Source organism: Alnus glutinosa, chromosome 13 (assembly GCF_958979055.1).
Source record: "Alnus glutinosa chromosome 13, dhAlnGlut1.1, whole genome shotgun sequence".
NCBI lineage: Eukaryota > Viridiplantae > Streptophyta > Magnoliopsida > Fagales > Betulaceae > Alnus > Alnus glutinosa.
This window is the reverse complement of record NC_084898.1, coordinates 7,893,370-8,010,024: the sequence shown is the minus strand read 5'-3', so window position 1 is coordinate 8,010,024 and position 116,655 is coordinate 7,893,370. Positions and strand designations below refer to the sequence as shown.

The 116,655-nt window shown below is 38.1% G+C and overlaps 3 protein-coding genes, 1 long non-coding RNA gene, 1 other non-coding gene and 2 pseudogenes across 6 annotated transcripts; 2 read left to right on the top strand and 5 right to left on the bottom strand.

Moving 5' to 3' along the window:
* The first annotated feature begins 10,603 nt into the window (after positions 1–10,603).
* On the top strand, positions 10,604–10,675 carry TRNAD-GUC (transfer RNA aspartic acid (anticodon GUC)). The gene has a single exon. It is a non-coding gene; the product is annotated as a tRNA-Asp (tRNA).
* Positions 10,676–27,128: 16,453 nt separating this feature from the next.
* On the bottom strand, positions 27,129–28,946 carry LOC133854697 (hydroquinone glucosyltransferase-like). The gene has a single exon (XM_062290954.1). The coding sequence runs from the start codon at positions 28,821–28,823 to the stop codon at positions 27,777–27,779; it is 1,047 nt and encodes a 348-aa protein (XP_062146938.1). The 5' UTR covers positions 28,824–28,946; the 3' UTR covers positions 27,129–27,776.
* Positions 28,947–33,686: 4,740 nt separating this feature from the next.
* On the top strand, positions 33,687–49,131 carry LOC133854906 (uncharacterized). 2 transcript variants are annotated; one of them, XR_009896883.1, is made up of 4 exons: positions 33,687–33,800; positions 33,950–34,025; positions 36,227–36,386; positions 48,943–49,131. It is a non-coding gene; the product is annotated as an uncharacterized LOC133854906 (long non-coding RNA). The 2 variants fall into 2 exon arrangements; XR_009896882.1 differs by lacking the exon at positions 48,943–49,131 and adding an exon at positions 38,589–38,867.
* A 2,639-nt stretch (positions 49,132–51,770) lies between these two features.
* On the bottom strand, positions 51,771–53,562 carry LOC133854863 (hydroquinone glucosyltransferase-like). Its single transcript, XM_062291130.1, has one exon. It carries the CDS (start codon positions 53,445–53,447, stop codon positions 52,032–52,034), a length of 1,416 nt encoding a protein of 471 aa, XP_062147114.1. The 5' UTR covers positions 53,448–53,562; the 3' UTR covers positions 51,771–52,031.
* Positions 53,563–64,536: 10,974 nt separating this feature from the next.
* LOC133853787 (hydroquinone glucosyltransferase-like) lies at positions 64,537–65,724 on the bottom strand (annotated as a pseudogene).
* An 8,021-nt stretch (positions 65,725–73,745) lies between these two features.
* Positions 73,746–74,910, bottom strand: LOC133853788 (hydroquinone glucosyltransferase-like; annotated as a pseudogene).
* A 37,304-nt stretch (positions 74,911–112,214) lies between these two features.
* Positions 112,215–113,030, bottom strand: LOC133854771 (uncharacterized). The gene has a single exon (XM_062291045.1). The coding sequence runs from the start codon at positions 112,787–112,789 to the stop codon at positions 112,316–112,318; it is 474 nt and encodes a 157-aa protein (XP_062147029.1). The 5' UTR covers positions 112,790–113,030; the 3' UTR covers positions 112,215–112,315.
* Positions 113,031–116,655: the final 3,625 nt, after the last annotated feature.

Genomic DNA, 116,655 nt, shown 5'->3' with positions numbered 1-116,655 from the left:
ATATAAGTTAGGGGTAATTACCTTTTCCCCCTATAAACTACCAAAAAATGCGCGATGTCCCCATGAATTACCAACTCAACTAAAAAAGAGCATCAAACTACCACAGTTACATGTTTTACCCCTTTCTGTTAGCCTAACTCGTGAAAATACTTAAATACCCTCACTCAATTTCAAAAATGACCTAAATGCCCTCAACTTAAAAAAAAAACGCAAAGGAAAATGGGTGCTGCCGGAAGGGGTGGCTACCACCCCTTTAGGTGGAGGAGGTGGCCTGCGTGCCACCCCTAGAGGTGGGTCCGACCACCTTTGGGGTGGCTCACGGCCACTCCGCAACCTAGGGGGCCACGCGGCCACCATAGGTTTTTTTTGGGGTGGCCACGCGACCGCCCTTGGAAAAACCCAGGGTGGCCGAACCCACCTCTGGCGGTGGCTCGCATGCCACCCCTTCCACCTAAGGGGGTGGCTGCCACCCCCTCCAGCAGCCACCCCATTTTCTTTTTTCTTTTTTCTTTTTTGCTCTTTTTTTTTTTATTTAAATATATTAGTTTTAATATTTTTATTAATAAATTTAAACCAAATTAATAAATCAATTTTTTTTTTTTTTTTTTTATTTTTTTTTTTATTTTTTATCAATTGAAGGCATTTTTGTCTTTTAATCAAAATTAACGTCCAAAATCAGCATATTCCGTCTATGTTAACGGGTCTAACTGACAAAAGGGGGCAAAATGTATAAAGTTGATAGTTGGATGCTCTTTTTTGGTCGAGTTGGTAGTTCATAGGGGCATCACGCATTTTTTGGTTGTTCATGGGGGGAAAATGTAATTACCCCTATAAGTTATCTTTGTTATTTATCAATTGGAGTTTCTGGAGTAGTTAGGATAGTAAGCAATAAGTATCCTTAGGTTGAGTCTGGTATACAGAATGACTATTCCATTAGAAAAAAATGAATAGCTTTTATTAAGAATGGAAGAATGTGGAATAGAATAGCCTTGGTGTTAGACTATATAATAATAATCTAACACTTGAAATAGCCATTCTCATCTCCCATAAGAATGGTTATTCCAAGAATATTTCATTCCACACTCTTCTATTTTCAATAAACAATATTCATTTTTCTAATAGAATGAAATAGTAATTTCTCGTATCAAACGTAATCTTAATGTTAATATGTAAATAGAAGTCTGTAAGGGATGCCTCATACGTATCTCTATAGTTATCTTTAGTTACGTTTATCTTTGAGGATTGTAAGGCCATATATAGTTGGTTATTTGTTGAATAAAGTATCAAAGAAGTTAATTATCAACGCTAGTAGTGGTTTTGAGAGGTTTAAAGTTTCTCGAACAACCCTAAAATTATCCATTTTGCACTTGAGAAATTAGGCACGTAACAAACATCTTTTTCATCCATTCCACCATGAGATATGATACATTGCCACCCCAAGACACAATTCCTGACCACCTTTGCCCACGTGGCAACTTTTACTTTTACTCTTTTTTTTTTTCTTTTTTTTTTTAATTTTTTATTTAAGAAAGAAAACCCTAAAGCTAGAGGATCACCTTGCCACATGGGCAAAAGATCATATCTTTTCCACCATAGCTTGTGTGCAATATAAATAAAAGTGAGAACTATACAAATGGAGCGCCAAACTTATAAACATTATTGCAGGCTAGAGGACGAGAATCTGTTAACAAGGAGTCGTGAATTTGCTTATATATATATATATATATATATATATATATTTGATTTTCTTAACTCTTTAATAATTTTTTTTCTTTTTTATTATAAGTGACACACGTCATACTATGATTTGTGATGACATGGCACATTAACGAATTTTGCCAACTTTTTTAATCATATGGACCTATCTTTCTTTCTTGTTTCTTTTTTCATTCTTTTTTTTGTTTTGTTTTTTCTTTTCTTATTCTAGAGAGTGATTAATCACTTTATAAAAACTCATGAAGCTATTTTGTCAAAATCAATACATCTATCCTTGAAAAAAATATATAAAAAAAAAAGTAGTCAACCACCCCGTATGACCATAAGTGGATGGCCGAACCAAATCCATGGTCAGCCACCTCAAGTCAATCAAATTTGTCCTAGCATCATCTCATCAATATTGTACCAAAAGTGCCGTCTTTCTTTATTTCTTCTTCTACAGACTAACAATTCAAATCAAACCCCAACAATGGATATTCATCCTAAAAACTCCATAAAAACCAATCCTGACCCCTAGGCCTGGCCTCCCCCTTTTCAATCGCGATCAAAGACTTCCTCTACCACCAAAAACCCAGGAGACAATTTTAAGTATGAAAACGTTGGTGAGAACAAAATGATGGTTGGTTTTAATAGTTGGAAGGTACAAGCGTGAATTATTTGAAATTTTTTCGTGATATGGGTGTGTATACTATGTGGAGCTTGGTTTGTGTCCGACCCCCATTTGCACCCGACCTGGTTCGACATTGGAAGCACTATGGTTTAAATGGGTTTTTCCTAAGGAGTCTTGCGGGGTATTCGAGGGTAGCACCCCTGGAGAAATTGTTTTTGACCTGTTTTGATATTTTGACTCAATTGAGGGTCGTATTTGTAGTCACTTTTGTTTTTTAGGGTTCTGTGCCATATTGACGCCTCCTTGTATTGTTTCTCAAGAACTAGTGAGACCTCTTTGCAACTCGGTAGACGTAGCCCTTAGTGGTGAACCACGTAAATCTCTGTGTTTGTTATTGCTTGTTTTTCTTTCTTATTTTTCTCTCTTTTCACTAGTTCTGGGAAATATGATTTATTTCTGGGATAATTGTAAAATTAGTCTATGTGGTTGGCCAAAATTACAAGTTGCTCCCTATCATATTAAAGTGAATTCAAAAGTCCCTTAAGCATGCAAAAATACAATTTAGTCCCTAAAATCAAATTATGTTAAAACATTTGCGAATTTTGTTAGGTGCCCATCAGCACCATGTCACTCTTATGAAAAAAAAAATATATATATAAAACTAATATATATATATATATAGAAAAAAAAAAAAAAAAAAAAAAGGGGTAGCCTGCGAATCACCCCTAGAGGTGGTGAGGGTGGCTCTCTGCTGCCCCCAGTGTAATATTGCGAACCCTTAATTAGGGTTAAGAAAGCCTTAATCAGTGTTAATAAGGGATTATGATTTTTTAAGAGGAAATTTTTTATTTTCTATCCTAGCCGAATGTTCGACTAGGGACCACTGAACGTTCATGAATCAAGTAAAGTGAGACAGGCACCTTTTGGTGCGTGTGTGGGTGTTGGTATAAAAGGCGAAAACAAAGCCACCAATCAATCCAAAGGTCCAAACTACCTATACACAGAAAATTTAGAAAGTTGTTAAGGATATTGTATTTGCCATTCAACAATTAAATTTTAAAGAAAAATACATTTAGCCACTTAAATTATGAGCCCTTTTAAACTATCACTCTTTTGGCACTTAAGATTATAAATTTGAAAAGTGACACTTGACTCCCTCTTTTTAGGTAAGTCAGCTATATATTCAACTAATATTGAAGACACTCCCTTTGAATTTTGGATTTTTGTAATTTTTTGCATGGATTGAACAATCGATGCACGAAGAAACCCTAACGAATGATCGAGGTAGGATCAAATGGTCGATGACTATTTGCATCTAATAAAATTTTGACACCTCAACCATGTCGTTCGTGCATGGGAGCTTATTTAAGCATCCTTTTCACCCCTTCATGCCTCATTTTGGTCACCCCAATCCCTTTTAAACCCTAGATTGAGTGAGAGAAAGTTAGTGAGAGGGAGATGGAGGATTTTCTTGAAGTCTTGTCTTCAAGAGAGGTAACCCTTGCTCAAACCACATTTTTACTATTGTTATTAGCATATTATCTTCATATTTAGTTACTGCCATATTGTATTCTCGTAGCCTACGTAACACTCCAAAATTAAATAATTAAAACACTTAACTTGGAGCATTACTTATAGTGCCTTCATACTAATTTGCTGAAAATTATGTGAAATCAATACACAACACTAATCTATCAGAGTATACTTTAGCGAGAAGCATAAAGAAATGGTCTGAGACAAACTAAAATATTTTTAAACATCTTCATTTATCATCAACACAAACTCAGAGCTTCCAAATGCATATAACATAATCACTACGCAAACTTGACTGTAGGGGTGTACAATCGGTCGCCGTAGTGGTTATTTGCTCATAACCGCAACCGCAACCGCAACCGGGGTCCTCGGTTATTTTATTAACTGGATAACTGGTTTTCATATATGATGAATTTTTCAATTTTTTTTTTTTTAAAAGAAAATCTAATATTTTCATTCAATTACATCATTTTCTGTCTTAAGTGTCCATAGTTTACCAAAACATGAAATACCAAATTACCAATCATGAATCATCTTCTGAAAAATTGGCAAAAAAAAGAAAAAAAGAAAAAGTAAAACATAAAAATGAAAAGAAGCAGATTTCTATGGCTCCTGAAGCTTCCTCTGTTTTTTCCTAGAAAAATCTCTCCAACAAGACTTTGACCCCCCAAAGGAAAAGAAGCAGATTTGCATTACTGAAAAGGACAAAAGGGAAAACTACAGGAATAAGGTGCGACGGTGAGATCCATGACTTCCACCTCCATATCCTGATTCGGTAGTATTAGATGGAAAACGGCAAACCAGTCCAAACTCTCTTCTCGACCGAGTGGACTCGGCCACTCAACGACTCCAAAACCCTGACACTCCAACACGTTGAGGTACTCAGTGGTCAATGGACAAACCTCGCTCGTCGCCCAAACAACCGTCTCTCTCCCACACACTCGTTTCAGCGTCATCGGCGTGGGCACAAGGCATCGTGGGCGAGTGGGCGTCATGGGCGTGGGCATGGATCAGAGATACATACGAGAAGAAGAGAAGAAGAAGAAAGTGTGGGAAAGAAGAAGAGGCTTGCTTGTGTGGGAGATGGAATTGAAGAAGAAATAAAAAGAGAAGAGAACTGGAGAAGGAGAACAATGGAGAAGTGGGTGAGACTCAGGCTCAGGGCTGGGCGACGACAACTAAGCTGAAGAGTGAAGAGACAAGAATGAGATTTAGGTTTAGGATTGTCACTTGTCCGGTTATTATATATATATATATAAAATTATAATTTTCTATAATAATAAAAACCGGTTGTGGTTACCCGGTTATTAACCTTTTTTTCAGAATGTAATAATCGGTAACCGCAACCGGGTACCCGGTTATCCGGTTATGGTTATTTTTTATTTTTCGGTTTTCCCAGTTAGTGGTTATTAGCGGTTACCGGTTATTTTCGGTTAATAACCGTCCCGCTTGTACACCCCTACTTGACTATACAAACCCTTCACTCGGCATCTTCATCGAAGCAAAATGCTCGACTCTACAGTCTCGCAAACATGTTAACTTGCAAAACACCGAGGTGTTTCACATTGGAAAAGTAAGTGCATAGTCCAGACTTAGTAAGTAAATTGTTATGGAACTTGTTATGGAATGAGCCTTTAATAACATTATGTATTTATCAACTCTGGTAACCAAGAATGCCATGGAGTTTTGCCAACTAATCCGTGTTGTCATTGTTATTATGCCAGTATAAAATTTGGTTTATTTTCAAAGTAGAGTAGGCATAATCTCATAACAAGTCACTCATTTTAATGCAGAGACATTATGCATTAAACATATATATACTTAATAATAAGAGCTTTCCTCCATATGGTCTATCAAAGCCCTTAATCCCTTCTTAGTAAGGTTAACGATGTCTTGAAAGACCTGTAGTACAATACAGGTGTCCCGGATATTGTCGTGTACCGCCATTGTTAGTGGCCTGATCGGATTTATACTCCGGGTGATCCACACCACTAACAATGTTGTAGTTGTGACCCCATCTGTATATGGTGTACCGGTCACCTATAAAACCATTGGATCTAAGAACAAAATAAAAGTAAATCTCTATGACCATAGAGTCAAGCCCATATACAATCATGTGCTGGGACTGGTGTCCCAAAGCCTAGGAGAGGCCGAATCATCAAGTAAGTAGCACTAACTTTGTCTTGAAAAGCAATCTAGCCATGTTCTTTTGAAGTTAAAAACTTTGTGGGATCGCTTTATTCCGTTGCGAACTTTGAGATGAATTTTGTTTCATATGTGCAAGAGGATCCTCAACATTAAATCCACAAGATTCATGTTAAATCATGAAAATAGTAGCTTATTGATAATGTGAAAGGCCAATATCATTACAAGAATGAGATCGAGCTTAGGGGGTTACATTCTCTTGAAGGTGGTCTTCAAGTGTCACCTTCTCTCTCTCTTGGATTCACTCTCTTTCTCTCTAGGGTTAGGTCTACAGAAATGAAACGAAATGGGACCTAGGGTTAGGTCCTTAAATAGGACACAAGGGCATGCAAGAAGTTGAAACTTTTTTAAAATTTTCCATGCATATTGTCATCAATCATTCGATCAGAAAGATCGAATGTTTGAGAGGAAACTCCGTTCGTTCGAGAGGACATGTCGAACATTCTAGGTGGAAACCTCGATAATTCAAGATGAAACTTCAAACGTTTGAAAATCAAAACTTTTTTTAGTTAAAATATTTCTGATGATCATATTGTAAGTCTTTTCTACATGATGATCATCAGTGCATTTAAACACAATATTTGTGTTTTGGTTATCTATGAGATGACATTAAGACCCTAGGCTCTAGATTATGTGCAATGGAGACTCTTTTTAGAAATGGGTTTCTGGCAGTGGTTGAACGATTAATGGCAATCGTTCGATGCGCTTACAAAATGCCTATTTTCTCACAGATTTCGAGGTGGGATTGTAACAACCCCGGCCCAGAAAGGGTAGGATTGTCAATTTACTCTCTCAGAGGTGCAAAAATTACAAAGGTTTACTAGAGCAATCACTACATGCGATACTAAATGCATGATAGAATAAAAACATCCAATTTTTAAACATCATAAAATGCGGAAAAGTTTTGTTGTAAACAAAAATATAACTATCATTCTTTATTAAAAGTCACCATCCTGAAGTCATGCCAATGCATTTATTATAAAAAAAATAGTATGCAGCTTAAATGGATTTAATATTAACTTCACCCCCATTTCGGCCTCCTAGACTGAACTCCTGATCCCCTGAAAGCAAAAATTAAAACTGAATGATTCGAAAGGCTCAGTAAGTAAATCCCCAATCAGAAAACAGTTGGGTTAAATTCATTTTCTTTAAAACCCTTTACTTAAAACAATTTATTTCCTGTAGCATTTCAAGGCACAATTAACATATCACTATTTAAACAAGATAAACCTTCTTCTTAAACCTTTTTCAAAAATTGAATTTCTTGAAAATCCTTCATAAACTTCTTTATCTCATATCGCTAATTAAATTCAATACATTTCTCAATAAAACCAAGTTAAAGCATATTCTTTCTTTTAAAACATATAATTATTCATATATGCTTAAAACTGATTTCTCATAATAGGGCCCATGTATACTATTATGCCTTGTATACTTAGGGTTGCATGGTCTTTGCTGTGACCATGGCCGGTAACTGTGGCTACAGGCCTGCCTCGTCAGCTAATTAATCAAAGTGCACTTAGCATGACCTAGAGACAAATTACCGTCTTCTCAACGTACTTCAACGGGTTCGATTCCATCTCAAGCAACGGTACCGAGTTTAAACCTCTGTGAATATCTCTGGGGCTAAAATAATAATCTCCTCCACACATGTGTCCTCATCTCATAAATCTTTTCTCATTCTCATAAAACTTTCTTATTCTTTTCACTTTTCTTGGTAGTACATCTTGAAGCAACATGTGGGAGAGTTTTTACATTCATACATTTCTCTTATCATCACTTCAAAAATAAGCAATTTACTAAAGTTAGAAAGTCTTTCATAACTAAAGCTTTTCTCAAAAATTTCGAATTTCAAGAATATTGTTCCTTCAACAAATTTCATTTCAAAAACTATTTAAAAATCTTTCATGCAAGCAATATAAATTTGAAATACATAACGCGAACAATTATTCGCAAATATGCTAGAATTAATGGATAAAATAAAATGACATAAAACAATCTTAGAAGGGGTAGAGGATCTACTTACCTCGATACTGCTACTAAAAGACTGATTTGAAATTATCACACACCTAAATCGATAAAACTTAACTACGTCAGCCCTAGGCTAGAACGCAAATCATAATTAGAAGCAGACCTAACGCATCCCGACTTTCCGATCTCTACCTATATCACAATTATAGGTGTTTTATTGTTATTAGAAAATTATTGAACAAAATTTGGGTGTGTGTTTTGGGTTTCATGAAAACTCTTATATCGTGTTCATAAAACATTGATATTTGTTGACTGTGAAAAACATTCTTAAAAGGATATAATTTGTTCAACTCAATATCACGAAAATAGATATTATAGTTAATATACTAAAATATCATTGGTTGCTAAAGTAAGTACATAAAATACAATAAGAAATCATCAAGAAAGTTTCAAAAATAGAAGCTGAATCTTCCCTCTGCTACGGTTATTTACAAAAGAAACAAGGAGATGAGTTGGCCATGTACGGCTTGTAGAGACTAAAAAAGGGAAAGAAGAAAAAAAAAGAAAAGAAAAAAAAGGGTCCTGATCTAGTACAGTGAAGAAAAAGAGAAAAGAAACGAAATATCTTAGAGACAAAAATGTAGAGAACAGAAAAGGAACAAAAGAAGAGAGACAAAAGAAATTAAAAGTAACTAACCTGGTATTATATATAAAGAGAAAGAATAGAAAATAGGTAAATAAAGAAAATAAATAAATAAATGATGGGGCTTCTGACCGATGTATATTGGCTAGAAAAGAGAAGAATTTAAAGCAAAACCAATCAAAGAACCCATGCCTTCGTGACGTCGGTATAGGAGCAATGAAAGAAAGAAAAGGACACAAAAGAATCCTACGGCCATGCTGTACCGTGAAGGATAAAAAAAAAAAAAAAAAAAAAAATTCCAATCGATATACATTAAAGTGAAGAAGAAGAGGATTGAAGGGTGTGCACTATTGAACGTTTAGACAAAAGAAAATTAAAAGAAGACAAAATAATAATAAGTTTCATGACCTGGGAAAAGAAAAAAAGAGGGATAGCTGCAATGGTCCACACTATGGAAGAGACGACTGTGAAATTTCTAAGGGAAGAAGAGAGATAGGCGGCTAAGGGGTTTAGGGGTATATTTATAAGGCTAGGGTTTTGACAATTAGGGCTTTTGCATCTAACACTAACAATTAGGTATAAATATTAATATAAAAATATTAAGTCTAAAAGGCATTGAATATTAATCTAAAATTATTAAATGTAAAACCAGGTATTTAATAAAATATAAAAGTTGGTATTCAATAAAATATAGAAGCAGGTATTTAATAAAATATAGAAACGGGTACTCAATAAAATATAGAAGCGGGTATTTAATAAAATATAAAAGCACGTATTTAATAAAATATAGAAGCGGGTACTCAATAAAATATAGAAGCGAGTATTTAATAAAATATAAAAGCGATTATTTAATAAAATATAAAATATAATCTTTTTTTTTTTTATCCATTCTCATTGCTAAGCTAAACCTACTATTACCTAGTTTCTTAATTAAAAGTAAATTACCATTCTATCCTCGAAAGCGAATCAGGGTTATTACAGGGATAGTGCCGAGGATATTACACAGAAGAATCTGACGGCTAAGTTAAGTGAAAACTCACACGGATACTTGTTATTGTGTTTCCAAAAGACATGGCTATTTTATGTATAAAATATGTATGCTTACAATTCACATAAAATACATTTTTTAGAATAATGTGAACTCTACCAAAAAATCTCATGCCTACATTACTCTTACTAATGGTTTCATTATCTTGTACCACAAAGACTCCAGTCGTGCTTCTTGTTTAGATCTTCATTAGATGTAGCTTCACCACATTCATGTAAAATCTTTCAAATCAAACCGCAATCCCCATTGGTTGGGCATCTTAGTAGTAATGTGTTAGTTTATCAGAAATGTTTATGTTGGCATAGTTGAAGTAGAGACTGGCCCTTCATCTGAGACTGCTCCGACAACTTAGTACTAATTGATGTGGTTCATCTCAAATACAAGTAGCTAATGGGAGTCATTTAGCTATTAATGAAAATAGGTGATATCAAATACATTCTTCAAAGACGTTTATGTATCTCCTGGATTGTCTAATAATCTTCTTTCAGTTGGTCATCTAGTTGAGGAAAACTATGATGTCCATTTTTCTCGTGATGGTTGTCTTGTGCAGGATCAGGTGTCGGGGACGATACTCACGAAGGGGCCAAAAGTTGGCAGACTCTTTCCTCTGCATTTTTCTATTCCTCGTAGTTTATCTTTGGCTTGTATAACGGTTAATAATCCGAGTGAAGTATTGATAAGCGTCGAATGTTGCACATTCAAGCCCCTTAACTTATATATGTTAATTCCTTAGCATTGTTATTTGTTTGATTTTGTGTTGTTTTACAGGTTTTAAATAAAGATGCAATTAATTCAATTGATTTTGGGCTTAAAGCACACTTTGGGAAGACCTAGAAGATATTGATAAGCTTAACCAATCATAATAGAAGACTTATATGTCGTTGTAGTATAGTGGTAAGTATTCCCACCTGTCACGCGGGTGACCCGGGTTCGATCCCCGGCAACGGCGCCAAAAATTGATGTGGTCTTTTGTTTACCAAAATATATCAATAATAAATAACCACTCGCAATAGGACGAATCCTTGTAGAATAGGGCTATGTTGAGGGTGTCGAACCTTAAGGACTGCGTAGGTATTATTACCAAGCTTTTCAAGACTAAATATAACTTAATTAAAAGATGTTTGATTTGATTTTTCTAAAAATAAATATAAAAGTAAAAAGACATAAATGTAAAGAAAATAGGGATGAGATAAAAAATAGGGGATTGATTTCACCACTTACCGCATAATAATGGTCAATCATAAATTAATAAGGAAAATTCATATTATGCATGATATAGGGCTCGTCTCACTCGAGTAGTGAAGAAATTACCTCTAAAGAATAAGTATAATCCATCTTCGGTTGGCACGGACCGTCCACCTAACCACTAAGATGCGGTATGACTCATCTTCCCTAGGTATGGATTAGCTACGTCTTTAATAGGATACACACAATCAATGGAAAAGTATAACCCATCTTCGGTTGGTATGAACTGTCTACCTAAATTACACTAAACTAGGGTGTAGTACAATCCATCTTCCCTAGGCATGGTCTATCTAATCCTCTTGATCATATGTCAATTAAAATTGTTGTATAACAATCATTCACATAATCACAGAAAATATGAAGGATTGAGTTCAATCAATATAAAAGACTTTCTAAGACAAGATAAGAAATTCATAATTATTGAATATAAACATTAAGATCAATTCTCACAGTTATACAACCATCATGCATATAGAAAATACCAAATTAAAATACAATCAAACCATTGTTATTTGGAAAGGGCTACATCAACACCCTTGTAAGAATTTAGCCGCTCATCGTGGTGCTAGGGTGGCCTCCTGCCATGTTCTTCTCCTCTTCAACTTGTCAAGTTTCCAAGAAGAATTTTCTTTCTAAAACTAAGCACAAGCACAAGCACACCTTCTCTTGAAGCTTAGGGATCTATTTATAGAGACTAGGAGAAGCCTAGAAGCTCTTGGAATTCCAGAAAAATCGTCTCTTGAGTCTTCTTGTCCAAGTAGGAGATTAAAACTTCAATCCAAGTAGGAAAAGGATTCCAAATTCGTCCAGAATTGCGGTCTTTATTTCGGGGAGATTTCGGCAAAGTATACATCCGAAATAGGGAAAAGCTATTTCTGACATATTTGTTTTATGTTTTATTAGCTTTCCAACGCCACTAATTTCATTTCAATCCAATATCTGACGCAAAAGTTATGATCCAAACACTGAGACATATGCAGAATCCAAATTTGAATCCAATCTGATTTTGACTCTTAGTGGAGAAATTCTAATTTAATCATTCTCTTGATTTGAGTAAACTTAACCACATCATATAAGTCTTCTATTATGATTGGTTAAGCTTACCAATATCTTCTAGGCCTTCTCAAAGTGTGCTTTAAGCCCAAAATTAATGGAATTAATTGCATCTTTATTTAAAACCTGAAAACATTAAAACAACACAAAATCAAACAAATAACAATGCTAAGGAATTAACATATATAAGTTAAGGGGTTTGAATGTGCAACATTTGATACTTATCACACCCCCAAACTTACATATTGCTAGTCCCTTAGCAATACAAAACAAGAAATAAAACTTAAAAACAAGAAGATAAATCATTCTTTCGTGGGATATACGATTGCATTTAGCGTATGCAATAAGCCTTTTAAACCCCTAGGACTCCCTAGTGGACGAGTAAAGTCTCGTGAGGGTTTGCCATGAATGATACCCACAAACATTGTTCCTACCATGTTATCCTCAAGAATGCAGCATCATAAAAATAATGGTTCTCATTCATTAGCAAGTTTAACAAAATAAACTTCATCTTCACAATTTCAGAGAATTAAAAATTAAGCTACTAACCTAGCATTATGAGATATCACAAGATTCAATTAGTGTAAAGTGAACTTAACACAGTCATGGGGTTTCAAAAACTAATCTCAATCATGAATGGTTCAACACTCAAAATTCGTTGGACTCCTCATTAGATAAAATAACCAAGACATATATATTTATTATTGTTATTATTTTTATATATATGCAAGCTGTGCAATGCTTAGCTCCTTTGAGCTTTCTAATTGACACTTGTAACGAGTGTTAGGTCAATAACTCCCAAACCAGATGGTTTTAGGGCACTAGGTGTAAAACACCCTAAAGACTTACTAACTCGAGTAAAAAATGCTACAAAACTAAACTTAGCCATTTTATCAATCAAAGAAAACTTTCACTTTTTGACGCAAATACTCAATGCTTAATGAGGCAAGAGTTCCGGTTACTAAGTGAAAAGCTTAAAGTGATCAATATTATTCTTTTTATTATTATTATTATTATTATTATTATTATTATTCTTTTTTATTTTTTTATGCCAAGGTTATTCCTCTAATAAGTTACCCAGTTGCATCCAAGATATTGATAATAGACATAACTGATTTCAAATTTTATAGCCCACATACTACGTGCTAGTGTGCTTGTGAGAATCAAATTGAAACAAATAATATCTCATGCTGCCAAAGAAAATAACAATTCTTAATTTCCTAGTCAAATGATCATGTTTTCATCATGTTAAGCTTACCAATGAAATACAAATCAAAATTCAAAATCAACAGCATGCTCAAGAATAACATAGCAAAATATTGGACAGTGTTTCGCTCTTTCATACCCCCAATGTGTGTATAGAATGGAACATAACAAGAAGATGATAGGAATACCTGAATGAGCAAATGTGGGCCATATCATACCCCTAAACTTGATTGTAAAAACACGTCCTGAAAAAGAGAGTGATACTCCAACCAAATACTAATAAAGTGCAACACATTGTTGTAAAAATATAAACTAAGAATGAAGCAACAATGTAGAAGATAAACCTATAAGGAGATCATGTACCCTGGCCTGATAGAGGACTCGAGCATACAGGGCCTGTGCTCAAACATATGAAGCTGACTCATTTAGTCGAATATGTTGGATCCACCAAGCCAACGGAATCCACATCCTTGATGCGCTCAGTGCTCTCTGACCCTTAAGTTTAAATTTGAAGCACCAATCTTTTCTTCTCTTGGACCAAAGAGAATAAATTTTACCTACAGAAAGGTAATTCCGAATGTCCGCATATCGAGGTAGATTCTTCTTGATGGTCTCTTTTTGCTCTTCTAACAGCCCTAACAAACTACTCTCCTGACCTCTTGGTAAGTCATAAGCAATAGAGGCTCGGGGTTCATATGGCATCTCGAGAATAAGAGTGGATGATGAAGGAGTCTCAGTGCTCACTTCCTCGCCTTTTGCCTGATGTAGAGCTTGTGGGGCCTCAATTTGCTCCTCCTTCCTCTCTTCCCCGTGAGTTTCGACCACTTCTCCATTCTTCATTGTGGTGATGGCTTGCTCATGATAAGAAGTACTTTCATCCACCACGTAATGTCCATCAAGATTGGCCTCTGATTGTCTTTGAAGCTCTTCTTTTTCTATTTGATTTGCCATCTGCTCCATTTGAACTTCCATCCTGGCAATGGCTTGGGCATGAGAATTCAATGTCTGATTGAGAGAGGTCAGTGTCTGTTCCATATTGCTCATAAATTTTAACATCTGATCTTTAAAATCAGAATCAACCGAGGAGATGGTTCAACCTGATGGTACAGTTCATGAAATTGTGAAGCATAATTTTCAAGAGCTTGAGCTTGCCACGAGATATTAGCCTGGTTGTTCCATCCCGGGTCATAGGAGTCAGAGTAAGGGTCATTCCTCGGTCCAGAGAACTGTGTGTTCATATGCTCATAAGAATAGTTAGAAAATTGTCCTGCAGTAGGACAATCTTTAACATGGTGATAAGGACTATAGCAATATGAACATGGTCCATGAGATGTTGAAATGCCTCCCCACATGAACTAAATTAACAAAAATAAAATAAAATAAAGGAAAATAAAAACAAAAATTGAAAAAAATAAAATTAAAGAAACCAAAATAAAAATAAAATAAAATAAAAACATAAAAGAATCAAGTTAAATTCAATCTTTAAAACTTGTGAGAATCAAATTAAAACAAGTAATATCTCATGCTGCAAAAGAAAATAACAATTCTTAATTTCCTAGTCAAGTGATCATGTGTTCATCATGTTAAGCTTACCAATGAAATACAAATCAAAATTCAAAATCAACAGCATGCTCAAGAATAACATAGCAAAATATTGGACAGTGTTTCGCTCTTTCAAGTATGGCACAAACGTTTGGGCCATCCAAACTCTGTTATTTTGACTCATATGATAAATTCTGGTTTGTTAGGCAATAAAGAACATGTTTCTAAACACTTGTCATTTGATTGTTCTGTTTGCAAACTTGGTAAGAGTAAAACTCTTTTGTTTCCTTCTTATGGTAGTCGTGCTACTAAATGCTTTGAGATTGTGCATAGTGATATATGGGGTATTTCTCCTGTCGTTTCTCATGTTCGATATAAATATTTTGTGACGTTCATCGATGATTTCAACTGATATACCTGGGTCTATTTTCTTTGGGCCGAATCTGAGGTTCTATCTGTTTTTCAGAACTTTGTTGCATATATTGAAAATCAATTTTCTACAAGTATTAAGATGTTAAGGTCTGATTCTAGTGGAGAAAACATGTCCCACGAGTTTCATGATTTCTTACATCACAAAGGAATTGTGTCTCAGCGTTCTTGTCCTTATACTCCTTAGCAAAATGGGGTGGCGGAATGAAAGAACCGACACCTCTTTAGATGTTGTGCGCACTTTATTGCTTGAATCGTCTGTTCCTTCTAAATTCTGGGTTGAGGCTAAATTGACTTCTAAAAATAAAAGGCAAGTGTGTGGTTAAAGTGTTAACAAAAATAACAATGCGGAAAATAAACAACACAAGAATTTTTGTTAACGAAGTGGAAACTCAAGATGAGAAAAATCACTCCGGGGCAGCCAAACCCAGGATATCCACTATTCAGAAGACAAAGCTAGATACAAAGCAGTAACACTCACATACCCCTGACGCAGTGATCGCACCTTGCTTTCTAACGTGTAACCCAACATGAACGCTTCCCAACCAGGTCTCCTACCTGAAGGGGTCTTCAATGGAATCCTTTACCTTAGGGCCAACCCTTAAGATAGACTTCAGTTGTAGCGCAGCAACAACACACTTGCAATGGCTTGAGAGAGAACAAATCAGCTCTAATATCTTCACAAAATAACTCTCTAAGCTCTGAAGGAATTCAATACGGAATTCTTGCAGTTCTCAATGCCCAGGGACCTCTATATATAGGCTGAGGTTCAAATGGGCGACTGTAGTGAAATATACAGGTGCCGTTCGGACGGTGGACATGGGCCTTCCGGATGGACAACTATGCGACCAGAATTTCTAGGATTTTCGCTGAAAAAGCTTTCTTGTTTGAGAGCTGCGTCAGGATGGTCGCACGTCTTCTGCAAGTAACTTCCATATAAGGCTTCGCGTGTCCGGACCATGGGAGATGGCCGTTCGGACGGTTGATCTTCAACACGCAATTTCCATATCGGTTCAACGCGCGTCCGGACCATGATAGGCAGGCGTCCGGACGGTTGAAGTTAAATCTGCAATTTCCATATAAGATGCACGCGAGTCCGGACCATGCAGACAGACGTCAGGACAGTTGAATTTTAATTGCGATTCTTGCCTTAAGGAGAAGCGCGTCCAGACGGGAATCCACGTTGTCCGGACGGTTGCAGCAATCTTCCCATAAATGATTTTGGAAAGAAAATCAGAAGCTAATCGATCATTGGACGTCGTCCGGACGGATGAAAGCTGGAACAGAAGCTTCTCGATACATAGAAGGGTCCGGACGGAAATCCACGTCGTCCGGACTGATGATGCTTGGTCTGTCGGTGTTCGGATGATATGGCACGTCGTCCAGACGGATGGAATAGTGGACATATAAGCGTCCGGAAGGGATGACACGTCGTCCGGACGGCTGACAGGGAACCGAAATTCTTCTGACTTGCAAGCAGTGCAAAATCTTCTGAAGGTACTCTGAATAGTGAAATCCCTGTTAAAAGCATCTTTACATACAAGTGATTTTGTCCAACTAGAATGAAGCCAATTACAACCTAACAAACTCCCCCTTTGGCCATTCTGAGACAAAAATCACTTGACCGGTTTGGAAATACATTCCCGGTCCAAATAAAAACTACTCCCCCTTTTTGTCACAAAGGGACAAAGGGTAAAATAGAGTAATAAAACACAACTGCAATAAAAATTACTCCCCCTAACGGTCTCAAAAGGACCAGGGTAAACAGAGTAATATTTAGTCAAAGAGTTTAACAAAACATAGCAAACTTATAAATCAAATGTCTCAAACACCAAAAAGACAATAAAACAAAAGAAAACTCAATCATCCTCTGCCATAGGTGCAGTCCTAGGCGCGTCATCCTCATCATCATTACTGCCAGGATGATGATACTTGAGGCACTCCTTGAGATCCAGCTGGTTATGCTCCACCCGCTTGTTGATGGAATGCACCTCCTGCTGCATAGAGGTGATGGACTGCCGCATGGTGCTCATGCCTCCCTGAATGGCAGCTAATGCCTCCATTATCTGAGAAAAATTGATTTCCGGCTCTGAAGGCGGGACAGTTTGAGAGGATGAGGCCATGTCTGGAGAGCCGACTGGCATGGCAGCAGGGATGGGCACCTCATCATCGGAGTCATCTCTCCGTAGTTGTGCATTTGACTTCATTAAAGTCTGCTTGCTGATGGGCTGCTGAATCTTCATCTTCGGTTCTCCAATAATATTAATTCCCGACTGAAGAATGATCTGAGTGAGTAGGCAGCCAAAGGGGAGACCGGTATTACCCTCATCACGGGCCTCCAACATAACGCTCATAATATGCTTGCACAGGCAGAAAGGCAAGCGGAGGTGGATGACATAAACAAACTGGGCCTTCTTCAGAATCAGGCACTACGCTTGATAACTGGCCAGAGATTGTGCTGAACTATCTTGGCCAGCAAGCGATGAGAGGGAGACAAGGCGCTGATCCAAATAGTGGTAGCACACTCTTCTCCCTGTGGAACTGCATGGAAGAACTCTCAGAGATCGTCCATAGAGGGAGGAAGCACCACCTCATTATAAGGACTGTCGGGGAGCTCAAGAACTGGTACTCCGATGAAGTGACTGATGATCTGGGGATCAACAGTGATGATATGTCCGTCAACAGTGGATTGCAGTACCAACCCACGGTCATCGTCCTGCACCACCTCTAGGTTTGCATAGAAGAGTCTGACAAGCCTGGTGAGGACAATACAGGCGCAAGTGTAGAGGTATCCCCAATGGTAAGTCTGGATAGTCTCATAAATACTATCCAGCGGAGGCACCATGATGTCAGATCGAACCACATTGCGCTCAGCAATGACTGTGCGGTCCATGATTTTGGCTTGGAGTGCACTCCTCCCTTCCTCTGTCCTCTGGCGGACCCTGCGCTGGGAACTGACTGCAGACATGATTCTGCAACAAGAAACCAACAAGAATTTGCCAACAATAATCCAAAAATATTCTTGTTAGGTTACAACAAAAATTGGGCAGAATAACGGCAGTAAAAGGACTTTCCAAAAATAGAAAGAATATATCACATTGTAGTCCCAAAAGAATATCATCGAAGATTATCCCAACATGGCAGATATATGCATCTCATTATCTAAAAAAAACATTCCAAAAAAAATGAAATTCTGACAGTTTAAAAATAAATAAATTGAAAACAAACAGAAAAAGATTGGAAAATACCTGGAATGTGAGAGTGATGTGCAAAAAGACAAGAGAAAACAATATAAATCCAAAAGCTTCACTGGAAATTATGCACAAGATGCCAAAAAGGGAGATTTTGGTGGGGTAGGGTGGAGTATGCGGCGCCTAAGGGTATATATAGCTCATGAGGGGTCCCCGTCTGGACGGTGAATTAATGTCGTCCAGACGCGCGCTGCCTCGGAACCATGCGGACAGATCGCGCGGTCTGGACGCTTTATCCTTACCGTCCGAGCGCGTCCGGACGTAACCAGATCCCGTCCGGACATTAAGCTCCACCTGTCCGGACGCCAAGAGAGACCGTCCGGACGCTTCACACTGAAAAACAGAAAATTGAAGAAAAATTTGCAGAATTTAATTTTTCTCAAGTCAGTTTCAGAACACGCATGTATAATCCACTGATAACACAATCAAAAAGCAACTCAAAACTAAGCAGAGATATAAAAGAGAGTTGAGATTTTATTCGGCACAAATATTTTCTTGGACATAGAAAATTCAAATAGACAACTCAACTCATGTAATGCGTGTGTGTGTGAAGACTTAACCCACAAGGTATGACTTTCATTGACATAACAAATAGCAACAAGATTTTCTAGACAAGAGAGAAAATCAGAGAAGGATAAGTCAAAAGTCAAAAGTCAAACCTTATAACTTACTAGGGCCTAGTCACCCTCGTCTGATACACTCCCCCTAAGATGCAGCACCTAAATGTTTTACTTGTACCATGAAGGACAAAGTAAATGTTTTACTTGCACGTGGAGGGCAAGGCATATAGCAAAATCAGCACATAAGCAGTGAACACACAATTAAAGCACATAATTCATATGATTGACTGCTTGATTCTTATGGTGCTGCAACCTAAAGAGAATGCCAAAGTTTTTAGGTTCTAGGTTCAACTAGCATGTGGTCAATTTGGCCATCTTATCAAAGACCTCTTCTCTTATCCAAAAATTCTAGAAACACAAAGTTAGAGAATGAAAGATGTACCTTTAAGGGAGTCGTGGATAGCGTACATTTTTTATCGCATGAGAAAAGAAGCTATCCTACTTTTGCATATACAAGAAAACACTTGGCAGATTATAGTCATGAACTCTCAATTATATCTAAGTAGAGTAGATTAATGCACAAAGAATTGAGATATCAGGTGAAAACACATGCAATATCTGATATGCCATAAGAAAAAGAGAAATCCTGCAAATTCTCCCCACTTTTTTTTTTTTTTTTTATTAAAAAAAAGCAATATGGAATTAACCTCATATGCAAGGCAAGATCAAACCTGATGATGCCAATACAGAAAAATAGTCGCTCGACCTGCTTTTCTGTCTTTCCCAATAAGTACCTGCAAGGATCTCTCACGAGACATTGGGGGCAAAACAAATTGGTTCCTAGATTGCACAGTAAGCACACAAAAATAACAAGTAAAAGTGCAAGCAATCAAACCTGATGCCGTAGGATTAGGAACCAAATCCTAGGCATGAACACCTGAACCTGCTAGGTGCGTCTGTTCCCCCTCATGGGGTGATTGTCCTTCTTGACCCAAGCCTGCCTTTCTGTAGGTGGTTGCTGGCATGACTGCATCATCCATTCCATCATACTCTACATCCAGATAGGTGGCTCACTGTGGTACTGCTCTTCTTTCACCTTCTGAGGCCTCCTAAATTTCTTTAAATTTGTTTTTGGAGTTGCCACTGTGATTGGCAGGTACAAATCGTTGCTGAGGCCGCTGATGCTGAGATGCCTGGTATCGTGGTGCACGAGACCAAGGAGCTTGATATCTTGGTCCTTGATGGTATGGGGCCTGATACCATGGAGTTTGGAACTGGGCCGCAGGTATAGTGCCATGATCAGCCTGTCAGGGCACTTCTTTCTTGGCCTTGGCTTTCTGAGCTTTTAGGAGGGAGCACTGAGGACAAACATGCCCACTTAGACCGTAGTGATGGCATATGGGAGGTCTTCTGATGGAATGAGAAGACCTCCCATATCTTCTGATGGGCTTCTGAGTGCCTGGAACATCATCGTTGACCTTGTCTTTCCCTTTATATTCAACAGTGGGAGGAGGCTCTGGGACTGCAGGTTTTACAAATACAGTCTTTGAAGTAGAGGGAGCATCAGAAGAGGGAGCTACATACCCGAGACCGGTCATGTCAGTTGGGCTCTTCTGGATACGAGTCAGCTTCTCATCAGTGACTCTTTCTAACTGGAGCTGAGTCTCTAGCAGCTTCTCCTCGAGCTCTTGTATTCTGAGTAGCAAAGAACTCTTCTCAGTCTGTAAACTGTTCAGATCATAGAGGTGCTGCTTACGACATTCCCTCAGCTTCTCATACTCTATGTAGAGTGTCTTGTAAGCCTCATTGAGTTCTTCCCCATTATCACTATGCTCCGAATAATAAGAGTCTTCTTTTTCAACGTGTGGGGCTACGAAGGCCAGAAATTTCTCAAACTCTGGAGCTTCTTCTTCTGACTCATCACTAAGAGTCACATTGTACGCCTTCCCCTTGCCTTTCTTAAGGTTCCCGCAATCGGCTCGGATATGCCCAAAGCTTGAGCATTCAAAACATCTGGGCCCTCTGGGATCCTTCTTTTCTTCTTCCTCTGGTTCAGCTTCTCTGGGAGCTTTCTTCACTTTTTCAGAAAACTTCTTTTTGAATCGGTCATCTATCATAAGTCTTCTAAAATTCTTGGCTAACATAGCCACAACTTTTTCTTCCTCCTCAGAGTCATCTTAGATGAAGCTTCTACCTTCTTCTTGGAAGCTTTCAGGGCAATGGTTTTCAACTTCTTGACCGGGGGCAGAGACAGCTCATACGTTTGAAGAGATCCCACCAACTCTTCAATCTTCATCTCTTCTAGATCTTTGCTTTCTTCAATGGTGGTTACCTTGATCCTGAAACGATGCAAAGATCTTAGAATTTTTCAGATGAGTTTTACATCCGAGATAGGCTTCTCTAGACTCACCATGGAGTTCCTCAGGTCACTCATCTTGGAATAAAACTCTCCAAACGTCTCATCTTCCAACATCTTAATCTCTTCAAATTTTGAAATCAACATTTGAAGTTTGGCAGACTTTACAAGTTTAGTGCCTTCATATGTTGTTTCCAAAATTTGCCATGCTTCTTTGGCTGATTCGCAGTTTGAAATTTTGGCGAATTCAGATGGAGAAAGTGCTTGGCACAGAGCATGGAGGGCTTTATCATTGGAAAGCCGTGCGTTTTTTTGAGGGATTGCCTCGAGGGTTGTATCCTCTGGTTTAGTCCAACCAGTTTCAACAATACTCTAGCAGTCAATAGATTTTAATAAGAAACGCATTCGAGCTTTCTAATAGCCATAGTCCGTACCTTCAAAGGTAGGAACAGAATTAAGAGTTTGAGACATATCAAAATATAGAAGTCAAAAAAAAAAATAACACTCAAGAAATAAATCTCAACAGAGTGTACCAAGCTCTGATACCAATTGAAAAGTGAAATTGACTTCTAAAAATAAAAGGCAAGTATGTGCTGAAAGTGTTAACAAAAATAACAATGCGGAAAATAAACAACACAAGAATTTTTGTTAACGAAGTGGAAACTCAAGATAAGAAAAACCACTCCGGGGCAGCCAAACCCAAGATATCCACTATTCAGAAGACAAAGCTAGATACAAAGCAGTAACACTCACATACCCCTGATGCAGTGGTCGTACCTTGCTCTCTAACGTGTAACCCAACACGAATGCTTCCCAACCAGGTCTCCTACCTGAAGGGGTCTTCAATGGAATCCTTTACCTTAGGGCCAACCCCCTAAGATAGACTTCAGCTGTAGCGCAGCAACAGCACACTTGCAATGGCTTGAGAGAGAACAAATCAGCTCCAATATCTTCACAAAATAACTCTCTAAGCTCTGAAGGAATTCAATACCGAATTCTTGTAGTTCTCAATGCCCAGGGGCCTCTATTTATAGTCTGAGGTTCAAATGGGCGACTGTAGTGAAATATACGGGTGCCGTCCGGACGGTGGACATGGGCCGTCCGGACGGACAACTGTGCGAACAGAATTTCTGAGATTTTCGCTAAAAATCTTTCCTGTTTGAGAGCCGTGTCCGGACGGTGAGGCAAAGTCGTCCGGACGGTCGCACGTCCACTGCAAGTAACTTCCATATAAGGCTTCTCGCGTCCGGACCATAGGGGATGGCCGTCCGGACGGTTGATCTTCAACATGCCATTTCCATATTGGTTCAGCGCGCGTCCGGACCATGATAGGCAGGCGTCCAGACGATTGAAGTTAAATCCGAAATTTCCATATAAGATGCACGCGCGTCCGGACGGTTGAATTTGAATTGCAATTCTTGCCTTAAGGAGAAGCGCGTCCGGACGAGAATCCATGTCGTCCAGACGGTTGCAGCAATCTTCCCATAAATGATTTTAGAAAGAAAATCAGAAGCTGATCGATCACTGGACGTCGTCCGGACGGGCTGCTGAGTCGTCCGGACGGATGAAAGCTGGAACAGAAGCTTCTCGATATATAGAACGGTCCGGACGAAAATCCACGTCCTCCGGACTGATGATGCTTGGTCTGTTGGCATCCGGACGGTACGGCACGTCGTTCGGACCGATGGATTAGTGGACAGATGAGCGTCCGGACGGGATGACACGTCGTCCGGACTGCTGACAGGGAACCGAAATTCTTCTGACTTGCAAGCAGTGCAGAGTCTTCTGAAGGTACTCTAAATAGTGAAATCCCTGTTAAAAACATCTTTACATACAAGTGATTTTGTCCAACCAGAATGAAGCCAATTACAACCTAACAGAGGCATTATCTACAACAGTTTACTTAATTAATCGACTGCCCTCTCTGGTCTTGAATTTTGATTCTCCTTACTATCGTTTGTACCATCAGCATCCTAGCTATCTTAATCTGCATACTTTTGGATGTGTTTGCTTTGTTCATTTACTTCCTCATGAACATCACAAACTCTCTGCTCAATCTATTCAATGTGCTTTTATGGGTTATAGTATTTCTCACAAAGGTTATATTTGCTATGATTCTTGTGCTAACAAATTTCGTATATCTCGTAATGTTGTTTTCTTTGAGAATCAATATTTCTTTCCTACACATGGTGCGTCTTTGCCTGAGATTAATTTCTTTCCTCATTTTGATGCATTGTCGCCCCCAACTTTGCCCTTTCTTGAGACTGACCCTTCATCTGAGACTGCTCCGACAACTTCTCCTGAGATTGAACTGACATCCGAGACAGATCCGATCAGTTCTTTCATGCCTCATGAGCCTGGTCCTCGACGATCTACTCGGGTATCCCATCCTCCTGCGTAGTATGTTGATTATGACACTTCTTTTAATACTACTTTGTCGTCTATTTCCATTCCTACATGCTTTTTAGAGGCTGTTAAATATAAGTGTTGGCGAAAAGCAATGGATGAAGAACATCAGGCTAGCTCTCCAAGACAATCATACATGGGATGTGGTTCCTTGTCTCGCTACTGTTAAAGCCATTGGTTGTAAATGGGTTTTCTCGGTTAAGCTTCGCTCTAATGGGACTCTGAACAGGTATAAGGCATGTTTAGTTGCCCTTGGAAACAGGCAAGAATATGGGGTGGACTATGAGGAGACATTTGCTCCGGTAGCAAAGATGACTATAGTGCGTACAATTATTTCTATTGCCGCCTCCCAAGGCTGGCATCTTCACCAAATGGACGTAAAAAATGCTTTTCTTCATGGAGAACTCAAAGAGGATATTTACATGACTCCTCCTCTGGGTTTATTTTCTTCTCCATCTTCCTCTGTGTGTAAGTTAAAGCGGTTTCTCTATGGCTTAAAACAGGCTCCTCGGGCGTGGTTTGAAAAATTCAGATCTACTTTGCTTCGCCTATCTTTTGTTCAAAGCCAATATGATTCTTCTTTGTTTCAATGCAAGACTTCGGCTGGTCTTGTTCTCTTACTTGTATATGTGGATGATATTGTCATTACTGGCACTGACGCCACTTTGATTGGCAATCTCAAGCAGAATCTTCAGGCTTCTTTTCATATGAAAGATCTTGGTCCTCTTACGTATTTTTTGGGTTTGGAAGTGCACATGGATTCTTCAAGTATATTCTTGAATCAACGGAAATATACCCAAGATTTGATTGGGCTAGCAGGTCTTCAGGATTCACCACCAGTGGATACTCCTATGGATTCACCACCAGTGGATACTCCTATGGAGGTCAATGTGAAACATCAACGGGAGGAGGGTAATCTTCTTGCTGATACCACTATGTACCAATAGTTAGTAGGGAGCTTGAACTATTTGACTATTACTCGGCCTGATATTTCCTTCGCTGTCCAACAGGTTAGCCAGTTTATGCAAACTCCACGTCATCTTCATTTAGCTGTTGTTCGCCGTATTATTCGATATCTTAAAGGGTCACCTGGTTGTGGGTTGTTCTTTCTGGCTGGCTCTTCGCTTAACCTTGTTGCTTATAGTGAGGCAGATTGGGCCGGATGTCCTGATACTCGACGATCTGTCACAGGTTGGTGCATGTTTCTTGGTAATTCTTTGATCTCTTGGAAAAGTAAGAAACAAGCTCATGTTTCTAAATCTTCTACTGAATCCGAATATCGGGCCATGTCTGCTGCTTGTTCTAAGATTATCTGGCTTCGTGGGCTTCTCGCTGAGCTTGGTTTTTCTCAATCTGATACTACTCCTCTTCATGCTGATAATACTAGTGCCATTCAGATTGCTGCTAATCCTGTTTACCATGAGCGAACTAAGCATATTGAAGTGGACTGTCATTCTATTTGGGAAGCCGTGGATAATCGTGTTATTTCTCTTCCTCATGTTTCTACTGATCTTCAGATTGCTGACGTCTTCACCAAGGCTATGACACGACAACGCCATCAGTTTCTTATGGGCAAATTGATGCTTCTAGATCGACCAGCATCAATTTGAGGGGGGATGTTAGTCAATAATATTTTGCCATTTATTTTGTAATTATTTTGTAATTATAGTTGCCTTATTAGGTTGATTAGGTTGATTTTAATTGCTTTGTTAGGCTGATGTAGTTGCTGATATTCAGCATTGTAATTACGCGTTTTCTCTTCTATAAATATGAGAACCCTCAAAAAGAGAGGTATTCAGTCCAATTGACACCTAGAAGTTGATTTTTCCACTTCAACTATGCCAACTAAAATTCTGTGACTTCAAGAATTTTGTAGGTTCCCATGCATTGTAGGACCGGTCAAAATATTGGTGTGTTTGATAATGATTGTTGAGATAATTTTTTTTTATTAGTAGTAAGAAGTGATTAATGTGATATAACGTAAAAAAACATTTGTATGGAAAAATGAAAAAGTTTTATTTTGTAATTAATTTTTTTATTTGAATTAAAAAAAATAATTGATGTGATATTAAAAATATAAAAATTAAGAATATTTTAAAGTTGATTTATTTTTTATTTTTTAAAGAAATTAATAAAAATAATGGGAGTGGAAAGGAAGTTACCCATAGCTTGAATATGAAAATGACAAAATGTCCTCAGAAAGATCGTGGTCGTGGACATTGAAGTGATCAATTGATAGGGAGGTATGAAAATATTAAACTAACGATACAATATTTGTCCTCTCCTGAAGTATTCCTTTTTACCTTTAATGTTTCATTGTTTCCAATTTCTGAGGTTTTGTTTTTTTTTTTTTACATGAGTTAGTGGAGCTGCTGCTTGGGCGAGAAGACCCATTGAAGACCTCTCACAGCCTCCTGTCCTATTGCTGGAATAAGATAAATTGTCGGCATCCCCTGTTTTATCTTTACCATGGTAAAAAATGAAAACTTTTTTCTTTTTCTTCTTTATCAAAAGTTCTTCAAAAGTAGTGTTATAAAATAAGCCTTTACTTAAGTAGAGTATAATATGCTTTCCACACCATGATATAATAACATATTCTAATGAAATAATATCTTTCTTTGAAAATAACATGGCCAAATTTATGATAACTTTGGCCTAAACCATGACCAAAGTTCTTCAGTTGGTTCTCATAAAAAATTTCCTAAGAAAGTGACTATTTATACTACTTTTTTCTATCTTATTTGTAAGGTACATGCAACTTACGCGCACTCACTCAAAATAAATAAAAATTATACTCTATTTTATTTAGGCGTAAAATATTTTCAGTATTTTTTTTATGTTTGGTACTACCGAAAATGATGGTCAACGGAAATCATTTCCAATTTGACTGTAAAAACCTCTTTAATTTTTGTAAAACAATTTACGGTTTTAAAAACCGTAAATCGTTTTTTGGATTTAAACTTTTTATTCTTGCAGGCACGCTTGTAGGAATCTGCGACCGCCGTTGGAATCTGGCACTAGTCCTTCGAAATTCGGCGACGGCCGACACCGTCGCCAGATTCTGGCAACCAAATTCTGCCTAAATTGACCAGAATCTGGCCAGTACAGCCAGAATTCAGCCAGTTTGCCAGAATTCGACAGTACTGAGCTAGATTCCGGCAAAAGTATTGCCTCCGAATTTCGGCCTTCATCGCCGAAATCCAGCAACAATAGCTAGAATCCGGTAAAAGTGGCCGAAATCCTGACGGCTAGTGAAGAAATCTTCTCACCAGTAATTTTTTCATACGAGCGAATGCCAAAAAATATTTTAAAAAAAAATAATTATTTTAAAAATATTTTACTACCAAAAACAACTAACCTCGGAACAAATGGAGCATTATACAAATTATTTGCTTTACACAACACGACCAGCTCAGCCATCAGCTCCACAAACACGCTACTAATCCCAAACCAGTACAAATTACAAACCACACTCCTTTCTCCCGACGAAGCCTCCTCACTCCACCGACTTTCGCAATTCCACCGCTCCCCAATTCTCCATAGTCTTTAGATGAACCCTTAAAATTTGAACTCTTGCACAACAAAAACTGCTGCATGTAGACCAAACGACTCAAAATATATTATTCTTTGTCATGAATTGTGACTCTTCATGACCTGAGCCACCTCCGCCAGTGATTTTGTCGACGACCCTTCTTCGCTCAAAGCCCTATCAGCTGCAATCTTTAGTTCTTTCATTTTGCTCTTGAGCAATTTTCCTTCTTCTCCTTCAATCAGGCATCTTGCGTAGTTTGAAATATCTTCGTGTCCCACTAGACCCTTGTCATTGACTTTGACCCTCAAAGCAACCTTCAAATCGTCAGCTAGCAGTACGGAGTTCATCCTTTGCTCCGCGTAGAGTGGCCAAGCAATCAACGGCACGCCATGCAAAATGCTCTCCAGGGTTGAATTCCACCCGCAATGGGTCAAGAACCCGCCCGTGGAGCCATGCTTTAGGACCTGCACCTAAGGAGCCCAAGAGGGCACCACTAGACCCACCCCTTTGGTCCTCTCCAAGAACCCATCGGGAAGAAAATCAAAAGGATCCTTAATGCTTTGTACGCTGAAGTAAGTTGCATTGGCAGCTTTCTCATGTGGGCTCCTGACAACCCAAAGAAATCTTTGTCCACTCATTTCAAGTCCTAAGGCCAATTCATGTAGCTGCTCATGTGAAAGCGTCCCACCACTACCAAATGAAACAAATAACACTGAGTTATTTGGCTGCTCATCCAACCACCTCAAACACTCCAAACCGTAAGCCCCATGATCTGAACCTGACTGAACTAGCGGTCCAACTGGGTAAACAGGTGGCCTTCCCTCTTTTCCTTCCATCAAAGCTTTAAAAGAACCTGGTTCCAAATCCAAAAAGCTGTTAACCATAATTCCAGCAGCAAGAGGGTATCGTTTGGCCATTTGTAGAATCCCTTTATAGACCTCATTCTTTCTATCTTGAATCGGGTCTATCAGATCCGTCCCACGGACCGTCACACAACCAGGTAATTTGACAGGTTCCGGCAAGTCTCTGTACTCACAAGAGTATGTTTCATCAAGCTCCGGTAAGTAAAAGACCAACGACAAAACCATCGCGGTTGTAGGGAAAAGAAGGTAGGAAGAAACACCGAATTCTTTAGCCACATCAAAGGCCTCTATACCAAATAAATCAACCACCAGGGCCACTAGCCGAGATGACTCGGCTAAGACCTTGAAAGAGTCTCTTAGGGCAGGGAGGGACCGAGTTAGGGTGAGTGAGATCCGAGCCTCCGCCATAGCGTCCTCGGAGAGGTCGTCCAGGCTCACGGGAGGAAGAAATATGGCGGATATGGCGTTGGGTAGTGCTTCAAGGACGGCCTTTTGAGGTTTCATGGGTGAGCCATCTGTGGGGATGAGTAAGGTGACCAGGAAATCGTGGTGGACGACGAGTCGCTTGGCGAACTCAACGAGTGGGATGAGATGGCCCATCCCTGGAGTGGGCACAATGGCTACGTGGGGTGGTTCCTGCTGGGAGTGTTGCATAATTCAAGGTGAGGGAAAACAGTGGGTTTTTAGAAGGATATATAATATATATGTAGAGGCTTAGCGAAGCAAACAAGTATATATAGATAGATGATCAGTTTTTTTCTTTTGTAAGAAGAGAGATGATCAGTCATGGGTTTGGTGCGTTTGAGTTGTAATTGGAAAATACTAAGCAAAGCAAAGAAGTGGCCGGTGACGCATCTGCTTACGAGGGTACAAGCTAGTTCGGGAATCACGTGGAGTACAGTGAGGCGGGCTCCTTTTGGCTTTTGGTGCGTGTGTAGGGCAAACAAAGCCAAGCCACCAATCAATCAAGAGTAATGCCATCTTAAATGAAAAGTTTTCACACCGGTGTGGCATGGTGCCTGCATGGTGATACATGCCCGTTTTATCAGTTTTTTTTTTTAAGTCTTATTTTATTTAAAAAATTGTATCTTCGAATTTTGATGTTGGATTGAGACAAATTTAGTGACATTGAAAAGCTTATTTAAAGGGCTATAATTTTGCATATTATAAACATTTCGTAATTCCAACGTTTACTAAGCAAAAATTGTCTTTTTGTATTATTTGCACTACAAAGTATTTATATTGCACTTTATATATATATATATATATATATTTATTATTATTATTTAGGGTTTCAAATTTAAGCTTTATATAAGTCTATTAAGATACTTTAGCCTCCAGTTTAGATATTTTTATCAGTGATTTTCTATCCCTTTTATCTTGATTCTTTAATAGAATTTCGATTTAAGAAGTGTTGTAATTATATATATTATTGTTTGCTATTGTGAAATCATTACGTCACCCTACATCACATGGCCATCCAGCCATGCCACATCATCTATTATTATTATTATTGTTATTTTAAGAAAAAAATGAAATCACCTTGTCTTCCATCTCCAAAACACGCGTACGTACATGTCCCTCCCAAAATTTGAAACCGCGTCAAAACAGAAAGTTTTAATCTTGGTGTTAATTGTATGATTATGTTTGTTGATTGCTGGTAAAGCTGACATAGTGAGAGGTTTTTTCTGCTTACCATTAGTCTTGAGTAATGGACAAATAGATAAAAGGAAAACCTGATGATGATATCTGAGCTTGTTCTCTTGCTGAATAGAAATGGCTTGAACATTAATTTTAGGAGAGGTGCTCCTTGATGTCCATATGCTGTGTTTATAATGAGCAGCAGAGGCTATTAACCGGCTTGCTGATTTTAGTTTGCTTGTAATCTTTCTTGATAAATTGTGTTTCTCTTTTTGAGATTTTGGGTTATTATTATTATTATTTTTCTCTTCTATTCTTCTAATTGAATAAGAAAGAGGGTTAAAAGAGAGGATCCTTCCCACTTTTAACTCAAAAGGAAGAAGTGGGCAAGCCTAATAATGAAAAAGAGGTGGGTTCCCCGACAATAGACCCAAACCAAATTAAAACAACGCTGAGATATTTTCAAAAGATAAGAAATGTGACAAATAAATGACTCGGTCCTTTCAAAGGGACCTACAAGACGATTTCAAAAGTGAAAAGAAAACAGATCAAGATAAATTCAACTACATTCCCACTTGATCAGACCTGTAACATTAATCACCAAAAATTGGTATGAACGGTAAAAACACTGTTAGAATCTAGAAAAAGGACCGCATAAAAGAGACAAACCAACACAATTTCCAACTACAGCAATTTCTCCTATGTATTTCAATTGTGTCGACCAGACACGTGAAAGATATGTTGCTGGGTTTTTATTTACCCTTAATTTGGATAGACATAGAATAGTTTTTTACCATGTTTCTGAACAGTTGAATTTCATTATGGTTTTGGATTGAACCTTTAATTTTTTTTGAATTTTTTTAAAATATCCTCAATAATTTTAGTGGTATTAAGAACTACCAATCAATTTTAAGGGCACTACAAGTCCACGGCGGGATACTTTTAGGGCTTCGTGGGTTGACATCATTAGTGTGCATGTGGCAGCCCATGTATGGAGAACATCATAATGGTTATCCATGGCATCGATCCCACAAGTACCATGGGAAAGTCATGGTCGATTTGATGCCACCTCAGAATACATTTTGGATATACAAGAAAGGAAAGATATTCAAGCATTGAGTGGACAAAATCGATTGCAGTTCACCCTCAAAGTTTCCGGTGCCCGTTGTGGAGGATTTAATCCAGACTCATTCTATCGCTTCGAAAAATTAATTAATTAGTAATTAATTGTAAAGATTAAAAAAATAAATAAAATATTTAACAATGAATAAATTTTATTTATTAAATAGATGTGATTAATAATTATATTCTAACTGATAATATTTGTATTATTGAAATAAAATAAATTTAAGATAAAATAATAGAATTAGAATAATAATAATAATAATAATAATAATAATAATAATAATAATAATAATAATAATGTCTCTTAATAGAATAAACAATTAATTGTATAGATAAAATATAACTAGATCAAATGTGGGGTTACATGCATATTAATTACTAAAAGATAGGATTTTAATATTATGGGGTCCTAGTATAATTTATGGAAGTCTGAGCATTAAAATAAACATGTAATCTCCATTGCCACATGTCACCACCGGAATGGCTAGGAGAAGATTACCCCATCTTCTCCCAATCACTCACAAGGTGGCACATGGCCTCTTATAAGTGGCCGCTAATAATATTTTTAAAATTTAGTTCCACTTTTACAAACACAAGTTTACAAACTGATGTGACATTTTAAATAAAGACTAAAATGCTTTCATCTACTTTTTTTTTTCTTTTCTTTTATATATATATATATATATATAGCTTAGAAAAAAAAATATTCTTTTAGTGTAGTTTTTGTAAAGTTTTTTTTTTATTATTATAAATGGACCATTCTATTCAATTTTTAGTAAAGATTCAATTTTACATCTAAATTATTTGGTTGTTGAACAATTAATTTTAAACGATCATTTGTTATACAAAATCAAAGGGTCTTGTCATTTCTCCCCTATCCATAGAAGGTTATTCTCGTTTTTTCTTACAAAGTCTAGGTACAACTATAAGTTGCGGAATGTTGAGGATTTTTCCATTTCCGTTGACTCAAACTTTATCTTGCATGGGTGCTCAATACTAAAATTACTGAAGTCACTAATTAATTGATGGCAGCTCAAAATACAATTTTGAAGGAAATGACAAGATCTAATTCCTTGCTTGTGATCAACCGTGATATAATATGCTTTGGATTTTTTAATCATCTTTGTGCTCTAGTCTCATCGATCCTAGTGTATTAGTTTAATCGATTGTGATACGATCAAATAATCGATCAAACTTGACACAATTTAAGGTTTGATCAAATATCTAATTCATCCTAATGCATCGTTCTGATCTATTGTGATACGAATGTTCGATCAATCAAACTTGACACAGTTATTGGTTCGATCTAACGTGCGATCGATCATGATAGGATCGATAGAATCATCTAATCGATCTTGGTGTATTACTCTGATCGATCCTGGTGTATTACTCCGATTAATCCTAGTGCATTAATCTAATCGACCGTGATACAATCAAATGATCGATCAAACTTGACACAACTGAATGTTTAATTGAATATCTAATTCATCCTAGTGCATCAGTCCGATTTATTGTGATACGAATGTTCGATCAATCAAACTTGACACAATTATCGATTTGATCTAACGTGCGATCAATCATAGTGCATTAGTCTAATTGATCAAACTTGACACAATTGAAGGTTTGATGGAATATCTAATTCATCCTAGTGCATCGGTCCGATCTATTGTGATACGAATGTTCGATCAATCAAACTTGACACAGTTATTTATTTGATCTAACGTGCGATTGATCATAATACATATAAACCAAGATATATATATATATATATATATATATATATATTTGAGGGGGCGCGTGGAACACGAATTTTCGTGTAAATCCGTGTCCCGCGCAAGCCCCCTTTGTTTTTTATCAAAATATTTCGAAGTTCCCTACTTCTTTTCTCTCTTTCTTTTTCTTCTTCTTGCTTCCCTCTTTTGTTTGTTCCTTTTCCTGAGAAGCCGAGAGAGGGAGATTGAGAGATCGGGAGAGGGAGATCAAAGAGGTCAAGGGAGATCGAGGGAGAGGGAGAAGTTTCTGGTGGGTCGGCCACCGCTGTGGAGGACACTGACACCGGCAGGTCACGGCTGACGCTGGCGACACCAGAGAGGGGTTTTTCCGAAACCTAAACAGTGGTTATCCGATTTTTGGGTAAGTAGCTTTTCGATCGTGGTACGATCTATGTGAGACCCTTTTTTTTTTGTTTTGTTAAAATGGCTGTAATTAGAGCCGTTTTGATCAAAAAGCTCCATTTCGAACCGTTTTTATTAAAACGACTCAAATTAGAGCCGCTTTAAAAATGGCTCTAATTTGAGCCGTTTTCAAAAATTGGCTCAAATTAGATTCGTTTTTAAAACGGCTCTAATTTGATTATATGTACTAGTCCGATCGATAAGGGGGTGGCCCTCTTTCTTTTCTTCTTCTTCTTTTTTTTTTTTTTTTTTCAAGTTTTATTCTTTTTAATTTTTGCAAACTAGTTTTTATATTTTATTGGACAATTGCCTTTCTTTCTTTCTTCCCTTTTTTTTTTTTTTTTAAAAAAAATGGGGTCAATAGCGGCAATTAAAATTGTGGCCGCTAATATAAAATTGTCCAAATTTTCGCCCAAATTGGCGCGACTTATGAATTTTTGCCAAATTTTTTCTTGTTCTAATCTCCTGCCCCTCTTCCCTTACTTTCCCTAAATCCCTAAACACCCTCTAAACCTCACAAACACAGACGATGCCGAGAGATCCAGACCGAGCGAGAGACAACCCGAGAGAGAGATGCAGAGATCGAGAGAAGGAGAGACATAGAGTTGGAGAGAGAGCCCGAGATGAAGAGACGATGCAGACCTGAGAGAAAGATGACGCGGAAGAAAGAGAAGGAGAAGAAAAACGGAGTGTAATTTTCCCTCTCAATTTTACAATCCGAAAATCTGAAGAAAAACGTGATATATGGGACCTGACATTCTATTATTTCTCTCTCAATTTTTCCTTTTCCCTTTAGACCTGACATTCTATTTTAAAACTTCGCAAATTTCTGTTTCGTAGATCGGATTTTTGGCGAAGATTGCAAAACCATCGAGGTCTATCAGGCTCAAACCAAAGAAATCGTCGGTTATATCTGGTGAGTTGTGAATGGAGAGTGGGTTAGGTCTTGGGTTTTGTATCTTGCTGAGCTAAAAATAAAATTCAGTGTATTATGTTAACATTTGTTGCTGGTCTGGATATGAAAAAAGATATATTACAATTCCTAATCTCGAAGAGAGCCCCTTCTATCCGGCAGTGGCAGAAAAGAGGGGTTTTATGCCCACCAATTATCACTTGACACATCAGCTAAAAGCAAAAAAATGCAAAAAAATGAAAATTTTGGTGAAGTAGGCAATCATCTCCCAACAGTACCAACATTCCAAAACCAAAAAAAAAAAAAAAATCCCACTGCACGTCCGCCAACGCCCACTGCACGTCCGCCAACGCCACTGCACGTCCGCCCAACGCCGCCCATCCGCCGTCCGCCGGTCCGCCGGTCATCCGCCCCAAATCACCGAACGTCCGCCTCGTGGAGAAAATCCTCTCACAACAGTACCAACAATCCAACATTCCAAAACAAAAAAAAAAAATCCCATTGCACGTCCACCCAACGCCGCCCATCCGCCGTCCGCCCGTCAGCCGGTCCGCCGGTCCACCCCTAATCCGCCCCAAATCACCGCACGTCCGCCTGGACTGAAAAAATATGAAAAAAAAAACCGAATCTCCTCAACCCAACCCGTCAGCCGACTGCCTCTTCCCCGTCGCCGGACAGCCGGTCATCCAGCCACAGCGATCCGGCCACAGAGATCCGGCGACCACCGGCGAGCCTCCAGATCCTCTTCCCCACGACCTCCCGACACCGTCGACAGAGATCCGGCCACAGATCCGAACTGAGCCTCCTCCTCTCCCGGAATCTCTCCCTTTCGACGGCCGTTCTCCCCTCTCACCCCTCTGGTGGTTCAGATTTGGTCCATTGGCTACGTGGTCGAGGTCGAACGGTGATGTGGTCGGGGTCGGGGTCGGGGTCGAACGCCGGTTTGATTGTTTGGGTCTGGGTCTGGGTCGGGGGTCGGTGGTTGGGTCTGGGTCTCTCATCTCTCTCCCTCGATCTCTTCATCTCGGGTCGGCCCCGTGGTGGCCCGGCTTCCATGGGTACGCCGGTTCGGTGGTTGGGGCTGGGTCGGGGTCGGGGGTCGGTGGTTGGGGCTGGGTTTCCATCTCTCATCTCTCATCTCTCATCTCTCTCCCTCGATCTTCATTTCACAGCAAAGAGAAAAAAAAATTGGGTGTTTTGTTTGTACATAATTTTCTTGCTCCAAGCTTATGTGTCAATTTTTTATTGGTGGACAAACAATGCTTATTTTCTGCCACAGCCGAATTGAAGTTATTCTCAATCTCGAAACAAAAGGTCACACACTATCTACTGGCTTGCTACCTCTGATATTTTGGACTTGTCTTGTAATCTTAGCCAAAATTGTAGAAGTTTGTGCCTGCACTTACTCGGGAACCAGAGACCACGTCCCTAAAATTTAGGTTTGGGACTAAATGATTTGTTAGTTCTTGCTCATTTGGAGTAACTTTGTAAACCCAGGGGACTCCCATATACCGTTCTTACCATGTCTAAATGTGCACCAAGTCATGTTTTGTTAAAAATGTGTTTAATCGGTTAGGGATAGTGCCCTAAACTCTAATTATTTTGTAATACATTTTGATTTAAATTGAATAAAGTTGTTTATTCACTAATTTATTAATGAGCATTGGGCATATAAACTATTTACATGTATTCCTTTTATGATTATTATTTATCACGTACATGTAAATATTCATAGATTGTATTGAATATGGTTTATGGTTTGATTAATGATCCATAGATTTCATATTATCTTGAGACCAATCAATGTGATTATTCAGCTGTGTATATGATGTACAAGATTCCAAAACAAACAGGTCTGGAATTAGTTGCAGTGAATCCCATAAAATATGTGTCGTATGTTAATATGCTCACTGAGTGAGCAAAAAGAACAAGTCTTTGTGTGTCCAAACTTCTGTATGAGGTCATTCAAAGGGGTTCTGTTGCATATATGATCATTCTGGGTGTAATATATTCTTTCTTCCTTTTTGAGTTTAATTCATGAAATCAAATTCTGTTTCTAAAAGTAGCTGCTTTTTTTAGTGAGTATAATTTCTTTTGAAGGGGCGTCTCACGCATTTAATGAGATTGGCTTATTACTTATCAAAAAGAATTTATTTTGATGTATGATAAACTATATCCTGAATTGTATGTTTTTCTCCTGGCAGAATTCCATCTGGCGTAAACTCATAAATAGTTCTTTTCTTAGCCAACAATATTGATGGTGATTATACCTTCTGGAAGTACATGGGTTGCTCAATGGGGTATTCGCCCTCAATGCATGCTGAGCTCCTATGTCACAAACAAGATCCCAACATCCCGGTATTGGTGAGTATCACTCATATATGCATAAGTTATCATCAATAGATTATACATCCTAAATTATTGGATTGTACAAGGATACTTTTCTTACACTATTTTTTCTTCAAAAGTTAACATGCACTCAAATACTTGTACGGGTTCGCCTTTCTTTTTGTTTAAATTAATATTAAGCAAGAAAAAAGGTTGGGTGTGAGGTTCCCACCACCAAAAACAGAAAAGAAGAAACACACAAACTAACTGTGATAGCAAGTTGTCACATCCCTAAAGAGTGAAGAAAAGACACCCAGTTGAATTGAAGAGTGAAAAAACGGAAATTGACTTCTAAACCACAAGTGTGTGCACAAAGTGTTAACACAAATAATAATGGGGAAATTAAATGACACAGAGATTTTTGTTGACGAAGTGGAAACTCAATTAAGAGAAAAATCACTCCGAGGCAGCCAAACCCAGGATATCCACTATTCATAAGACAAAGCTAGATACAAGATAGTAGCACTCACATATACCCGATGCAGTGGTCGTACCTTGCTCTCTAACGTGAAACCCAACACGAACGCTTCCCAACCAGGTCTCCTACCTGAAGGGGTCTTCAATGGAATCCTTTATCATAGGGCCGACCCCTAAGATAGATTTCAGATGTAGCGCAGCAACAGTACACTTGCAATGGCTGCAAGTAATTTCCTTATAAGGTTTCGCGCGTTCGGACCATGGGGGATGAGCGTCCGGACAGCTGAACTTCAACACGCAATTTTCATATCTGCTATGCGCGCGTCCGGACCATGATAGGCATTCGTCCGGACGGTTGAAGTCGAATCGGCAATTTCCATATTAGTTGCATGCGCGTCCAGACCAAGGCTGACTGACGTTCGGACGGTGATATTTGAATTGCGATTCTTGCCTTATATATGTGCGCGTCCGGACGGGTATATCAATCTTCCCTTATTCTGAACTTGGAAAGAATCAGAAGCTAATCGATCACTGAGAGGCGTCCGGACGGGCTGCTGAGACGTCCGGACGGATACAGGCTGGAACAGTAGCTTCTCGATATAGTAGAGCTTCGGACGGAAAATGCACGTCGTCCGAACGGATGATGCTTGGTCTGACTGGCGTCCAGACGGTATGGCACGTCGTTCGGACGGATGGAACAGTGGTCAGATGGGCGTCCGGACGGGATGGCACGATCGTCCGGACGGCTGGCAAGGAACCAAAAACTTCTATCTTGAAAGCAGTGCAGAATCTTCTGACATCATTCTAAATGGTGGAATCCCTGATAAAACAGCATCTATACACGCAAGTGATTTTGTCCAAACAGAATGAGGCCAGTAATATTAACAAAGAGCATTTGGCCTTGTCGATGAATTGGTGAGACTTAATTACATATTCCTAATTATGCATAGGAACTGTCCCAAATAAGATTCTCCCTCATAGAGTCTTACTCTCTCAAAGTTACCCTAGGACCTTCACAAAGAGATCTTCAAATATAGGTGACCAACTCCTAGATGGACCAGTGAAGATAGCACAAAGGAATGTAATTTAAAGCACAATGTAATTAATGAGGGGGTGATTGTCCTGTCTTTGTTTAACCAATGTAGTAGTTCAGCAAAACTATACCTTCCCATGTCCATCAGATCTTGGTGGCTTATTGTGAGAGGTATATTAAATATTGGTGTCCTCTCTGATATTGTATCTGGTTGTGTTTAGAGTTGTTTTTGTGATCAGACTATTTTAGTATATGTTACCAATATTTTCATATATAGCAAACAGTGGAATTGTTTCATGTGTTTATATCAACTACTTTGCAGTACTTGATATACAAAAACATATATCTGGTGGTTTGATTTTTTTGGAGCACCTCCACGTGTTGTGTAAAAGGTCGGGAATCCAAACACATATATTGTGTTTCTTTTGACTTGTGTTATGAGCACCTCTCTTTTGAACTAGTGGGACATTCTCTCTGTTCTTGTGATGTTACAAATCATTTAATAGGACAGTTTAACTTTGATGTCATTGATTGAGAGAGGTTGTATAGTACCTTATTTATTCACTCTTTTGTTTTCTTGTTTTTAATTCTCTTTTGTTTTCCTTTTTTTAATTTATTCATTCTTTTTGGATAGCTGAAATATTCAAAAACTCGAGGCATAATATGTAAAATATGGTCGAAGTACTGGTCACTAACAAATGCTTGATTTTTCTGTGTTTTTTTTTTAGGGGAAGACCTATTAGTTGAATTGGGATGGGGCTGATGTGGTTTTTCATATGATCGATAACTTCCTTCTCTAGTCCCTCTACAAGTTTGGGTTGATGATCTGACAATTGGTTAGATTGCATCTATATTTTGACTACCTTGCAAATTGTTACACTAGCAGATCTTGTGTATATTTCACGTCAATTTGGATAGATTAGGAGTTTTATAGAATTGTTTGCTTCCTATTTCCTACTAGGTTTGTTTGTTTGCATATTTTATTTGAATTAGCTTTTCATTTGTAATTATACCCAAAAATATTTTTTTCAAAAAAATATTTTTTTTTGAATTTTTAATAGTATTAGAGGCGACAATTTAAATTTATTATTATTATTTTTTTTTTTAAAAAAATTTAATACTATTAGCGGCCACATATGTGTGGCCACTAATATTAGACTATTTTTAACTATTAGCGGCAACTCTTGGACTCAGTTAATAAAAAATTGCGGCGGGTAAAATTATTTTTAGCGGCCACCAAGTTCGCCGCTATAAAACAATTATTAGCAGCGAGTCAAAAATGTGGCCGCTAATAGTCTTTAGCGTCGGATTATTAACATCTACTCTTTAGCAGCCAAATTTGGCTGCTATTGATTAATAGCGGCCAAAATAATATTATTAGCGGCCAAATTTGCTGGTTGCTAATAAGCAAATTTTTTGTAGTGGTAGCGTCTGGACATGTTGTCACGTCGTCCGGACGTCTGGCAAAATCTTCCCAAATAGTGTTGTCTGAAATCTAACTCTGTGTCGAATTCAGAGTAGCTTGACCTAGCGTCCAAACGGTGTAGCTCGGTTGTTCGAACAGCTGAAACGCTGAAGTTTCTAGACATTGCGAGGCATCCGAACGCCTTCAAAGGCTCGTTCGGACAGTTGCACAGGAACCGGCTGCTTTGACTTGGAAATTGCATGGAATCTTCATGGACATCTTTTAGAAACTTGTGACGAACACATGACATGAAATAAGGCACTGTCCATATTACATGAAGATTCTAAATAGAACCGATAATCCAGTTAAAAGTCAACTGTTACATAAAGTGTTTTTGTCAACCAGAATGTTGCTAATATAAAGTACTAACAAACTCTCCATTTGTCTATTCTGGAACAAAAATTACTTGACCGGTTTGAAAATACATTCCAGGTCCAAAAATAAAAAATACTACCCCTTTTTTGTCTCAAAGGGACAAAGGGTAAATAGAGTATTCAGAGAAAAATCATAATCAAACATTTCCAAAGAAACAAATAAAGGAAGATAACAAGGTTAGGGCTTTAATAAGAATTCAGCACACACATGTATCTAAACCTGAGAAAATAGTCAGATAGCTCGTCAAAAATACGTAAACATATAAAGAAAAGTCAAGTAATCAATGAGCATAAATTTCTCTGTAGATAGAAATTTTTCAATAGTCAACTTAACTCATGCAATGCGAGTGTGTGTGTGAAGATTTTCTCAATAAGGTATGATATTCGCTGATATGATTTAAAGCAACTGAATTTTCTAAGTAAGAGAGAAATTCATAATTAAATCAGTCAAAAGTCAAACCTTATCTTACTAGGGCCTAGTTACCCTCATCTGATACTCTTCCCTTAAGAAGCAACACTATAATTCTTTTTACTTGCACCATGAAGGACAAGATTAATAGCTGAGTCAGCACAGAAGCAGTGAATTTATTCATATAACAATAAGCTCAGAAGTATAACTACTTGTATCTTTTTTTTGTTGCAACCTAGAGAGAAAGCCAGAATTTCTGAGATCTAGGTTCAACTAGTGAGTTGGTTAATTTGACTGTCTTAGCAAAAAATCTCTCTTAGAAGTATTTTCAGAAGTGGAAAATCAGAGATAAAAAAAAAAAAAAAAATGTTCTTAAGGGAGCCTTGGATAGTGCACATTTTTCACTGCATGAGAAAAGCAACAGGGAAACTTAGCACAAATCAGACTTAGAATCTTAATAATATGTAGGCATATTCTATCAAAGCACAAATAGCTGAGATAGCAGATAAAGATCCATGAGATAGCTGAAAGACTAAAAAGAAAAACCTTGCACCTTACCCCTTTGCTTTTGTTTTTTTTTTTTTTTTTTTTTTTTTAAAAATAAAAAAATAAAAAAAATTAGCATGCATAAAAGGAAAAGAAAAGACAATCAGTCCAAGCATGTAGGGTAAGGGCAAACCTGACCTCAAGGAGAGAGATTTACCTATACCAAGACAGAAAAACAGTCGCTCGACGTGCTTTGTCTGTCATCCCCATGAAATACCTGCAGAATTTTCTCAAGAAACAAGAGAAACTATATAGGGATAGACAAAATGGATCCATAACAAATATGGAAAGTATGCACATGATATGACAGTATAAAACATGCAATGCAAGTGTATCTGACATGCACTAAGATTTAAGAACCACAATCCTAGGCATGTTTGACCTCACCTACTAGGTGGGTTCGCTCCCCCTTGGGAAGTGAGTGTGCCTATCTTGTATTCCATCATTCAGCTGCAATTCCATATATTTGATTAAGCTCTCAATAAAGCTACCAGCAATGGGCAATTCTTCATAGGATAGATCCTTTTTAGGCGTCTACTGCTTTTCCTCATGATGTTGGGATTTGTTATATCTTTGGCAACCGGGCCTATTTTACAGGAACAAACCTCTGCTGTTGTCGCTGATGTCTTAGAGTAGGATATCTTGCATGAGGTCCAGGCTTTCTATGTGGGTCCTTCTGAGGCTAAGGACCTCTGGGTCTAACATGACTATTAACTCCACATTGGTGACATATGGGAGTTTGTGCACTGGTGGAGCATACCTCAATAGTTTCCTCTGAGCCTGATGCTTCCTAGGAGGTTTAGTGCTAGCAGAATCTTTCTTTGGCAACTCCTTCTTCACTTTAGACCTCTGAACAAGTACGTGTGGGCACTTGGGTCGGATGTGACCGCTCAACCCACAGTGATGGCAAGTAGGGACAAAATTTTGAGTGGGTTGTCTCTTAGGTGGAGGAACATATTTTGTCTTGGAATATTCTTCAACATCTTTTTCCTTCTTAGGAGCATTCTTCTTATTCCAAGTTCCTGGGAATTTTAACTGACCACAATTTGGTCTAATATATCCCACCATCCCACAACGATGACATGTAGGTATGCTTCTCTATGTAGAATGCTCAGATTTCATAGGTGTAGTATTACCATTCTCATAAGAAACCATAATAGCCTTACCTTTGTCATTCTGAGGCTCTGAACCTGAAGGCTTCACAAATACAGTTCTAGAAGTAGCTACATACCTGAGACCAATTTTGTCAGATGAGCACTTCTGACCTATTAGCATCTGAGCTAGCTTGTTGTTTGAGAACTTCTCCAATTCTAACTGTGCATCTATCAGTTTATCTTCCAAGTCCGTGATCTTCTGAAGTAATGTGTCTCTTTCTGTCTTCATATTGGTCTCTTTTCGTCACTATGCTCAGAGTAGTGAAGATCGTCCAGGTCTTCATATGGAGCCACAAAGACTAGAAAATTTTCAGGAGATTCTTCTTCTTTCTCAAACTAATTGCTGAGAGTTGCATTGTAGGCCTTCCCCTTAGCCTGCTTAAGATTTGCACATTCAATTCTCATGTGCCCAAAGCTGGAGCACTCACAGCATCTATGACCTTTAGGATCCTTCGTCTTCTGGCTCGGCTTCACAAGGAGTTTCCCTCAGTCCTTCGATGAATTTATCAGTCTTCATCAATTTATTGATCCTGTTGGGGATCATGGCTAATTCGTCTTCTTCTTCATTGTTTGAGTCTTCATCAGAGGAGACTCTGCTTTTAGTCGTTATGAAGGCCATCCCCTTCGCTTTCTTGACTGGGGGTAGGGAATACTTATAAGTTTGAAGAGATTCCACTAACTCTTCAATCTTTATAGAATCTAAGTCCTTACTTTCTTCAATGAAAGTCATTTTGATCCTGAAACGTTCTGGCAAAGATCTTAGAATCTTTTTGATGAGTTTTACATCAAAGAGCCTCTTCCCAAGACTCACCATCGAGTTTCTCAAGTCGTTGATCCTGGTGTAAAACTCACCGAATGTCTCATTCTCTAACATCTTAATTTCTTTAAATCTAAAAATCAACATCTGGAGCTTGGCAGATTTAACAAGTTTGGTGTCCTCATATGTTGTTTCTAAGATTTGTCATGCTTCTTTAGTAGATTCACAATTTGAAATTCTTACGAGTTCAGATGAGGAAAGCGCTTGACATAGAGCATGGAGGGCTTTATCATTGGAAAGTCGTGCACTATCTTGAGAAACAGATAGTTCGGCAGTTGTAGCCTCTAGTTTAATTCAACCAGTTTCTACAATTTGCCAAACATCAAAATTTTTTAAAAAGAAGCACATACGAGCTTTTTAATACCCATAATTTGTGCCATCAAAGGTAGGAATGCAATGAATATATTGAAAAATTATAGAAAAATAGAAGTCAAAAAGATTACACTCAATAAATAAATCTTAACAGAGTGTACCAAGCTTTGATACCAAATGAAAATAAAATATGACTTTTAATATATCAAGTGTGTGATAGTGTGCAACAAAATATTTAAACTACGGAATTTAAAAGAGACAATTTTTTTATTGACGAAGTGAAAACTATGTGAAGAGAAAAACCACTTCGGGGCAGCCAAACCCAGGATATCCACTATTCTGAAGACAAAGTTAGTACATAGAAATTAACACTCACATACCCTGATGTAGCGATCGTCCCAATGACTTTGAAACCCATCATGAACGCTTTCCAACCAAGTCTCCTACTTGAAAGAGGTCTTCAATGGAATCCTTTACCTTAGAGCCAACCCCTAAGATAGACTTCACACGAACAGTTAAGCATACACTGGCAATGACTAGAGAGTTAGCGGATCTTCAATTCTTCCTAAACACCCTCTCTAAGCACTATGGAATTCGATATTGAATTCTTACAAGTTACAAGCCTAGAGCCACCTATTTATAGGCTTACAGAAAACCTAATTCCGTTCAAATTTGGACTCTGGCAAGTAGTGTCCAAACGGTTACTTAGAGCATTCTTAGTAGCCGCTATTTTGGTGAGCCATTTTGATGAAAATACTAAAAAATCACTCACAGCAGTCTCACCACTTTAACCAAAAAGTTTTGGTGAGTGAAAATACTCACCAATTTTGGTGAGTAATATTCACTCACCAATTCTCACACCAATTTTGTTTCTCCTTTCTCTCTCACACGATCAGCACACTTTTTTCCTTTTTTCTTCAATTTTCTTCTCTGACCTCCCATCTCTCTCACACGATGATGTCTTTATTTCATAGACATGAAGGTTTCTTTGTCCCTGAGATAAATTTTGTGGTTTTTTCATTTATCTATTCTTTCTTTCTTTTTTTTCTTGAATTTGGTTGAAAAGCAAATGAAAACTTTTGTAAATTTCTTAGCAATGATCTAATCTCAAGATGATGGTTTTTGGTAGCTTGTTGTATAAAAAGATTAAATAGAGAAAGAATAAAGAAATCTAAAAAAATATTATTTAAATGAAATAGTGATAATGAATAGTTAAAATGATGAGGTTGCTGAAAGAATTTTAAAAAAATAGCTCACCAGAATAGAGAAAAGTGGTTTTTATCTATTTTGGTAAGTAAAATTTGATGAGGTTACTAGGAATGGTCTTAACTACGTCTGGATGGTCTTCTGCGACCCCTTTCCAGAATAGTACAATTCTTCCCAAAACAGGACCGCTTTCGGACAGCTTGACCGAGCGTCCAGACGGTCAATGCTGTCACTGCTCTCTGCATCCGTAAAGGAGACCTGAAATATTCCAGAATATTCTAGAACACTAGGTAGCGTCCGGACGTGTTGCCACATCGTCTGAACGTCTAGTAGAACCTTCCCAAATAGTGTCGTCTGAAATCCAACTCCGTGTCGAACTCGAAGTAGCTTGACCTAGCGTCCGAACGGTGTAGCTCGGTCGTCCGGACAGCTGCAACGTTGAAGCTTCTAGACATTGTGGAGCGTCCGGACACCTCCGGACGATTGCACAGGAACCAGCTGTTCTGATTTGAAAATTGCATGGAATCTTCATGGACATCTTCTAGAAGCTTGTGACCAACACATGGCATGAAATGAGACACTGTCCATATTGATGTGATCTTTTGTTTATCAAAATATATCAATAATAATTAACCACTCGTAATAATACAAATCTTTGGAAGATATGGCTATATTGAGGGTGTTGAATCTCAAGGACTGCGTAGGTGTTGTTATCAAGTTTTTCGAGATTAAATATAACTTAATTTAAAAGATGTTTGACTTTTTGTTTTCTAAAAATAAATACATAAAAGTAAAAACATAAAAATAAAGAGAGTTGGGATGAGAGAAAGAATAGGAGATTCGTAATACCTCGTATTTTAAGATATTGAATAAAATATTTTAAAATATGATTTGAGACCTAATAATAAAGTAAAAGAATAAATATAAATATTTATGAAAATAAATATTCATTTAGAAGCATTTATAGTTTTAATTTGATAAAAACTCAAACGGATCTTAAACTTTGGAATAACAGAAACAGAGTCAAACAAACTCCGTTTTGGTCGATTCAAAAGTCAACGTTCGTCTTGAAATCCTCTAACTACACTCCAAATTTCATAATTTTTAGATTCCGTATAGTACCTGAAAATACCCACGAAAAATAGTATCTTGTTTTGGATGAAAATTGAACAATAATAATTTGTGGGCCCATTTTTATTTCTATAAAAACCCAGCCCAGCCCAGCCTCCATACACGTTGATAGTGCTCAGTTACTGCCCAGTTTAATTGCAAAGAGAACCAAAGCATCTAGTTAAAAGCTAAGATTTAGTTAGGAATAGATAAGAAAATTATGCAATCTAATGATTGAGATTCCTTTAGATGAGATGAGTCACCTAGCTATTCCCCTAGCTTGATGAGTCATGTGCGACTCCTTCCTCTCTTTTCCTTCTCTGATTTTTATCCTTCCCTTGAGATGAGTCACGAATGCCCAGCTCACCTCTACAAGCCCAAACTTGCTGCCCAAGTAGCATTCTTGACCATCAGATCAGATTAAAATCAAGCGATCTTGACCGTCCAAAAATGTATAAATTGAGGTGCAACCCCCTTTACATTTCACGCACAAGCTGCCCCATTCTTCTTCTTCTTCTTTCTTTCTACGTTTTGCAGAATTCTCTAGCTTTCTCCCTGTCTTCCTCTATTTTACAGCAGCTTCCAACTCTCTCTGAATCTCTCGGCCAGTAGCAAAAACAGAGGAGTTCTTTCTCTTTGTCTCTGAATCGGCCTGCAGCAACAAGGAAAAAGGGATCAACTCTCTCTACCTTCTTCTCTTCTATTTTGTTTCCACAGTAGCACCTTATTTGCCAGAAAAAAAATAATAGCAGTAAATCAACAATGAACAGTCCGTATAACCTGTAAAATCTGCACCTAAAGCTGTGAAAACTTGGAAGAAATATTTTACTTGCCTCTTCTCTCCTTCACTTGGTCTTCGTCAAAACTGAGAAGTTCCTTCTCTCTTTCGGTAAGTCACGGTTTCTTCTCTGTTGATTATGTTTCTTTTGGTTCTTCTTGGTACTTTGTTGCCTAAGAAACTCACATAATTCCTCTCTTTATTTGGCCGAAAATGTGCAAAAGTCCCTCTCACTTTCTGTCAACATCCAGCAAACAAGAAGACAAATTCTAGCTTATTCCAGAAACACTCAGTAAGTTCCCTATCGAAGAAAATTGTGTGTGTGTACTGAATGGGGAACGTGTGTGTGTGAGTAAAACGTGTGTGTGATGCAGATGTGAGTGTGTGTGAGTGAAAGACGTGTGTGTTTGAGAAAAAAAATGGGTGTGTTTGTTAATCATGGGTGAAACGTGTTGTGTGTGTATGCTTTTAATGATGGCTATATATATATATATATATATATATATATATATATATATATATATGTAAAGTATATTTTAAAAATGATATATTTTGTGATATACCTTAGTTATTATGATTTTTAAGTTAAAATATTATAATGTCGTAAGTTGTATTTTGACAAGGTATTTCAAGTGGCGTTTTTAAATAATAAATCACGTTATCGTGATGTCCGAATAAAAAGTAATATTTTACAAAAGCACTGTTATACTGCTTAAAATTCTAAAAGTATTTTTAGGCATTAGTAATACTAATTTCGTTATTTCACCTAAATTTTATAAAATTAAAATAAGGATTATTTATACTGTACCTCTTGTGTACTTTTAAAATATAAAATTTACTATTTATATTAATGGAGTTATTATATATATAAGCTTTTAATGTTAACGCCGTGGTAATACTCCTTTTAATTAAAGGGTATTTTAGTCCTTAATTAATAAATACCGTAATAATGCCCACACGAAATACGTGGTAATATAATTAACCTATTTTATATGCCGTTATAGTATCTAAGCAACATTAGAAATTGGGTTAAGTAGTTTAAAAGTCGAAAGTGATAAGAGTGTCAAAATAAGTTCTTAGTATTTTATACTAATATATTATCAAATGTATATAACTATGCAGTCAGTATTCCTGTGGATCTCTTTTTGTAGCAGAAAACTGTAAGTATTTATTATTTATTGAGGGTGATGCTGAATTCCATAATGTTATGATTTCTGTTTTATTTAATTGTTTGCGCATGTGGAATTTGCATATTTTATTATTTTAATTAATGAATCTAATTATAAAAGAGTTGGGAGTGACGTCTGCCTGAGCCAAAAATATTAATAAAGAACAGAGTAGGGAGTGACGTCTACCTGTGCCAAAAAGATAATAATTATTAGAGGAGTGACGTTGTAATACCTCGTATTTTTTTTAAATATGAATATCTATGAAAATAAATATTCATTTACTAAGGGAAAAATGAAGCAATAAATAAAAGCAAAGAAAACAAAGATAAGAAAAGGACCCACTTTTTCTCTCTCTCGTAAGTCATTTTTTTTACTCACTTTGTAAGAACAAGCTCTTCTCTCAACATTCAATGGATAAGGAAAAAAAAACAAAAAAGAAAGAAATATTTACTATTAAATAAAGCTTTGTTTTAAAGCTTGTGGTTTTATGGGTTTTAATAAATACTAATAATTTAAGTTGTGTTTTAAAATAAGTTTTTTTTTTTTAAGTGGCATAAAAGATTTATAATACACGCCTTATGATGCTGGAGGAAAAAGCTACTATTTTACAAAAGCGTTTTTATGCTGTCCAAATATTTTAAAGTGTTTTTAGGCGTTATTAATATTAATACCGTTATTTTGCCCGAATTTTATAAGAATAAAATAAAATAATTATTCTATTAATATGTTTTGATACATAAAACTCATTATTTATATTTGGTAAACTATTATGTTTATCTGTTATAAAAATAATATATATGTGTGTAATTAATTGATGAAAGAAAAGAAATAATAAGGAGATGATACTTTAGTTTAAGTTTTAGGTTTCCAATCTCAGAATATTTCTCTAAATTTCTTCTTGCAATTTATTTAGGTAGAAGGTAGCTAAAATACAGCTCAGAAAATACTAGGTAAGGGAAACACTACTTCAAAATCCCGGCAAAGTTTTAATAAAACTTTTTCAAAGAAAAAGTCGGGAATTTTCTAAACTCTTTCAACTCTTTTAATATTACTTGTCTTTTTATATTACCATTATAAATATGCTCTTGTTATATGATGTGATTGAAATCTCATGTGATCATACTTGATTTATATTTGATACATGTGCACCATATGAATAAAGATGATATCATAGTATATGTGTTACATGTGCACCATATGAGCAAAGGTTGATGATATCATAGTATATGTGTTATATGTGCACCATATGAGCAAAGGTTGATGATTTCATAGTACATGTTATATGTGCACACAGTTTTACCTCCGCGGTACCATGTTATAGACGATCCAGATCATATATGTGTTATGTGCTATGTGTAATGTGGGTAGCATGACAACCACACAGAAGGACGAAAGTGTGGGCTACCGACCGGGTGGCCTTCACCTAGGGAAGTTCCCAACTCGGTACAGCTCTTCCCTGTGACGACAAGATGAGTCATAGTCATCTTTTAGGACGAGCCAAACGTGCCCAGCTCATGGTTAATTAGCGGATATTGGACCAAGGAAGGTTAAAACTTACAAGCTGCATAAATGATTCATGCACCATTCTACATTTGATATAATTGTATGTCATTTAACTGTTTCTTTACTTGCTAAATTATTTGAATTCTATTTAGAATTTCTGAAAAGAAAATTACACTTTTGTTGTTGTGTCTTCCTTACTGAGTTGTCAAACTCACCCCTTTTTCTCCCAATCTTTTCAGATGACACTGTAGATCGGAGTCTTTTCTTTATGGATGGCATAGACCCAACCTTAAGAGCAATAGATCGATAAAGACCGGTCTAACTTTTGTATTGTACATATTTATTTTGAATTCCTAGAAATATGATGTAATAATTAAAGAACTATTATATATATATATATATATATATATATATATAATGAAATATAGCCATGCGTTATTCCTGGAAAAATGTGTACATGTTTTAAATTATAGAGATGATTTATAACTCAAGTTTGCGTTCCCCTTATATTCCAAAACGGGGGCGTGACAGACGTCTCCTTAGATAAATTGTTAGAGGAGTGACGTCTCCTTAGATCTCGCTAAACGGGAGTGACGTCTCCTATCGTTCGCTAAACGGGAGTAACGTCTCCTATAACACGTTAGACAGAAGTTACGTCTTCTAGATTTTATATGCTGGAGTTACGTCTCTATTTGATGAATGCAAGAAGAAAATAGTTATTTAAATAAATAAGATTGTGCATATAAAACAGTCATTTTGTTATGTCATTGCATTGTGTTCTTTATTTCTAATAAATCAGCAATCCTATCATTATTGAAAACAGTGAACTCACTAGGTATTTTTGTATTATTGTTTCTCTCTGTATTATATATTAATACAAGTTATGAGGAAGAGGAGTATCAGGATTGTCCAGACCTTTAGGTGATCTTGGTAGTAGTGTTTGAGGCTAGGATGCCTTCCATTTTTGTGGACTACTATGTCTAGTCCATTATTATCATAATATTCGGAGAACAACATTTATATTGTGTTGGTATGTATTAATGATTCTATGATTATAATGTTTGTAAATTATTTGTGTCATATGTGGCACAAATACTATTTTAATGTGTAATTATTCAATTACACTCTTTATATATATTTTGAAGTATTTTTGTTAGAAGCTCTGATGTGTTGTCATAAAAAAAAAAAAAAATATACTCCGCTGCCAATTTATAACTCTGACGATGTCGTAATGTCATGTGAAAATCGAAATTTTCACTTATGTCTTTTTGTAAAAGGCGGGGCGTTACATGATTGATTTTACCACTCACCGCATAACAATGGTCAATCATAAATTAACAAGGCAAATTTATACTATGCATGATATAGGGCTTGTTTCACTCGAGTAGTCAAGAAATTACCTTTAAAGAATAAGTATAATCCATCTTTAATTGGCCGGCACGAATCGTCCACCTAATTACTAAGATGCGGTACGACTCGTTTCTTTTAGGTATGGATTAGCTACGTCTTTAATAGGATATACACAATCAATGAATAGTATAACCCGTCTTCAGTTGGTACGAACTGTCTACCTAAATTACATTAAACTAGGGTATAGTACAATCCATCTTCACTAGGTATGGTCTATTTAACCCTCTTGATCATATGTCAATTAAAACCGTTGTATAACAATCATTTACATAATCACAGAAAATATGAAAGATTGAGTTCAATCAATATAAATGACTTTCTAAGACAAGATAAGAAATTCATAATGATTGAATATAAACATTAATATCAATTTTCACAGTTATACAACCATCATGCATACAGAAAATCCCAAATTAAAATACAATTAAACCATTGTTACTTGGAAATGCTACATCAACACCTTATAACGAATTTAGCCGCTTATCGTGGTGTTGAGATGAACTCTTGCCATGTTCTTCTCCTCTTTAACTTGTTAAGCATCCAAGAAGAATATTTTGTCTAAAGCTAAGCACAAGCACACCTTCCTTTGAAGCTTAAGAGTCTATTTATAGAGACTAAGAGAGGCCTAGAAGCCATAAAAATTCAAGAAAAATCGAAACTTAATCTCTTAGTCCGAGTAAGAGATTAAAACTTCAATTCAAGTAGGAAAATGATTCCAAATTTGTCTAGATTTGCGGTCTTTTATTGTGGGGCAATTTTGGTATAGTAAACGTCTGAATTAGGAAAAATTTATTTCAGACATATTTATTTCATTTTTTATTAGCTTTCCAATGCCATCAAATTTATTGCAATCTAATATCTGAGCCAAAAGTTATGAGCAAAACACTGAGATATGTGCAAAATCCAAATTTGAATCCAATCCAATTTTGACTCTTATTGGAGAAATTCTGATTTAATCATTTCCTTGATTTGAGTAAACTTAACCACATCATAGAAGTCTTTTATTATAATTGGTTAAGCTTACCAATATCTTCTAGGTCTTCTCAAAGTGTGTTTTAAGCCCAAAATCAATAGAATTAATTGTATCTTTATTTAAAACCAGAAAACAATAAAACAATACAAAATCAAACAAATAACAATGCTAAGAAATTAACATATGCAAATTAAGGGGTTTGAATGTGCAACATTCACCATTTATCACACCCCCAAACTTACATATTGCTAGTTCCTTAGCAATAGAAAACAGAAATAAAACTGAAAAACAACAAGATAAATCCTACTTTCGTGGGATGTACGGTTGCATTTAGTGTATGCAACAAGCCTTTTAAACCCTTAGGATTTCCTAGTGGATGAGTGAAGTCTCGCTAGAGTTTGCTAGGAATGATACTACAAACATTGTTCATACCATGTTATCCCCAAGAATGCAATCATAAAAATAATGGTTCTCATTCATTGGCAAGCTTAACAAAATAAACTCCATCTTCACAATTTTAGGGAATTAAAAATTAAGTTACTAACATGGCATTATGAGATATCACAAGATTCAATTGGTGTAAAGTGAACTTAGCATAGTCATGGGGTTTCAAAAACTAATCTCAATCATGAATGATTGAATATTTCAAATTTGTTGAACTCCCCATTAGATAAAACAACCGAGGCATATATATATGTAGGCTGTGCAATGCTTAATTTCATTAAGCTTTTTAATTAACTCATGTAACGAGTGTTAGATCAATGACTCTCAAACTAGATGATTTTAGGGCACTAGGTGTAAAACACCCTAAAAACTTATTAACTTAAATCAAAAAGCCTACGAAGGTAAATTTAGCCATTTTACCCATCAAAGTAGACTTGAACTCTTGCGCAACAAAAACTGCTGTAGACCAAACGACGACTCAAAATATATTATTCTTTGTCATTAATTGTGACTCTTCCACACCTGAGCCACCTCCGCCAGTGATTTTGTTGACGACCCTTCTTCGCTCAAAGCCCTATCAGCTGCAATCTTTAGTTCTTTCATTTTGCTCTTGAGCAATTTTCCTTCTTCTCCTTCAATTAGGCATCTTGCGTAGTTTGAAATATCTTCGTGTCCCACTAGACCCTTGTCATTGACTTTGACCCTCAAAGCAACCTTCAAATCGTCAGCTAGCAGTAGGGAGTTCATCCTTTGCTCCGCGTAGAGTGGCCAAGCAATCAACGGCACGCCATGCAAAATGCTTTCCAGGGTTGAATTCCACCCGCAATGGGTCAAAAACCCGCCCGTGGAGCCATGCTTTAGGACCTGCACCTGAGGAGCCCAAGAGGGCACCACTAGACCCACCCTTTTGGTCCTCTCCAAGAACCCGTCGGGAAGAAAATCCAAAGGATCCTTAATGCTTTGTACGCTGAAGTAAGTTGCATTGGCAGCTTTCTCATGTGGGCTCCTGATAACCCAAAGAAATCTTTGTCCACTCATTTCAAGTCCTAAGGCCAATTCATGTAGCTGCTCATGTGAGAGCGTCCCACCACTACCAAATGAAACAAATAACACTGAGTTATTTGGCTGCTCATCCAACCACCTCAAACACTCCGAACCGTAAGCCCCATGATCTGAACCTGACTGAACTAGTGGTCCAACTGGGTAAACAGGTGGCCTCCCCTCTTTTCCTTCCATCAAAGCTTTAAAAGAACCTGGTTCCAAATCCAAAAAGCTATTAACCATAATTCCAGCAGCAAGAGGGTATCGTTTGGCCATTTGTAGAATCCCTTTATAGACCTCATTCTTTCTATCTTGAATCGGGTCTATCAGATCCGTCCCATGGACCGGCACACAACCAGGTAATTTGACCGGTTCCGGCAAGTCTCTGTACTCACAAGAGTATGTTTCATCAAGCTCTGGTAAGTAAAAGACCAACGACAAAACCATCGCGGTTGTAGGGAAAAGTAGGTAGGAAGAAACACCGAATTCTTTAGCCACATCAAAGGCCTCCGTACCAAATAAATCAACCACCAAGGCCACTAGCCGAGATGACTCGGCTAAGACCTTGAAAGAGTCTCTTAGGGCAGGGAGGGACCGAGTCAGGGTGAGTGAGATCCGAGCCTCCATCATAATGTCCTCGGAGAGGTCGTCCAGGCTCACGGGAGGAAGAAATATGGCGGATATGGCGTTGGGTAGGGCTTCAAGGACGGCCTTTTGAGGTTTCATGGGTGAGCCATCTGTGGGGATGAGTAAGGTGACCAGGAAATCGTGGTGGACGACGAGTCGCTTGGCGAGCTCAACTAGTGGGATGAGATGGCCCATCCCTGGAGTGGGCACAATGGCTACGTGGGGTGGTTCCTGCTGGGAGTGTTGCATAATTCAAGGTGAGGGAAAACAGTGGGTTTTTTGAAGGATTGTAATATATATGTGAGTCTTAGCGAAGCAAACAAGTATATATAGACAGATGATCAGTTTTTTTCTTTAATTTGAAAGAAGAGAGATGATCAGTCATGGGTTTGGTAGGTTTGAATGGTAGTTAATTGGAAAATGCTAAGCAAAGCAAAGAAGTGGCCGATGACGCATGTGAATCAGAGTCTCACAGAGAGTGAGGCGGGCTCCTTTTGGTTCCTTCACAGAAGACAAAAGAGTTGACTGACTGAATTATTAGTTTTTAAAGAATTATTGCACCATTTACAGTTCAAACCTCGAAATCAATTAGAGAATTATGCATATTTTTACTGTTTAAAAGACATACAGAATCTTTATTGTTCAGACATGTGGATCCTTTATTGTTCAAAAGCTACTATTCATATTTGTATTTTATCTCTTCCTTTGCTATGTAAGGCCAGTATAATGTATAAAACAGGCATAGCGATTTCAGAGCAATCTTCCGTAAGGTAATTGGACAACATGGCTTTTTCTATGCCAAAAGGTATTATGAATGTTAGTACAAATTTTCAATTCTATTTTTTTCTTGAAACCTTTTTATTTTTTGTTGTAACATTGACTCCTTTAATTGTTCATTTATTAGTATTGTTTAAAGAATATAATTTGTTTTTCTTTTCTGTTTCTTATTTGTTTGAAAATGACATTAATTTCTTAGAATATGCAAATATCTTTTAACATGTTAGTATCTTTAGTCATTGGTGGTAAAACGAATTTGAATAAAATTTTCTTTCTCATAATTTCAGTGCTAATATATATATGTTATATTTGATTTTCTTAATTCTTTAATAATTTTTAATTTTTATTTTTTTATTATAAGTGACACACATCATACTGTGATTTGTGTTGACGTGGAACATTAACGAATTTTGCCGACTTTTTTAATGATATTGACCTTTCTTTCTATCTTTTTTATATTTATTTTTTTAATTTTTAATTTATTTATTTTGCTTATTCTAGAGAATTATTAATCACTTTATAAAAACTCATAAAGCTATTTTGTCAAAACATTTGTGAATTTCGTTAGGTGCCCGTCAATGCCATGTCATTCTTAATATATATATATATATATAAAACTAAAATATACATATATATATTTTTTTTAGAAAAAAGAAAATATATATATATATAGAAAAAAGAAAAAAAGGAAAGGGGTGCCTGCGAACCACCCCTAGAGGTGATGAGGATGGCTCTCTGCCGCTCCCAGTGTAATACCTTGAACCCTTAATTAGGGTTAAGTAAGCCTTAATCGGTATTAATAAGGGATTATGATTGTTTAAGAGGTAATTTTTTATTTTCGATCTATCTGGGTCGAACGTTCATGAATCAAGTAATTAAAGTGAGGCAGGCATCAATCAACATAAAGGTCCAAACTAACTTCCTGTACACAGAAAATTTAGAAAGTTGTTAAGGATATTGTATTCGCCATTTAACAATTAAATTTTACAGAAAAATGAATTTTTCCCCTTAAATTATGAGCCCTTTTAAACTATCACTCTTTTGGCACTTAAGATTATAAATTTGAAAAGTGATACTTGATTCCCTCTTTTTAGGTAAGGTAAGCTATTCAACTAATATTGAAGACACTCCCTTTGAATTTTTGGATTTTTGTAATTTTCTACATGGATTGAACAATCGATGCATGAAGAAACTCTAATGAACGTTCGATGACTCAAAATATATTATTCTTCGTCATGAATTGTGACTCTTCCACACCTAAGCCACCTCCGCCAGTGATTTTGTTGACGACCCTTCTTCGCTCAAAGCCCTATCAGCTGCAATCTTTAGTTCTTTCATTTTGTTCTTGACCAATTTTCCTTCTTCTCCTTCAATTAGGCATCTTGCGTAGTTTGAAATATCTTCGCATCCCACTAGACCCTTGTCATTGACTTTGACCCTCAAAGCAACCTTCAAATCGCCAGCTAGCAGTACGGAATTGACGTCGGACAGAATAGCAATTATTCTGTAGGTTAACCAACAGGTAGTTTGCAAGGAAGAAAACAGAAAAATTACCCCAAACACAGAGACAAACTCTGAATTCGATAAAATTATCAATAATCAACAACTATTGGAAAAACGCCCACAAACCGAGCTAATATAGTTGAAAATTCGAAATTTTACCAAAAAATAACAAAATCCTGAAAACCCTAATAAAACGAAATACAGAATAAAATAAACAGTCTGCCAAAAATCGGACTCAGAATCACCTCCTAATCGATAAACGAAAAGTTACCATAAAAGGAAAAAATATCTAAAATTAAGGTTTTGGAAGGAAAAACAATGGATTTTGGGCTCAAAACGAGGTGCACCGAGCATTGTTTGGTAGACACGACGTGCGTGCCGAAGAGAGCTTTTTGAATTGGGGTCATATGTGTGACTCGGATACTCGTAGCCAAAGTTATGGCCAAAATACTGCAGCGCACTCGAAAATTGCCCCAATTAGGCTAGATCACGATTTCTTTCAATTCTTGCGCTAATCTGCCTGCTCCAGGTAATTCAACACCATCAATGTGCAATCTGACAACTAAGCATCATCTGATTCGGATCCCCCTGCATCAATCACCCCAGGTTGGAAAGAACTAGTCCTCGAGTTCACAGCAATGTCATCGGAATTCACAAAACAAGGACTCAAGTGCTTCACATTATAGACATCAGACGTTTTCAAATAACTGGGGAGACGCAACCTGTAGGCGTTGTCATTGATCTTTTGCAATATCTCACAGGGTCCGATCTTCCGCTCTTTAAGCTTATTATACTCGCCAACAGGAAACCGATCATGAGTTACGACTGCCCAAACAAAATCACCAACATCAAAAAGTACCTGACGACGATGACGGTCCGCCCGAGGCTTGTACTTGTCATTGCTCTCCTGAATGGCCAGTTTCACCTGCTCGTGGATGCCCCGAAGATGTTCGGCCAGCTCATCCGCCTTAGGATTCAAACGGCCTACACGTGGGACAGGAGCTAAGTCCAGTACTCTGGATGGATTCTGACCATAGACAATCTCGAATGGGCTCATTCCTGTGGTCCTGCTTTTTGATCTATTGTAAGCAAATTCTGCTTGAGGTAGAGCCAAATCCCACTGCTTCGGTTTAGTCCCTGCCAAACACAGCAAGAGGTTGCCCAAACTCCAGTTTACCACTTATGTCTGACCATCCGTTTAGGGGTGGTAGGCACTGCTAAAATTCAACTTTGTCCCTAGTTTTCCCCATAGGCTCCTCCAAAAGATAAATTTGGTGTCTTGATCGGAAGTGATGGATCGAGGATCACCATGGAGACGCACAATCTCCCTGAAATAAAGATGGGCGATCCGAGCAACATCCATAGTCTTCCTGTAAGCTACAAAATGGGCCATCTTGGAAAACCTGTCAACCACAACTAGAATGGAATCACAAGCCCGTTGGGTACGGGGCAAGCCCAACACAAAGTCCATGCTGACATTGAGCCAAGGCGCTTCAGGAACCGGTAATGGAGTGTACAGGCCTGCATTGGTGAGGACACCTTTGGACTTCTGACACACATAACATTGCTCCACAAAGTGAGCCACATCACTGGTTAACTTGGGCCAATAGTAATCAGAAGAGATAAGGGCCAACGTTTTGTCCCTCCTTAAGTGACCTTCATTATGGAGTTCACTAATAATCTGCTACCTCAGTGAGCAATCTGGAATGCACAACTGTAACCCACAAAACAAATAGCCATTATGCAAAATAAAATCGGAACGAAGACCATCTGTTACCTCCTGAATGATCTTCCCAAAGGAAGGATCGGCTGCATACATATCAGCAAAAGTATCAAACCCTGCAGCTTTAGTACTCAGGGTGGTGAGGAGCAACATACGACGGCTCAGGGCATCTGCGACACGGTTTAGATTCCCTGCTTGGTGCCTTAGTGCAAAGGTGAACTCCTGTAAATACGCCACCCACTTGGCATGCTGTCTGCTCAGCTTGTGTTGACCATTGATCTACTTCAGAGCCTCATGATCAGTGATAAGAATAAATTCCTTCTGTACCAGGTAGTGATGCCAATGCTTCAGGGACTAAATGATGGCATAGAACTCCAGGTCAGAAGTGGAATAATTCTTCTTTGACCCTAATAGCTTCTCACTAAAAAAAGCTATGGGACGCCCCCTTCTGACTAAGAACACCACCAATGCCAACTCCGGATGCTTCACAGTTTACTTCGAACACCTTCTCAAAATCAGGGAGTGCCAAAATTAGTGCCTCTGTCATCTTCTGCTTGACCAGTTGAAAACTGGTCTCTGCCTTCTCAAACCACTGGAACTCACGTCCTTTGAGACACTCTGTGATGGGTGTTATCAGGGTGCTGAAATTCTTGATGAACCGACGGTAGGAAGACGCCAACCCATGGAAACTCCTGACATCGTGCAAGGTTTTTGGCTGGGGCCACTCCAAGACTACATCTATCTTTGATTGATCTGCATGAACACCATCAGTAGATACAACAAAACCCAAAAAAGTCAGAAGTAGTGAAGAAAGAACACTTCTTCTGATTGACGAATAGGCGCTCCGTCTTCAACACACTGAAAACAGCTCGGAGGTGATCAAAATGTGATGCCCAAGTCGAGCTGTAGATGAGGATATAGTCGAAGTAAACCACAACAAATTTTCCCATTAAAAGGCTGCAGAACCTGGTGTATGAACCTCATAAAAGTGCTGGGGGCGTTGGACAACCCAAAAGGCATCACCATCCACTCGTACAAACCATGTTGCGTCTTCAACGCTGTCTTCCACTCATCTCCAGGCCTTATTCTGATCTGATGGTAGCCGCTTTTAAGGTCAATTTTTTAGAAGACCTTAGAATCGGACAGCTGATCTAACATATCATCCAGACGGGGAATTGGGAACCTGTATTTTACTGTTATCCGGTTGATTGCTTTGCTATCAACACACATGCGCCACAAACCATCTTTCTTCAGTACCAGCAGGGCAGGAACTGCACATGGACTCATGCTCTCACAGATGTAGCCCCGCTCTAGCAACTCTACCACTTGTAGCTGCAACTCTTTCGCTTCCTTGGGACTGAGGCGATAAGTTGGCCTATTAGGCAAAACCGATCTCGGAATCAGGTCAATATGATGCTAGATATCTCGCATAGGTGGTAGTCCATGAGGAAAATTTTCTAGCATGGGGTCAGAAAATTTTGCTAGCAGTCGCTGGACCTTTGGTGGCAAATCTAAAGCCTCATCTACTGCACTATTCCCACAAGGCAGTAAAGCATAAACTCTATCTTCATGCTCGACTACAACTAAAAACCTGGACATAGAAAGCAGGTTAGTAGTGTCGGCTACCGGGTAGGATTGACTCCATCCCGACGAGGTGCCAACACAATCTTCTTCCCTTTGATGCTAAGGGAATATGTATTTTTCCTACCATCATGCACCACACTGCGATCATAATGCCAAGGTCTGCCTAACAATATATGACAAGTGTCCATAGATACTACATCACACCAAACATTATCAAAATACTTCTTGCCAACAGAAAATGACACTGGGCACCGCCTATCTACTTTTACCTCACTTTCCTTGTTGAGCCACGGCAGCTTGTATGGCTTGGGATGACGATATGTCTTCAACTGCAGTTTCTAGACAGCCTCTTCAGACACTACGTTCTCACAATTGCCACTGTCAATGATCATTTTGCAGATTTTGTCGGCCACTGTGCAAGTTGTGTCGAAAATATTGGTTCTCAACCAATCGTCTCCAGAATCGCCCTTGGGAGTCAATAGACTCTTACGAATAAGCAGATTCTTTTGTCCGTCCCCATACAGTACATCTTCGTTTCCATCATCGTCATACATTGGATCTCCAATCTCTTCATATGTGTAGTCTACCACGTCTTCCTCAAGTAGGAGGTTCTTGCCCTTCTGGCTGGCAGGTTTCCTGCAATCAGTCGCTCTATGTCCCTGTTCACCACATCTAAAACATTTAATATTAGGGTTAGAATTACCCTGGGCTAGCAGCTGGACAGGACGAGGTTCTTGGGGCCGAACCTGGCGATTGCCTTGATCACTTCTGATCACTGGCTTCTTGTTCTGCTGCTTCTCTACTACAAGTGCACGCTGATAGGTCTCAGAAACGGTCCACAGCAAGTGCAGGCTGAGGGCATCTTGTGTAACGCCCCGCCTTTTACAAAAAGGTGTAAGTGAAAATTTTAAATTTCCACGTGACATTACGACATCATCAGAGTTAGGATTTGGCAGCGGAATATAATATATCCAACAGTCTTGGATTAAATAACATGACAGAGCTTCTAACTGAAATACTTCTAGACATTTATAAAGAAAATACTTAGAACAAATACATGGAAACAAGTGTCAATAGTGACACAAAAGAATACATGGAAATCATTAGCAATCATGTCAATATAAAATGTTATAAACACAGAAGACTACAAACAAAATACAAACTATGTATCCTTAGCTTTTAAACCTCTTGGGCTCTAATCTTCATTTATTAAACCTGCACAATTATACATATATATAGAAACAAAAACATAAAATACTATAGTGAGTCCATTGTTTCCCATAATATAATGAATGCTGATTTACTTAGGAAATGCTACACAATGTATATGACTTTATAATCACATGTATATGCAATAAATAATCCATGTCGCGAATCATAGACATAAATTGAATATAGACATAATTATAAAGCAGCAGAATGATAGTCTTAAATGCAAAGTTTAATTATCATCTTTTGCACTCCTCTCGTGATAGAACCAACGGTTCAGATTAGCGTGTTGTGGAAGCAACCGGTTCCCCTCACTTAAAGATTATTTGTTTGTTACTGGAATCCAAAGGTTCCAGCAGACTATGAGCCAAAGGTCATAACCCGTTTATTTATTAAGTGTCACGGAAGCCAAAGTTTCCACTGGCAGCCATCAACCCCCCCGCTGCATACCAGCTTTGTTATTAACCAGTTTATTTAAAAATAGAGAATATGTAAAATCACATGCGCAAACAAATAAATAAGGCAGTAAACACAATATTATGGAAAAGTCCACCAGCTTCGTCCTCAGTAAGTATAGAGATACTTACAGCCTTTTTTAGTGCAGTTCTCATAATAGCTCATTCTCTGCAATAAATATATATTTATACACAAAGTGTTAACACCATTACCTTTATATATATTAATTATATTTATTTAGGTACTTGTGTCTTTTTAATTTGGAAAGCCACTTAACATAATATATTTGTCTTGATGTTATTTCCCAAAATCTAAACTCTTTTTATGTAAAAATACTAAAAACTCATCCAATAACATTTCTTCTCAAAAGAGTTCATTTAAAAATTAACTTTATATTAAATTTCCCCAATTCTAAAATAATTGAATCAGTTCTAAAATATCAAAACAACCCAAAATCATTTTACTCGAAAATCATCAACAAACCCGAACACTTCTCAATACACCACAAATTAGTACTCAAAACCCATATCATTATGCCAACCTACAAAAACCACAACTCAACTCAGCTAATACCCATCAAAATATCACCACAAGGAATCAATACCCATATGGCCAGAATACTACTCGAACACACATGACTAGCCACAATTGGTCAAGAACAGGGGAAGTACCAGCTCAACTACAAAACACACACAGAGGCCGAAACACTGCAAAACAGAGAACACAACCATTGACAACCGAACACACACACACACACTCACATGGCTAACCGGACAGGGGACCCAAAACAGGGGCAAGGCCGATCATCCACACACGCACGGCTAACACCTAACTAACCGAAACCAATAACACCAAAATACCCAGTTAATCAGTCCAACCAAAACCCAATCAAAATCAACAATAATAAACCAATTTAATTAAGCCAAATCACAAGAAATTATCTAGGGATTTTTTGTTCAAACACAGAGAAATCCACCGTGTAAGACCCACTGAAATCGCCGAAAAAACAGGCTCGGGTCGCCGGAAATCGTGTCCCACGTTCCACCGAAGTCTACCCATCAGAAATTGGCCGGAAATCGTCACTGGGTGTCCTCGAATTTCCAGCCAGAACCGCATGAAATTGCCACTAGGACCTTCACCAGTAATGACCCATGGGGGATCGAGTATGGGTCTCGTCAAAGGGCCGGGTTTCTGCTCCGGTTCTCCTGGGTTTTGGATCCTTCTGGGTCCGTCGGTCCTCTCCTCTCGCCATCGGTTTCTCGAGCAACGACCACCGGAAATCGGACCTCTAGTGGTCTCTTCTCTCTCGGTTCTCCCTCTCTGATTCACTCTCTCCAGGTCTCTCTCTCCCTCAGTCGGCTTCCCTCTCTCTCGGGTCTCTCGGTCTTATAAGAGAAGAAAGAAGAGAAAGGATCGGGTCCCTCCTCTCACTGGCCCCTGCCTCTCCCTTTCGTCTCTCTCTTCCTGATCCTCCCTTCTCTCCAACGATCATCTCTTTATCGGAGACTCAAATGGAGAAGAGAAGAAATGGGTAAAGAGAAGAAGGAGAAAGATAAGAGGAGGAAGAATAACGAAGAGGAAGAAAGAAGGAAATACATTTAATGAGAATTCACTGAACAGATGCGTGAATTGCTTGAAGGGGGTTTAATTTATAGACGGTAATAAACTATAGTTAGTTTTTTATCTCAGTTAAATTAATCTGAGTTAAAAGTAAAATATCAGATTAACCTATAGTTAAATTTTACCTTAGTTAGATTAACCTTAGTTAATTTTAAAAATATCTAGTTAAACCATGGTTAACTTTTATCTAGTTCATTTCATAAATAATGTTAATTTTTTTAAATAACATTATTAAACTAATAATATTATTATACCAAATAATATTAGGCCAAAATAATATCATGTACCATAAACATTTCAAAATAATATTATATATCAATAATATTATTTCACAAAATATTTGCATATAATAATATTAGGAATAATATTATCCCAACTAATTTTACCAAATATTTAGGTTTGTCTATTAATCAATTTAAACAGGGGGCGCATAAATGGGCAATTATCAAAATAATGTCGATCGAGCAATTAAAAGTGTGAATTGATTGCCATAGATCTTAAATTCTATTTAAGACACCTTGCCTTAAAATCTGGGGTGTTACATCTATTTGTAACGACCCACCCCCAATGACACAATATTGTCCGCTTATGGCTCCCCAAACCAGACTTCCTAGGAGGTCACCCATCCTGGGATTGCTCTCGCAAAAACACGCTTAACTGCGGAGTTCTGATAGGTTTATGGCTATCACGGCTTTAAAACGCGTTGTGTCATAAATGATGCATTTATACATATAAGCACATCATCATTCCCAGGCGATGTGGGACGTCACAATCACCCCATCTTTGGACCCAGCGTCCCTGCTGGCGTCCCTCATTGGGCTTGTGCACGCTCCCACCATCTCAGGCTAGGCAATGGCTCTGATACAATTTGTAACGACCCACCCCCAATGACACAATATTGTCCGCTTTTGGCTCCCCAAACCAGACTTCCCATGAGGTCACCCATCCTGTGATTGCTCTCGCAGACGCACGCTTATCTGCGGAGTTCTGATAGGTTCATGGCCATCACGGCTTTAAAACGCGTTGTGTCATAAATGGTGCATTTATACATATAAGCACATCCTCATTCCCAGGCGATGTGGGACATCACATCTTGTAGGGGCTGTCGCAATCCTCCCAAATATCGCGCCACCATCTGCTCTTCTGTCTCAAATAGATCGTTCTGTGCGACCAACTGATAGAACTCCTCTGTGTAATCATCCACCGATCTCATGCCTTGCCTCAATGAGTGAAGTCGTTGAAACAGGGTTTGAGTGTAGCCGAAGGGAAGGAAGTGACTCTTCATCTTGTTCTTCATCTTCTCCCAATCGGTGATCTTGGTCTTGCCTTGCCTCTCTCTTGACCGCTTCAACTGCTCCCTCCACGCAGATGATCTACCCTTTAATTTGATGGCGACCAATTTCACTTTGTCACGATCGAGGACTTCCTTATACTCGAAAATCCGCTTTAACTCATTCAACCAATCGACGAAACCTTCTGCTTGTAACATGCCAGAAAACTTAGGCAGGTCTACTTTGAAACCGACAGCTCCATAATGACTTTCCCGACCACAGTGCCCCCGGTTTGGAGCAGGATTGTGATACGGGTTGTCGAAGGTAGAATCGGAATCGGAGTTCTCCATCTCACGATTGCTGACTTCCTGCGCCGCTAGACGTTGGGTTAATTCTGCAACTTGCCTCTACAAATCCTCAATCATTACATCCTGAACGTTACGATCACAGCGCGGAGTTTCCTCATTCGGAACCTGCCCACGACGACCACCATGACCACGACCACCAGCCATCGAAACTGATGAAGAACTCGTCTCAGGAAAGTGCTGAAGCTCTATTACCGATTGACGCTGGACAGAATAGCGATTATTTTGTAGGCTAACCAACATGTAGTTTGCAATGAAGAAAATAGAAAAATTACCCCAAACACGGAGGCAAACTCTAAATTCGAAAAAATTATCAATAATAAAAAACTGTTGGAAAAACGCCCACAAGTCGGGCTAATATAGCTGAAAATTCAGAATTTTACCAAAAATAGCAAAATCCTGAAAACCCTAAAAAAATGAAATACAGAATAAAATAAACAGTCTGCCAAAAATCTGGCCCAAATCAAACTCAGAATCACCTCCTAATTGATAAACAAAAAGTTACCATAAAAGGAAAAAAAAATATCTAAAATTATAGTTTTGGAAGGGCAAATAGCGGATTTTGGACTCAAAACGAGGTGCACCGAGCATAGCTCGGTGTCCATGACATGTGCGCCAAAGAGAGCTTTCCGAATTGGGGTCATATGCACGAATCGGATACTCGTAGCCAAAGTTATGGCAAAAATACTGCAACACACTTAGAAATTGCCCTAATTAGGCTATATCACGATTTCTTTTCAATCTTACGCTGATCTGCCTGCTCCAGGTAATTCAACACCATCAATGTGCAATCTGACAACTCAGCATCATCTAATTCGGATCCCCTTGCATCAGGAGTTCACCCTTTGCTCCGCGTAGAGTGGCCAAGCAATCAACGGCACGCCATGCAAAATGCTCCCAAGGGTTGAATTCCACCCGCAATGAGTCAAGAACCCGCCCGTGGAGCCATGCTTTAGGACCTGCACCTGAGGAGCCCAAGAGGCCACCACTAGACCCACCCCTTTGGTCCTCTCCAAGAACCTCTCGGGAAGAAAATCAAAAGGATCCTTAATTCTTTGTACGCTGAAGTAATTTGCTTTGGCAGCTTTCTCATGTGGGCTCCTGACAACCCAAAGAAATCTTTGTCCACTCATTTCAAGTCCTAAGGCCAATTCATTTAGCTGCTCATGTGAAAGCGTCCCGCCACTACCAAATGAAACAAATAACACTGAGTTATTTGGCTGTTCATCCAACCACCTCAAACACTCCGAACCGTAAGCCCCATGATCTGAACCTGACTGAACTAGCGGTCCAACTGGGTAAGCAGGTGGCCTCCCCTCTTTTCCTTCCATCAAAGCTTTAAAAGAACCTAGTTCCAAATCCAAAAAGCTATTAACCATAATTCCAGCAGCAAGAGGGTATATATCGTCTGGCCATTTGTAGAATCCCTTTATAGACCTCATTCTTTCTATCTTGAATCGGGTCTATCGGATCCGTCCCATGGACCGGCACACAACCAGGTAATTTGACCGGTTTCGGCAAGTCTCTGTACTCACAAGAGTATGTTTCATCAAGCTCTGGTAAGTAAAAGACCAACGACAAAACCATCGCGGTTGTAGGGAAAAGATAGGAAGAAACATCGAATTCTTTAGCCACATCAAAGGCCTCAATACCAAATAAATCAACCACCAAGGCCACTAGCCGAGATGACTCGGCTAAGACCTTGAAAGAGTCTCTTAGGGCAGGGAGGGACCGAGTCAGGGTGAGTGAGATCCGAGCCTCCACCGAAACGTCCTCAGAGAGGTCGTCCAGGCTCACGTGAGGAAGAAATATGGTGGATATGGCGTTCGGTAGGGCTTCAAGGATGGCCTTTTGAGGTTTCATGGGCGAGCCATCTGTGGGGATTGGATGAGTAAAGTGACCAGGAAATAGTGGTGGACGACGAGTCGCTTGGCGAGCTCAATGAGTGGGATGAGATGGCCCATCCCTGGAGTGGGGACGATGGCTACGTGGGGCGGTTCCTACTGGGAGTGTTGCATAATTCATGGTGAGGGAAAACAGTGGGTATTTAGAAGGGTATATAATATATATATGTAGAGGCTTAGCGAAGCAAAGAAGTATATATAGATAGATGATCAGTTTTTTTCTTTAATTTGAAAGAAGAGAGATGATCAGTCATGGGTTTGGTGGGTTTGAATGGTAGTTAATTGGAAAATGCTAAGCAAAGCAAAGAAGTGACCGGTGACGCATCTGTTATGAGGGTACAAGCTAGTTCAGGAATCACATGGAGTACAGTGAGGCGGGCTCCTTTTGGCTTTTGGTGCGCGTGTAGGGGAAACAAAGCCAAGCCACCAATCGATCAAGAGTAATGCTAATCTTAAATGAAAAGTTTTCACACCGGTGTGGCATGGTGCCTGACTGCCTGCATGGTGATACATGCCCGTTTTATCAGTTTTTTTTTTTAAGACTTATTTTATTTAAAAAATTATGTCTTTGAATTTTAATGTTGGATTGAGACAAACTTAGTGGCATTGAAAAGCTTATTTAAAGGGATATAATTTTGTATATTATAAACATTTCGTAATTCCAACGTTTACTAAGGAAAAATTGTCTTTTTGTATTATTTGCACTACAAAGTATTTATATTTCGCTTTTCTATATTTTTTTTTAATTATTATTATTATTTTTTATTGTTTCGAATTTAAGCTTTATATAAGTCTATTATGATACTTTAGCCTCTAGCTTAGGTATTTTTATCAGTGATTTTCTATCTCTTTTGTCTCGATTAATCTTTAATAGAATTTTGGTTTGAGAAGAGTTGTGATTATATATATTATTGTTTGCTATTGCGAAACCATTACATCACCCTACATCAAATGGCCACCCAGCCATGCCACGTCATCTATTATTATTATTATTATTATTTAAAAAATGAAATCACCTTGTCTTCGATCTCCAAAACACAAGTATGTACGTACATGTCCCTCCCAAAATTTGAAACCGCGTCAAAACAGAAAGTTTTAATCTTGGTCTTAATTGTATGATTATGTTTGTTGATTGCTGGTAAAGCTAACATATTGAGAGAACATTTTCTGCTTACCACCATGAGTCTTGAGTAATGGAAAAATAGATAAAAGGAAAACCTGATCATGTTGATGATATCTGAGCTTGTTCTCTTGCTGAATAGAAATGGCTTTGTTAAAACAATTTCCGGTAGGTGACGTAACGATCAGATATTTGTCTTGTATGCTCCTGGTCCACCTGAAAAAGAAGGATGCGTCGGGGGGGTTCCGACAACCCCGCTCCGATGCTTAAGTGAGTATATGGTTCTGAGAGTAAATGAGCAGAATAATGCCAGAAAGATTAATTAGCATGTACCTTAATATCTGAGAGGGTTCTAGTATTTATAGAGGTTGAAGAGCAGTTGAATTAGCCTCTCAATTCGTGCACGAGGCGGTTGGAGGAGACGTAGCCCTGGATGAACGGATATTTCGGGTTCCGCTTACCTCGGAAGCACCATCAAGTTTAATGTCGTGCGTCGTGTCCCTTAGATTCTGGGTACTACCGAGATATATGCAGACGTGGATATCAACTAGTATTTGGGCCGACAATTCGGGCCAGTTGTAACAGATTGGGCCCAAGTGGTCTTAACGGGCTCGGGTGGATTATGATCTCTTTAATATTTGGACCTGGTCGGGTGGACCAGAGTGGGCCTAGTTCTCGGGTTGGGCCCGGTACCCGAGAAGGTCAATATTCTTCCCAACAGCTAACCCCAATTCTCTTACACAAATTTTGTGCTTAAGAGAATTTATGTATAATCAACCGTTATTAAATCGCGTTTTATTTTGAGACTGGGTCGGAGGAATACTGCTGAGAACAATAGATTGGCTTTATACCTGGATCGGTGGCATAACTGGATATTTTCATTTTATTCGTTGCTTCAACCGAGTGGCATCAACCCGAGAACCTCTGGGCGCCATTTTCGAAAATCTCCCACTTTTTATAGAGTCCTGTGCTTTTCTAATTTTAAATTCCAAATTTCAAATCTTCTTCTCTCATCGAAATCTGCAAGCCTCAGGATTTGTTGATGTACGCCGACCGCGCATTGAATACGATTGGACGTTGGTTCATCTTTTGAGGCGCATTGCAGCTGTCAGGCATGCAACCGGGGGCTCTTCGGCTGCCGGTTTGGAGGGAGGAAATTTGGATGAGACCCTTCGACTACCGGTCACTGGAAACCGGCCAACCCGGGTTACCTGCTAGTATAAATACTCATTCCACACTCCGCCCATTTTCACCTCGAATTTTCTTTAGACTTCCAATCCTCTCTCAACTTCCTCCGAAAAGAAATCATACCGCACATCATTTCCTCATTTTCTCTTACCAAATGTCTAACACGGAGGAATTCGAAACAGTCGACGTTCTGGAGCTTGAAGAAGAAGATGCTCTGTCCGACGATGAGGTGATGCCCGAACTGGGTGACAATCCGGTTCAGGGAGGGATCGTCCTCCGGCCTCTTGTGCCCCTCGATCGTCGAGGGGCTTCGAGGATTCATATTGGGGATAAGTTCCGCCTCAGGAACAACTATGACATTCTTCTGCCAGTTCTTCTCCACTTCCAGAACCCAGTCACCCTGGAGATCCAAAGGGGTGACATAGTTATTTACGAGAAGATGCTTACAGCCGGGCTTCAACTTCCTTTTCCTGACATAGCTCGGGAGATGTGTTATACCTCGGGGTTTCCCCGAGTCAAATCGCACCGAACGCGTGGAGATACCTCTTCGCATCTTTCATCTTATGGCGTACGGTGCTGGAAGTCCGGATGATGATTCCGGAGTTCTTCAATATATACAGAGTCAACTATAAAAGGGAAAGTTTTGTTGAGTTCACCGTCCGGGAGAACCCGATTTTCATTTTCCTCTCCCAGAGTTACTCAAACAACCGTGGATGGAGATCTGAATTCTTTAGGGTCTCGGATGAATGGGAGTCTGCTACACCCTTGGTGGAAGACCAAAGGATGTCCCGGGAGTGGAGACCAATCCAAATTGACCTTAGGGAACCTCCGGCCCTAACTGCAACCGGGAGGAGGAGGGTTGCCACAATGTTGACCTTCTCCCAAACGCAGACCAACGTCTTGAAGATTGATTGTGACAACATCGTTACCGATGAGAACATGCGAAAAGTTCTCAAATATCAAATTCCCACTGGCAAAGTTTGGTACGACCGGAAGGGAAAAAAAATGGTGAGGAAATCCGGGAGCGAGGCTGCTCCTACCCCCCGAGCTAATGTCTCGGTGGCTTGCCCCGAGCCAAAGAGAAGCGCTAAGCCTAAAACAGACGCTCCCAAATTGAAGGTCGCGAAGCAGACCATTATTCCGGGAGTGGGTGACCGCACCCAACCGTCTCTGTCCTTGAAACCGTTCCCCAGAGCAAGTCAATCGAAAGTTCAGGAAAAGAGCTTCCAATTACTTTTGCCCCGACTGCCCCACTAGAATCCGCTACATTTGCGAACGATTTGGCGGACGCGTCCGGGAAAGAGGTCCCCAACGCTTCATCCGAGGATCGCCTGGCCGGAGTCGATAGTGCTCCTGACTCCGATGTGATTGAAATTGATGACGAACCTGAAGAGCCGGAGAGGGAGGTTCCTTCGATTCAAAATGCGGCCAAACGTAAAGGAAAGGAGAAAGTGCAAGGGTCAACAAAAAGGACCCGCTTTGCCTCGGATCCTCAGGAGTACGCGCTGACTCGGGCCAATGAAGCCAAGCTTCTTTTTGGTCTCCCGCGCTTTGTTTTGCCAACAGTGCCGGTTACAAAGGAGATCCCTGCAAAGCCTTCCCTTCCAGACTCCGATACTTTAGCCTTGCCATTTACTGGGGAGCCTGTGGATCGATCACCCGTTGCCGAGACCGAGGCTCGCTCGGAGTCTGGTGGAGGCTTGATATTTGAGGATCGACTGTTGGTGGAACCTGAAGCCTCGCTAAGTCCCGGGAATGCCTTGAGGATCAAGAAGGATCAAATCCGAGACAACGAATTTATTAAAATCGGTTCAAGAAGGATCAAATCCGACCGAAGCGGTGGTTTCGCCAGGGACCAACAGACTTGGGGAAACCAGCACCTCCCGGCCGGGAGCGTTAATAGACTCCCTAAGGGAGGACTTCCTCGCCTGTCCCTTGGAGGCTTTGAAGGAGGTACTCCCGGAAGGGTCTTCGTCTGTGCTAGGGATTGGGTCCCAGGAAGAACTCGCAGAGGCTATACTTCACGCCCAACTTCAAGTAAGTTGCACGCCTAACTTCTCATACCCATTATTTTCCATTTCTTACCCTTTTTTTTTTTTTTTTAATAAAAAAAAGGGTATAATAAGGACGGTTGCCCTATGGCGAACCCACCGGGAAGCTTCTGCGAATCAACCCTATTTGGCGGCCAAGGTTACCGAGATGCAGTCCCGAATTCAGGAGCTGGAATTCGATGTGTCTAGGACCGAAGATTTGGAGTCCCGGATCGAGACCTAAAAAAATGACATTCAACTCCGAGATCAGACAATTGAGGCTCGGGACAAAGATCTGGTTCTAGCTCGGAAGCAGGCAGAGGAGGCTTGTGTCCAGGCCGCTGAAAATGAGAAGACCCTCGACCGGGTGTTGACTAACCTTATTGAGGCTAACAAACACAAGGCCGCTCTGACTGCCCGGGTGGCCGAGATGGAGACGGAGAAGGACTCGCTAGTAGCCGAGAAGCTAGCTTTTGTGGAGAAGCAAAAGGAAGCTCATGCTCGGTGAAAGAAGCTTCGGAAGAAGATTCACCATTACAAGTCCAAGTCCAAGCGCTTGAAGAAGCAACTCGATTTGGTTCCCTGGCTCCGAAGCCTTAGTTGGGGCCGGGGGTCAAACTGGGGTTTCGAGAGCTTGAGAACTATGCTCCTTCATCTGGAAATTTTCGAAGTCGATACAGAGACTGTAACTCCCGACCTCATTGAGATGCCAGAGAGTGCTACTAATGAACTTCAAACCTTGGGCGTGGAGTTCTTTCCGGACGTGACAGATTGGACCAAGGACGTTCCCAATCCATACCGTGATGACTTGACATCCGGGCCTTCTGTCTCGGACTGTACTCCCGAAAATGAAGATGCCATGGAAGTAAAAGCTGGTGACGAAGTTGACTCGCCAGGTAATCCAAACTTATAATTTTTTTTTTTTTTCGGTTGTATTTTGAACTGAGATTTTAAATTTTGCAGCCGGGTTGGCATATAAATAGAATTATCATTTTGTATTTAAAAGAATTATTTTGATTTGAATGTGTTTTGCTTGTGTTCTGAGACGGTTGTGTTTCAAACCGAGGAACACAGCACAGTTGATTTGATTTGAGCTGGTTTGATCTGGTTTGATTTGAACCGAGTAGATCTGAGTCACCCCCCAATGACTTAGACAAATTTTGAATTCGTCCGAGTCATAATCGAGGGACATGATCGGTGTTTGTGTTCCGAGACGGTTGTGTTTCAAACCGAGGAACACAACACTTGATTTGACCTGAGTTGGTTTGAGCTGGTTAGATCCGAGTCACCCCCCAATGACTTAGACAAATTTTGAATTTGTCCGAGTCATAATCGAGGGACATTATCGGTGGTTGTGTTCCGAGACGGTTGTGTTTCAAACCGAGGAACACAACACTTGACTTGATTTGAGCTGGTTTGAGCTGGTTAGATCCGAGTCACCCCCCAATGACTTAGACAAATTTTGAATTTGTCCGAGTCATAATCGAGGGACATTATCGGTGGTTGTGTTCCGAGACGGTTGTGTTTCAAATTGAGGAACACAACACTTGACTTGATTTGAGCTGGTTTGAGCTGGTTAGATCCGAGTCACCCCCAATGACTTAGACAAATTTTGAATTTGTCCGAGTCATAATCGAGGGACATGATCAGTGATTGTGTTCCGAGACGGTTTTGTTTCAAACCAAGGAACACAATACAGTTGATTTGATTTGATCTGGTTTGATTTGAGAAATAAGTTGTATAAAATTTGAGCTGTACAAACTCTAAATTTGAACTTACTGAAATCATAATCGGTTACATGTGATTCACATAAAGTACTTCTTCAAATGCTCGGCATTCCATGCTCTCGGTAGTACCCTGCCGGTTGTATCAATCAGATGATATGCCCCATTGTCGTGACACCGTATCACTTTGTATGGTCCTTCCCATTGGGGTCCGAGCTTTTCTTCAGTTGGATCTTTGGTTATCGGGCTTACTTTCCTCAAGACCCAATCCCCGAGTTGGAACTTTCGAGGATTTTCTGTCTTATTGAAATAACGGGCGGCTCGGTCCTGGTATGCTGCCCATGTGACCTGTGCTTCATCTCTTCTTTCTTGTAGCAAATCCAGATTGAGCTTGATCCCTTCATCATTTAATCCTGGATTGTAGTGTGACACTCGGAAGCTTGGTGATCCGACTTCAACAGGGATGACCGCTTCGGAACCGTATGCTAAAGAAAAAGGAGTAGCACCTGTGGGAGTTCGTGTTGTGGTACGATAGGCCCAGAGCACCTCGGGAACATACTCGGCCCAAGCTCCCTTCTTCTTGCTGAGTTTCTTCTTTAGTGTTTTAAGGAGTGTTTTGTTGGTGGCTTCCACTTGTCCATTTGCCGGTGCATAAATCGGAGTGGAATAGTAATTTCGAATTCGAAGTTCCGCACACCATTTACGAAACGGTCCGTAGTTAAACTGCTTTCCGTTATCGGTGATGAAGGCATGGGGAATGCCGAAACGGCATACGACCGAGCTCCAAAGAAATTTTATCACGTTGGCGGTGGTGATGGTAGCGAATGCCTCGGCTTCGGCCCACTTGTGAAATAGTCTACAGCGACAAGAAGGAATTTCCGTCCTCCTTTTCCCGGTGGCATGGGTCTGACTATGTCAACCCCCTATTTCACGAACGGCCTGGGCGAGCTGATCGGATTGAGTTTTCCAGGGGGTTTTTCATCACCCGAGCAAACCTTTGACACTTGTCGCATTGTTGAACTAGCCTGACCGAGTCCTTGTTCATTGTTGGCCAGTAATACCCGATTCTCATTGCTTTGTGTGCTAGCATCCGAGAGCCTGAATGGTTCCCGCAAACTCCTTCGTGTATTTCCTTCAGCCCATACTCTGCCTCCGAGTTTGTGAGACACTTGAGAAGTGGCTCGGTGTACCCTCTTCGATAAAGTATTCCTCCAATAAGTACGTACCGAGCTGAGTGTGTTTTTACCTTACGAGACAACAGTTTGTCCCTGGGTAAAGATCCGTCTCGGAGGTACTGAATTACATCAGTGGCCCATTCTGGGTCGGTCGATCTTTCTTCGGTTTCCATCACGTCTAACTTAGGAGTAATTGATGGTTCGGTTTGTATCACCACCCCGTAGGTTGATGTTTTGACATCGGGTCTAGTACCCGAGCCCATCTTGGAGAGGGCGTCTGCCTGGACATTTTCCTCATGGGAAATTTTTGTCATGGCGGTCCTGTCAAAGTTAGATTGATGTTTACGTACTTTGTTGAGGTACTGGATCATTTTTTCTCCTTGAGCCTCGGCAATTCCCTGTACGTGGCTTACTACTACCTGGGAATCGCTTCGGATTTCTACTTTCTTCGCTCCCATTTCCCGAGCTATAGAGAGCCTGGCCAATACGGCCTCGTATTCTGCTTCATTGTTAGTAGTAACGAAATCTAATTTGATCGCGTACTGAAATTTTTCTCCATCCGGGCTTACTAGAGCAACGCCGACTCCACTTTTCCTGTTGGCTGAGGAACTGTCGACATATACCACCCATGTCTCTTTCTTGGGCAGCTCTTCGCTTTCGGGTGTATTGTTGAATTCCAGAACGAAGTCAGCTAGTACCTGACCCTTGACGGATGTTCGAGGATGGAATTCTATGTCGAATTGCCCGAGCTCTACCTACCAGTTCACCAGCCTACCCGAGAGGTCCGATTTTTGCAATATTTTTTTCATTGGATATTCGGTCAGTACCTGTATGGCATGTGCTTGAAAGTATGGCCTGAGTCTTCGTGCTGAGACAATCAAGGCGAATGCTAACTTTTCTATCCGCAATGGGTCAAGAACCCGCCCGTGGAGCCATGCTTTAGGACCTGCACCTGAGGAGCCCAAGAGGGCACCACTAGACCCACCCCTTTGGTCCTCTCCAAGAACCCGTCGGGAAGAAAATCAAAAGGATCCTTAATGCTTTGTACGCTGAAGTAAGTTGCATTGGCAGCTTTCTCATGTGGGCTCCTAATAACCCAAAGAAATCTTTGTCCACTCATTTCAAGTCCTAAGGCCAATTCATGTAGCTGCTCATGTGAAAGCGTCCCACCACTACCAAATGAAACAAATAACACTGAGTTATTTGGCTACTCATCCAACCACCTCAAACACTCCGAACCGTAAGACCCATGATCTGAACCTGACTGAACTAGCGGTCCAACTGGGTAAACAGGTGGCCTCCCCTCTTTTCCTTCCATCAAAGCTTTAAAAGAACCTGGTTCCAAATCCAAAAAGCTATTAACCATAATTCCAGCAGCAAGAGGGTGTCGTTTGGCCATATGTAGAATCCCTTTATAGACCTCATTCTTTCTATCTTGAATAGGGTCTACCAGATCCGCCCCATGGACCGGCACACAACCAGGTAATTTGACAGGTTCCGGCAAGTCTCTGTACTCACAAGAGTATGTTTCATCAAGCTCTGGTAAGTAAAAGGTCAACGACAAAGTCATCGCGGTTGAAGGGAAAAAAATGTAGGTAGAAATACCGAATTCTTTAGCCACATCAAAGGCCTCCATACCAAATAAATCAACCACCAAAGGCACTAGCCGAGATGACTCGGCTAGGACCTTGAAAGAGTCTCTTAGGGCAGGGAGGGACCGAGTCAGGGTGAGTGAGATCCGAGCCTCCACCGAAACGTCCTCGGAGAGGTCGTCCAGGCTCACGGGAGGAAGAAATATGGCGGATATGGCGTTGGGTAGGGCTTCAAGAACGGCTTTTTGAGGTTTCATGGGTGAGCCATTTGTGGGGATGAGTAAGGTGACCAGGAAATCGTGGTGGACGACGAGTCGCTTGGCGAGCTCAACGAGTGGGATGAGATGGCCCATCCCTGGAGTGGGCACAATGGCTACGTGGGCTGGTTCCTGCTGGGAGTGTTGCATAATTCAAGGTGATCGAGAGAAAACAGTGCGTTTTTAGAAGGATATATAATATATATGTAGAGGCTTAGCGAAGCAAACAAGTATATATAGACAGATGATTAGTTTTTTTCTTTTGTAGGAAGAGAGATTATCAGTCATGGGTTTGGTGGGTTTGAGTTGTAATTGGAAAATGCTAAGATAAGCAAAGAAGTGGCCGGTGACTCATCTGCTTACGAGGGTACAAGTTCGTGAATCACAGGGAGTACAGTGAGGCGACCACGCGAAAGATATGTCGTTGCTGGGTTTTTATTTACCTTTAATTTGGATAGACATACAATAGTTTTTTTACCATGCATGTTTCTGAACAGTTGAATTTCATTATGGTTTTGGATTGAACCTTTAAACTTTTTTTGAAATTTTTAAATATCCTCAATAATTTTAGTGGTATTAAGAACTATCAATCAATTTTCTGGGAACTACAAGTCCATGGCAGGATATTTTTAGGGCTTCGTGGGTTGACAATCATTAGTGTGTGGGGAGCCCATATATGCAGAACATCATAATGGTTCGATGGACGTACTGTCCATGGCATCGATCCCACAAGTCCCATGGGAGAGACATGGTCGATTTGATGCCACCTCATAATACAATTTCGATAAGAAAGGAAAGATATTCAAGCATTGAGTGGACAACATTGATTGCAATTCACCCTCAAAGTTTCAAGTGCCGGTTGTGGAGGATTTAATCCAAACTTTTTGTAATGTTCCAAGAAATTAATTAATTAGTAATTAATTGTAAAGACTAAAAAAATAAATAAAGCATTTAATAATTAATAAATTGTATTTATTAAATAGATGGGACTAATAATTATGTTCTAGGTGATAATACTTGTATTATTGAAATAAAATAAATCTAGGATAAAATAATAGAATTAGAATAATAATAATAATAATAATGGCTTCTAATGGAATAAACAATTAATTGTATGGATAAAATATAACTAGACCAAATGTGAGATTACATATTAATTACTAAAAGATAGTATTTTAATATTATGGGGTCCTAGTTATGGAAGTCTGAGCATTAAAATAAAAAGTTAATCTCCCTTGCCACATGTCAGTACCGGAATGGCAAGGAGAAGATTACCCCATCTTCTCCCAACCACTCACAAGGTGACACATGGCCTCTTATCTTCTCTTCCTTTCCCTTTTTTCTTTTCCTTTTCCCCTCTCTTTTGGACCACCTGGATCTCTCTTCCCCTCACCCGCACATCTCTCTTTTCTTCTTTCTCTTCTTTCTTTTCCTCCCCCATCTTACACAGCCTCTCCCTCTCTTCTCTTTTGGAAAAATAAAGAGACTTCTAAATTAACGTGCTTGTGTGTATCGTGTAACAAAATATTATAAAAGTGGAATTTAAATGACATAAATATTTTGTTAATGAAGTGGAAATTCAATTAAGAGAAAAAACCACTCCGAGGCAACCAAACTCAGGATATCCACTATTCAGAAGACAAAACTAGTTACAAAGCAGTAGCACTCACATACCTTTATGCAGTGGTCGTACCTTGAATTCTGACGTGTAACCCAACACAAACGCCTCTCAACCAAGTCACCAACTTGAAGGGGTCTTCAATAGAATCCTTTACCTTCGGCTCATTTCTAAGATAGACTTCACACGAACACAGCAACAACACTTGGCAACGGCTAGAGAGTAAGCGGATTAGCACAATGACTCCTAAAATATTCTCTCTAAGCACTATGGAATTCACTACAGAATTCTTACAAATTACATGCCTAGAAGCCTCTATTTATACGCTATTGAAGACCTAAATCGATACTGGTTCGGTTTTCTCTAGGCAGCGTACGGGCGGTAGCTGAGGGCGTTCGGACGAACAACTGTACAATTGGCTTTCCAAATTCGCTGATATTCTTTCCTGAATAGGACTGCGTTCGGATGGTATTGCCCTAACATCTGGATGGTTGCACTTCTGCTGCACGCAATTTCCATATTAAGGCCTGAGCGTCCAGACAGTGGAGACTGACATCCAGACGATTGAACGTCTTCTGCAAGACTTGCCTTATCAAGGATAGCGTTCGGACGGAAACACTACATTGTCCGGATGGTTGCCGTTGTCTTCCCATATCTGTGTTTTGGAAAAAAATCCATTTACTTGTCGAACACTGAAAGGCATCCAGTCGTGTTGCTGAGACATCTGAATGGATGCAACCGAGAATAGTTCAAAGCTTCTGGACACAGAGGGATGGTCCAGAAGGAAAGTTCTCGTCGTCCGAGCGGATAATGCTTGACAGATGAGCATCTGGATGAAATACCACGTTGTTCAAAAGGATGCAAGAGACTGAACTTCACTGTCTTGACTTCTAATTACCAAGTGTGTGACAGTGTGCAACAAAATATTTAAATTGCGGAATTTAAAAGAGACAAATATTTTGTTGATGAAGTGAAAACTCAGTTAAAAGAAAAACCACTCTAAGGCAGCCAAACCTAGGATTTCCACTATTCAAAAGACAAAGCTAGTACATAGAAAGTAACACTCACATAGCCCGATGCAGCGATCGTTCCTATTATTCTGACACGAAACCCATCGTGAACGCTTCCCAACCAAGTCTCCTATTTGAAGGAGTCTTCAATGGAATCCTTTACCTTAGGGTTCCTCCCTAAGATAGACTTCACAGGAACAGTTGAACACACACTGGTAACAGCTAGAGAGCTAGCGGATCTTCAAATCTCCCTAAACACCCTCTCTAAGCACTCTGAAATTTTATACTGAATTCTTACAAAATACAAGCCTAGAGCTATCTATTTATAGGCTTACAAAAAACCTAATTCTAATCAATTTCGGACTCTGGCAAGTATCGTTCGGATAGTCACTTAGCTGTGTCTGGATGGTCTTCTGGGACCTCCTTTCCAGAATAGCGCAATTCTTCCCAAAATAAGACCGCGTCCGGAAGGCTTGACAGAGCATCCGGAAGGTCAAAGCTGTCACTTCTTTTCGCATCCGTAAAGGAGACCTGGAATATTCTGGAACACTAGGTAGCATTCAGACGTGTTGCCACGTCGTCCAGACGTCTGACAGAATCTTTCCAATTAGTGTCTTCTGAAATCCAACTCAGAGTAGAACTCAGAGTAGCTTAACCTAGCGTCTGGACGGTGTAGCTCGGTCGTCCAAACAGCTCCAACGGTTGAAGCTTCTAGACACTGAGGGGCGTCTGGGCGCCTTCAAAGGCCTGTCCAGACGATTGCACAGGAACTGGCTGTTTCTGACTTGAAAATAGTATGGAATCTTCATGGACATCTTCAGAAGCTTGTGAACAGACACATGGCATGAATTGAGACATTGTCCATATTACTTGAAGACTATGAATTGAACCAATATTCATGTTAAAAAGCAACATTTAAATAAAGTGTTTTTGTCAACCAGAATGTTACCAATATAAAATACTAGCACAACATCGGTGCCCCAAATATGTTCGTTGTTGTCCATCATTAGTAGCCCGACCGAATCCAACCTCGGGTGGCCCACACTGCTAATAACGTCCATAACCATGATTCCATTCAAGCATGGTGCACCGATCACAAAACAACCATTGGATTCAAGGCTAAACATAAAAATAAATAAATAAACCTTTGACCATAGAGATTAACCTGTATAATAGTAAGATCATGACTGTTATCCGGCACGTACCGGTGTACCATGTCATATGATGCAATTTAATATTCATCATGTTTTACATGCATGCTTTTCATAAACTCATCATTTTCATTATCTTGTCATTGATCACCCATTTTCACAAAATAGAGTTCAGAATAATCAAAAAATAAATTCATGTAATAACAAATATTCATGTAAGTTTTACTCGCCTTTGTTGTGATTTTCCACAAGGTAAATTCCTTGACAATCCACAACGTCCAAATCTATGAAAGGGTCTACAATCAATCTTTATCTAAGCTAAAATACTCATAAAACTATCCTAAGGGCAAAATGGTCATTTTGCATGACCATGGAATGTTAGGGTACTTGTGTCTAACGATCAGCATAGATCATTCGGTAATCATGTCGAACAATCGGCATCGAACGTTTGGTACTTTCATCGAACGTTCGGTCAATCGAGCAAAATCCTCGTTTCTAAAAAGGTCCTGGCTAAACCCATCCTACCACGATCTAAGGCTTGATTTCACTTCTTAATAAACTTTCATAGACATCAATCTCTATCCATAAACATCTAACCTCCAACCCATCATTAATGTTCCCATAAAAAAACTCCAACTCATAATATCAAACTTGGAAACTTAGACCTATTAACCCAACAACAAATCTATCATAATAACCCTCTAAAACACATGGGTCTAAGTCTAATCTCTGTAAACAGTGAGTTAATCATGATAAAATAATGAAATAACATATGGCTTAACAAAACTATAATCTACTCACTCAATAAAAAAATCAACCACCCTAAGATTCATCCTAGAAATCTTAAACAACAAACCCATTAACCGAATGTATACCTATATCTTATAACTCTTGAAATACTAACTATAAGTACTAATAATCAGTAGAAATCTCAAGAAATTGAAAGGGGATGGTGTTAGAATTTTACCCTTCAAGCTTTCTCTAAGTCCTCATGTTCCAAGCACACTTCCTTCTCTTTATCTCCTCTCAAAATCTTATCTTTCCCTCCATTTATTTCGTTCTCTCTCTATTTTCTCTCTCTAGGGGCTACTAGGTCATTCTTGGGGTTGGGAGACACATATAATGGAACCCTAGTCCTAAAACATCCTTTTTCCATATAGCGAAAATGCATTCTTCACACCGAAACACTCCCACACACTTTCACTATAGTAATGGTGGCTCAAAAGGGTCGAAATGCACATAAACCATGAAGGGGGGAGGGGTGGTATTTATAGGGAAAAAATCTTAAAGGATAAAGATCATCTAATCTACCAGTTGGCAAACGTTTGTCAAGTGAATCACAAACGTTCGTGTAAAATCTAGGGTTTGGCGATCATTCGTGGTACAGTCTATGCTGAAGGTGTGGGGTTTACTTTCCGACACACAGTACAACACGTCAACGATCATTCATGGTGGGGGATCACAAATGTTCCTGGTGGGGGAACCATGATCGTTCTAGATGGGAGCAATGATCGTTCATGAGCGAATCGTGAATGTTCATGACTCTTAGCAAACGTTCGGTCAACGCAGAAAAGTCAAAAAGTCTTAATTTCCAATTAAGACCTACTTAATCCTATTAATAATCTAAGGCACTACACTTTTGGCTGTTCCTCAACCCTGAGACAAACTAATTATTAGCAATATCTAATATGAACCATATTGGCTTGCTATAAGTTGTATTTAATGTTGGATTTTGTTTCTAGTAGTTGTGCTAATTTTTTTTTTTTGTCAAATGTAGTTGTTTCATTTGTAGTATAATATATTACATATGTCTTGTTGGAAGTGTAATGCATGTATCTTTTTTGGCTAAAGCTACTACAATGACTAGTATATGAAATTGTGAAACACATTTAAGTTTTGTCAAGCTCTCTACGGACAACATAATTGAGTATAATTAGCACAGAAAAATCCCCTAACATGGACCACATTTTTTTTTTCCAACTTCACAAATGAAGTTAACGAATTGGCTCATTCTAGTTAGACGTCAACCCATACCATAGCCTTTTGCAATACGAGAATGAAGAATGATAGTAGTCCACTTGAAAAGAGTAAAGAAAAAGTAGGGTTTATTACACAAATTTTTGACAAACTCCCAACAAGAAAAATCAAAAAGGGTTTCACACTAAAGCCAAAACTGTCTGAAAATACCTCATTCATTATAACAATTATACAAGTACAACTTAAGCAAATTACAACTTAGGGAGATTGATGCAATTTATAACCATTTGGCAACATGATAAACTAAATTACACTTCGTTGACTTTGTCAAAACTACACTTACAGGACAAATTACAACTTACCAAACACACAAGTAGATCGAGTATGCCTAAACAACCTTACATACAAGCAAAAACCAAGGCCAATAGCTCAACCAAACAATAAAAGAAGCACTAGGAGAAGAACTAGGCACTCCACTATGAAAGACTATGATTCTTCCTCTCTAGGCTTTGTTCTCATCAATTCAAACCTCCCTCCCTTCCCGGCATCAAGATATGTGACAAAAGTTATTAAGTCCCAAGGTAAGTCAAAATGAAATTCTCTATGCTTGGTAATTGCAAGCAACAGGTTGTATCCTGCAAGGGAAATTTAAAAAACAAAAAAGAATTGTATATAGAATACAGTTGATTTTTAGAGTAATATGAAACACCAAGAATGAGAACAATATACGTGCAAGAACATTATTTTAGTAGGTTCATCTCATCTCTAGGCTTCAGTAGAGCTGGTCGGTTCTTTTCATCCCACTTATTCTAGAGTCGATTAGACCACATATAAATAGTCATGTCATTCTCCACATACGAGAGTAAGTTTCATTCTCCATTGGCTTGACCAAGACTCTATGTCTCACAACCTCCCTTTGAGGCCCCCATACCCAGTTTGCTTTATAAATCAGCTAACGCAAACATCAATATAAAATAGATTATACAAAATTTAAACATCAAGATAAAGATAAATAACAAAGTTTGCTTTTTGTATTTGTAATCCTTATCAGCTGTAATCATTATCTGGTGGTAAATTCAGAAAATATATATATGAAGCACACTAGTCTTGTAGTGTGAAAGAGACATTTTGACAAACACTTTGAGTGCATACATTTATACATACCCAAAAGTATCACAATGTTCAAATTGACAATTTTCAGTAATGTACAAAAACAGAGCAACACAAATGCACATAGGAGAATATTTTCCTTTTTGTTCCTAATTAGTAAGTAAATCAAAGAAACGATTATTTATAACTATTTATCTTAATAATTGTCTAATAAATATGAGATGGAGGGAGTTGTACATGCACAAACATTAGTTAGATATTAATGAGTTTTGAACACTTGATGCCAAAAAAAAAACAAAAACAAAAAAAATCCAAATACTCATCGAGTATGTGTCAGAAGGACTGAAGATTTCGTTCACCAAAACATTGATAAAAGAAAGCACCAAGTTACAAATGGAAAACGGCCGTATGTAGATGAGCGAAGTCATGTTGGTGAATATACCCTATATAAACATAAGCATCAAGATTTATGATTGAAATTCAGAATTGATGTAAAAAACGAAATCCAATTAGCTTTGGATTTCTTAAACCAATACACACGAGAAACAATCATTTTGCAATAAGACCAATACACATGAAATCTCTCTATTTATAAGTTATCGGATTGACAAATTTAGAATAAGAAGAAATTTGTATTTTAACCTGCATTGGACGACAAGAGGTTCATATTGAGGCCTCCGTTGGAAAAGTGCAAAAGTACATAACATCATCTTAAGCTGTACCAATAAAACCAGAAATTAAAACATTAACAAAATTCATTGGAAAAAGTTTATATAACAACCAAGACAAACATATACTTTCCAAAATTTTCTAATTCCTCTAAGTCCAAGCTAGAAAGCCAACATCAAAGTTACCATAATCACAAAAGACCTATTAATTTTCGTAAACATTACAAAAGAATTCGACCAAAAATTATCAAATGTAAAGATTTTCTTTTCCCAAAGAAAATTTTACCTTGCAAAGGGTATAAGTGAAAGATTGTGTAAGTGTTTAAGGCTTCAATTCCTAATTAGCATGTATGATATTCAATATATAGAGATCAATTACAACATTGTGTTTCTATACAATATGTATCTAGCAATTGCATGAGAACTATAACTCTATAACATTACACGTATAGATCTCTAAGATAGAAGTATAAGATAAACATTATCTTAGACTTATAGTTGGATCAGTATTGTCACGTAAATGAGTTGATGAGGACTTCAGTTGATAAGTCTATCTTTATCTCTAACTACCCCCCTCAAGCTAAGGGGAGGGGGAATCACCAAAAGCTTGTCACATAACATACCAAAACGGGCTGATGTTAGGCCTTTTGTAAAGACATTGGTGAGTTGATCATGTGTGGAGAGAAACTTGACAAGAATATCTAAGTTCACTACATTTTCACGAATAAAGTGATAATCAACCTCGATGTGCTTAGTGCGAGCATGATAAACTTGATTCAAAGAAAGAGCTAGAACACCAATATTGTCACACCATAACGTAGGATGAGACAGTAATGGAATTCGAAGGTCTTTGAGCAACATACGAAGCGAATAAACCTTGGCAGTGGCAGTGACCATAGTTCAATACTCAACCTTCATACTTAAACAAGCAACAACTGATTGTACTACCCCAAAAAATAAAAATAAAAAAATGTGCATTTAGTGGCTTGTAAAAAGTTGCACGTCACTAAATATTAAGTCAATATAATTTTTTTTTTTTAAAAAAAAAAAAATTTATAATAACATAATTTTAAAACGAGCCCTAATAATATAACACATGCAAAATTTGAAATTTTCGTAAATGTGCAAAATTTGACACGTCACTACTTTAGTGACCTGCTAAATTTGGCACATCACTACTTTAGTGACGTGCCAAATTTAGCACATCACTAAATATTAAGTCAATATGATTTTTTTTTTTAAATAATATAATTTTAAGTAGTGACGTGTCAAATTTAGCAAATCACTAAATATTAAGTCAATATAATTTTTTAAAAACTAATTTAGAATTTAAATTATTAGTGATATGCAAAATTTAGCACGTCAATAAAGTAGTGACATGTCAAATTTAGCATGTCGCTAAAGTAAGGACGTGTCAAATTTGGCACGTCATTACTGGTAGCTCACTCGGCTACGTGAATTTTAAATTTATAAGTTAACCACTCGCAATAGTACGAATCAATTGTACTATAGTAAGGGTTATCGAACCACAGAGATTATGGGTTGTTTTCCGTAATAGGATATTCAAAGGAACATATTTAACTTAACTTAAGAGTAAAAATAAAAGCAAAGGTTGTAGAATTGAAGCTACAACAAGTAAGATAAAGAGAGCGGAAAATGAAAACAAACTTAAAGGAAACTTAGGGTATTGATCTCATCCAATCCTCAACGAATGAAATGCTTAACGTCTATATGGATCTTCCTAACATGCATGATATGAGCGCGTAATGGGCGTCAACCATTACGACGACCTCGACATGAAAATACTTTCGTTAAGACGTAGTTATAAAGCACCTAGTTTCACATCAAACACTTACCACGTAAAGATTAATCTATAATTGAAAAACGTTTATACTACCAAAGGTGTGGGGGATTTATGCTCCCTAACTTACTACTTTATGAAACATCCTAATTAGCATACAAGATACATGAAAACCCTAATTAGGCCACAATGATAAGGTATCTAGTTTCACTCCGATCTATTCCATGTAAAGATTAAACTACAATGGAAAGACGTTTTACACTACCAAAGGTATGAAATGACCGGTGCTCCCTAGCATACCCTATAAGGTGACTCTAATAGGTAAACACACATCATGTCAAATAGAACCATTGCAAAAGACATCGTTCTCTTTCAAGAACATTGATTTTACTCATGAATCCAAGAAAACTCATAGACAAGAAAATCCCTTTTTCATGAATAATTATATTGGAATATTGATAACAAAACCTTTTAGCATGAGTTTTGATATCCTCTAGCCCTTAACAATCATCAAACATCTCAAGAAAATCCTAAGAACCTCAAGAACACTTCATGGTTTTTTGGAGAGGATTTTAATCAAACCCTAAGAACTAATTTAGCTAAACATGAAGTAAACTAATCTAAGCATGAAATAAAAGAAAACAGTAAAGAAAACAAGGTTTAAATAAACTAATAACACTATATTTAAAGTATGGAAGTCGGATTACATAAAAGAAATGAAAAGCACTAAAATTAACTAAGAAGATACACCTGAGAAAATGGAACCCCCAAAAGATGCATAAACTAACCTAAAACCCTAATATCATATATATAGAGAATTGGATTTACAAAAGACCATCAAGAATTGATTCTAGCCGCACAAACAGAGCTGGTCGGCGTCCATTTCTGTCCACAAAATCCAACTTATGATTTGAATTGCATAAAGAATTCAAAAGATCTGGAAATATCTGATCTTCTGGAAGACGAAGAATTCGATCGATCGATTATAAAGTCGATCAATCGCATTTCGCTCGATCGCAGTCGGGCTTGTCCTGGTTCGATCAATTGAGTGTAGCTCGATCGACTTTTCTTCGACTGATGAACTTCGATCGATCGAATTGCCTTAGCCAATTCTTCAACTAACAGGAGCAATCTCGAACTCTGGAAATGACTAAAATACCCTTGATGTATTTTCAGGTCTAATTCAAGTGTTTTGAACTAGATTTCAATTAAGACCTGAAAATAAGACAAAACACAAAAAACTACAACAAAACGTTATATATACAACACGGACTAGGTCTAACAAATGCAAATTAAGGGGTCTTGAATTGAATAATTCAAGACTTATCAACTACTTTAGTGACGTGCCAAATTTAACCACTAAATATTAAGTTAATATAATTTTTTAAAAGTCAAATTATTAGTGACGTGCCATCTTTAGCATGTCCCAAAATATTAAGTCGATATAATTTTTTTGAAAATTATTTGAAATTTAAATTATTAGTGACGCCCCAAATTTACCACGTCACTAATAGTGACGTGCCAACTTTAAGCCGTTTTAAAAAATAAAAAACGACTCCATTTATAATAACTCTAACCCTATATACTATATATAGCACTACTTAATATATATAATACTACCTAAGTTGTATTTAGGGTTGTCAATCTCGAACTTAAGTTGATCTATGAAATGTTTGTTCAAGCTCGACTCGATCGTTTGATCGAATATCTAATTCATCTTAGTGTGTCAATCCGATCTATTGTGATACGAATGTTTGATCAATCCAACTTGACGCAGTGAATGTTTGATCTAACGTGTGATTGATCCTAATTTAGTACTAGTCCGATCGATCATGACAGGATCATAGGATTGATAGAAGATCTTATCGATCCAAGTGTATTACTCCAATCGATCAAACATCCGATCAAACATATTGCATTAGTCTGATTAATCATGATAGAGTTCGATCAATTAGACTTAACACAATGAAAGTTCAATCGAACATCCGATCGATCCTAGTGTAGTAGTCTGATCGATCATCATAGAATAATATGATCGATAGACCATCTAATTGATCCTAGTTCATCAGTCCTGTTAGTAGTACAAATCCAGCTTTTACAGATTTCTCTCCGTTACTTGATTTCAGTGGATCAACAGGATTTGGTACTTGGAGGATTTCTGTTCCTCTCTTTTGAGCCACTTGCAGACTTTTCTCTATTTTCCTATTGTTTTGGATTTTAGAAAGTTTTTTGTCTGTGGATATTATTACTCTGTTTACCCTTGTACTTTTGAGACTTTGAGGGGGAGTAATTGTTGTGTGATTTTTCTCATTACTCTGTTTTACCCTTTGTCCCTTTGTGACAAAAAGGGGGAGTAATTTTTGATTTGGACCGGGATTGTATTTTTAACCGGTCAAGTGATTTTTGTCCCAGAATGGCCAAAGGGGGAGTTTGTAAGTTTTTGTGTTGGCTGCATTCTGTTGGAGAAAATCACTTCTATGTAATGTTGCTGCTTTCACAGGGATGCTGCTTTATCCAGAGTCTACTCTTCAGCTATGTTCTTCGAGAAGATTCTGTGAAGTTTTCAAGGATTTATTTCGGCTCCCTGTCAGCCGTCCGGACGACGTGGTATTCCGTCCGGACGCTCATCAGTCAGTAACATCCGTCCAGACGACGTGCCATACAGTCCAGACTCCAGACAGACCAAGCATCATCCGTCCGAACGACGTGTCTCTCCATCCGGACCCTCCACTGTGTCGAGAAGGTTCTATCCAGCTTGCATCCGTCCGGACGTTTCAGTAGCACGTCCAGACGCCTCTCAGTACTCGATCAGTTTCAGATTTCTTTCCAAGTTCCAAGAAAGGGAAGATCGATCAACCGTCCGGACGCTGTGGTATCCCGTCCGGCCGCGCTCAAATATCACCGTTCGGACATCTGACAGCTGTGGTCCGGACGCGGGTTCATCAAAGAAGGAAATTGCCGATTTGACTTTAACCGTCCGGACGACTGCCTATCATGGTCCGGACGCACGCATTGCAGATATGGAAATTGCGTGTTGAAGAATAGCCGTTCGGACGCTCATCCACCATGGTCCGGACGCGCGAAGCCTTATAAGGAAATTACTTGCAGCGGTTGTGTGACCGTCCGGACAATGTGCCATCCCGTCCAGACGAGGCTCTTAAACAGGAAAGATTTCCTCGCGAAATTTTTGAAAAATCTTGTCGTACAGTTGTCCGTCTGGACGGCCCATGTCCACTGTCCGGACGGTGCCCAGGTATATTTTTCTTGACGCTCTTTTAAGCCCCCAGCCTATAAATAGAGGCCCCTGGGCATTGAGAACTGCAAGAATTCAGTATTGAATTCCACAACTGCTCAGAGACGTGATATTTCCTCTGAAGCCCTATCAAGTGTGATGTTCCTGTGCTACAACTGAAGTCTATCTTAGAGGTTGGCTCTAAGATAAAGGATTCCATTGAAGACCCCTTCAGGTAGGAGAACCTGGTTGGGAAGCGTTCGTGTTGGGTTACACGTCAGAGATCAAGATACGACCACTGCATCGGGTATATGTGAGTGTTACTGTCTTGTATCTAGCTATGTCTTCTGAATAGTGGAATTCCAGGGTTTGGCTGCCCCGGAGTGGTTTTTCTCTTAATTGAATTTCCACTTCATCAACAAAAATCTGTGTGTAATTTATTTTCCGCTGTGCTTTAATTTTTGTTGACACTTATGCACACTTTATTTTTAGAAGTCAATTTCGTTTTTCAATTGGTATCAGAGCAGGTACACTCTGTTTAGGATTTATTTCCTGAGTGTGATCATCATCTCTTTGTGACTTCTATTTTTTTATTACACCTTTTATAATGAATTCTTCTCAGTTACCTAATGAGGATTCTGATATTAAGCTCTTTAAGGTTTTTAATAAATTGAAGAATGCTCAACATTCTAAAATTTCACATAAAGAGCTTAAAAAGGTGAATCAAGAAAAAGAGTCATTAATTATGGAATTGTCTGAATCACATGCTTTGATTGACAATTTGAGATCTGAAAATACCATGCTGTTTAACATTATTGATACACTCGAGAATAAATTAAAAGAATCTGATGATCTCTTGAAAAAATTCTCAAGTGATAATTTGAAGAGCATGCTTTGTATTCATTCAGATGTTCCTAACAAGCCTGGTTTAATTGTTAATGATTTGAGTGCTTCTACTTCACATGCTTCTGATTCTGAATTAGATTCCATTATTATTAAGCCTGTGATAGTAGACACTGCTTGTTTGGATAATTCTTGCTTGAATAATTGTGTGATGCCCAAGCATAAGGAATTAGGAACACGAGGTAAGTTTGTTCCTACTTGTCATAATTGTGGGAAAATTGGTCATATTAGGCCAAATTGTTATTTGTTGAAATCCCACAGGCCTTGGATTAAGCAGGATGCTATGAGGAAAAGTGAAGGTTATGATTCTTTCTCAGCAAAATATGTCCCTCCGCATAGGAGACATATAAAAGATAAAGGCAATGTTATTTGTAAGAATGCTAATCATAATTTTGCAGAGAATACAAATTAGCATTCAAACAAAAGAAGCTTGCCTACCAGTCATCACTGCGGCATCACCGGTCACATCCGATCCAAATGCCCATAACTCCAGAAGTTGAAGGTTCAGAGGAAGCTGCCAACTAGAGCTACATCAGGCACTCTACCTCCTACGACGCTTTAGGCTCCACGGCATCAACAACAGTTTGTTCCTGCCTATCATAGTGGCAAATCAAAGAAGAACAAATCAAGGCGCTACAAGAGAAAGCCGCAGAAGCCCATTAGCTACCATGACTATGAAGGGTTTCTGAGCCTGATGCAAGGTATGCTAAGGAGAATGGACAACATGGGCAAGACCTGCAAGCTACCGCCACGAGTCAAGCAGGTATGGATCAAGAAGGATGAGACCATTCACCCCTTGAGGGGGAGTGGACTCACCTAGTAAAGGTGAAGTCTTCCCATGCCTAGAATTTTGGTTCCTAAATCCTAGTGCAAGTCAGGTATGTTTGCATTGCATCGTTTATCATGTCATATCTGATTCATGCCTTGCATTCCATTTGAGGAACCTTTTTATTCTATCCCCATATTTTCTCTGGTTTTCTTGAGAAACATCTGCAGATATTTTTTTTTGGGATGACAGTTAAAGCACGTCGGGCGGCTGCTTTTCTGTCTTGGTATTTCTAAACCTCTCTCCATGAGGACAGGTTTAGTTTTACCTTAAATGCTGGGATTAGATGTCATTTCCTTTTCCATAAGCATGCCTTTGTTTTTTTTTTTTTTCAACAAAAAAAAAAAATTTGGGGAGAAGATGCGGAACTTTATTTCTTTCTTTTGATAGCTTTTCAGATATTGCATGTGTTTTTGTCTGATATCTCAGTTCATTGTGCATTGATTAAATATGCTTATATATGATTGAGAGTTTATGCATGATATCTGCTAAGTTTTCCTGTTGCATCTTAATGATAGATAGTTACTTTCCTCATGCGATGAAAATGTGCACTATCTAAGACTCCCCTATGGTACTTCTTTTCCTTCTCTGACTTTTTGCTTCTAGAAATTCTAGATAAGAGAAGAAGTCTTTGATTAAGATGGTCAAATTGACTACATGCTAGTTGAACCTAGAGCCTAAAAATTCTGGCACTCTCTAGGTTGCAGCACCATAAGAATCAAGCAGTAAATCATATGCATTATACACTTTTAAATTGTATATTCACTACTTATGTGATGAATTTGCTATATGCCTTGCCCTCTACGTGCAAGTAAAAATTTTATTTTGTCCTTCATGGTACAAGTAAAACAATTAGGTGCTGCATCTTAGGGGGAGTGTATCAGATGAGGGTGGCTAGGCCCTAGTAAGATAAGGTTTGACTTTTGGCTGATCTTTCATTGATTTTCTCTCTTGTTTGGAAAATCTGGTTGCTTTTTGTCATATCAGTGAATTTCATACCTTATTGAGAAAGTCTTCACACACACATGCATTGCATGAGTTGAGTAATCTATTTAAAATTTCTATCTGCAGGGAAATTTGTGCTTATTGAATACTTAACTCTCATTTATATCTTTGCATATTTTTGCAATGCTATTTGACTGCTTTATCAGTTGATTATACATGTGTGTTCCGAAGCTAACTTTTGGGAAAAATATTTTTTTTCTGCATATTTTCCTCAAGTTTCAGATTTTCAAATGTGAAGCATTCAGACGGACCTATTCTTCGTCCGGACAAGCGCAGTCTTATCATATGCTGACCTAGAAGTTGCCATCCGGATGGTTAAGTGATACATCCGGACAGGATCTCTACAGGTTTAAGACTTGCGTCTTTTTCTCTGCCATACACACATCTTTGCATTTTTATTGATTTATCATGGCATCTTGTGTGTTTTTCTCGTGGATTTCTCCCGAGATTTTGGCATTTTTTGCACATCTCTTTTCATCCCATGATCTTCATTGTGTCTTCCGTTATTCTTTTAAGTCTGTGCTTTTAGAATATTGGAATATTTGTTGGGATATTTTCTTGAGATAGTGTGCATGAAAATCCTTCTCTGTCTATGTGTTGGGCTGATCTTGATATATTTATGCCTTATGAGTAGCTGCATTGCTTATATTTCTCTTTGGCATCCATTTGACAGCCGTGTTAAATACCACATTATTTTTGGAACTAATAAGATCTAATGGTATTTCTGGAGATATTTCTGGTTGGTTTTGATTCAGGAATATGATATCCAGCGGCTCCCAGCACAATGTTTGACAGATGGATCCTTTGGAAAACTGACTGTTGTTGAAGTTGGATGTTCAAATTCCAAAGGTCTCAGGATTAAGATGAGTTTTTCCCCAGCTCATGCAGAGCCTTCCGTAGCATTCCCTCAAATCTGCATCAGTTTAAGGTTCAGTGGTGACTCTCCTCAGTTATCTTGCAGACCAGTTGCTTAGAGGATGTCAATCTGCGGATAACCAATTTCAGGCCTTGCAAAATCAATAGATTGAAGGATTTTCAATTAGTGGTTCCCGGCTTCCTGAGCTAGAAGCCGAAGTAGTACAAATCCAGCTTTTACGGATTTCTCTCCGTTACTTGATTTCAGTGGATCAGCAGGATTTGGTACTTGGAGGATTTCTGTTCCTCTCTTTTGAGCCACTTGCAGACTTTTCTCTATTTTCCTATTGTTTTGGATTTTAGAAAGTTTTTTGTCTGTGGATATTATTACTCTGTTTACCCTTGTACTTTTAAGACTTTGAAGGGGAGTAATTGTTGTGTGGTTTTTCTCATTACTTTGTTTTACCCTTTGTCCCTTTGTGACAAAAAGGGGGAGTAATTTTTGATTTGGACCGGGATTGTATTTTTAACTGGTCAAGTGATTTTTGTCCCAGAATGGCTAAAGGGGGAGTTTGTTAGTTTTTGTGTTGGCTGGATTCTGTTGGAGAAAATCACTTCTATGTAATGTTGCTGCTTTCACAGGGATGCTGCTTTATCCAGAGTCTACTCTTTAGCTATGTTCTTCGAGAAGATTCTGTGAAGTTTTCAAGGATTTATTTAGGCTCCCTGTCAGCCGTCCAGACGACGTGGTATTCCGTCCGGACGCTCATCAGTCAGCAACATCCGTCCGGACGACTAGATCTTTCCGTCCGAATGACCATCTGTCACTGTTCCATCCGTCCGGACGACGTGCCTTATCGTCCGGACTCCAGACAGACCAAGCATCATCCGTCCGGACGACGTGTCTCTCTGTCTGGACCCTCCACTGTGTCGAGAAGGTTCTATCCAGCTTGCGTCTGTCCGAACGTTTCAGCAGCACGTCCGGACGCCTCTCAGTACTCGATCAGTTTCAGATTTCTTTCCAAGTTTCAAGAAAGGGAAGATCGATCAACCGTCCGGACAATGTGGTATCCCGTCCGGACGCGCGTCTCCTTAAGGCAAGAATCGCAATTCAAATATCACCGTCCGGACGTCTGACAGCTATGGTCCGAACACGTGTTTATCAAAGAAGGAAATTGCCGATTCGACTTCAACCGTCCGGACGACTGCCTATCATGGTCCGGACGCGCGCATTGCAGATATGGAAATTGCGTGTTGAAGAATAGCCATCCGGACGCTCATCCACCATGGTCCGGAAGCGCGAAGCCTTATAAGGAAATTACTTGCAGCGGTTGTGCGACCGTACGGACGATGTGCCATCCCGTCCAGACGAGGCTCTTAAACAGGAAAGATTTCCTCGCGAAATTTTCGGAATATCTTGTCGCACAGTTGTCCATCCGGACGGTGCCCAGGTATATTTTGCTTGACGCTCTTTTAAGCCCCCAGCCTATAAATAGAGGCCCCTGGGCATTGAGAACTGCAAGAATTCGGTATTGAATTCCACAACTGCTCAGAGACGTGATATTTCCTCTGAAGCCCTATCAAGTGTGTTGTTGCTATGCTACAACTGATGTCTATCTTAGAGGTCGGCTCTAAGATAAAGGATTCCATTGAAGACCCCTTCAGGTAGGTTTGGCTGCCCCGGAGTGGTTTTTCTCTTAATTGAGTTTCCACTTCGTCAACAAAAATCTGTGTGTCATTTATTTTCCGCTGTGCTTTAATTTTTGTTGACACTTATGCACACACTTTATTTTTAGAAGTCAATTTCGTTTTTCAAGTCCAATCTATTATGATACGAATGTTTGATCAATCCAACTTGACACAGTGAATGTTCAATCTAACTTGCAATTGATCCTAATATAGTACTAGTCCGATCGATCATGACAGGATCATAGGATCAATAGAATATCTGATCGATCCAAGTGTATTACTCCAATCGATCAAACATCCAATCGAACCTATTTCATTAGTTTAATTAATCATGATAGAGTTCGATCGATCAAACTTGACACAGTGAAGGTTCAATCGAATATCCAATTGATCATAGTGTAGTAGTCTGATCGATCATGATAGAATAATATGATCGATAGACCATCTGATCGATCCTAGTGCATCGGTTCGTTCTATTGTGATACGAATGTTCAATCAATCAAACTTGACATAGTGAATATTCAATCTAATGTGCGATTGATCCTAATAAGTACTAGTTTGATCGATCAAGACAGGATCATAGGATCGATAAAATATTTGATTGATCAAAGTGTATTACTCCAATCGACCAAACATCTGATTGAATCTATTGCATTAGTCTGATTAATCATGATAGAGTTCAATCGATCAAACTTGACACAATGAAGGTTCAATCTGTCCTAGTGCAGTAGTCTGATCGGTCATGATAGAATAATATGATCGATCCTAGTACATTAGTCTGATCGATCGTGATAGAGTTCGATCAATCATACTTGACACAGTGAATGATGGATCTAACGTGCGATTGATCCTAATAAATACTAGTCTGATCGATCATGAAAGGATCATAGGATTGATAGAATATCTGATTGATCCAAGTGTATTACTCCAATTGATCAATCGTCCGATCGATCCTAGGTAAGTGAAATTAGGTTTGATTTACATTTTGAGTTTGTTTTGGGAGGATTTTATCAAACTTTATATAATTTTATCAAACAAATTCTCTCGATATTTGCAATTTTTCAAAAAATCGTACACCCAAACGAACCATATATATATAACAGAATCGATTCCCCTCTCTTCACAGCAGGTAACTCATTCAACACCTTTAGTTTCATCCATCTCTCTGTAACAGTCCTGATTTATTGTTATTGATTTCTAGGGAATTCTGGGGTTAGGTTTTCTGGATTGTAGATGGAAATTGGATGAAATAGAAAGAAAGTGATGAATTATGAAAGAATTAAGAGAATTATGTAAGAACAGTAAATTGACGAACGAAATGAAAATTACAGAAATGAAATGTGTTAGTATTTTATGTTGGCTACATTTTGGATGACAAAAACACTTTATGTAATGGTTGCTTTTTAGCAGGAGTATCGGTTCTATTCAGAGTCTTCAAGTAATATGGACAGTGTCTCATTTCATGCCATGTGTAAGGTCAGGAGTTTCTAGAAGATGTCCATGACGATTCCATGTAATTTTCAAGTTAGAAAAGCCGGTTCCTATACAACTGTCCGGACTGGCCTTTGAAGGCGTCCGGACGCCCCGCGGTGTCTAGAAGCTTCCATCGTTGCAACTGTCCGGGCGACCGAGCTACACCATCCAGACACTAGGTCAAGCTATTCAAAGTTCGAGTAGAAATTGGATTTCATGTTCAGACGCGGATCGGGAAACAGCAACCGTCCGGATGCTTTTCAGGTTTCCAGGAAGATTTTTGCACACATCTCAGTGTTTTTATCATAACTGTCTGCTCGAGTATCGGATTGAGACAAAAATGGTTTCGTTGGAAAGATAAGAAAAAATTATACAATTTGAACATCTGGATGGCCAATAGAAACTGTAACACTCCGCTTTTACAAAAAGCGTAAGTGAAAATTTTCAAATTCCCACGTGACATTACTAACTTATCAGAGGTACATGTTGGCAACGGAATATATGTAAATGTAATATAGATTTGGGAATAGATTGACACCTCAGAGCTACTACTGAAATACCTCAAAATATATATATTAAGTCAGTAAGTATAATTATACAAACAGTGATAACAGTCATGCCTCACAGGGCAAGATAGTCATACAAGCCAAATATATACATATAACTGAAGGATCATAAGTATTATCTTAAGCTAGGTAGGGTGAACTACAACAGGGTAGTCCCAAAAGAAAGGCTATTTAGTCTTGCAAAAAGACTGAACCAGAGACCATCTACGAGTCGGGATAGTCCTGATATTCTTCTTCCTCTTCATAGCCTGAATCATTACAAGATACCATACAAAGAGAAGACAACAACATAAACACTAAAGTGAGTCCACTGTTTCCAATAATAATATGAGTGCTGATATATTTAATTAATGCAACACAATGCAATGGCCATATAATCACATGTATATACAAAATATAATCTATGACCGCGAATCATAGACATAAAATGAACATAAAGCAATGATAGTTTTAAGTGTAGAGTTTTGGGTATTTCCCTTTTTTCACTACTCTGTTGGCCTTGGCACGGTTAGCGTGTTATTTGAAACCTTGGCTTCCTCCCTTTAACTTTTAATTATAATCTTTGAGAGCCTAGGCTCCTGGAAACCTCGGTTTCCCTGGTGACCTAGGTACACCAGTTTTTGTATTTATTATTCTCTTTTCAGGTACCTCCTCATTCACTGAAAACCTAGAAACTCATGTGAAGCCTCGCGTACCCACCATGGATCTAGATCCAGCAGCTTGTTATTAGACAGATTATTAACAATAATAAAACATGCTAAGCCACATGCGCAAACAAGTAAACAAAACAGTAAGCATAATATTATAGAAAAAGTCAACCAGCTTCGTTCTCAGTAAGTATAGAGATACTTACTAGTTTCTGCTCCAAATATTTTCCTTCACAACTGCATAATAATCATCATTTGATAATAATAGATTAATAAAGCATTTATGAAAACATTATTATTACCATATCTCTTCCTAGATATTAAAACGGCCACAGATTTACACATGATCTCGTATCTATTTATTTATTTATTTTAGTGCTTACTTACCAATTCTTATATTAGTACTACCATAATTATCCATTCTTTAGGGCATCATTTAACACACAACATACCTTAAAAACAAGAATACAAATGTTATTTAATCAAGTACACACATGAATTTGCCTTCCTTTAATTCACACATCCTTATAACACACACATAAATATTTGAAACACATTCCTTTCTTTAAATACAAATTTATCTCTTTTTTTTCCTCTTAATATTTACACTCACATATATCTCTTTCTCTCTCTCCCTCCCTCTCTATATAAATATATATATATATATATCTACACATTATAAGTTAGTAAATCCAAACACACACACGCACATATATATATATATATATATATATATATATATATATATATATATATATATATATATATATATATATATATATATATATTCCTACAAAGTTAAACACCTATTTCTTATTATATATTTATCAAAACCTCAACACATATACTCTCACACTTACATTTCTTGATCTATTTTAGAACACAATTTACTCATTCCAAATTACTAATCTCATGTAGTATACACTCACCCACATGCTTACACATATATCCATATATTCATAATATAAGTTAACCAACTTTTCATACAACATACATATATGTGCATAATTAAAAGCAAGAGTAACTCATAATTTCAAAATAACAATAGGACTACTTGTTCTATGAGAAGTTTAAGGGAGAAAATACTCACCCAAAGTTTTCTAATGACTTAAAGAGTGAAGGAGAGTTGCTGTCCAAGAGAACTCCACTTGTAAAGCTTGGTTTCTTAGTCTCAAGTCAAAGATGGTTTCTACTCACATTTCACTACTGATTTTGTGGGGGAATGAGGGTAGTTTGGAGCTTAAATTTGGCTTGCTAGGTGCTGGAAAGTGAGGTGAAATGGGAGGATTTTCGTGCTATATCTTCAGCACTAGAACAAGAGAGAGTTTAGGCTAAATTTATAGCTCAAATCTCATAGGTGACTATTCCATATCTTAGTCTATGATTACATGATATCCAAGGAAATCTAGTTGGGTTTCAACCAAAATGGACTAACTAGGCTAACTAAATTTGGGTATGATCATTTGGCATCAAGTACAACGTGTGGGTCCCAAATTATTAGGTGAAAAAATCAATTTTTGCATTTAATGGAAACTGCACTGCACTGGGTGAAGTCGCTCGATCGATAATAAAGTCGCTCGATCGACTTCGACCTATAATCGCTCGATCGACCAGAAAGTCACTCGATCGATTTTAACTTCACTGATCTAACTCTCTACATAACTATATAATTTTATTAGACTATTAGTAATTCTTAAACCTTATACTTATGTATGCACATATATCAATAACTTAAGTATGGCGTCTTTCCCGGGCATTACAAGAAACATCCAAACGGCCCATCGTCTGAACGGAAAAAGAGTAGCGTTCAGATGGCTGCCAGAAATTCGAGAAGTTTCGGAATTCCTTTTCAAACATGGAAACAGTTGACCGTCCGGACGCCATATGCTTGCCATCCGGACATAGACCTGTTATGGGAAGAATTAGGCTATTTTGGAAAGCCGGTCACAGAAGACCGTCCAGACGAGGCTATCTTCCGTCCGGACACTCCGCAGCCAGAGTCCAATTCTAAGCAAAATTAGGTTTTCTTTGAGCCTATATATAGAGGGCTCTAGGCTTGATAATTGTAAGAATTCAATATAGAATTCCACAGTTCTTAGAGAGGGTGTTTTGGGAGATTTGAAGATTCGCTAGCTCTCAAGCCGTTGTCGGTGTGTACTCGTTGTTCGTGTGAAGTCTACCTTAGGGGTCGGCCCTAAGGTAAAGGATTCCATCAGAGACCCCTTCAAGTAGAAGACTTGATTGGGAAGCGTTCACGATGGGCTTCGTGTTATAGTTAAAGGTATGACTACTGGAATGGGTTTTGTGAGTACGAGTGCTTTGTAACTTGCTTTGTCTTTGGATAGTGGATTTCCTGAGTTTAGCTGCCCCAAAGTGATTTTTCTCTTCACAGAGTTTCTATTTCGTCAACAAATATCTTGTCTCTTTTATTTTTCCTCATTTCAGATATTTTGTTACACACAAACACACACTTGGTTGTTAGAAGTCATTATTTTATTTTTCAATTGGTATCAGAGCGGGTACACTTGTGTTTTGATTTATTTCCTAAGTGTGATCCATGACTTCTTCTAACATAAATCTTCCTGAGTTCTCTGAAGATGATTTTTATGATTTCTCTAAAGATACCCTTTTGATAGGTAAACTCTTTAAGAAATCCAATAGAGAACTCAAGAAGATTAAGCAAGAAAAAGAGTATTTGATTTTACAGTTATCTGAATCACATGCCTTGATTGACTCTTTGACATATAAGAATACCATGCTTTTTTTGATACTGTTGATGCACTAGAGAATAAATTAAAAGAATCAAAGGATCTCTTGAAAAAATTCTCTAGTAATAATTTGAAAAGCATGCTTTGTATTCATACAGATATTTCTAACAAGCCTGATTTAATTGTTAATGACATAAGTACTTCTACTTCACATGCTTCTGATTCTGAATTAGATTCTATTGATATTAAGCCTGTGATAGAAGATTCAGCTTGTTTAGATAATTCTTGCTTAACCAATCATGTGATGCCTAACTCCAAGGAATCAGGAATACAAGGTAAGTTTATTCTGAAGTATCATAATTGTGGGAAGATTGGTCATATTAAGCTAAATTGTTATTTGTTCAAATCCCACGGGCCTTGGATTAAGCAGGATGCTCTGAGGAAAAGTGAAGTTGAAGTTTCTTCCTCATTAAAATATGTCCCTCTGCATAGGAGACATATAAAAGGGAAGGGCAATATTGTTTGTAAGAATGCTAACCATATTTCTGCAGAGAAAGTCAAGCAACATTCCAACAAAAGAAGCCTACCCACCTGTTATCACTGCGGCATCATCGGTCACATTCGACCCAAATGTCCACAGCTCCAAGCTCAAAAAAAGAAGGCTCAGAGAAAGTTGCCTACTAAGACCACATCAGGTACTCTACCTTCGGCGAGACATAAGGTTCCATGGCATCAACGGTATGTTCTGAAGAACACATCAAGGCACTACAAGAAAAAGCTGCAAAAGCCCGATAGCAACCATGCCTATGAAGGGTTGTTGAGCTTGTTACAAGGGATGCTGAGGAGAATAGACAGTATAAGCAATACCCAATCACATCTACCACAGGTACACCAGGGTTGGGTCAGAAAGGATGAGACTATTCACCCCTTGAGGGGGAGTGGACTCACCTACTATAGGTGTAGTCTCACCATGCCTAGGATTTTGGTTCCTAAATCCTAGTGCATACCAGATATGTTTGCATTGCATTGATTGTCATATCTTACGTATCCTATTTTTTCCTTGCATTCTGTTTGAGGAACCACCTTTTCTATCCCCAGATTTTCTCTTGGTTGCTTTGAGAATTTTCTGCAGGTGCATTCTAAGGATGACAGAGAAAGCATGTCACTACTTTTCTGTCTTGGTATAGTCAAACCTCTCTCCCTAATGACAGATTTGCTCTTACCTACATTCTTTGTCTAAACATATGTTCTTTTCCTTTTGAGCATGTCTTTGTTGTTTTGTTAGCTTTTTTTAAAAAAAAAAAAAAAGAGGGGGGGGGGGGGGGGGAGAAAGACGCAGATATTTATTCCTGTATTTAACTTTTCAGATATCTTATGTATTTTTACCTGATGTTTCAGTTCTTGGTGCATTACTGTTTTTACTTTTATATAACTGAGAGTTCTTGTTTGATATCTACAAAGTTTCTCTGCTGCATCTATTTGATAGATAGTTGCTTTTCTCATGCGATAAAAATTTGCACTATCTAAAGCTCCCTTAAGGTACATTTTTTTTTTCTCTCTGACTTTTAGCTTCTGGAAATTCTAATGAGAGATTTTTTTTGCTAAGATGGTCAAATTGACCAACTCGCTAGTTGAACCTAGAACCCATAAATTCTGGCATTCTTTCTAGGTTGCAGCACCAAGTGATAAAAAGCATTCAAAACTAAATAAATATGGATAAATAAAAAGATCCACTGCTTTTGTGCTATAAATATGTTCTTGAACTTGTCCCTATAGAAACAGTCAGTGACCAAATAAAAGAAAAGTGTTGCAGTTTAGGAGGAGTGTATCAGATGAGGGTGGCTAGGCCCTAGTAAAATAAGGTTTGACTTTTGATTGATCTAACATTGATTTTCTCTCTTATTTAGAAAAATCGGTTGCTTTAAGTCATATCAGTAAACTTCATACCTTATTGAGAAAGCTTTCACACACACACACACATTGCATGAGTTAAGTTTACTATTGAAAAATTTCTATTTTGCAGGAAAAATTTTGTGCTTATTGACTCTTAACTCTCAATTATATCTTGGTATATTTTTGAAATGCTATTTGACTGTTTTATCAATTATTTATACATGCGTGTTCTAAAGCTAACATTAGAAGAAAAAAAAATCTGCATATTTCCCTATGTTTTCAGCTTCTAGTGTGAAGCATCCAGACGGACATGTTCTTGTGTTCAGAAGTGCTCGGCTCTATCGATCTCTTATTTGACAGCATGCCGTCCGGACGAGTATGTACCACGCTCGGACGCGAGCTTTTTGCTTTCTCTGTTAAACACACACACTACGTTTTGCCTGTTCTATCATGCTGTGTTGTGTGTGTTTTCTCTCGGACTGATCCCAAGATTTTGACATTCTCTACACATATTTTTTCATTCCCAGATATTTCCTTTGACTTTCCTTATTCTCTTAAGCTTTGGTTCTTTTTAGAATATTGGAATCTTTAATTGATTATGATTTGAGAGATTATGCATGAATATCTTTTTCTGTCTTTATGCTGAATGGATATTACTAATATGTGCATTTTGGATTGCTATATCTACTTTTGTATTTCTTTATGCATCCAATTGATAGCCATCATAATACCACATTCTGTTTGAAACTAACAGGACCTAATATTTATTTTCATTTGGTTTCATTGTGGTGTTATTTTTGGATAGATTTCTGTTTAAATATTTTCAAGAATATGTTGTCCAATGGCTTCCAACATAGTGTTAGATAGAGAGCTCTTTGGAAAATAGACTAGTGTTGAAATCATATGTTCCAGAGATCTCAAATTTTAGATGAGCTCATTCCCCCTGCTCATACAAAGTCTTCCGTAACATTTTCCTCTAGATCTGCACCAGCTAGAGATTCAGTGGTGAATCTTCTTTATCATCTTGCAGACCACTTGTCTATAGGATTTCTTTCTGCGGATGACCAGTTTCGGGCTAGAAGACTCAAGTGACTGAAAATTTTTAGTCTATGGTTTCCTGGCTTCAGGAGCAAGAAGCTAAAGTGGCTCAAATTCAGGAAATGTGATATCTTGAGGTTTTGGTTTTCTCTTATGTTGATTTGAGCTTTTGATGAGACACTTTACTATTATTCTTGTTGTTTTGAATTTTAGTAATTGTGTTTTTCTCTTATACTATGTTTACCCTTTGTCCTTTTGTGACAAAAAGGGGGAGTATTTTTTGATTTTTTGGACCGAGAATGTATTTCCAAACCGGTCAAGTGATTTTATCCTAGAATGGCCAAAGGGGGAGTTTGTTAGTATTTTATGTTGGCTACATTCTGGATGACAAAAACACTCTATCTAATGGTTGCTTTTTAATAGGATTATCAGTTCTATTCAAAGTCTTCAAGTAACATGGACAGTGTCTCATTTCATGCCATGTGTAAGGTCATGGGTTTCTAGAAGATGTCCACGAAGATTTCATGCAATTCCCAAGTTAGAACAGTCGGTTCCTATGCAACCGTCCGGACGGGCCTTTGAAGGCATCTGGTTGCCTCGCAATGTCTAGAAGCTTCACTCGTTGCAACTGTCCGAACGACCGAGCTACACTATCCGGACACTAGGTCAAGCTATTCAGATTTCGAGTTATTTCATGTTCAGACACGGATCGGGAAACAGCAATCGTCCGGACGGAAGGGTAACATCGTCCGGACGCTTTTCAGGTTTCCAAGAAGATTTATGCACATGTCTCAGTATTTTTATCATAACTTTCTGTTCGAGTATCGGATTGAGACAAAATTGGTGTCATTGGAAAGCTAAGAAAAAATTATACAATTTGACTATCTAGAAGGCCAATAGAAACGTTCGGACAGCCCACCGTCCGGACGGAAAGAGAGTAGCGTTTGGACGGCCGCCAGAAATTCGAGAAGTTTCGAAATTCCTTTTCAGACTTGGAAACAGTTGACCTTCCGGACGCCCTTTGCTTGCCGTCCGGACGTAGAACTGTTGTGGGAAGAATTGCACTATTTTGGAAAGGCGGTCGTAGAAGACCATCCGGACCAGGCTATCTTCCGTCCGGACGCTCCACCGTCAGAGTCCGATTCTGAGCAGAATTAGGTTTTCTTTAAGCCTATAGATAGAGGGCTCTAGGCTTGATAATCGTAAGAATTCAATATAGAATTTCACAGTACTTAGAGAGGGTGTTTAGGGAGAATTGAAGATTCGCTAGCTCTCAAGCCATTGCCGGTGTGTGCTCGTTGTTCGTGTGAAGTCTATCTTAGGGGTCGATCCTAAGGTAAAGGATTCCATCAAAGACCCCTTTAAGTAGAAGACTTGGTTGGGAAGCGTTCACGATGGGCTTCGTGTTATAGTTAAAGGTATGACTACTGCAATGGGTTTTGTGAGTATGAGTGCTTTGTAACTTGCTTTGTTTTTGGATAGTGGATTTCCTGAGTTTGGCTGCCCCGGAGTGATTTTTCTCTTCACAGAGTTTCCACTTCATTAACAAATATCTAGTCTCTTTTATTTTTCCGCATTTAAGATATTTTGTTGCACACAAACACACACTTGGTTGTTAGAAGTCATTATTTTATTTTTCAAAATGGACTCTTCGAGATGTCCGGTCTCCAGAGCTATTCGAGGTAGTTACATTTATATATTTTAGGCAATAATTAAATTTTGTTGAATTATTTATTTATTGCATTAGTTATATTTTTTAATATTTTTATTTATGCTCTTGAAAAGAAAAAAAAAATTGACCCCCTTAACTAAAATCTTGGCTCCGCCACTAGTTGTCACCAAACTAAGAAATAAGAATAACTATTCTATTCCACCTCCCTCCATTCCAAGTAATAGCTATTTCTTTTCTTAATGGAATACCCATTCCGCATGTCAAACGAGGCCTTCGTTTATCTAATGAATACTCACCACGGCTCGTCAATAGATAGAAGAGCTACATAGAAACATCGAAATTGGGAGTTGGAATGGGCTAATCCATTAGCCTACCACTTGGCATTACCACCAACCATGACCAAAATTCAAAACATTTTCATGAGTCCATGCTACGTAGATATGTGGTTGACCCATCACATGTGTTGACTGGTGAACTACTCAATTAACGCATCAAATCATTTTGTGTGACCAATGCGGCTATAAGATTCCTAGCTTGCAACAATTTCATAGATGCACTTTACATGTCCGATGTAGAAGGAGGCAAGCATAACCACCCAACGCAACACTGTTAGATCAACAGGTGAGATACCATCCAAAATGCACAACTGCCTTCGAAGATGGGACACTGAGTGTCCAATAGCTAGTTGGCATCCAAGAACTCAACCTAAGCGGCATGATATCTATAGAGGATAAATGTGGAGGACTCTGATGAGGAGCCAACACAATCCTACACCGCAGAGATGACGTTGTTGAATGCAAGACCTACCTGAGATCATCAACTATGTTAGTTTTTTATTAGCTGCATTCTGTTGACAAAAATCACTATTATATAATGTTGCTGCTTTCACAGTGATGCCGTTTATTTCAGAGTCTTTAGATATTCAAAGTTTATTTCTCTGATATAGAAAGAGCCCTTTTATGACAAGTTTCAGTGTCACGAGCTGCAAGAAGGCTATTTCAGTGTTCAAAGCTTTTTCTATGCTTCAAGAAGATTCTGTGCAAATTCCAGCTCTGAGAAGTTGGATCCCATGTTTCCGTCCGGACGATCCAGTGAAGCGTCAGGACTCTCTTCAGTCAGCAACATCCATCTGAACGACATGGCAATACCATCTGGACGCCCATCAGTGTCTAGAAGCTTCGAACAGTTCAATGTTGCATCCGTCCGGACTCATGACAACACATCCGGACGCTCCTCAGAGTTCAAGAAGATTCCAGCACTCCAGTGCATCCGTCCAGACAATGTGATTAGACCGTCCGGACGCCATTCAGTGTTCGACAAGTAATAGGGTTTCTGTCTCAGACACAATTATGGGAAGACGGCTGCAAATCGTCCGAACGATGTGGTATTCTATCTGGACTCTATCCTTGATAAGGCAAGTCGTGCAGAAGACGTTCAAACGTCCAAACGTCAATCTACATTGTCCGGATGCCCAATCCTTATTATGGAAAGCAGAAGTGCAACCGTCCGGACTCTAAGGCAACACTGTCCGGATGCGGCCCTATTCAGGAAAGAATCTCAGTGCTATTTTGAAAAGCTGGTTGCATTGTGAGCCATCTAAACGCTCTCAGCTACCGTCCGAATGCCGCCTAAAGTATTCGTTTTAGACTCAGTTTTGGACCTCTGCAACCTATAAATAGAGGCCTCTAGGCATGTAATTTGTATGGATTCGGTAGTGAATTCCTTGTAGCTTAGAGAGGGTGTTTAGGAAGATATTGAATTCCTAGTTGGGAAGCATTCGTGTTGGGTTATACGTCAGAGTTCAAGATACGACCGCTGCATCATATGTATGTGAGTGCACTGCTTTGTAACTAGCTTTGTCTTTTAAATAGTGGATATCCTAGGTTTGGCTGCCCCGAAATGATTTTTCTCTTAATTGAATTTTCACTTCATCAACAAAATATTTGTCTCCTTTAAATTCCGCATTTAATATTTGTTGCACATTGTTCACACACACACTTAGTTGAATTAGAAGTCATCTTTAATTTTCAAACTTACTATGATGTCCAGACATTGAGTGTCCTGATGAGGTTCCACACATCCATCAGAGGATTTCAATGACAAGGGGCCTCACACATTACATTATTAGTAGGAATTTTTTTTATAATGCTTTATCTGACTAAGATTGTTATGAAATTTTAGCAAATTTCGGGGATGTAATTTTTATTAGGGAGGAAGATTGTAGTGACTCAAATTTTAGGTTAGAGTAATTTCTTGGTCTAACCCAATTAAATGAGCTTAGAGTTTTGCAGGCCCATTAGTATCATTAGTTATCTTAGTTAAATGGTAAAAACACCTTACGAAATAAATTTTTTTTTTTTTAAGTTTGATCTCAAATGACTTGATTAGTTTAAGGGACTTAATAGTAACCTTAATACTAGTAGATCATAGGATCGAATCTCCATAAAAGCATAATTATATTTTACAATTAATTTTACCTTAGTTCTTTGAGAGAAAAATATAACGACCAAGATGCTAATTAAGTGTTAAAAACATGAATTAGACTAATTAAGTAAATAATTAGGTAAAATTTATCAAAAGAAAAACACTTAGAATTGAGTTTCTGGGTTATGCGTCCTGATAGACCAATTCTGTGTCCGAACGAGATAGTCTTATTTCTTCCCCATTTCTCTCCTCCCAAACGAATTCTCTACACCCTCTCTCCTAGGGTTTGATAATAAACCACATATTTTGGTAGATTGAAGCTTCAAAACTCAAATCCGACACCGAAAACGTGATCCTTACTACAAAATCTACGTTTTCACCGATCGTTTTGAGGTAACTCCAAAAATCCTAGTTCCTCTAAATTTTGTGTAGATTTTAAGAGTTCGAGTTTGCTCTCTCAATTTCCTTTAGGTATTTGGTATTTTGAAGTGTTCTACACAATCTTCAAGCGTTGAGTTTCACTTTTGGTGAGAAATCAAGGTAAGACCCAAAACCCTAGATTTTTCTAAGTTTTATAAAATTAGCAATTTGTGTGTCTAATCCTAAGATAATCTTATGGATTATTGTTATTAGTTATTGTCAAATGGAGCCCTAGAAAATTATGGGGTTTCCATGGGTCTTAATTCTTGAGTAATTCAAGAGCTAAGTGGGAACTTAGAATTAGAAACCACTATGTATTAGTATTAATTGTCATCACAATGTATTGTACAGTGATACATTGCGTGGCTTAGAAGGAAGTTTTCTTCATAGCCAATTGTCAAACAGCCTAGGTGAGTATTTAACTCACTGAGAAAAGATACTAAGTTTTGTAGTTTTATAATATGCAAAATGCTAAATTTGCTTAAACCCGAGCCAATGATACTTTGAGATGATATGTACTTGTAATTGATTTCAATACCTCAAATATTTTAAATTATGCCTTTAGATGATTTCAAATGAGCTGAGAATTATGTTTTCATGATGTATTTAAAAAAGGATAGAAAAACATACAAAATTATACGATTCATATGTGTATGATAGAATAATCATGATGAATATGAGATGTGATGAGCATGAGCATAGAACGAAATCATTAACATTGAACGTTAAGACCATGGTTGAAAGATCACCATGGCAGAGCAAGTGTAAGACCAGTGGGTATAGAACCCCACGACATCAGAAACAAGACCGGGGGTTCGAATCCCATGGCACATAGCAATCAGAGCAAGTATAAGACCAATGAATGTAAAGCCCAACGGCATCAACAACAGAAAACAAAGAAAACAAATGTATGGCAAGCATGGCATGATGTGTGACATGATTTATGTTTTGTGACATTTTCATAGTTAGATGTACTAGTATGCCTATGAGTTTTAATGGAACAAAACATATGTATACAGTTACAGCTAGATTGCATAGATGATTTAAATGGAATTTCAATACTAGACGTACCAACATATCTATGAGTTTGAAAGGAACATAGCATATGTATATAGTTATGGCTAGAGTGCATATGATGTTTATATGGCATTGAGCTTAATTGTGCTTAGATATAGGTATTTCCCGAAGGTTTGGAAATGACCGTATCTCTATATAGCTAGGTATAATGCTGCTCATTTTCTACTTAGACGTACCTGTATGCTTGTTAGTCTCGAAGGTTTGGAAAACATGTATACAAGTATGGCTTAGTAATATGATATATGTATAAATGAGTGTATAAGAAATTAGTTTCCTCGTGGACACAAAGTGCCTTTATTTACCATATTAGCTATGAAACTTTTAAAGAATGATTCCCACTAATAATAGCTATTATAGTAAATGTAAGGTAGAAAAGAAAAGGTTGGCTCATTATGAAAACTTAGTGAGTTTTATACTACTAAATTTGTGGATTCACATTTATACCTATGCAAACGTGGCTATCACCATGACCATGTAGATATTGATGCATTGGTTGCAGATACCATTGATGTCGACGATGACCCGGTGGTGTTGTATTTGAGATACTACGACTAAGGCTCTTTGCATTTAGTCATATGTGTATCGGACTCGGATAATCCTTATTTTTATACAAACATTTTGTAAATGGCTTGTGTCGCATGTGACACTCATTTTGTATAGCTATTCTTAATGTAAATAATATTTGATTTATACTTTAAACAGATAGACAGATGTATGGCTCTGATGTTGTATTTACACTTTTGAGTAATGAATTTAGTTCCACTGCTACAGGTTTATCTTTGATATAATATGCATATGTTATAAGATGTATTAGGTTGATGTTGGCTTAATGACTAATCGTCATGCCACTGTGATGATTCTGTTTTGTATATAAAAAGAAATTGGGTCGTCATAGAAAACTTTTTTTAAAAAAAGAAAGTATAAAAAAAGAAGAAGAAGAAGAAACTGAACCCTAGCTCTACTAACCCTAGTCCTACTAACCCTAGTCAGCCATATAGAGAAGTTGCTACCAACTTAAATTTTAATATTTTAATTAATAAGGAAAGTTACTAAATGGTATCAGGGCTACCTAGTAACAAGAGGCCATGTGGTACTAGAGCACCGCATGACGTGGCACTGACAAAGACATTAGGGGTTTAAGAGAGGAGTTTGTAACACCCTTTATCCCACATTTGGAAGATGAAGAGTAGCCCACATAAAGTGAGTGATTTATAAAAATATTCATGAGTGGTAAGGCTCACATTGCCTAGTTACTAGGTAAAACTGGGCTTTACAAGTGATTTTGGAGAAGCTTCAAATTGACTATTCTTTTTGGGGTGATAGCACAAATGTAACTAACGTTTTTCTCTAGGTCATTACTTAAGTATTGATCATGATCTTCAACTGAGCCTTTTCTATCACTTGGTGATATTTGTTGTATGAGATCAAATGTGTCCTTAATAGGTTGAAGCCCATACATCTTGCATATTCAGAGTGTACTTGACACTGCAATTTTGTAGATAAAAATGCAATTTTATACCAAATTGTAGAAAATATATCGTTTGGAAATGGGTTTTTTAAAAATTACAATTGAAAAACGTAGGAAAATTTGTTTTTTCAAATCACATGCAATGAGGTGCAATTTAAGAAACCATATGATTTTAAAGGCTAAACTGCAATTCTACCAAACGTTTATTTGCATTTTTAAAATTCATGTTTTGAAATTGCACATTTTAAAATCTTATGTTTTGAAATCTCGAACAGAAACCGACCCTCACTTTGTTAAATACATCAGTTTAGCATGTCCTAAGAAAAAAAAAAAAAAATATATATATATATATATATATATATATATAGTAAGAAATATAGTTGAAGCTGACATGTAACGAACCCACCTTGCAAACTTGTTTATTTAAACCTTGGATTAAATACATTTTTATCCCCTGTAGTTTTAAAGACTTTATTTTTTGCCCCTTGTAATTCATTTCGTATCGTAGATGGTACCTCGTTTATAGATAAAGATAGAGATGATACATCTGTCTAACTTCCCGTTCAAAGATTGACAGAAACCCACGTTAACACATGTAATAAGCTGACACGTGTCCTATGCTTAATTAAAATTTTAAATTTTTTTTTAAAAAAAAAAATTAAAATAAAACTTAAAATAAAATAAAAACTTTAAAATATTTTTTAAAAAATAGGGATGGCTCGAGCCACCCCCATAGCCGGTTTGGGGACAAGACTGGTTCGGCCACCCCCAGAAGGCCAAAAAGAAAAGAAAAGAAAAGAAAATGAAAGAAAAAAGTTTAGGGTTTGGCCCTTGGGGTGGTTTCGGCCACCCCCATTTTGCTCTTTGGGGGTGGCCGAACCACCTCTATGGGTCATGGGAGTAGTTCAATCACCCCCAGACCGGTCATGACCCTACCCCCACCCCCTTTTTTCTTTTCTTTTCTTTTTTAATTTTTTAAAGCTTTTATTTTATTTTTAAGTTTTTATTATTTTTCAGTTTTTTAATTATTAATTAAGCATAGAACACGTGTCAATTTTTTAGAAGTGTTGATGTGGACTTTCGTCAATTTTTAGACGGAGGTTAGACAAAAATATTATCTCCATCTTTAACGATAAACAAGATATTATCTACAATAAAAAAATGAACCACGTGATAAAACATATTTAACCCTTAAATCTTTGGATCTAAAATAGATGATAAGAGTTATCTTTCTAAAATTGAAGACGAAGACTCTGGCACCTTGAGGACATGCAGGCTGAAGAATACAGTTAGACCATAATGCTCAATAAATAGCTCATCTACTCATTTCCCTATGGGTTTCTGATCCAATTGGATTGGCCAATAGGAAGGAGGCTTCTAAAAAGCAAGACCCCTTTGTAATAAACAAACCTACCTACCTTGAGGTATCCCATAACATATGTCTTGCTTCGAAATCCAAGGCCCTACTACTCTCTTGAGACACAAGTCTCATCAACATGTATATTCACTATCCATGGTAGGGCACGTCATTGCTTTCTTTGTCCTATCCATAATAAATTTTGGACTGTTAGTCTACTCAGGCTTATCCTAAATATACGTAATATAGGAAATTACATTTTTATCTTAAAAATATCTTACAAAGCTAACCTGAGAAAACGAATCTTTGGAGCAATTTTAATGCCAATTTTAATTTGGTGTCAGATTTTCTGTCACGGGGGTTACATGAAACAACTCTGTTTGTTTAAGCTAGCCTTTGAAATAATGGGTCAACTAACAAGTAAAACTATATTCAAAGAAGGAAAAGGCCAGGAAAGGTTAGAAAAAATCCCAGTCTAAAATTACAGGTCTAGGAAATAAGACAAAATATGGGGCAAGAAGTAGGCATGTTTTCAATGCGTAAAGAGTAACAGGTGTCATAGAGAACAGCCATCTGGCCCATCTCACTGCCAAAACAAGCAATCCCAAGTCCTTTTTTTATTATTATTTCTTTTTTTTAATTGATTGATAAAAAGATTACAGAAAATGATTCTTTCTACACATGATCCGAAAGAAAGAGGAAATAGATAATCCTAAAAACGAAAAATGGGATGGGTACCCCAACAACAAACTCAAAATAAACTAAAACAATGCAAAAATAATTACAAATAGTAGGAAATGTGTCAAACAAGTGACCCGGTCCTCTCAAAAGGTGCACAATACGGTTACAGAAGTAAAGGGAGCACAGATTAAGACAAACTTATCTGAACTCCCAGCCACTTGGAACTGGCAACAACTATCGAAAGGAGACTGAAGCTAAAAATGCATTGTCATAGTCCACATCAGGGACTATACCAAGAATTTGATTTAGGTGCTGTAAATATACTACATCGATGTGGGGTATTTTTTTTCTAACGGTTTAGTTTTAATTAACTTTACTTTATTTCTCTAATTTTTTTAAAAAATAAATAAAAGTTTATAATTAAATCTAAACTATTGAAAAAACTACATAGCGTACATATTATATTATATATATATATTAGAGCAACTAATCCAATCTAAAAATGGTATCTGATTCATCTGTCTTGATTAACTAAACGTTTTCTAATGTTTGAATGAGGAAATGGCAATTTTTATGGTCCTCGGATAAGCACATCATGCATAAACCCGTGGCTGTTTGAGAGATACGATATTAGAATATTAATTTAAATTATTAAATTTTTTATTTTTTATTAGCTTAAATTTTTAGAATAATAGTGATTTAACATAGTATTTGAACAAACGTTGTGAGTTCGAATTTTATCTTTGTCATTCACGTCTCATTTTAATTATCAATTAAATATTTCATATGCTAAACTTCACTTATTAAGGATGTCCATGGCTTATAAATTTTTCATGTCAGTAATCTTTTGGCAATGTGGATCACTTTAGTACGCCCCTTTCCGTGTGGCATTTTTGGTCAAACACGTGTTCAACAACAGGAGGAAAATGGGCAACATCGTCCAAGAAACCTGCTCTAATACCATATAAAAGTACATGGACCTTACTCGCTCTCAAAAAATGCCTTGAGAGAGGAGGGGTGCCCATAATTTATAAACTTCTCACGTTAGTAATCTCTTGGCGATGTAGGACATTTTAACAAGAGGAAATTAATTTAAGTCCACATATGTCAGATGTGTTTAAATAAAATGATTAAATTTATTCATTCCTATCTGCTTAAGCTTTTGAGACAAATGATTATTTAACATAGTATCGATCACCCGATTTTAGTTAAATATTTCACGTTTTGGGCCTCACTTATTAATAGAGAGTTTGAGTCCATACATAAAATTGAGTATTAGATATTAACTTGAATGATTAAATCTACCATTTTAATTCTATGAGCACAATGTAATTAATCAAATTGGGCTAATGGTGGACAGAAGTGTCTAATGCCGAATCATCCGTAAATCATTTGTCTCACTTTCTTCCACTTTTCTCTTTTCATGCATTATGAATTTAATTTCTTCAATATATCTATAAATTAACATGCATTTTGCACTGTACTCTGTACCTCATTTTAAAGCCATTTAAGAAGGATGATTTACTTTCAAATATAGAATTGGGTGACGACTCTCAAAGAGATGGTCAAGTACGGACGATCTATTTCACTGGTGGTCGATAAGTTGTTAACCATTGGTAAAGTACTCGAGGGAGACAAATTTAAAGAACTTAAAAAAAAATTAGGATGTGTTTGTTTCAATTAAATCACTCACTTTCTATTGTTTGATTTAAATCCTGAAATAACATCCAATTGTTTTTTTAGATTTTGTCTTTGGAATATTTCTAAAAGAACCCAAAACAAGAACTTCATCTTCCAAGCAATTAATACAAGTTTCCAACCCGAATACCTTTCATGACAACCAAAATACCTCTGGACAGTACTCAAGAAATCCCCACCATCTTCAATTTTTAAGAAAAGAAAGAAGAATAGGAATGAAAAAAGAAAGAATATAATGGTATATCCAGATAATAGGTAGAGCTAGCATATACTGAAACAATTAATGGTAATTCCATATCAATCATCAATAAAATTATAGTCTCAATGGTCAATTCAAGAAATGGCTAAACCCATCAGAAGTAAGTAGGATGCTGGTAGATTTCTGTGGCCCCAAGTTGTGTACGTGTTCTTGAGCCAATGAAATTGTCAAAGTTTGATTCATTTCTTTATCTATTACATAGCTAATTATTGACTGGATCGATCAGTTTGAAATTCAGAGTTCAACCAATGAAATTGTCAAAGTTTAAACCCCCCTAATTAAGCAACCTATATAAATCACAAACATTATATATAGTATTAAGTTATTAACAAACAAGTCTCCATACTATATATACAAAAAGAAAATATCCATTAAATATTCTTCCAAGGTCTACTAAGCACATGAAATACCAATAGAGGTGGCTGTAAACCGCTCTGAAGTTGACCTCTTCACCAAGGAACCGATCTCCGGAGAAAACCCATTAAAGTCAATCTCGGGAACTTCTGGAATTGTGGTAAGCGACCCGGACTTATCGTAAACGACGTAAAACCCATCCTTGGATTGCTCTTGTACTCCAAGCACGGGGCCAGAAGTTGGTTTTGGCTTGAATACAGACCTGAGGAGCTTGTGGAGTGACCGAGAGATCCTCGACGATTTTTTGGTCGCCGAAGACAGTGGCAGCGGAGGAGGAGCAGCGCGGCGCTCGGGTAAGTGTGGCATGGATAGGGTTCTCGAGGATATGGCCGAGTCAAGCTGGCGTTTGAACGAGTTGAGCTCAAACGAGTCGTATAGTGTGCTCCCACAGTCCCATACAAGGGACTTGGGTCTTTCATGTTGGATTTCTTTGTGTTTTTGAGCTTCTTCCATTCCTTATTGCTTACACACACAGAGAGAGAGAGAGAGAGAGAGAGAGGGTGTTTGGGTTATATGAAGAAAGAAGAAGAAGAGAAGATTTGAGAATGGCGAAGTGTCTTCGCTTTTCAAATGGTTGGTGAAGCTTCAAACGCGTTGGTTTAGACTTTAGACCTAAACAAACTAACGGACAGCCTTATTTACAGTGATCACGCCTTCCAGATATGGACCGTTAGATGCTGGCTTTCCATGTGAGAGCTTTTCATTTCTTGATCAGCTTGCATTTATTGGAAAGATGGTTCCGCGTAGCATACTCTTCTATCTTATTGTAATAAATTAATAATGATAACTTAAAATATTAGAATATATATATATATATATATATATATATTTTATTGGAGGCAAGCCAAACTATTTTGTGAGTAGGGCGAGGTAGAATATTGTGGTTGAAAAATATGGTAATGGGAACGTGGGTTAGTAAATCAAATATTATAAGTTACACTTCTTCTTCAAAAAAAAAAAAATATATACATATATATATATATATATATATTATAAGTTACACCAAAAGCTTATTACTCTCATTAATGGGGGGGGTCTCAGCTGGCACATACCCGATCGAACTAAAAAGTCTTTAAGATTTAGGTTGAAACTTGAAAGCCTATTATTAGAGAACTTTATTATAATAAATAGGTATAGATAAATTAGTATAATAATATGATCATATGATCCTATAACATAAGTGCATAAATATATATATATATATATATATATATATATATATACCTTGTTCCTACTTTGCAGTTTATGACTGCTTCTTAATAAGGGCATCTACAGAAGATAATATTCCCTAATTTTTTATGGACCCACGACTTTATGTGTTAACTAATGATCTCTCTCTTTCTGACCATGAATGCATGGATAGAATTATGGACGAAACTAAAAGCTCTTGTTGGCAGAGTTAGGGGCAAAAAAATTTATTAATAAAGATTGATAAGTTAAATTTTTATTTTTCGATTTTAGAATTGAGGAGGATACCGGCCCTCTTAAATCCGTCACGGGATGGAACTCAAGTTATTTCTTTTCCAATATCTTTTAATGAGTCACATGATAATTATGCAAAGCTAGCTATAGCTATGTGTTATATAGATCGATGCTGGCAACAAATTATCCTTTTCTAGTTTAAACAAATATCTGATATATATGAGAAGATCGATCATAGGTTTTGCCCATTCCTTGATATATATTTCCCGACCTGTTAGCAGTACTCAATATATGCTTTATTTTATTAAACGTGCTTTTCCATGAGGCTCATGGCATAGGGAGAAGGGCTAATGAAGGAGGGAAGATATATGTAAACCACCCTTTAATTTTAGAACGTACATACTCTGCCCGATAAGGAAAAGAAAAGGATCCACGTGTTGAGATTTGTGCCAAGTGTTTGTCAAACCCAAAGTCAGGTTAATTTGGTGTTTTGACCTTTTCTTCTTTTAAACCACAAAATTTAAGGGCTCTAATCGTGTTTATAATTGTGTTCCCATTGCCTTTACCCTTTCCCCCACTTGGAATTTAAAAAAAATAAATAAATAAATATGTGTTCCCATTAGAATGTATAGGAGGAGGCCAGGTGTAAAATGTAACTAATTATAAATCATGTGATTGCTACATTTCGTGTAGACCTATTCCATTGCCTCCCCATTAATTATGTGTCTCTTTCTCTTTTAAGTCACAACACTTTTGGTCCTTTGGACCAATTGGATTAGATTCAATTGGATTGGATGTTCAAACATCAAAATTAATTTCTATTTTTCTTAGTAGGTTACCTTTTTTAGCACACCTCGTCTTACTTTATGTGCCACATCTTTGTCTTCTTTATCACATACTTTCGCTATAAACCCGTACAACTAATGTAATACAATATTAGATATTTATATTTTAATATTTTTTTCCGATGAATAAAAGCTTTTATTGAACAACACACAAGGTACATTTCAGAAAAAACAATCTGGAACACAAACCCAAACATGAAACAACAAAACCTGGAGGCCATAAATACAAGCCTAAACACCAACAATCAGACTGCTTCCTCAAAACATTAAAAAATAAAATAATAAAAAATAATAATAATAATAATAAAAAGAAGAAGAAAAAGAAGAAGAAGAAGAAGAACAATGTAGCACTATTGGCATTAGTAGCTGTGGTCGTAGGCCTAGAAGGCCGAACTACCTCAACTCTTTGTTTCTCTCTTTAAATCTATGACTCCTCCTCCTCCTCCTCTTTTCCTTTTATGCTCCGTTTGTTTCGACGTAAAATGATTTCCGTCGTAAAATGATTTCGACGAAATCATTTTCAGAAAAAATGATTTTCTCGAAAATATTTTTCGGTGTTTGGTTCGCACGAAAAAATTACGAAATGCAAAAATAAGAGTTTGGTAATCGTCGCCGGAATCCGGCAACGTCCGGTCGCCGTTGCCGGATTCCGACGAGAAAGTTTGACCAGATCCGACCTACTTGGCCGGAATCCAACGATATCCCGGCCGGAATTTGGTCTGCCGGTGCCGAATTCCGGTAACGGCAGAATTCCGGTGGCCTAATTCCGGCGCCGGCAGGTTTCTGGAGACTGGATGTTGTCGGACTCCAGCGCTGACTGGATCCTGATGACCAACAATTGCTAAATTTTAACGATCGGATATCAAACATGCGTGTAAGGACGAAGAGCTTAATTTCGGAAAACGATTTACGGTTTTAAAAATCGTAAATCGTTTTTCGAAAATTAAAGAAACTTTTACGGTCAAACCGAAAATGATTTTCGTTGACTGTTATTTTCGTCCCAACCAAATACCGAAAAATACCGAAATCATTTTCCAGAAATCATTTTACGCCGAAACAAACGAAGCATTAGTTCGATCTTCTTTCTTCTTCTTTCCTTGGGTTTCTTGATTACCTCTTTCTTCTTGGCTCGCCTATTTCACTTTAAATGTTTAGTCTGAATTCGTGTCTTGCCGACCAATGTAAACACGACTTATCATAGCCACCATGTTATGTCATACGATATGATAGTTATGTTACATTCTTACTGGTTTCCCATTAAAAACAAAATATGGTAGCACGTGGGATTCTTAGCAAGACGGTAATTGCAAAGCCAATATTCAATGTGGCAAATTGATTTAATAATCACTTGGTACTCTAATAATTGTGTTGTCATCATTCATTTTAATTTTTTAAATATTATCCATTGACGTGTAGCGTGACTTTCAAGGATATCCAGCAATTTGAGCAGCACATGAGAGAGTGCCTATATGTAATGAACTTTCCAGTTTCTAGGATATAGATGAAAAATGGATATGAAATTGGAATGGATCGGATAATGATGATCGAATGTGAAAGATGGATGATGAATAAGGAAGGGCAATTCGAGAAGCCCTAGAATTCTAATGGCTGATTTGAGAACAGCTAATCTCTAAAACACATTTTAATGAATAATCCTTAATTTTGATACTTAATACAATCGTCTCCTAAATCTTATATAGACTCAATTAATTACTATGGTCCTAATTCCTAATATTCAGCCCAACTGACTAATCAATTATAAACCCAAGCCCAAAGGCCCCTAACCTAATATTCCTTACACTATATGGAACCCATCTGTTCGAAGAGGTGGGCGAATAGTTCAAAATTATTTAGGCAAATCGATCCCACGTGAGCTCTCTCACAATATACTGCCCAAATCGCTGGGAATCTTAAATCAAGCATAACCCCCATTGAAAGCGTTTTTTCTGTGCATTAGGTATAGAATATCATCGCCAAACTTACTACAAACCCCATGAATATCGGAAGACAAAATTGCCTGATTTCCGAACAGCAGAACAACTAGACTACTTT

Bases quoted from the DNA above. Each gene is read 5' to 3' on its own strand.
- LOC133854697 (XM_062290954.1), bottom strand. From the start codon at position 28,823: ATGCAACACTCCCAGCAGGAACCACCCCACGTAGCCATTGTGCCCACT.
- LOC133854863 (XM_062291130.1), bottom strand. From the start codon at position 53,447: ATGCAACACTCCCAGCAGGAACCACCCCACGTAGCCATTGTGCCCACT.
- LOC133854771 (XM_062291045.1), bottom strand. From the start codon at position 112,789: ATGGAAGAAGCTCAAAAACACAAAGAAATCCAACATGAAAGACCCAAG.